At 42.7% G+C, this 141,422-nt stretch overlaps 9 protein-coding genes across 10 annotated transcripts in view; all 9 read right to left on the minus strand.

Annotated features, from left to right (window-relative positions):
- LOC130577997 (hexokinase HKDC1-like) overlaps positions 1-13,873 on the minus strand; it is a 19,879-nt gene extending 6,006 nt beyond the window's left edge. Inside the window, exons 1-12 of the mRNA XM_057373752.1 lie at positions 13,528-13,873; positions 9,908-10,070; positions 7,405-7,553; positions 7,205-7,324; positions 6,304-6,399; positions 4,945-5,044; positions 4,135-4,318; positions 3,665-3,820; positions 2,688-2,921; positions 1,935-2,239; positions 1,511-1,659; positions 1,300-1,419 (exon numbers count right to left, since the gene is read on the minus strand). Of these exons, the coding sequence (XP_057229735.1) occupies positions 1,300-1,419; positions 1,511-1,659; positions 1,935-2,239; positions 2,688-2,921; positions 3,665-3,820; positions 4,135-4,318; positions 4,945-5,044; positions 6,304-6,399; positions 7,205-7,324; positions 7,405-7,553; positions 9,908-10,070; positions 13,528-13,590 (1,839 nt within the window). The 5' untranslated portion in view covers positions 13,591-13,873. The remainder of the gene's footprint in view (positions 1-1,299; positions 1,420-1,510; positions 1,660-1,934; positions 2,240-2,687; positions 2,922-3,664; positions 3,821-4,134; positions 4,319-4,944; positions 5,045-6,303; positions 6,400-7,204; positions 7,325-7,404; positions 7,554-9,907; positions 10,071-13,527) is intronic.
- A 4,739-nt stretch (positions 13,874-18,612) lies between these two features.
- Positions 18,613-36,324, minus strand: SUPV3L1 (Suv3 like RNA helicase). Its single transcript, XM_057373747.1, has 15 exons — positions 36,018-36,324; positions 31,250-31,327; positions 30,875-30,982; positions 29,173-29,287; positions 28,470-28,638; positions 26,938-27,049; positions 26,560-26,637; positions 25,471-25,562; positions 24,930-25,110; positions 24,445-24,538; positions 23,588-23,807; positions 23,138-23,218; positions 21,502-21,678; positions 19,781-19,929; positions 18,613-19,419 (listed from the first exon to the last, which is right to left on the minus strand). Exons 1-15 carry the CDS (start codon positions 36,319-36,321, stop codon positions 18,927-18,929), a joined length of 2,451 nt encoding a protein of 816 aa, XP_057229730.1. The 5' UTR covers positions 36,322-36,324; the 3' UTR covers positions 18,613-18,926.
- Positions 36,325-36,451: 127 nt separating this feature from the next.
- On the minus strand, positions 36,452-49,299 carry VPS26A (VPS26 retromer complex component A). The gene is made up of 9 exons (XM_057373743.1): positions 49,218-49,299; positions 45,934-46,083; positions 44,221-44,293; positions 41,931-42,087; positions 41,283-41,447; positions 40,754-40,860; positions 39,667-39,735; positions 38,970-39,112; positions 36,452-38,212 (listed from the first exon to the last, which is right to left on the minus strand). The coding sequence occupies exons 1-9, from the start codon at positions 49,218-49,220 to the stop codon at positions 38,099-38,101; spliced, it is 981 nt and encodes a 326-aa protein (XP_057229726.1). The 5' UTR covers positions 49,221-49,299; the 3' UTR covers positions 36,452-38,098.
- Positions 49,300-49,675: 376 nt separating this feature from the next.
- On the minus strand, positions 49,676-52,424 carry SRGN (serglycin). The gene is made up of 3 exons (XM_057373748.1): positions 52,097-52,424; positions 50,193-50,340; positions 49,676-50,037 (listed from the first exon to the last, which is right to left on the minus strand). Exons 1-3 carry the CDS (start codon positions 52,185-52,187, stop codon positions 49,824-49,826), a joined length of 453 nt encoding a protein of 150 aa, XP_057229731.1. The 5' UTR covers positions 52,188-52,424; the 3' UTR covers positions 49,676-49,823.
- Positions 52,425-62,544: 10,120 nt separating this feature from the next.
- On the minus strand, positions 62,545-74,566 carry KIFBP (kinesin family binding protein). Its single transcript, XM_057373735.1, has 7 exons — positions 74,194-74,566; positions 71,413-71,511; positions 68,203-68,282; positions 67,903-68,086; positions 66,714-66,798; positions 64,818-64,930; positions 62,545-64,086 (listed from the first exon to the last, which is right to left on the minus strand). Exons 1-7 carry the CDS (start codon positions 74,536-74,538, stop codon positions 63,208-63,210), a joined length of 1,785 nt encoding a protein of 594 aa, XP_057229718.1. The 5' UTR covers positions 74,539-74,566; the 3' UTR covers positions 62,545-63,207.
- Positions 74,567-74,952: 386 nt separating this feature from the next.
- Positions 74,953-87,108, minus strand: LOC130578005 (nucleolar RNA helicase 2-like). The gene is made up of 16 exons (XM_057373771.1): positions 87,103-87,108; positions 85,904-86,386; positions 85,415-85,696; positions 84,299-84,374; positions 83,152-83,330; positions 81,891-82,008; positions 81,027-81,212; positions 80,250-80,395; positions 79,841-79,990; positions 78,843-79,004; positions 78,156-78,275; positions 77,615-77,688; positions 76,707-76,866; positions 76,128-76,262; positions 75,693-75,737; positions 74,953-75,201 (listed from the first exon to the last, which is right to left on the minus strand). Exons 1-16 carry the CDS (start codon positions 87,106-87,108, stop codon positions 75,034-75,036), a joined length of 2,490 nt encoding a protein of 829 aa, XP_057229754.1. The 3' UTR covers positions 74,953-75,033.
- Positions 87,109-87,299: 191 nt separating this feature from the next.
- LOC130577991 (nucleolar RNA helicase 2-like) lies at positions 87,300-98,276 on the minus strand. 2 transcript variants are annotated; one of them, XM_057373744.1, is made up of 15 exons: positions 98,095-98,276; positions 97,327-97,596; positions 96,572-96,647; positions 95,893-96,071; positions 94,326-94,443; positions 93,297-93,482; positions 92,675-92,820; positions 91,864-92,013; positions 91,199-91,360; positions 90,373-90,492; positions 89,580-89,653; positions 89,233-89,392; positions 88,789-88,923; positions 88,376-88,420; positions 87,300-87,876 (listed from the first exon to the last, which is right to left on the minus strand). In XM_057373744.1, the coding sequence occupies exons 1-15, from the start codon at positions 98,197-98,199 to the stop codon at positions 87,661-87,663; spliced, it is 2,142 nt and encodes a 713-aa protein (XP_057229727.1). In that variant the 5' UTR covers positions 98,200-98,276; the 3' UTR covers positions 87,300-87,660. The 2 variants fall into 2 exon arrangements, with proteins under 2 accessions (XP_057229727.1, XP_057229728.1); XM_057373745.1 differs by having other exon boundaries at positions 87,849-87,911.
- A 1,126-nt stretch (positions 98,277-99,402) lies between these two features.
- On the minus strand, positions 99,403-111,626 carry STOX1 (storkhead box 1). Its single transcript, XM_057373773.1, is given in 6 exon segments — positions 99,403-99,541; positions 100,547-102,860; positions 104,332-104,489; positions 106,900-106,989; positions 110,482-110,546; positions 111,579-111,626. Coding segments are annotated over 6 exon segments (2,715 nt in total). The 3' UTR covers positions 99,403-99,501.
- Positions 111,627-117,948: 6,322 nt separating this feature from the next.
- Positions 117,949-141,422, minus strand: part of PCDH15 (protocadherin related 15) — a 456,551-nt gene continuing 433,077 nt past the window's right edge. The window contains exons 33-39 of the mRNA XM_057373749.1: positions 138,981-139,091; positions 128,235-128,256; positions 126,834-126,872; positions 126,073-126,146; positions 125,035-125,167; positions 121,915-123,333; positions 117,949-120,474 (exon numbers count right to left, since the gene is read on the minus strand). Coding sequence (XP_057229732.1) covers positions 119,923-120,474; positions 121,915-123,333; positions 125,035-125,167; positions 126,073-126,146; positions 126,834-126,872; positions 128,235-128,256; positions 138,981-139,091 — 2,350 coding nt within the window. The 3' untranslated portion in view covers positions 117,949-119,922. The remainder of the gene's footprint in view (positions 120,475-121,914; positions 123,334-125,034; positions 125,168-126,072; positions 126,147-126,833; positions 126,873-128,234; positions 128,257-138,980; positions 139,092-141,422) is intronic.

Below are 141,422 nucleotides of genomic sequence, written 5' to 3' on the forward strand. Positions count from 1 at the left end.
GACTCCAAGTTTACTCAGCTATTTATCAAGGCACTGCATTCAGTGTCTTCCAAATCTCATTTGGAAAATCTCATCTCACCTCTTGTGCACAGAGCCACTGTATTACCAGTGAAGGAAAAACTGCAAAAAATGCTTTTGCTGTAAATAATTAAACACCCATCAAACATTAATGAACATCTACTGTTAATTTTTGGGTCGTTAACTGAAGGACATTTCACAACTCCAGGCAGCACTAATTTGTTTCTTTTCAGACAAAAAACCTGGCCTGACAGAAGTTGATTTCCAGGTTACATGAAGTAATTAGATTTACTCCTAACTGGCTCTGGATTGTCTGTCCTAACAAGAAAAAAGAAAAAAACTACCAGAGGGAAAATGGGAAAAAAACTGCTATTAAAAAACACCCTCAAGTTCTACCATCAGTAAAAGATCAAACACACATGACAACATATTATGGGACCCTGACACAGTTGTGTCTCACTCAGTTTGGCACCAATACTGTGGAATTTGCTTCCTAATCATTTGTCATAAATGCTATGCTGTAGGTTTGGAAGCCATATGGATTCATGTCTCCACAAAAGGCCAAGTCCTACTGGTATGCTCTCAATTGTGAGCTGAAAATTGAGACAGAGCAGACTAACTTCCAGGCTTAAAAGCTGTTGTGAAACCCACAAAGTCATGAAAACATTCAATAAAATAGCAGTCTCTCATTTCCCCAATATCCTATATATTTGATCAGAACTAAGCAGCACAACATCCCCTGCCCCTCTTTGGAAATTCATAAAACTAATCTTTTCTTACAGAAGATCTGAGAAGATAAAAGATAGCTGTCAAAAAGCTAACCCTTCCAAGCTGCACAAGAAAACTCTGTTCACTAACACTCAACAAGAAGAGGCTAACGTAGCATAGAAGTTACACAGAGCTGTGCAGTACAGTTTGGAAAAACACCCTGGGATTGTAGCTGAGCAAGCAGAAGGAGTTATTTGTTATCTCTTGCCATTGAAGAGTTACAGCAACAAAAGGAAATTCCTGGATTACTAAAAATACGCAGTTCATTTTGCTGTCATGAGGTCTTAGTCTTTATGGAACAAAAGCAAGGTATTGTCCTTATCAAATACAAGAAGGGAAAACTTATGCCTCACATATCTACATAGGATGACAACTTTGTCATGAAACACAACTAATTTGCAAAGTAAAGTAATAACATTCTCCAAACCAACAAGTCATCCTTGCCCAAAATGATCTAATTTACCAAGCAGATGCAGAGCTGCCATTTGACCTGTCCTGTGCTGTACTTCTTACCTTGTCAATGCTGGCTTGCCTGCAGGGGAAGGAGAAGGTGAAACCCAGAGGAAGCCGAGCACCTTTAATCCCCATATACTCCAGAAAGTCTGCTATGCACTGGACAATATGGTCAAAGAGCTGGAAGGAGAGAAAAAGCATATAGCTCTCACAACTAATCCTATACAACGGGCCTTGGCTCGGGATCAGTTAAACATTCATTTAAGATTACCTCTTCTCCAGTCCCTTGCATGATCTCCAAAGGAATGGCAAAGATTTTGTTATACATTTGCACTGATCTTCTTCTCCCACTTTTGATTTTGACCAGCAAAACCCTGAAATTTGTGCCACCAAGGTCAAGGGCAAGGAACTTGCCTTTCTCTGAAGGAGGAGAAAAGTATTTCATTTTGGTGCTTCTCGTAGCACGTTTGCCCATCAGAATAACATACCAAAGATAGCACACTGTTCCCTATGGCATTTATCCCATCAAGTCTGCTAGCATGGGGCTGAAGATAACAGATAACATAGCAGGAAGCACCGGTTTGACAACATAAATCCCCCTGGCATTTGCCATATCAATTGGCATATTCTCTCCTCCCAGAAAACAGACAAGCAATTTTCTGAACTGCCTCCAGGTGACCAGGAACTAACTTCACCTGTTCCATCTGGTGTCCCACAGACGTACGTGGGCAGCATCTTGACTGTGGCATTGCCTTGTGTCTCCCTCTTCAGCCCATATTCCAGCTCAGCCCTCATTTTGTCCTTAACTTCTCTGAGAGTGCCGAGGGGCAGCAGGAAGGGAGCCAGCGTGGCGTTGATTTGCTGGCGCTGGGCTGCCAGTCTGCGTGCCACCGCCGTGACCATGGCAGCCCCCCTCCCACTGCCACTCACCGACAGCAGGAACCGCACGTCACAGGTGGGCACCAGCCTCCTCACCACCTTGTGCAGACGTTTGGCGTATCTAGCAGGAACAGAGAGTTTCTTTAGGCTCTCACAGGCCTTTCGGGCATGGTTTACTTCATCTCTGTCTACAATCAGACCTCCAACCAATCTGGGAGAATAGCTGGAGAAAGTTTCTGCTTTGGGAAAGCACAGCTCAAAAGCAGGGAGGTGCAGAAGGAGAAAGAAAGAAAAGAAAAAAACCCACAGTGAACTGCAAGTGCCCTGGAAATCCAGGAGTCATTTGAGAAATCATCTGCATTTCCACAGACACCATTACTCCAGGTGTCACGTTTTTCCCACCCCACCCCAAATTCTAAAGCTCCTGGGACAGTTTGGCAATAACTAAGCCAGTTAGACCTCACCCCAGGCTATAGCAGTTCTCTGAAAAGCCACACACACATGCATAGATGGAGACTCTTGGCAGCATCAACATGTGGCCAGCAATCATGAAACCTCTAGTTACTTACTGAGGGTGGGTTTTATAAAGTCCCCCATCAATCCCAACAGTGGTTCTCATCCTCAGCAGCTTTTTGTTCTCCCTGAGCCGGGTCAGGATGGCTGCCAAGGCAGCAGCACAGAGGTTGGCTGAGCGGAAGGAAACGATGGTGCAGACGTGCTGAACAGCAACACAGTCCTCCTCAGAGGGAAACAGGTTCAGCTCTGTAAGGATCTCTTTTGTGTTGCTCAGACCTTCCTTGTACCTAACCCCAAAACAAAAGAATACATCACCAAATGCAAAGGCAGTACATACATCAATACCTTGTCTCAAAAAGGAATGAGAGGAGACCAAGACACAACCCATCAGGCAGCATCATAACTGGTTCCCATAAACCAGTAAAGTCTTTCCCACAGTATTCCCAGAAGTACCCAGGGCAGAAAGGCTGCTTCCCGGGGTTCAGTTTTTGTTGAGACTTACCAATTAGCTAATTGAGAAGAGAACAGGATAAAACAGTCGATAGGAGAGCACAAGAATGGATGGACATCTTCACTCAATACAACAAAGAAAATAATTCCTGGAGTGACAATGAGGACCAGGATTCCTCTTCAAAACACCAGACACCAAGTTTTCCATGTAGTCATTCATTAGCTGATCCAGAATCTGCACTTCATCTCCAACCCCAGCATTCCCACATCAGAGAAGCTGCAAACTGCAGCAATCATCCCACACGCTCAGGTCTCCAGAGAGGTTATTTAAACAACCTCCATCTGTGATGTTTAGTAATACATTTGCTACTATGGTACTTAGCTAAAACTTTATCTAACACCAATTCCTACTTACAGAAAGGTCAACTTTTCTTCTCGGCAAAGGCAAAATCAAGTTGAACAGCTCAAGATTGTTCCCAGCAATCACAGATTATAATTACAGATTCATTAACATTGCTGTGCTTGTGAAAAACTAACTTTGAGCGTGGCTGCTCTCAAAGAGCATCTTACAAGTTCTTACTTTTCCATTGCAGACACGTGTTTCGTTTCAATCTTGCCCTTAGTAAGCAGAGCTGTTGACACTTTGCCATTGAAGAGCAGACCTTCCTTTGTCATTTTTAGGAGAATGAGTCTTACAAGTTCCCCCAAATACAGGCTGCTGATCATCTTCTCAAACCTGCAATGGAGCATAGGAAGGATTACAGGCATTCACCAGCTCCCCTCTTCAGCCCTTCACAGCATCATACCAGAGCAACCACCTATTTTTAACAACACAGGAGCAACTGTAGCAGCAATCCCTTGGCCTGAAACAGGGAGGTGTGAAAGGTATCCACCCTTCCCAGAAGGGAAAGATCTGGATAATCTAGAACCAGAATTAAATCATCTCAAATTCACTTAAGCCAATCCCTGTTCCAAAGGGGCTCTCAGCATACACTGGAAAAGCACTCAGAGCTCAGACTGCAAGGGAATCACTATCAGGGAATCACTTACAATTGTTTGCCAGGATTGAGAGACCCCAGATCCAGCTCCCGATCAAACTCTGTGCGGAGGTCATCCAAAGCACCATCATCTCCAAAGGCACCCCACTCGGTGTTAATGCACATCCTCCCTTCATCCCCCTCCACCAGATCAATGTGCCGCATCTCCTCCATGTAGCAGGCATTGGTCCCAGTCCCTGTGGGTATGGGATAAACTACTGTTTGTTCAAGATGTGCTTTTAAGGTCCACAAGTTTGGGAATAAGTCAGTAAAATGTCTTTGGAGGAAGATACAAACACATAACCTTGCATAGGATGCTAATATAGGCCATCTTCACCTGTGAAATCATCATTTCACAGTGAGTGAAAAAAAATTGAAATTAGTCTAAGACTTAACTTATTTAAAAACACTTTTTTTCTTTTTCAAATGTACTTCAAATTCAAAACACACAAATGTGTGCCTAATAAAAGCTGTGCACGAAATGGAGAAACTGGAAAGCATAGCTGGTACTAACCACCAGACGTGAGGGGAATTCAGCTTTCTCTGGACAGACACAGTAATTTTCTATACAGTCAGCAGAAAAATTTAGTATGCTGGTCACAACTGAGTCCAGACAAAATGGGGACTGTGGTATTTAATGGCAATGTGATCAGCATAAAAACAGCTGCTTTACAGAAGGCAGCCAGGCTTGAAAATACAACCATTGTTTTTTCCATTTTCTTTCTGCTCTTTCCTGTATTTTGAAACTCCCTCCTACTGCAGATTTGTGGTAATACAACAAAAAGTAGATAAGAAACCCTCCACAGTGAACAGGAAAAATTACCAATTATGAGTCCAACTTCACAGCGCTGGTCATCATATCCACAAGTCATCATGGTTCCCACGGTGTCATTGACCAGTGCCAAGACATCAACATCTATGTCCTAATAGCATAAAGAAGAGTGATGAACACAGAAAAAAGCTTAGAAAGCCTCTATGTGATAAAGCAACAGCATGCAGACATACTGCCTGGGTTGCACTTTGAGGACCTCATTCAGGAAAACACTTTGGTTGAAAGACACATTGCTTCCTTTTACAACACTCTTCTTACAACCCTGCAAAGTTATTAATATCTCTGAATTTTCACATGTTTCACCAGCCTCTGCCTGAAGGATTTGTTTTTCCCCAATCCCACTTAATTTGCCAGAAAAGCGACACGTTATTGGTGAGAATTTTGTGATACTCTGTTTACAGGTTGTGTGAAAGGATAACATCCCAGCACCTGAGCAGATGCCACCAAATGGGACAGAAAACATACATAAATGCAGCTATGGCTGTGCAGCAATGCAACACTCAAGTAAAAAAGCAAGGTTGTGTAGTTTTTGTTTCTGAGTTATCAAAGGATTGCTGTAACGCAGTAGCCAACACCAGCAGGAGGCCACACCTTCACCCAGGAAGCCTCAGATACTTTGTTACTGCTAACTACAAGACTGATACAGAAAAAGAAGGGAACCAAAATCAAGGCTGGGTTTTTTACCATGTGAGAAAACAGAAGAATTTCTCTTTACTATGAAGTCATCAAGATAGGAAAGATGCCTTGTATTTCTTAGCTGCAATAGCTAAGCAAATTTTGGTGCAATAGCACCAAACATGAAAAACAAGTCTTTCCAAAATATTAAAACACAATGTTATTCAAAAGCTATAATACTAGTTCAAGGGCAGATTTAGCCATGCGTTACTGCTGACCTTAAAAATTATTATCAATTTCCATCCCACAGACTGGAGTGGACAGGCAAGTCCTGGTAGAATTAGGTGTGCCAGTTAGAGATCACAGTTTCCCCCTACCAACCTTCATCCCACAAACCAGGCTGTGAAACACAGCGTGTGCAACTATTGAGTGGTTTACATCTCAGTCAGTAGTTTCACACCAGATTCCCTCGGGCTGAGGCAGTGGGGCCATACTGGTGTGCTGTCACAGCCAGCCTGGTTTATCAGCGTGCAGCAGCCCTTGCTGTTCCTGGGGCAGCCTGAGTTACAGCTGCGAGGAGATTCAGATCTATCAGATGTACAGCTGTGGCAGGCACTTGTTATTGACCATCCCTGGAGGATATCTGACAACTCTCAAAAGAACCCACACACCAAGAACTGATTTCCCAGGAGGACATTCTGAGGCCACTCATCTCCTGCAGGTACAAAAACTTGCCTTATGCTTCTGGAGGGCCTTGCGCAGAAAGCTGACCACATCTGTGTCCTGAACTCCTCGGACCTTGAAGTGCTTTGTCCATGCAAGAAGAACCCCCTGAAAAGTAACAGGTCAGTGACCCAAAACCATACAAACTTTAGTATACAAATCACAAAGCCAGCCAAGACCAAGGGCTGTGGAGAAGTCCACTATGTCTCCCCACACATTAAAACTGAGTCAAGGTAAGTCAGAGCAGAACATCTTACCTGTCAGTACCAACACAACCAAACAGGTACAGTCTTAAAGTCCCAGTTCTGTAAATGCATCTCTCTCTGCTTCATTTAAAGCACATGTGGCTTTCCTGATGTTCATCACAATCTAGTAGCATTAAGCAAAAAGCATTTGCAGGACTGGGATCAAAGCACAGACCCCTAGAAATAAGAGAGGCTAGAATGAGAGAATACAAAATAATTGCAGCCAGCCCTTCATTCCCCCAAGAAAATTGAGAAGAGCCTCCTGTGTGATAAAGCTGTGTTTTGAACAGCTCAGCTACAGGTATTTCCTATTCAGAATCAACCATAAATAAAAAAAGGAGAATGATTTAAAAAATCAAGATGCTTCAAGATACAAAATCATGTCTATTTCTAACTGTTAATACAAGAGCACATGGTTCCTGTGGAATTGGGTACCGATTAAGCAATAGAATAGCTTTAGTTTAAAGATCATGCTGCCCTGAGATCACAAATTAATGGTTGAATAATAGTCAAGTCTAGTTAAATAATAAAGGGCATTCATGCTTTCTTCAGACATCTATGTAAACATGACCCCACATAAAAGCCATGAGGTAAGACCCCCATTCAACAGCTCCTCCAGCCTCTGCAAGGAGCTCAGCTTGACAATAATATTTCTTTATGCGTCTTACCTCTTCCAGTTTGGTCTGTCTGCATGGAAAAGAAAATGTAAAGCCAAGAGGCAACTTCTTATGCTTCAGGTTTTTGGTCTCCATGAAGTCCAACAGACAGTCAGCAATGTAATCAAAGAGCTGCACAAGAAAGAGAGGACAGTTGGGCTGTGTCCTGCAGGCAGGGACTCCAAAGCAGCACCACCACAGCAGTGCCCTACCTCAGCTCCATTCCCCTGTGTGACCTCCTTGGGTGTGGGGTAAAACTTGCTCTCCAGCTGGCTGCTCTGCTTCCCATCATCAAACACCTTCACCTGGTGGGCACGGAACTGGGAGCCACCCAGGTCAACAGCAAGGAAGTCACCCTTCTCTGAAACACAAGAGGGCAACCATTACCTGGGATGGCCATGAAGTGTGGCTCACCACAGCCCAGGGCCCTCCTGCACCACAGCTACAAGCTCTCCTCCCCATCATGGCAGATCCTTATCCCATGGCCCTGGGAGCATCAGAAAGACTGAGAGTTGGAAACCCTAAGCAAGGATAACAGGTCTCTCCTGTTAGCTTGCTATTTAACAAATAATTTAATTTTTATTTGGCAGTTTGGGTTTGTCCATCCTGCTCCTTCCACAGCAGCGTATTTTCAAGCTGCAAAAGGGTGAGTTTTTCAGTGAGAAAGGCCCAAAGCAGCTGTAAAGCCAACCAGAGCACACAGGGCTGCAAAATTCATCTGAAATGTGGGAGAATCAGAGTGTGAGATGATTACCTGCAGACAGTAAAGGATGCAGGATTTGCAGGCATATGTTAAGATTCAGCTCTAGTGCAGAAGTCAGCTTCCAAGTGGGGCAAAACTAATTTGTTACCTAAAGTCAGCCAACACAATCCTTCTCAAATGCCTTTTGTTGTTTCTGCAAAAGTACCATTTTGTTTCGCAGGTTTGCTCAAACACATAGCTCTCCAGCAGAAGATCTCAGATGGAAGGACAGTTTGGCCTTACTGCTACAATAAAACAATTGTTTATCCCACACACAGGAAAAGGCCCATCCCAAAAGGAAAACACGATGGTATGTGCCTAGCCTTGCATGATCTTTGTTCCACAGTCCAAACACCTGATTAAATTTTATCAAATCTGATCCTGAAAGGGAAGGAAGCAGGAAATTCTACCTGTAATACCATGGTCAGCTATTAAAGGTGAGGAGGCAGATTAGGTTACTCGGTAAACTGTAACATTAGTGAGACCATCACTAATGAGCAATGAAAAACTCCATATGAGTCATTTCAGACAGCAACACTGAGAGCACCAAAAAAATCTTAAAGTTGAATGCTATTGCAAATGGGGAATAACCATCCAAGTCTGAGGTGTTTAAACCTGCTGGAAGTTTTGTCTGGAAGCAAAATAACCAACAAGGATTTTTCAAGAGACCAAAAATAGAAAAAATCGAAGTGATACTTAAAATAGGCAATGTGCCAATAAGATATAGCCCAGCTTGATGCTGCAGCATGTGCCTGATACATCAGAAAGGTCATGGGGAACACTGTCCAACCCGGGCCTTGAGGAACATGAACTCTCACAGCAGTGATGACACTTTTTTGATGCAATTTTCCAGTCTCCTGGCCTCAGGGGCTCCCCGCTGTTTCAGGACAGCATCAGTGACATGTGAGACCTCAGGCCCAATGGCAGTTACTGAGACTGCAAGGGTTAGGAAGGTACTTCTTTCTCTTTGATGAAGGTAGCAGTAGAGTGCTCATTTCCATCTAGGCAGCATGTGTATAATTTCTCTCAGACATGCTTCACTTCAAGTAACTTGCTTTCAAATACCTCCTTTATGCAATTAAAGCTGTTATTCCTCATTTAACTGCAGGGAAATTACCTTCAGAAGGAATAAAGGTATGTGGAAATAAGGTACGAAGCTAACATTTCCGTTTTCTGCAGAGCTAGTTTACATCAAGTCGTGACCTAAGCCAGATGCAGAGCCCTGCACAAATTTACTTGGTTAAACCTGGAAAAAAAAGTAATTTTCTGTCAGCCTGTGCTGCCAGGAGACAGCTGAGGAGTTATTTTGAATGTGCATACTTTCCAAACACGATGAGCTTTTAGTTCATATCTCATGTCATATCCTCACAGAGGATGCTATTGCACTTTCTCCTTCTCTGTTTAAGTCTCATCTGAAGAAGCAGAGCAGACAGTTTCCTGGTAGACCCCACTCAGAAACAGATTTTCCCAATGCAGAAGGCAAGGAAAGGCAGAAGGGATCACTTTTTGGGGAATTAGAAAAGGCAGTGCAGAGTTTGTGGATCACAGCTCTGAGGATGCCATGTTGCTGTCACTTGGCAATTTGAAGGGGTTCCACTGCAGCATCCTGCCCTCCCTGTAGCTCCAAGAAGGCCAGGCCACACATCCCACACCTGCAGTTCACTGCACTGCAGGCTCTGAGCTGTAGAGGTTGCCCTTGTCATGTCCAGCCACAGCTCCTACAGGAAGGCCTGCACTAGGAACAGATCGAAGAAGCTGTTCCTGAGCAGTCTCTAGGTACTTTCCTCAAAAAAGCAGCACTAGCTCAAAATTCACCCAGTGCAAGAAAAAAAATTTCTTGCCAGCATTCCCCCAGGCTGCTGTCTCCCCAATAGACACCTGCTTTCTCAATGAGACAGGCAGAACCCCGAAGCCACTGGCTAGCCTGTGTCTCTGCTCTGTTATCCTGGAGTCCTGGCAGCAGGGGAACTCACCTGAGCCATCAGGCAGTGAGCGCACGAACGACGGCAGCATTTTCACTGTTGCCGTGGGGTTGGTGTCTCTGCCCAGGCTCTTCACCATTTCAGCCTGGAATCGTGCCATCACATCCAGCAAGACATCATCAGAGAGGCGCAGGGGGTACAGGTACCTGTCAACCTGGAAAGATGGGAGCTGTTACTCAGAGGCATGCAGGCTCCTCAGTGCTCAGCACCTGCTGATGGCTCATTTTTTACCTCAGCACCTAAGTTTTCACGACTGTCAGTGCAAGCTGCAGGTCACCATCAGGACATTCACTCTTCTAAAAACTTTGGTTAGAATATGTTCAATGCAGCCTTGGTGAATTACTGCCCAAAAGGTGGCCATCTTTTCTGATGCTCAGTAACTCAACAATCTACATAAGCCCGTGAGATTTGCTTGAGACTCTAACACGCTGTTTTCACACCATCCTCTCCTCCTATAGATGAACTAGAACTGCAAAGTATCCCAATCTGGTGACAATTTGACCTCTCTGAGGCAGGTCCAGAAAATGCCATCAGTACCCAAGCGTGTCAGCCACAACCTGAAAACATCTATTCAGCTACTGCTTCACTCCACAGACAATTAACTTTGTTGGCATGCCAGGCTGGAACTCACTCAAAAGCCTTTTTCTCACTCTAGCTCTGCTCTCCATTCTCTTGTGATTCTAGGATTACATCTAAAACACATTTTTGGGTGCAATCAATTCCCTTTGTTGAAGGTCTGTAACTCACAGAACATATCAAAATAGAACCCAGTTGAATATAAAAGAATTCCAAAGTCTCCATGAAGCAGCTCTTTCAATAAACTGGCAGAGAAGCTAATCAGTGTTTATGTCCAGCTTCACCAGGCAAAGTGATAGGTTTTTTCCTTGAGGACCGCATATTGCTGGGACTGACATGTACCTGCAGGGCTATAAGAAGTGTGCCCTAGAAACTACATAGATGGGTACAACAAAAGATTAACACAGCAAAAGAAGAAACTATCAACACCCGAGGCTTTTGCACTGGGGAGGCAGACTCTGGTGCTCTATGAACATGATGCAAGCATAATAATTGTGTGCTTCAAATAGTAGGATGTTACCTGAAGGGTAATTCATGTTCACATCTCACTCCCCACCACAAGAGACTCAGGGCCAGAGGAATTAGGCAGGGGAGAGAGGTGGAACAGTTTCCAATGCTTTGCTAGTACAGACACTCAGTTCCTGCACTATGGGCTATGTTGTTATGCTGCTTTATCTATTTAGAGCTTACCATCAGTCCCATTTACATAAGGAGGTCTGGAGGGCTGGAAGGACACAAATCAAGTTCCATCAGCAATAACACAGGATTTAAAAAGTTGCATTGTTTAAACAGAGGGTTGCACTGTGTAGATAAATTTGCCTCTGCTGCAATTTGGACTGATCACCTATTTTAATGAGGCACAAACTAGTTATCCAGTCACAGTCCCATTTTAAACTGATGGTCAGCAGCGACCCACCTGAAAGAGCCAGGACCCTGAAACTCACTCCAGCACTTACTTAATACACACAGGAGGGTACACACAGAGGAGAAAATGTTGAACGACAAGATGCAATTGTCCAAGAGCAGCAGCTGCCTTTGGATACAGCTGTGCCTTGAAAAGGCCATTATTGAGATTTGTCTTTGTAGCCCTCGTTTGCACAAGCACATGATTTCCTTCAAGAGTTTTTTGAGGCACCACCGCTGTGTAGGATCCATCACCTCAGCGCATGCACCCATACTGCTTTTTTGGAGAAAATATAATGACTGGAGACTTACACCACGCATGCACTCTAACACAGACCCAAATAGCCTTGTGACAGAAATTCCTCTGGAAAAAAAAACTCAAGAGTAATAAAAATTACCATGTCTGCTCTCCACAAACTTTGTATTCCCCACTCTGTTTACCTACAACCACAGGAGCAGATAGTCCTCTCCAAGGAACTAGATAAGGTAGAGCCCAGGAAAGCCTGCTGGCTCTCCAGCCTGATTTACAACCAGTGCAAGGTCCTGCTCACATACCATTTACTTGTAAACACAGGAATGGCCAGGCTGTGCTAAACCAAACTCGCTGTCTCCCTCCCATGGCACAAGAACAGTGCCTTGCCTTATTTATAGAAATAGCACTGTTTTCACAGCAAGCAGGCTCTTGGTTTTGCCACCACAGAGTAAATAAGCTTGGGAGGGAGAGCTGGGAGGGCATTCGTTCTTTGTAATTAGGGAGAAATCAATTCTGTTCTGTACAGCCTACCCTATGCTCCTTAAAAGAGATGTCTGAGGAGCATGTGGTTTCTTGCCTTCCGGAAGGGCTAGCTTTCATCAAGCAGAAAGACTTCAATTTTTTTAACGGCTTTGCTAGAATTCCTTTGCTCCCTCATTTCCACTGTGCCCATATCAGGGAAATCCTCCCTCGACTACAAGCTGGAGGGTTATCTGAAACGCTCGCTCCACCCAAGCACTGCTCTAAAAGGTCTCTCTCTTTCTTAGTAAAAATAAATAGTACTGTCTAGATGAGAGATCAGCTCCTCACACAGGGGAGGGGCATTCAGGCTTTTTTAGGATCCATTGAACCCTATGAGCCGTGACTGAGTCAGAGAAATCTAATTTTTGTGATACCAGTACCCCTCTTGGAATGCCTTTCTCCAAAAGAGCATTAGTGGAAGAAGTTCACCTTAGAACAAGCTGCTCCATGTTTTAGGCACAAAAAGGAGGACCCAGAGCTGCTCACTTTGCTGATAACCTCAGTGGTGCAGGCAGATCTGTGCATTGACACCTTGGATCTCCTGCTATGCATCCACAGAGCCCCACCTCCCACTGGCTGGAAAACCAGAGCACAAAGCCTGGCAGCAATGGCCACCAGAAAATGGAGACACCAGGAGTACAGAGGGACCCACAGGGGACATGTCCAGAAACCAGAGGACCTCTGACCCATGAAGCTCACAGGTTTCACACAGTCTGACAATGCACATAAATCCAAAACCCCATTCCAGCATGGCTATGAAGGTAGATTAGGGAAGAGGAACGTTAGGCAGCCCACTCCCAGTACTGATGGTATCAGATCTGAGCCATTTCCACTGCAATTAAAGGTCACATCTATAAACGGCAGAGTGATTAGCCAGTTTTGGACAACCAGAGAAGAGGCACAGACACAACTCCAGTGGAAATATATCCCAAATCTCAATAGACTTGGACCAAAAATTACATGGATTTTCCCCATCCCTGCTATGTGAGTGATTCTTGATTCCTACTCAGATTGAGAAATCCCATTGTTCACACTACACTTGCAAAGGGACTCAGCAAGAGCGATCCTTTTTGTCCTCTGGGCTCTACCATACCATGCCAGATAAAGCTAAAGCATTTTCCCTTCCTGAAGAGAACTTGCTCCATTACTAGAGAGCACTTATAACTGTGCAGGGAAAAGCACTAACCAGACATATTTTCACACTTGTCAGATGGTTTAGGGTCTAAATGCTTCTTACCCCATTTGGCTGAACTTTAGTGGCTAATGCCATTATACGGTCTGCATTAAGTACTGCAGACCCTTCTGTATCTGGGTAACACAGTTTTCAAAATAGCAATCAGCTACTGCTGCATCTTACCTTTTTTATTTGATCCTCTTTTAGCTTTGTGAAATGGAAAGCTAGCAAGTGGACAGCAAACATTTTCTTGAAGCGGATGGATAAGTCTGTGGTGACAAAGCTGCTGTAACTCCAAAGCAACAGGTCTTTATTCACGAAGCCGGAGCTAGAGAAACTTCAACTGAGGCATTTTCGCCAGTGTGGAATAGTGGAGTTCCTGGGAAATTGAGTCCAGAAATAAATCCATCCAGTGTGATCGGTCCAGTGATTTAACTTCTGCCTCTTTGGATCACACCCCCCACACATCAGCCCAAAGTCCCTCCCTCCCCAGCTACACACTTCATTGTGCCAGAGCAGGCACCTGGAGAGTTGCCAAGCTGAAGGGGAGAAAAATCGATTTTGTTACTGCCCCACTTGGGAATTGTTACCACTTCTCAATGCAGTTGCTACGCAGCCGGCCCTGCTTCATTCCGATGGCTGACAGGCTCCCACCGCTGCTGCGTGCAGCAGGGTGCTGCCGGCAATCTGGAAAGTTAGAGACGGTTTTAGGAGGTTTCTTTCCTCTGCTCAGCGCTCCCACTTGTGAGACAAGCTCTTCCGCATGAATTAACTCCACTCTAATTCTGCACAGTGCACCCTTAGCTGCAGCTTTGTACCAATTAAGCTTCTGCTGTGTAAGAGCAGAGACACACAGACAGACCCCTGCCCCCAGCTCGAATACCTCTTGCGCAATTCCCAGCAGAGAGGTTTTGGACTGATTCTTCTCCCTTCACCCGAAGTTTCATACCAGTGAAGATCCTTAGTACTGCAAAACCTAGGGAGGGGACAGATTTACCTGGCAGGCAGCAGTGTGGGTATTAGACTGCCTCACTGGAAAGATGGCTTTAACTGGCAGCACAGAATGCCTACAGCAAGAGTAGCTTCCTTGCACTATCAGAATTTGGCACAGCCATTGCCATTACTCTCGAATTCATTCTGAATACACAAGTGTTTCCAGGACTTTGTATCAAGTGAAATGGACTATGGAAAGATCATCCAAAGAAAACTCCGGTGAAATGCTGACACAAAGAGAAAAAAAAAAAAAAAAAAAAAGAGAGCATTCTCATGGGGTAATTAGAGGCTCACTCTCAAACCACACCTACATGCAGTGTTTACCACCCTTACTGCTCAGCCAAACTGAGCACAGTTACTGCAGACAATTGTCATCCTAAATTTTGCAGAACAAGAGAACAAGGTAACAATTAAAAATTATTTTGATAGATTTGAAAAATAGCAGCGGAAAAAGAGGAAAGGGGGAGGGCAGTGCCAAGTAATGTGAAGAAACACAAGAACTACTGAGCAGTAGAAAACTAACTAGAGATCCAGAGAAGGGCAGAGGTAGCCAGTCAGTAGAAAGGATGTCTGGCTAAATCAATTCATAGCCTAGAGCAGAACCAAATATCTCATGCTATTGTAAAAAGAAAAAAGTACAACTGATCACCATGGGCTGTATATGCATACAGCAGTGTAATCCACAGACACACAAACCAACACTCAACTCCATACTCAGCATCAGCTCTGGAAAGAGGACTCTGCCCATTCCTGTCAGCTATGGCATGTCCAGAAAGCATGGGTCAGGAGTTAGCTCTGCTGAACATAAGGAGCAGTCACAGGTCACATTTTTTCAGCTTCTGATCACTAGGAAAGACTGAAAGACCTGAGGGAGGGGAACTCCCTCTGTGGAGACAAATTATAAAGAACCTCTGCTATGAAAGGTGGTCTTTTTTTTCTCCTGTCTTGCATCAGGGATGAGTTCTGGACACTGGGAGATCCTGCCAGCTCTATTTATTTTCCATTATTCTAGAACAACAGTAAAGCAGACAGAGTGGCTGAGCAGTCCATAAATAGGGCTTGTTCTAAAATTAGGCCTTTGATCTTTGAAAGAAAGAGAGAAGAAGAAAATAAGCCACACTACCAGCCAGAAAGCACGGTTCACTTCTCCCCTATTCATCTTTTAATAACTGCTGGCTCGTTAAGTCAGACACTGACTCCCAAAGGGACTGTGTCTCTCCTCATTGTTTACCCATGCCATCCGAGTCACAACCCCTCTGGCCAGCAAAATTGAAAACATCACCTTTCAAGCTCCATCTCACTTTGATCCAGAGCTCATTGTGTCTCTAATACAGTAGATTTATTTCTCATTCTCTCTTTTCTTTCTTTCTCTGACAGACGCCACTGGAAAAGGGTCTCAAAGATCTAAATGTTCCTAAACAGGCAGCAGGCTCTGTGAAATACCTGACATGTCAGAATCACTGCGTAACTCATTCACTCATTCCTGGTGCATCCCAGCTTCCATCAGGCCGTTGTGCAAGAGACAAGACATTATCTCATTTCCACACAGACAGCAGTACAATGCCACAAGGGCCCAACACTCCAATAAAGCCTTTTTGTACATATCCTGGCCAGGACAGGGGAACCAATCCAGGCCCAAGTGAACAGATCAAGTCCTATTGCATGCAGCTTGGGGGCTTGAGGCAATGTTGCTTTTCCCCTTTGTTAGAGCTGCACCCAATGAAAATCATTCACAAACCTTCCCTCCCTGCTTTGCAAGATCCAAAACGACTTCTCTACTTCCTTCACCTGCAGTTCTGCCTCCAAACCCCATCTCAAGGCACAATGAAGAATCTTGAAGAGTTTGGTGCTCATCTGCCTTCCATAGTGTGGCAGTCAAAGGCCTGCAGAGAAAAGGAGCTCACAGCTACAATGGTAAAACTCACAAAAATGTCTTGAGCACATCAGTTAAATGCACCTCCGTTACCTCCAGAAAGAGATACCATTTTAATAAACACTTTGGTGCAAGATATCTGCTCTTGGTGAGGTGTCAAAGGCAGTGGCAATGCTAGCTGCTGAATTCAGGTTAATAAGAAGAAAGTGGATAAGGCTACCAGTGAGTTATCAGGTGAAATTCCTTTGTTATAGTTTATGATTCCAACATCAACCCTTAGAACACATTCCCCTTCCCTGCAGTAATAGCAGGTTCATTCCCCACTGTATTCCCAAAAGTTCATCAAAGCTCAGAACAGAAAGAGGTCCCCACATACTTCCTGCACATGGCCCTCCTAGGGCAACATCAGGATGCAAGTAAGGCAGAACACCTGAGGGGACTCACTGCAAAAATCAGAAAAGATGGAAATAGCATAGACAGAATAGAGCATGCTGGCTTAAGAGACAGGAGGATTTTACCAAACAGTGCTGTTACAATCAGCACTTTAGATTTGAAGGACAGCAAATAAACAATGAATAAAATTCCAAACATCTCTAATTTGAATGCCTTAATCTGGAAATCTGAACACCTGAAATAGTTTTGCAGATATGATTCCCCGATGAAGCGAACAGTGCTGTTGTTGCCTGAAAATAAATCTTCAGCACAACCCCACAAAGCAGATAAAAAATGAGTAGTAGGGGTAACTCTGCACACCAGTCCAGATTGTACCACATGGGACCAATTTAGCAGCCATTCTAATGGGAATCAGTGACAGCCACACGATTAGATCCGAAGAAAAGAAAACTTTCATAAAGTCAGCCTGGAAAAGCCTGAATAAACTTCAGAGCTTCTGAAACAGTCACTATGGAGTCACTATGGAAACAAGCAATGAGTTAAGCAAAGTGCTAATCTCAGCAAAATACCAAAAAAAAGAATGCTTATAGTCATTTAGCTTCTTTATTGCAAAGCTTGGTGCTGAAACACACGGCTGGCTTACAAGTCCCAGGCACTCTTTCCTTGCTCAAAAGTATATGCTAGTACTCAGATGACTGCATGAGTAAAGGGAAAATTTACCCTAACAGACTACAAGCAAAGCATTATAGCAGTGTGGGGTCTCTGCAACCCAACCTCATACACACTGGGCAGAGAAAGGAGAGTTGTCCATGGTGGACAACCAAGGTGGTTTCCAGCAGTGGTTTGCACATCCAGCATGGAGTGTGCAGTCCCAGGGGTAAGCAAGACAACACATGCAAGCAGTCAAAATCTGCCTGCAGGCTGGAGCAACTAGCACCTCCCTTCCACTGAGTGCCAAGGAACAAGGAGGCAATTGATACCACTCCATCACACAATCCACAGCACACAAGCTGTGTGAAAAGCAGCAGATGGAACACATTTGTAAGGGTTAATGCAAGCTCAAACTCTGGGCGAATTGTGCTACTGTTCAGCAGGACTCACGGAAAGCAAAGCTGAATTACTCATCTGCAAAGCAGAAAATCCACAACACTCACACCGCAATTGCCACACACATAGAGCTACTTCCTTTTTCTTGGGGGAGGAAAAAAAGATCTGGCTTTGTAGGGAAAGAGCCTAAAACTTTCTCTTCTGGGCAGTCCTGCACAGAAACCAGCAGAAGATCATGTGGACTAGAAACATTTATGCACTGCTTGCTTTTTAGTAAACAATAAGGAAAGAGTACATGAACTATACTGAAAACAACTGTTAAAAACATTTTTCAAACTGCTGCAGATTTGTTACTGAACAGCAGCATAAGGGCTTGATACCAGGAGAAAATAAAGGGGATTCAGAGCAAACTTTCACCCTGCAGAGATACGCAGTTGATCGTTTCAGAAAGGCAGGTATTTGATAGTGAAACTCAAGCTGGATTTTAAAGGTTTCCCAACATTAATACAGGCAATATCTGTGCACTTGTACACTGGATATATGGTCAGTGTAGCATAATCCTACTTAGGCAGCCCAGAAATGTGTCCAAGTAGTAAAATCTGTTTCTGTAAATACGCAGCAGTTTCAGCATCTGAATCTTTCCACTCTCCAGTATCCACACTGGGAGCCCAAACCACACCTTAAAGCTGCTCACATGAAAAACAAATCACACAGCATCAATAATTACCCCTCAGATTACAGAACTAAAATTGACTCAAGAAGTCTTGTGGCCAGAATTCCATCATTCCCCAGTGTATTACCACAAATGCTTTTCACCTTCTTCCACATTTTCACACAACACAAACGCTAGAGGCACACGACTCCTATCACCATTCTGAGCCAATTTTGTTCCAGGCTGTTCATTGCTTGTTTGTGGTCTGAACTCTGCCCTTTGGGAAGGGGTGGAATGAGTAGCTAATTCATTACTAGTGAAGTATCTAATGTTTATTGATGATGAGAGGATATCCTGCAAGAAGACACCATGTTCAAATTTTCACATAGCAATAGATCATACACTTATGCTGAACACTATGATTAAAAGTGTACAGCTGAGTGGTAAAAGCAAACTAATGGCCTCTGAACTTTTAAGAGTCCATTTCTCTGGGTGCTTCACATTATTGGTCACAGAAGAAAAAACATCAAGGAGCTGCAGCAGTGTAGACATGAGATGCCAAAGAGATTATTAAAATAGTATTTTATTTTATGAATAAAAACTAAACACAATTACGACATGGTTCTATTTTCTCTTTTTCCCCACTTCCTTTGAACTATGCTGATCACCTCTTTTTGAACCAAAGCCAGATCTACCATTCCTGTGCTGATCCTGCCACTCACTCTCCAGCTGTTTCAGCATTTCCTGTGTCAGAAGCCCTTCCTGCAGCAATCTGTTGGCAAGGGATCCACGTCCATAGCTTTTCAGATCCTCCCGCCGGCTACCAGGCCGAGGTCGCAAATTCTTCGCTCTTCTTAGTCCTGCAGCCTCCACTGACACGGACAGCGCCTCTGGGGAGGCTGCACCTTGACGATCTGAAACCACCCTGCCATCCTTCTTAGTCCTTGACAGAGGGAAGTCTTCGGACACAACTTCAGCTGTACCAGGTGCAGCTGCAGACTGGGTTGCTCGGATCAGCTTTGTGATGTTGCACACACCAATTTGTATAATGTCATCTAGTTTTTTCTGAATATCTCTTACAAGGGCAGCGTCAGGGAACATATCCATGAAGCGGTAACTGAAGAAAGGAAAACAAACACATAATGAAACCTTCTCACTAGGACAAAAATGGGATATATACTAAGTAAAAAAAAATTTATTACATGTTGCATGGGAAGGTCACTGTATTTTAATTTGCATTTCAGCTGCTCTAGTCCAGGATCACCTTGTTCCTACCTTTCTCTTTCTGTCAGTCACAAAGTGCTCTCCGCAGAGCTCGCTCCCTCAACATTGCTACACTTGCATTTTTCAAGATCCTCTAAAGGAGCCCATCCTTCACCACACCCATATGGGCTGCAAGACACTGTGGTTCTAGGACTGTAAGCTATAAATATTAGGAAAAAGAATTAAAACCCAGTTCTCAAGCACAAAGACAATACCTTAACCACAGATAGAGGTCAAAAACATCATGCACAGCTTCAAGGTGTACAAGTTCTTTGATGTTTCTTGGAGCAGCTAAGGGCCACTTGGTGTGCCGGCACAGCCAGTCAAATGTCAGAGGCTCATTTCTACTGAACTGTCGTGCAAACTGAAAAAAAAAAAGCAGCATATTGAGTGAAGTGCTCAGTTAGTCAAAAAAGAAGAAATCCTCAAAGAGTTAAATTCCCCAGAGTCTGTGTACACAGAATACACCAGAAAATACCTGCTTTGTTTTACACAATCCAAATGCCACACATTCTTTTACTTAATTACTCAACACAGGAGCCATCTCTCCTTTCCAGTGCCTCATTAACACAATTTGTCCACGGGCCATGCACACAAAAGCACAGAGCTATCCAGAAAAGCGTAACACTGAAGGCATTTGATTTCATCTAGCAAAGCAGATGGACTTTGTGTCCTTTTTAATCCTCCTCCTCCTCCTGTTTGGTTAATTATCTTGTTTCAGAGATGCCAGGGTTTAGAGTATTAAATGCATTTCCTGGTTCACAAAACACACTACTCACAACCCAAAGAGATTAATCTGCAGTAGAAATTCACCCTTCTAATACCCAGCCACCTACAGTCTCTAACTAAGAGAAAAACAAGTCAAATAAGATTTAAATCTAGAATTTTCAAGAGTACTAATGACTTGGAATAACTGCTTCCTAACTGGCTGATACCAGAAGTGGGTTTTTTAGACTAAGGAATGGGGCTTAAATTCACTCAACATTCACAATAGCCTACACCTCCCTCTAACATCACATTTATGCCCCTCTGCACTTCCATTACTTGGAATCCAATGTTCAGCACTTTCTTAATCAGGCACTTTTTCCAGCTCTCTAATTAATAACTCATTTTTAAAGAAGATTTTTAGCCATTTTTGAAAAGCAAGGTTCTAATGTTTGTGACATGAGGACACCACATCAGTTTCATTTTTACACCATCTCATTAAAAAAGTTTAATGCAGTATCTAAAAAGGGAACAATGGCAATACTATCTAACAAAGTAACAGTCCCAAACATTATTATTAATCCTGAAAGACATAAAATTTGCTGACTACAAATTCCTCAAAATAATTACTCTGGAGGCTCAGCAAAAAACAATTCCTCCAGGCATGAAAAGTAACATAATTTTGAGAGCAACGTACAGTTCTGTGTTTTCTGAGGTTTTAATTCTATGTAACTGTGTTAAAACATCAGCAATCACCCTTAATAGCACATTCTTTTGTTGATAAGCCAATACCTTAAAGGTGCAGTAACTTGGTTTTCAATGACTGCTTTTAGGAACACTGTAGTGCAAAGCTTAACAGTACACAAGTGACTAGGGAACACAACTCTCATCTCTCCCAGTTCAGAGCTCACATACAAGGAAAAAGCAACAGGATTTTCTGAGGCAAACAGCACAAAGTCTATCCAAACTTTAATTTACAGCATGAGAACCAGTTCTCAAAAGTTAAAAGCCTTGGTCAATAAAAACAGTGAAGAATTCAATCAGGAAAAAATACATGTCCAGCTATTTTATATATATTTTATATTACCTGTGAACACTTAAAGAAGGCCCTCAAATGATCTGGTGGCAAAACCCCCAACAAATAGAGCAGCTAGATACAGTCCCAGTGCACCAAGACCCGCTTGGTCCAATGTAAACACCACGCTTTTTTTGAGGGAAAAAAATAGCTGACCTTCAACAAAGTAGTACAAACAAAAGGCTCTTTTCTGTTCAAGGGTGCAGTGCAGAAGACATATCGTGATCGCAGATTTAGTGGAATGTGCTGAATCATATCTGCTAGAAATTTAAAGTCATCAATATTGCAGACGAAGTACATCCCATCGACTTGTGAAAGGCTCACAAAAATATCCTGTAAAAATAAAACCAAATGAAAGAATGTTATTAGAGGACAGGGTTGTTAAACTTCATATTACCAGACTAAAAATTTATTTAGAGTTTAAAAGGCTAGTTATACTAAAAGAACAATTAAAAATCATCAAATTTGGTCACAGTAATAAAATAGGGGCAGGGGAGTTCCCCCTGCTCTTTTAGCAGAACTTGCATTAATTCTCCAACACAGGATCAGAGGAGAAGACATAACACACTACACTTTATTCAAACATTTTCAGTTCGTCTCCCAGATAACAAAGTACTGGAAGGGTACATTTCAGTTACAAAGAACACCATCACAGGAACCAGTTACCACTATGTTTAGAAGTTTCTCCAGGTTCGTCACTTAGCACGACCCAAAAAGCTAACTTTACAGCATAAAATTCAGTAATTGAGGTATTTTTAGCTCAATGTCAGGATCAGATCTATTTTAGAAAGAAAAAAACCACAACCTAAATACAGTACTCCAAGAGAGAAGTTCAAAGAAAACATGAGACATCCTCAAGATTTGGAGAAACAGAAGATGCAGTGCACCCTGCAGAGGAAATTTTATGGGCCCCCAAAATTATTTCTCTAGTGTAACTCTTAGAAAGATTTTTGAAAACATCTTTAAAGAAACACTCAGTTTTTTAATTAAAATATGTGACTGAATATTTAAGAGAGCAAAAACAACACAATGTTTTTTACCTTAATACTTCTATGCTAGCCCAGAAATTGCTAATTTTAAAATTTTAAAGATGTGCTATTACTGTACCAGCCTAAGTCCTCCAGGAGGTTTCAAGGTATAATCTTTTACCTCAAGAAATGTGCACTTTGTTACACAACAGCACATTAGCAGAGAACAATAGTGCACGTTTAAATCCATGAAGGCTGCCAAGAATTTCTCAGTTTCTTAAAAGCTGGGATACTATTCTTTAAATACAGTATTGGAAACTTAATTTCTACTTTAAAATGTTTAGGCACATCCAAAAGAACTAGTATCAATCTAAAGAGGAGAATCAAATTGGTCCCCCAAAATCTATTTTCCAAAAGTTACAGACTGTTTTACCACAAAATATATGGAAACAGGAAAAAAAAATCAGATAGCTCTCAGATACATGGAAATCTGACACGACCAGCCTAGTTTCCCAAATATTTTCAAATAATTTATCTAAATTTCTATCTCTAATACCTTCAACCTCAGACCAAAATGTCTACATCTAAAATTCAGAAAAGTTGCTACACAGTGCTAAACGTGTAAAAATATGTTTCAGTAGCTTTCATGTTTATTGCATTACAGAAAAATTCAGCATTCTAGACCTATCTGCAGTCACTGCTGTGGTAGAGAGAAGAATCCAACTGATTAAAAGGTAAGACTGTCTGTCAGGTTCCCAAAGTGCATGTTTGAACAGATATTGCTTAATTTTAAAGGCAGAACCTAATATTGTGATTATTCTTACAATTAAGTTGGATAGAGTGGCATCAGGAAGATGGTAAGCAAACATTTCTATCTGCTCAGGAGTAGGATGTAGGCCAGCTGCCTAAATGGAAAATAAAAAAAACTTTCATTAATTCTCAGTATTATTTTGAAGTTAATGCACCAGAAGCAACATATTGAAAGACAAAATATAAGAAACGAAAGCCCCCTGCAGATTTGAGTTTATTTAGCACACTTAACTGAAACTTAAGAACTTCTGTGCTTGAGCTTTTAATTCTCAAAAGAGCAGCTTCAATATAAAAGCAACACTGCAAGTCTCCAAATTGGACATGTATCCAAAGTCCCTCTCGCACAACACAACCCATTTTTATTAGTAAATTGTAAACAGACACAAGGGAAAATAATTTTGGATCAGAACATCATAAATCAGCCCCAGAATACATCTGTATAAACTGAATACTGAGGCTCTCACCTTCACAGGGGGCACAGCCTCACTCAGAATTTCCTTCAGCTGCATGAGGTCATCGCGATGCATTGTGGTGACTTCTCCCTGTTTGAAGGAGGAGCCGAAACGCCCAGCTCTGCCTGCTATTTGGAGAGCCTGGGAGGTGGTAATGGAGTCTATTTCCTTCTCTCCCTTCTCATTGACAGTTGGCTTTACTATAGAGTTAAAAATTATTCTTCGTATACACCTGAAATATTTGAACAAAGAGGAATCCTTTTTTGAAAATTATTTCCAACATAAAGAACTAAACATTTAGCTTTTTCATAAGCTTTTTTCTGCTCTATAAATTAACGTATCACATATTCTAATTACGGACACAGCATATTCCAAAGGGCAGGTTCCTGGCTAGTTGTAGGAGAATCATTATCCCTGCACACATCAATCATGTCCTTATAGGGTCCCAATCCATTCATCACCTGCCTCAGCAGTTTGTAGCAATATGACTTTATCTCCTTCACCAATTAAATACACCTGAAACTGGGCTGAACTTGCTCTATATTTCAGAAATGCAAGAGATTGATTATTATTACAACTCAGCACATTTGACTTCAGTTGATCCAGTAGGCACTGCCATCCACTGCCAACCAACACACTGAAGGCCAAAAGAGCCATTTAATTCTTGGAATCAGTTTTAAAATTAAAGCTTAGTTCCTCCTAACCAAATCTGTTGCTACTTCAAAACTGAAATGTATGTACTGTGCCATCTAGACACAGCAGATATTTAGCTGAGTTAATCAGATTGGGGAGATAAAAAGCAAGGAAATTAATGTGGCCATCACACATGAAGAAAAATAAAAGTACCACAAGCTGCTGCAAGTACTTACAAATTGAGTCCCATTCCAATTGCATCTGTAGCAACTAAAATTTTGCATGGATCATCAGGATCGTTGAATTTCTTGGCCTGTTCAAGCTTTGTTCCTAAAACAGAATAACAGAACACTTCACATAGCAAACTTCATACAAACTAAAGACAATGCATTACTAAGTCCAATGTCATTATAATAGGCTGAGGAAAAAAATAAATAAATAGGTATTTGGCTGCTGTTGGGAGGAGGGGGCAGGAGGGATTTAAATAATTCCCAGAGCTGTGGATAGACCTCATTTAATTATACGTATCTGAAGTACATAATAAAGGTCTAATCCCAAGATTAGAACACCAGTGAAGGAAAGCTAATTACTTTCTCTAGCTATACAGAAGCACAACTAGGAAATTTGCACTGCTTTATTTTAAAATAAAGAAAGCAGTACAAGGATTTTTTTCCTACGAAATGCAGGAAGAAGCAGAGCAACAAAAGCGAGAGTGCTTTACCTGGTGGCAGACTGCCGTATATGACAGCACATTCTAATCCTCTGGCTTCAATCTGTCGGCTGACAGAGTAAATGTCATTCTTACTGAAACAGACAATGCAGTCCCCAGGACGGAGGTTATCCAAGGACTCTAAGGCATTATCCAGCACCGTCAGAGGAGTCAGTCTCTTGTAGTTTCGGACCTAGAATCAAAGTTGTCAAAGATACTATTTTTTTTTAACTCAAACTCCATCATATGGCAAATAACTATCAACAGATCCTGTCAAGTCAGTAAACCTGAGAGCACTGTGCCCTCCTGGAAGATCCAAACTGCAGCATCCCCTGAACGGAACTCATCAAACCACTTATTTCAGAAAAACCATACCACTATTTAAAAAGAGAAAGAACTTTGTAACATCTTTGCTTTACAGAAATTGAGAAACATTTTAACAAGGGCTCTGTCAAGACAACTTGAATCAGAGATACCCTAAAGACCCTACATTTTTTCCCCTGTTTTACAGCAGAACCTGATGTTCTGTTCATAGTTCCTTAGAATTACTTACTTCAACTTCCTCCCCTGTAGTGTACATGAGTTCTGTCACCAAGTCAACAGCAGCAGGTTCTCCACAAACATGGATTTCTTCTGCACAGAGGCCTGAACAGTGAAATAAAAAGCAAAATATTACTTGTTTATATACAACAACAGTAGCTTCAACTGACTCTTAAGGTGTCCAAAAATTATATTTTGCTTGCTAAACACAATGAGGACTGTATTTCACCTCCTTCAGCGACCTAAACAAGCAGGTGATATTTGACAGTTCATTAGTGTGATAATCAGAGCAGCCAGTACCTCACTGCACCCTCTTAGCCAAAACAAGAGGTATGCTCAGCCACTGAACATATGGAGCAAGCTTTGACTACGTTCCACTTTCTGCTGTTTTACTAACACCCAGACCATAGTGGAACTGGGGAGTTTTGTTTTCTGCATGAATTCACTTCTAATACAGTCAGAACAGAAAAAGGAAAAATAGGAAGTAAAGGAAGTGTGACAAATCTGCTGAACTAAGAATCAAAAGCAATGAAAGGCAGGGCTGAGGAGGAATCACATTCCAAACTTCTGTTCCAAATATGAGGAAAAATGTTTCAAAAACTCCTCTTGAAAAATTCTAAAATTACCAAAATAAGGATTCTTCGAAGAATAAAACAGACTGATGGAGCTCTATAAATAAGCCATTTGAAATTAACACAAAAATATTTAAAGTTGCTATTATTTAAGAGTATCTCTACCTAAGGCAGTCTCTTGAAAACTGGTGTTTCAATTAAACTGAAAAGCATACTTCTTGGAAATAATCAATGTAAAAGGACAGCACAATGTAATAATGATTCCTCACTATCCAATGAAGGAAAAATAACAGAGACATCTAAATAAAACTGTAAAAATACATTTGTTAAGTAAAACATGACAACTGACTTGCTGTCATGCAGACAAATCCTTTGAGGCAGAGTATCTCTCTAACTTGCTGCGAGAAGACATGAAGAAAAAATACTTTTGTTTTGCATCACATACTGTAACCACTTATGAATGTATTAACTGCTAAGCTTGAATTTCACGTGCCATTAAGCTAATTCATTGCCAACAGCAACATGCTTACCTAGAAGAGCTCTTGTCCAAGCCCAGCCTCTGGCAGGATCTCTGATCATCTGAATTTCATCAATCACAGCAACTTCATCTCAAAACAAAAAAGGAAAAAATATGATGCACCAAGGAGGAGCAATTAGAACAGCAGTACCAGACATGAAGGAACTCACAGTTTTCTGAAAAAAACGTTTCTCAAACCAAGCTAATCCTCTATTACCAAAAATCTATTCTGAGATGATCCAGGTTTCTTGAACTGCTCTAGCATAGTTCAGAAATTGCTCAAATAAGAGTGAAAAGTAAGAGCTCAGCTACTTTTGAGTCCAAGCAGCATACCATGTCCAACACACATAACAAAAGCACCGACAGGACTGGAACAATTACATGTACTTACAAGGTGTATTAGTGCTGCACATTTCAATGGTACAAGCAATATGAGGAGCTTGTCTGGCATCTTCATTGGCATACACACGCTCTTCTCCCGTCACCAGGTCACACGGCACATTCTAAAGGCATTCAGAGACCTAAGGTTAAGTTTCTTTAACATAAAAGAATCCCCTTTCAAAAGAGGACAAAATCAGTTTCTTACAGTAGTTTCTAGGACAGTATAACAGAAGCTATCCAGGAAATAACTACTCAGCCTTGAGAGACCTGTGCCCTGTATTTAAGTCCTATCAGACTGGAGGTAAAATGAAGAGGTAGTATTTGTAATCAGATGCCTTCCCCTGCTCGAGGTTACATCTTCCCCATAGCATTTCAGAACTGTCACATCTGCCATTAAAGAACTGTCAGAAGACTAGAAGGGGCTTATAAAGCAAAGCCCAGCAGTAAAGGAGCCCTGCAAGCTCCAGTCTGCTCCAGCTCCTTTGGCACATGCCCTGCTGCCTTATACTCATACAGCAAGGGCTCATGAGGACCAGCTGTGAGAGACAGCTGAGGCCACCATCCTGCCAGCCCTACACTCCTGGTGCTGATAGCTGCTCCACCCAGACCTACCTGAAGAACCATGCTGGAAGCCCTGTTTAAGCCTCAAGGGCCTAAATATGATCCAGGAGCCATCAAATGAAAAGTTCTCACACACACTAAACATGTGGGAGAAAAGTTTAATAACTAGCAAGGAACATCACTGCATGGTACCCACAGTCACCATGTGAATACATACGTGATACATTACAGGTATCTCCTTGGACAAGCCAATCTTTCTTATGTGCTGCTTGGATAGATAATAGAAATTACAAATTCTACATCAAAAAAAGAGAAATCACAACATCACTACACCACATACACACTGTGCTATATTAACATGTGATAATGTGGTTGTAAAGCTTCAGAACTGGTCTGGTTGTGTGCAGCTGGAATCCCAGTCATGAGTGAGGAGCCTCCAAAAATATGGCGGAAGCAATAAAAAAACCCAGTGAACATTTCCTCTAAGGACCAGACATAGGACACTGCTCTTCAACTCAACCCAACTAAATCTGCAGAGTTTTTCGAAGATGGTGAAGTGAAATACATTTAAACATTGAAGCAGAAGGTTGAGGGGAGTTAAGCGGAGTCATTTTTTGTGTACAAGCTTTAATAAAGGTCAGGGGTTAAACTAGGCATGATCCCTATGCTGAAAAATCTAGTAGTATAACCTGGGGAGCAGCAAATGACAGAAGAGAGGCAGGTCACAGGGATGACTGCACAGCATGCGCTTTGGGGACAGCACTGCTCCATTTGGAAAAAATTATGCTCCATTCTGCTCCTAAAGCAGAAATGCACAGCTGGTTTCACATGTGCTGACAGCACTGCAAAACAAAGGCATCTGTTCAAGCACAGGGCTCCAGGGACCACCCAGGGCCAATATAGGACTTTACAGACATGCCTTCATGAGGCTGTTCCACTACTAACTAATAAGCATGTAAGTAAATAATATGACATACTGACAGCATCATTACTCTTTTGGAAGATCTCATGAGCCAGAAGTTTTAGCGGACCACAGTATATTCCAGATTTGGCTGACAAAAATCTCTGGATAGCATGGTACGTTTTTCCACTGTTTGTAGGACCAGCATGGAATATTATCTTTCTCTGAATAGCCCTGGCATCTGGATACCTAAAGCACAGACAAAAAAAGCACATCTGTTGAACATTTATCTGGATACTGATTCAGGAAACACTGGAAATTAGCTTAAGCGCTTATTTGTTAATAGATTTGAATGTGTGTTGAAAGCAGAAATACCAAACTCTTAGAGACTGTATAAAGAGGTCACTATGTCTTACACATTGATCTTCTAAATCATACAATGCTTTCAAAGATTCAGAGTGAAATTCAGACATTGTGTTCAAAATAATTCTCACTACTCCTCTAATTCTCTCTCCTTAATTTTAATGTTTTGATGTGCTAGTTCCCAAACACATGGCCAGAAAACAGCTTCCTGGAAAAACCACACCAACTCAGTGACTTCCATAGCTGATGTAATCTTATTTTCTTTTTAATTCATTGTGATGAATCTCACAAAGAGTGTAAGAGTTCCTGACACAAATTATTGTAAAAACAGAGAAATGAAACTGCAAATGTAGCATAATTACACTGAAGTGCACAGACTATCAAATTCTATGCCAGTAAGAAAACAGCGCAAACACTGACCAGTTGGGCGGCAGCCTCAAATCGCTGATCTTGCGCAGATCATCCATGCAGTCCAGCATTGGAAAGATCTGCTTTGCATGCCTCAGGAAAAACGGAAACAGATCATCCACGTGACCTGGAAGAGAAACCCTTTTCAGAAAGTTTGCATGCCTGTCTGAAGTTTATCTTCATAATAAACTTCGAAAAAAGATTTTACTTCTGCCCCACACTCACATAATTCTTTCAACTACTAGTTCTCTGCTAAGTTCAATAATTATCTCAGTGTCAGAAAGGGAGACTAACACAAGAACATGGAGTCATTTAGCAATGTAATACAAACACAGTAATATGAAAAAATAAATCTCATTTCCAGTATATTCACTCTGGTCAGCCTAGAATGAACATGCCTAGAAAACTTCTAAATAAAATGAGAAACTGGAAAAGCTGGATGAGAAATAGCTTTTTTGTCCTAAGAAGATTTTAGCCTTTTCTTCCCAAATTCATGTGCTTCCTTGGAATAAAATAAAATAATATACAATAATATAAAATAAAATAAAAGCTTTTAAAGTATTTTTATGAATAAACAGAGAAAAACAGACTTGTAGGTTCTCTAAGCTACCAAGGCATAGGATGCTGGCTCCAAATTCTAAATTTCCAATCACAAGGAGAAAAAAGAATAATACTAAAATCAACTCAGAAGAGAAATCCAGGTTGATTCTTATGAATGTTTGCAGAGTAGACACGTGGCCTTAAAGGTCACCTTTCAGGTCACACTCCTACTGTCCAGTTCTCACACAATTTCAAAGAACTACCTTGATCTAAAAAACTGTTATCTTGAAACATGCATACACACAATAAAAAGCAGTGGCTTGAGGTTTGTTGGGGTTTTATTGTTTTGTTTTTGTTTTGGGGGGGATATTCTATTTTGGTGGGGGAGTATTATTATTCAGTGAATCAAAAGTATTGTGAAAATAAAAAAAACCCTTGTAATATACTTAATGATCATCTTTGGACAAGCAAAATTCACAAAAATGTCAATATTTCTTTTATGTCAGTTTTAAGGCATGATACTCATATCTAACTAAATAAGGAGTGGAAATCAGAAAATTCTGTGGATATTTATGCACAAGTAATATAAGGAGACGATTTCCTAAGATAACCAACATTTACATATTTACATTTTAAGATAAAATAGCAGCCTCTGTAACCTTTACATCCCGATAAATAAATCACACACGTTGTGCAGCTCAAACTCTGGAGAAGGCTGGTTCTGCTGGTCCCAGCTAAGTGCTGCTAATTACAACACAGGATGCACTAAGCAAGTAAACACACCTCTGTGGGTGCCACAGGGAAACAGAGCACTGTCACAAAGCTGTCCCTAAAGCCACCTGGCCGGGAGAAAGCTCTCCAAGTGCCCCCTAGTGACTACTCGATTTTGAAGAGAGGAATAAATAGCACAGCACTGTTTTCACTTCAGCCCTGAACAGATGCTGTAAAACAACAGGCTGCTTCCGGCTAACACTTTCACATCTTTCATTTTTACTTCAGAAGATTTAAGAACAGAACATTTCCTAGGACGGACACAGATGTTTCTGGTTGGGAAGCAGTGATTTTTCATCTGTCTGACAGCATAGTAGGGGGCTCACATGTATGTAGGTAAGCATACAGGTCAAAAACAAGAAAAAAATGCACATTTTATTTTACAAGCACTCCAGATACTTGCCTGCACCACAGCATATATCATTGAGAATAATATGCAAATCAGCACTCACAGAACTGGATTCCATGATATACTTCCTAAAGCTTATAAATGCTTGGTGAAAGAGACGAGCTGTAAAAGAAAAACCAAAAAAAGGGCACAAAATTAATGTGGCCAGGATAAAAAACTATTTGTAAACACCCAATAAAATACTGATGCAGACCATTAAAAATCTACACCTTAATATAAGCTATTAAAAGTAAATATAAAGGTTATTTGAACCAAGTCACAGAGACAACATAAACAAGCAGTGTTGTGATAAAAGATCACATCTAGTACCAAATCTCAATTAAAACAGATTTCACATTAAAATAATACAAACATAGAACATTTTCTTACCATCTAATCCATTTTCTGCTCCTAGTCTTTGAATTTCTTTTCTTTTGTAGAACTTGTTTAAGTTTTTTAGTACTTCACCTGTAGAAAAAGAGTAACTTTTTTTTAGCTTCCTCAAAATTAAATCACATTCTCCTTGCCCAAAGATCCTGGTTTATACTCCCCTTACTCTGGAGAGAGGGAATCGTTCCATGATGAACAGACTCAAATTCACACTCCCTAAATTAAATAGAATCAATGATTGAGATTGGGACTATTGTGGAGAAGGACAACCATCAATTACAGCAGATTAAGAGCCTCCATAAAGATGGTGCCAGCTATCTCCCCCTGGTACATGAAGACGGGATACTGCAGCAAACATGTCATGAAACAAACTAATTAATATTTTGGGGTGGGTTTTTGTTTGCTTTTTATCAGCACCTGTCAGGAGATTTTAATATGAAAAGCAAATCTGCTTGAACTACTTGGTAAAAGCTTTTAATAAACATCCTGAGGTATGTTCTTCCCTCCACCCTGCTTCCAAGACAGACTCTTCAGAAAGATAAGGTAAACCAGACACAGTATTCTTCCTTTTCTCAGGTTAAGTAAAAAGAGGGAGAAAAAAAATCTTAACAGAGTTGTTTCATATATATCACAAATTAGTCAGCTTTATTTGCATAAAATACATTATAAAATTATTCATGAACTCTTTCCCTCCTCTAAAGGTCAAGTTCACTGGTGCAACAAAATTATACTTTCTCAGGTACACTCTGATTTTAGTTCAATAAATGATTTTAGTTAAACCACAGTGCAAAAACATGAGTCCCCTCTCCATCTACAGCAGATCAGAAATACACAAAAATCTAGCAATTATCATGAACAACTATTCATAAGCTTACATTATTCCTAAAGCTCGAGTCTATGAACCCTGCATTATAAAATGTTACCAGGGATAAATGCAGCACACCTCCGGTGCCAGCACAAGTCACTGGACACAACACCGTCAAGCTCTGCTCTCTGCAACTAACTCCGTAACTGTTTCACATTACATGGAAAGCTTCCCATGAGATCAACCTTAAATTATGGAAAGATTGCCTCTCTAAAAAACTATAACAGATATAGTCCACTTGGCTCAATGAAAATCACCAGGTGACAAGGATATGGCAAATTTAAATGCAAATCCCATACCCCACGCACAGCTACAGTAGACTATTAATGGATTAACATACATTCTGAAACATTCCCAAAGGAAAGCAAGGAAAGCTGTCAGCAGGATTACATTTCCTACACAAGCATCCACCCTGATCAGAAAATGTTTAAGGGCCCCAAAATCAAAGACAGATTGGAAAAAAAGTGCAGTACAAGAAAGTACAAGGCTAAATTATCTTCAGAGATTCCCTAAGAAATGTTAGCAATTAACACATCACAGGCCACACAGCTAAATTAACAGCCCATTGGCCTTACTACAAGATTAAAGGTCAATGCCAAAACATGTTACTATCCAAGGCAACATGACATTGGGACCATGCAGCACTACATCCAAGGTCATGATCCTCCTTAAGCACAAACTCTTATTTTAACAATAAGTAAATAAAAAGAAAATAAAGCTGGCATTGCTGCCCATGTGAGTTTAATCCAACTGCACACACACATAGCAATCGGGGTACACACTCAGGACATCTGTGTCCTGTCTCAAGCACCACCCTTTTTATCATTCACTCCGGTTTTGAGATTTCCCTTGGTTTCCCATTTTCTCATTCTAGAATTATGTTTTAGCTCTTACTCCTCAATTACTTGGACTTCTCAGTAGTATTTTTAAGGTTCTATGTAAAAAGACAGCAGTAAAGTCCAGAAATTATGGAGCTAGTCTCCAATGTATCAGATTCATTTAGATGTGTCAACCCCCTCTGCAGGAAGACTTTTGAGTCATTTCCCTGTATCTCTGATGACAACAATCTAGTGCACTCAGGGTATCTGCTACCACTGGGGCAGCTGAAGTGCTTTATTTCAGAATTCCTCCCCAACTATTAGCCTCCCACTGTCCAGTTGAAGCAACCTTCAGCATCTAACTAACCCCCTTGTTGAGCCATGTTCTGTTTCTGCCAGGTGAATTGCTGCCAATACCAGGTCTCTCTTGATTTGCACTTCCCACAAGTAAGCACAGCCCCACTGTCTGACAATTGAGGCCACAGAACTGACATTCAGTGACAACTGACACAGAAGATGCATACACCAAAATTGAAAACATTCATCAGCACTCAGAGGAGTATACTTCCTACCAACTCGTGGAAAACAGAAGCAGTGAATTAACTCCAGTAAGTTTTTACAAAACTGGCTTTACTAAAGTAAGTTTCTAGAAATACTTTTGTCTTCCTAACAGTGTTTAACTAGCATGAAACTATAATCACTCTCATTTGAGCAAGTAACAAGTTAACAAGATGATTCACACAGGAATTACGCTCACTAACGAAGTTTCTTCACAAGCCATAACAAGTCCCTAAATACACATATTCCTTTATTAATCTAGTTCAGTATTTGGCAGCAGAATCTGAAAAGGATATTCATTTAAAATATAAAAAAAAATAGTGGAATAATACTGTGTGTGGTCAGAACCTGAAGTGGGGAAGCAGCGAAAGACTATTTATTTCACTTTAAAAATCAGCTATTAGCTAAGAAAGATTTTGTTCAGTTTTCTCTCTAATATTGTTTGGTTTCGAAATACCAATACTTTTAAAATGCATTACTGTTTTTTCAAAATATTGCCGACAGCAACAAAGAGAGCACTAGAGGCCAACAAGCGAGAGGAGCACACAGGTCACCTGGTTGCTATTCCTTGCCAGTCTCACATGGAGGAACTTTAGGCTGCTCGAAGTAGTTAATTTTTACCAGTAGGAGCATACATAATTTTAGCCAATCTGTTCTGTCTCAATAACTTAGCAGAGACCAAACACAATCCCAAAGAATTTTAGTTATACCTTTGAAGAAATCTAACATACTCTAATAAATGAGACAATGTGTAAAGTACAAATAAGAAGCCATCATTCCTATTTATTTGCACTATTCATTTAAAAGACAAGTCTGACAACAGAGATTTTTGCATTACAGCTGTTCAGGATTCTTTTTCCTAACTAGGTCTTTTTTAGCTTTCAAGGCCAAGTATTCTTTTCCCCACAGCTCTGAACAATTAAGATTATTTTCCCATGCTTTCTATACTGTGGAGTTAATAAAAATAATATGCCATCAGAACACTTGGTTAGAAGAAGATACAAAGAAAAAGGTTTTCATTTACACCCTTAATGCTTCTGGATCAGCAAACATCAAAAGAATCAAGAACTTGTCTCTTATTTACAAAATCTTTGAAGACCATGCAGTCACAGAATCACAGAACTGCTTGGGTTGGGAGGGACCTTAAAGACCATCTTGTTCAAACCCCCCTCCAGGGGCAGGAACATCCTCCACTATCCCAGGTTGCTCCAAGCCCAGTCTAACCTGGCCTTGGACACTTCCACGGATGGACAGCCACAGCTTCTCTGGGCACCCTGTGCCAGGGCCTCACCACCCCCACAGGGAAGAATTTTTTCCTAATATCCAATCTAAACCTACCCTCTATCAGTTTGAAGCTACTCCCCCTTGTCCTATCACTTTGCCCACTTTTGATCTAGGCACAGCCACGCACAATTTCTTCTGCCTATCACACCAATATTAGAGAAAGCTATGTCTTTGAAGTTCAGCTACAGTTATGGTTCTGGAATGCAAAAGATTCCGGTTTAGCTGTGGGACCCGCCCCAAGCCAAACACCTTTACCCTGTCCGCACCAAAACAGAAAATGAAGGAAGCAGGCCGGTAGAGTTTTTCCTCCATACAGGGCACGCCTACTGGGCCTGGTCAAGCACAGAATATTCTGAGCTGGAAGAGACCCCCACGGATCATCAAAGTCCAGCTCCTGGCCCTGCACAGGAGAGCCACATGAATCCCATCACGTGCCTAGTAAAACCCCACCATCAGTGGTGTTATCTCACGCAACAGCCTTTATCCCACTTCACCTTCACGGGTACGAGCAGCTACACCTGTCAGACAAACCCCAGCGAAAGACCCCCTGCTCTTAATAGGAGGTCTTCCTGACTCCAGGAAAGGACCCAAGAGCAGCAGGGGCCAGTTCCCTCAGCAATAAAGAGGGTCGCAAAATTACAGAATCAATTAGATTGGAAAAACCCTCTAAGATCACCTAGTTCAACCTATCACCAAATACCATCTTGTACAACAGAGCAAGGTGTGCCATATTTATGCTTTTCTTAAACATCTCCTGATACTGACTCCATCAACTCCCTGGGCAAACCATTCCAGTGTTTAATCACTCTTCCTGTAAGAAATTCCTCTTAATGTCCAACCTAAACCTCCCCTGGGGAGAGGGGAGCCTGAGAACATTTTCTCTTGTACCGTTGCTGTTCCCTGGAAGCACAGCCAGAGACCCCCACGTGGCTGCACGCTCCTGTCAACGAGTCCTAGAGAGCGAGAAGCCTCCTCTCCTCCAGGCCAAGCCCCCCCAGACCCCTCAGCCGCTCCTCATTAGATCTGCGCTCCAGTCCCTTTCCCAGCTCCGCTGTCTGTCTCGGGACTCGCTCGAGCTCCTCCCTGTCCTTCCTGAACGGAGCGGCCCAGAGCCGGACATTCACATCGCTCGAGGTGCGGCCTCACCAGCCCGCTCCGGTGCCGGCGGGCAGAGGCGGGCGCGGCCTCACGGTCGGTGCGCGAGGGACCCCCCCTCGTCCCCTCACGGTCCCGCCGCACTCACCCTTGTCGAGGGGCCGCGTCAGCTCGGCGCCCACATCTTCCGAGGCCGCGCCGCCAAGGCCAGGCTTCAGAGGCACGGGCACGAAGAGCGAGGTGTCGAGGGCACGGGAGGCGCCGCCGTCGCCGTTGGAGGACGACGATGAGGACGATGATGGGAACGATGATGGGAACGATGATGGGAACGACGATGGGAACGAGGATGGGGAGGCGGCGGGGCGCGCGCGGGGGGTTCCGCCGCCATGCCGGAGCGCGAGCCCCGCGCGCGCCGGGAGCCGCCGCAGCAGCGGCCACGCGCAGCGACTCATCCGTGGGCAAGGGCGGCGGCGCGCGACCAGCGCGTCATCACCGCGCGCCCGGCCCGCCCCGCCCACCCGCGCGTGCGCAACTCGAGCCGCCGCTCTGCCGGGAGCCCTCAGGGAAAGCAGCGCCCATCAAACACAGACAAGCCGAGTTTAGTGAGAATACAGCTGGTTTAATAATTCAAATAGCAGCTCAGGATGTTTTCGCCCCGCTCGTTACACATGGTTGCACAATCTGAGGCTGGTTAAGTACAATCAAGTTTTTCAAAATCATCGTTCCCAGGTTTACGACATGCAAGTGACCATGAAAATATTTGGCTTTTTTTTTTTTTTTAATTCTTTTAAGTTTCTGAACAGGCACTTACATGAGGGAGTTGGATTTGCTCTCAGCCAAAGATATCCACGTTAGGAGTATCCTAGCATAAAGTACACAGAGTCTTTGCATTATCAAAGTGCCGCAGTATTAAAACAGTTCTTACAGAAATGTAATTTGATTATTTACTTACTCATAAAGTAAGGTTACCAATGACACTTGCACCGGAGCTGAGAAACCTTGGCTTAAAGGCCAAGTGAACTCCCGAGTACAAGTTGCCTTCCTCACAGCAGGCTCCAATCTGTGCCCAAGCCACAGGTCTGACAACAGACTCCACACTGGTAAACAGAGGAACGCTGGCTAACTCCTTTAAGCTACTTCTTCAAACAATAAATGCCTACGAGATGATGATAAAGACAAACAGTCTGCTGTGCCAGACAAGCTTCTAAGTTTTAAGGCCTGCCTGACTTGAAATACCTTTCCAGAAGACTACAAGAAGCTTGTTTGCCCCCTAACAGACCCAGTATGATGTCCTTCGACGATGTTTTGCCTCTCCTGTCAGGACAGTTGCAGAGACTGACTGTGAAGACAGTGGAATCATGAAGCCAGGAGCAAACGGTCTCACATATTTGCAAAATAATCAATGTTACTGGCATTTACTTCATCCATAAGGTAAGTATGTTCAAACACTTTACCCGCTCATCACCTGAAGGTGAACTCGTAACATCTCCACAGTTACTAATTACAGGGTAACGAGCCTCCCAGATGTCACAAGCGACTCATGAAAGACATAGAGAAGTTTGACAGAGAACTGGAGGAGGGAGGGCAAAGATGTTTTCCCAACTTTTTTTGTTATTGACAGGTTCAAAGCCTTTTAGAACCATTGGTGAGGTGTCTGAAGGCTCCACAGTTACCACAGCCAGTGCATGTACGTGCAGCTTCAGTTAAACTCTGTCTAATGTGGTAATTAGGAGATTTAGGACAAATGCACCATAAACCTTGATTTTTAGTGTGATTTAGTCAATTGTGTCTTAATGCAGTTTCAAAACAAAACAAAGCAAATAAGCAACATTGGAAACAAACATGCAATAAACAACATGAGAGAAGGGAAATGCTTTAGCCTACACTGTAGAGGTGAGCAGCAAAAATCAAATATACCAGCCTACCATGCATGGAAACAACTAGAATTAAGTTTATGCATACCCAAGTGCATATAACATTATCAAATAAAAGTAAATGTGCAGTATAAAATAGTAGCTTAAGAAAGTTCCAGTGTTTGAGAAAGCACTTTATTTTAAATGTATATACATACTTGAATGTTTAACTGAAGAACGCTTTAGTAGTATGGTAAACGCAGCACTGCAAGATGAAGGAAGACAGTTGTAATGGGAATTCTGGCCTTCTCTTCCCACAGGCTGCCACCATCTTTAACCTGCTGAAGCATTGCAAAGTTTTTCACCTTAGACCAGTTCACATCTCAGGTTGCTCAGCAGATGCTTGTGACTCTGGAGATTCAAAACGTTGGTGGAAGTTTGTCCGTTGTTTCCTCAGCTTCTCTGGAGCTTTTCTCCATAAAATTATTTCCTATTTGGGGAAGAAAACACTCTTAAAACCAACATTTACCAGTAAGGCAACAGATCAAGTATCTTAAGTTCCTGCTAAGCTACAACTTCTGGGAGAATAAAAAAGATAACTAAACACAGCAGCCCACAAAAAAATGCATCCCCACTGCTTACCAGTGCAGTTCACATGAAAGTAACACAAAGACAATGCTATTAAGTTTACGTATTTAGTTACTGCCTGAACACTTGCAATGTTGAATAGTCACCTCTTCCTCAACTATCCTACCCTCCACTCTCATAGTGTTAGAGGGTTCAAGAAATTTTTATTTCTCTTTTTCTGAAAGTCCAAAGCCTATCATAGCCACTGAATGCTGCAGCTACCTCTTGTTTTCCATGTTTAATTATATTGTCTACTTGATAATAAGAAGATTCTGATCTAAGCCACACAGTTTCTTCCAGTGACCTTTTTGACTACTCCTTTCTCTAGCATCACCTCATCTTTTCTAACATTTTCAGTCAAATGTCTTAGTTTTTATTAAGACTTCGCAGTTTTGAACCTGGGCTAATGCTGGAGGGGAGATTCCTCTGTTAAGAAAGCAAGCAAACGCACCAGTATCTTATTTTACCCACATAGTGTTTTGTCTGGGTATTCCCAGCACAAGGGCCAGCAGAAATGCTTGCCACACATGAAGCACGGGTGGCTTCTAACCTGCTGAAAGCTCCAAGCAGCATGTACAAGAGCCCAGATAATTCTGCAACAAGACTGCTATAGACCATACCTGCTGTTTGAAGTATCGTCTGTCTTCTTCATCCACAAGCACCAGGTTTAAGAAGTACCTCACTGAAAATTTTTTGTTCACATCCCTCATTGTTGGAGTTGGGTCGTAGCCTGCTAGGAACAGTCTTATAGGAATTGATTCACCTTTAAAAGAAAAAAAAAAAAGCTTGAATTAGTTCCTTAAAAGTGGAATAATTAATACAGTTTCAGAAGACATGAAAAATAAGAGCACTTTCCTAAGGACTGCCTGTGCCTGTTCCTTGGTTAAAGAAAAAAAGAAACATGCACACACAAGACAAAAATAAAGCACCAAAAAATCAGAAACATAACATTGAGCACAGAGGCAAGTAAGAAATGGAAAGTGGGAACCCTTTCTCAGTAAAAGGAAAGCAGGAAGGAACAGTATCTTGAACTCTCTAGAATGAGCCTACACCATAAAAGTCAGGTTTGATAAAAGGATCAGTCACAGAATTTCCAATGGTAAATAAGGATAAAAGTTACTAGGATCCTGACTGAATTGCCTTAAGTCCATAAAAACGTCAGCTCTGAACAGAAAATCCACCATCAATTCAGCAACCTAAGGAGAAGTGTGGTTTCTCCAGGAAAAGAAAGTTGTGTAAGTCATCTTTTCTTCACCAGATCTTTTAAACAGTGTTTTATCACTGAATGCTCACTCTTTAAAACAATCAGTTATTTACCTTTAACTGGTGCACCATCCATTATTTCGTACTTTGCAATGGTTTCGGTCTCTGTTGTGGTACTGGGTCCTGGTGAAACAAGTTCTCACTGTGAGAACACACACTTCAGTTTAAACATTTACAAAGCCTTATCACAACCATCTCCACTCTGCTGCATTTAAATTAACACAGCACTGCATTTTTGGTCTTGCATATAGGTTAGACATAGCTGAAACAAGCAAAACCCTTTCCCAGGCAGAGCACCTCTTATTCTCTCCCTGTCATGCTCACACAGAAGGCGCAGTGGCCAGAGCTTCAAAGGAGCACTGGATATGCAAACTTTGAATAAGGAACAAGCATGAAGGGCTGGAATCGTGAAACTGCTCTGTTTGGGGAGCAGTGCTAGCAACTGATAGTGCTAGGCCATACTCACACTAGAAACCTGAAGGGTTATCAGCCATCTCAAGAGCCAGAAATGAAGTAGAGCTTTCTGCCCTTTCTCTATTGGAAGCTTTCTCACTCTCCATACAAGAAGCTTTGGAGAACTACTGCCACTGGGAAATGAAGTCATGAGCCACAGCCTCTTACTGCCTTCCTCATTCTAGAGTGTACAATCCTGACCTGCAATAATCAAGCTGTTTCTGCTTCAAAGCCACTTGGTATTTCCATTGTATCAGTTTGCAGAATGAGTGAAGATGACACATTTCTAGATCATAACTGATTCATGCTAATATTTACTAGCTCCCTTTACCAGTTAATTTCTGTAGAGACAAGGAGGTATCCAGGATGCATTTAACATATTTTCCCTTGCTCATTATCTATTAAGGCTGATTAAGTTACTCCATATTTATGCCCAAGTTCCATTTATGAGGGTTCCCATTAATGAGTCACAGGAGTCACTACCCCAGAACAATTAAAGACAGACAATGTTGACTCTAAGTATTATTGCCAAAGCACAAAATGCAAATGGTAGTTGAACACCAGTGAGAAAGAAGTTCATGAAGCACTAGTTCAGCCAGAGCTGCAACTACTGACTTCACTTTCCCAGTCTGCATAAGGCTCAACAGGCACACAACTTGTCATTTCCTCTGGACTTTGTTTCTCTTACCAATTCCAGTAATCTCCTTTTTGATCAGCTGCAACTCCATGTGCTGAATTTTTATTCTCACTAAGAGGAAATAAATTTTTCCAACAATCACATCCTTTAAGTGATACCTTTAAAAGAACAAAACAGGGTTTTTTTGTTAAAAAATAAACACAACTTTCACACCTTCCTGAATACAAGTCACACAGACAGTTATCCTGTCTGCCCAGTAATTGTTTGGGGCTTACTTCCCCACTGAACTAAGCACCTCAGCCAGACTAGAGCAACTACAGTACTTCCATCATTGCAGTATCAGTAAAGGAAGTTCTATTAGTCATACTGAAAAGGTGTAAATGCAAAAATTAAGCCTTCAATTTTTGCTAGTGACCTTCCAACTGAAGGCAGAGCAGCCAATTATTTAACAAAAAGGCCATTATGTAATTAGTACTTTACACCTGAAGTCTCCAGAAGCCAAAGTTGGTCATCAAATATTACATACTGTACCCTTTTAAACCAAGTTATTTACTTGAATGCATTGTGATCTGACACTTACTTTGACTTATTGTATTCAAACTCTATATGGAGACAGTCTTCAATGCCTACTTCCATCTTGATTGAGTTGTTTACATCTGGGTACGTAGCAAGCTGGTGAACAATCAGATCATATTCCTTCACCAAGTCTGACAGCCGTCTCACAATTGTCACTTTTAGAAAATACCTAGGAAGAATGCCACTGAATTAGCCAGAATTATTCAGATTTACTAAGTAGGAGCCCTTGTGTTCTGAAGTACAAATTCCCTTGTACAAATTCTGAAGTACAAATGCCTTTGAAAGACCAGTGTATATTCTCATGAGACTAAGCAGAAAAGAGTAAGACCCCAAAACACAAAACAAAACACTCACATGTAGGAGTGTTTTCTTCAATTGTGGGAATGTTGTTTTTTTTTTAAAGGAGAGACATGGACTGTCTTCACTTGATTCAACTGAAGTAATTTTTTTATAAAAAGAGCATTGAGCAATTGCAAATTAAGTAGCAAATCACATTGTAACAATCTCAACAACTCCAATCAAGGCACACTAGCTACTGGCTGTTACGTGTTCTATATAATAACCAAAAGGAGGAAAAGGGGACAGCATAATTGTTAAATTATTAATTTTCTTCAGGGGAGGAGAGAAAAAAAAAGATTTAATAATTACAAACCTCAGTCTGACATTGGCACCAATGTAGGATTCATATGGCTTTTCAACCTGCATGAATTCAAAGTCATAGTTTCTGCTTTGGGTCAGTTCTCCAGGTAAGGCCAGTTCTTTCACTAAGTTTACAAATTCATGGGTATTGCTTTTGTCATTGAAGAGTTCTAAAGTTAGGAAGTTAAAGGAGAATATGTTTCAGTGTTTATTTTTAGCATGCAAAATTGTCTTTATTTTGGCAGAAGCAGGTGGGAGAGTGTAACAGAAGCAATTAAAATACAGATATTTGCCCAAATGTTTTATCCAGGTTTTCAAATTACCTTCAATTCTAGTAACCTACAGTTAGCATCCCTAAAAAACGAACTCGAATGAAGAGAACACATTTAAAGCTTCACTAGCATGGCATTGTTTTTTAATGACAGTTTAGCTAGCTTTAATAAGTACTTCTTGCCTTGCATGCTCTGTAATTAGCATTGCCTGGTTTTGGCTTCCAGCATTTATTGCTGCAGGGGCAAAACCTAAGCAACGTCAAGACTGGCTGATTTAGGACAGGCCCATGATCCTAACTGGTCTCCTGCAGATTAACAACATCTATCAAACAGTTTATTACTAATAGTCTACAACGAAAATGGATTATTATGACCTCTGATCCCAGTCAGTCGTTTGAAAACAAAAGCAGTTTCAAAGCAACAGCATCTCCTGTCCCCAGAGCAGTGCCAGTTATCTGTCCCTAGATCTGTGCTGTGCAGTTCACACCAAAAATTACCTTAAAATCAAAACACAAACACTCCAGTATCTAAAAAAAGCTTCTCTACCGTTCAAAACCGAACATCCGCATTGGTAGTCAGTTTTACACAGACCAAACATCTTCAGAAAGTAATAAATGAACTAAACACACCAACTCCACAGTTTATCATTGCAAACTTGGTATAAACAGAAACTAACCAGTAACTCCTATTTTCTAATGTGACCACAAATTATCCAAAGGTGTACTTAGTTCTAGAATTTTTCTAATAGATAAGTTTATATACTGCTGCATATCAAATACTTTCTGTGACAGTCAGTCAGAAAAGCTGTACTCTGAAGAGAGGGTTTAAAATAAGGCTTTGATATTGAGGTAGTCTCCAAAGAGTGCAGAGAGATCACACTCTCTGCATTTCTACATTAAATACTTCCTGCATTTCTGTATTAAAACTTGGAAGGATGCAAGAAAACCTGGACAAGTACAAAAAACAATAGTTCAAACCACTTCTGCATAGCTCTGTGGACTTCTAAATGTATCACAACAGAAAGTCCCAGAAATGCATGAAATTCAAGGAACACTACATCAAATTCATATAGAGAATAAAATTTACAAATCAAGAGCAGATGAAAAACAATCTGTACAGCTATTAGAAGACAACAGAATAAAGCTGACATACTTGAGCTCTTTTTTCCCTGTCTCTAAATGCCTAACACCCATCACACTGCTGCTTTATTCTGGAAGTTTAATTTTACAGTCTCACTGATCAAAACCTCAAAGCATAAAGCAGCAGGTGTCAGAACTCACTCGTATCTTGTACACAACAGTTCAGAAACAGGCTACTGGTACTGACTAATCAGAAACAGAGAAATTAGGAAATTCCATTTAAAGTCAATTGTATGAGGCTAATACTTGAATAATTGCTTCCAAGGTGGACAATAATGAAAAGAGCTGTCTAAGCGGGAAGGAATTCTAGCATCAGCCTAAGGGTGCAGACAAATAACCTCGACTGGTAAGAAGTAAAACATAATAAATGTTCCTCATAGTACAAATCTAAGCAGACTTAGATAGTTATAAGAAATTTACATTTTTATTGTCAATACCACATTATCTTGCCAAAAAGCACAGAGAATCTCAAAAGCATTAGTCACTGTGCTAACAGTACAAAACAAGGTTTTAGAAAACTAACTAATTTCTACTATAGAAATTTTAGAAATATTTTCCTATAGGCTGTGTCATAATTTCTTTTCTATGCCTCTTCTCTTTCAGACAAGACCACAAGCTTATTTTTCCTAAATCTCTAGTGGTTATTAATCAAAGTTTTAACTCATCAACCCGATTCTCCCTCACATGTACATATCTTTCTCCCAGAGACTTTCTACTAGCACAAATTAGTACATCACTTGCTTTAAAGTAAGGAGGATGTAACTTTCCTCTGGCACTTACCATCCACTGATCAGAACAGGTTGCATTGTTTGACCTGAACTGCTGATAGCCAAAAGTACCAAGTTCCACAAACCACAAGCACCTAAAACCCCCCTTTATAGCTTAAACTCACCAATTTGTCCTACAAATTCAATTCTAATTCCTTGGTGCTCTAGTCTCTTCCCGTGTTTAAGGGAGATGTTCACCTACCAAGGAAAAAACCAAACAAACACAAGTTAAATTTTTTCAACATTTTCACTCTAACACATCATCCAAGTGAAAAAGAAAACATATCATTACGTGCCTATGAAAACCAAAATCTCTTCTCAACAGCCCTACCTGAGCTTGAAGACAGACAAATCAAACAGCTAATTATGAAATTAAGCATTTCTAAGGCACTACTAAAGCCTTCAAGAAAAACCTAATCATCCATGAGACTGAAGTAAAATTGAAACTTTCAAGTCCCAAAATTAAGAATCCAAGCCAGAGCTGAAGCAGAGTTCACATCAGCCAATCACGATGCTTCAAAGCATCTTCTGACAGTCACATTTGGAAGCTCAAAAAAGAACTGCCACGAGATTGATTCCTTCATGTCAAGTGAGCTTCAGTCCCGTCCCTGGCAGACAGCTACATATTGGTCTTGGGTAAGTCAATGAAAAATAACAGATAATGAAATCTGCTATGAAGACCTTCATTTGTGACTCTGATTGTCAAAAACAGACAAGAAAGGATTCCACAAGGTTAATTTCTATTGAAACGTGTAAATATTAAGCATATAGAATGTTTTCTTATAAGGGAGTGCAGACCAGAGAAATTCCTGTACTTTGTAAACCACCCAAATAATCCATCTTTGTGGTGAAAAGAAAGACATGGTAGAGGGAAGATGTCCAAAAAACTACTGGCCTTCCAGACCTCCTCATGCCACTCTGTGTTAGCCAAAAATCATCAGGCAGGTCTCAGGCATTGTCAATACAAGTGGGCAGTGCTCCAGCCAATGATTATCAGGTCCTCTCTCAGTTTCCTGAGGTCCTTTTGTGTGAACTTCACATCCCTGAAAGGATCTTTCTGGAAAAGCAGGATCTTTGTATAGAAAGGTATCACCAGAGCACAAAGATGCCCAGTAACATAGATCAGTCAAGGCCAATGCAGGCATTTAGAAGTCAATCTCTGAACACAGTAATATCGAACTCAAGTCTTTTGAAGGAAAAGTGAATCATAACAGGAATATTCAGAGAGTGAGAATGGCTCCAGTAAAACAGAGTGATAGCAAGGAGTTCCTAGATGCAATACTGAATGTAGAGAAATCCCTCTGGCAATCTCAACTTCATTGTCTTTTTCTCCAGTAAGGAAAACTCTTGTTGACTCAGCAGTCAGCTGAACTTCGTATGTTGCTCTTCTGATGCAATCCAGGAACCACTTCAGGGCATGGAACACAAGGCTTATCTTCAGGGTGTGCAGAGCAGATTTGACTGCACCCGCCAAAAATTACTGTTACCTGTGTTGGATTGTGGCTTTCGGACTTCAAAGAGAAAGGGAAGAAGGGGAATCCAGTTTGGAACAGTTTTCTCGTCAGAAGCAATGGTGGGATTGCACATCATTGTATAAAAAGCTCATTCATAAATACAGGATGACTACAAATAAATAAAGAGCTACTATTCAAAAATGTTCAGTTTTATCAGCTGCCTGAATATCTATGGTTAAAAGGCCATACACAGAAACAGCCTCCTCTTAGAATAACAACACAAACTGAAAATGCAGCTCTTATAAGTATTTTTCATTTACCTTCCTATATGCATGTGCATACCAGAAACAGTACAGTAACAGCTATTTTAAAATAAAAATTTACCTTTCCTGAAACAGATTCTCCATCATAGAAGAGAAAATGTTTTTCTACTTTACCATCTTCTGTTTTGATTTCTGCTGGTTTTCGTGTTTCAGCATCATTAAGAACAACATCAATCTCACAAACAGGAACAAAAAGATTTCCAAGAAAACTCTGAAATAACAACAATTGGATAAGTTACTACAGAGTGGACACTCAAATTTAAACATGTTTACTTGCAGCTGGAGGGAAAACACTGGGGAAAAAACATTTGTGCTTCCAATAAGTTACAAAGCCATTATCTATTAGAGACCCAAGAAACAGTGATGACAAAGGACAACTGTTCATCTAGCAAATAACTGAAATCAGATCAGTAACAAGCAATGACAGCTCTCACAAAATATAATGTTTATAAAAAGTACACAGCATAATTACCATTACTACTACTAAAAAAAAAAACCAAAAAAACACTAGAGAAAAGTAGGGGGGAAAGAAACAACAACGGGATGTAATGCAAAGAGCAAAGCATCCCCCTAGTTGGGGAAGGGAAATAGAGATTTTATTTGCTGCCCCTGCCTACAGCCCACAGTAACTCAGCAAACAGAGCACCAGCAGCTCTGAGAGGCAGCGGTGCTCGCACAGCCCACCTCAGCTGCACAACGCTGCCATCAGAGAGAGGGTGTTACATGTTTATCTGTAACACTGCTTGAGGCACAATGTTTGCCCTCATCTTTCCACAGTATTCCAAGACCAGCACCAAACACATGAACCTATGGGAGATCATCCTCTGACCTAACACAAACACCACTTACAAGAAGCTGCAAAACACGTTACTGGTTCTATGGGAAACTCAGCAAGATTAGTACAAAAGTCAACATTTTCCTCCAAAGATTTAGGCATTAATCTGCTTTGATGTACTAAAGCAGACGACACTTCACTAATTCAGTGAAAAATTACACTGTTCTTCATGAGAACATTTGCTTCAATCAGATGAATTTGGTATACATGAAACAGTCTGTCCTGATTTTGGCTGGAGTTAACTTTTTCCAGATGTAACTTCTTCTAGAGTTAAATTCTTCTCAGTAGAGAGTAGTAGGCTAGTACAGTCCCATTTTTTTTTTATTCAGTGCGAGAATAACATTGATAACACACTGATGTTTTAGCTGTTGCTAAGTCAGGTTCATCCTAAGTCAAGGACTTTTTTGTGCTTCACACTCTGCCAGTGTGAAGATTACACAAAAAGGGTGGGAGGGAGCATGGTCAGGAGAGGTGACCCAAACCAGCCAAAAGGATATTCCACATCTTAGAATGTCCTACCCAGTCTATAAACTGAGGGAGTTACCCAGAAGGGGCTGACAGGGGTCTGACATCAGTCAGCAGGTGGTGAGCAATTGTACTGTGCATCACTTGTTTTTTTATTGTTATTATTTACCATAATTATTGTATTTTACTGTCCTTTAATTATTAAACTATTATCTCAACCTGCAAGTTTTAGTTTTGCTTCTCCTCCCCATCTCAACAGGGTGGGGAGGTGAGCAAGCTGCTGCAGTGGTGTTTTGTTGCTAGCTAGGCTTCAACAACACAATCATTCTCACTTCACCAATTCAGCACAAAAAAGAAATGGAGTAAGAGCACTTTCCAAGACATTCTGTGGACCTGAAGTTTGAAATGCAGCAAAAAAAAACGAAGAGCCTAGGGGAAGATTTGATCTGAATGCTATTGCTTAGCAGTGGGAACACTGACTTTGTGCTCACCCCTTGTAGTGAAGAGAAGATAGAGCAAGCTGGAGCTATAGAAGAGTGATTCACACAAGACTAAGCTGACTTTTTCCCCATTCAGCAATCAGTCCTAGTTCAATCCATAAAGATGCATCTAACTAACTAAAACCCAGTTAATACCTACTTTACATTCTGAGGAAAGGAGCAGCAGATGACCAACAAGGCCATCAGATGGAAGACCAAAAGATCTTCCAAGTCTCTGCCAAGCACAGATTTGCATTGACTGCTGATTTTTTTTTTTAATTAAACACTCTACACTAGAATAATTGCTGATTCCTAGCTTCCAGGCAGGGATAGGCAAGAGAAAAAGAAAGTTTCAACAAGAATTCCAAATTGTAGACTATTTTAAGTACAAGATTCTTTTGAGCACAGCCACATTTTTCCCTTAGAAACTGTACTCGTTTTCCAGATTAGTCTTATACTCCCCTCTAACAAAACAAGTAGGCACATTACCTTTTACCAAACACTATACAAGATGCTCTCACAGTACCTTCTGAATTACAAACCAAATAATTTAAATGGTCAACCAGACCAAACATTGATAATGCCTCACTTCTCAGAAGACTGTGTGTAAATATTTCTACTGCACCCCCCTTCGAGATTAGCTATGATCACCTCCAGAGAGAACAAGAACATAAAGAAGTCAACAGCTGGTTATCTCCTCCAGGTGCTAATGAAGATACTGCTGCGAGAAATGATGCAAAACAAGAAGTATTTTAAGAAGCTATCATAAGGCTTATTATGTTACAGCTTAGGAGAAAGTAAACAGAGACCTGGAGTTTTCAGAACCTGGCCCAACGCCAGGCTATGCTCTTAGTTTAGTGCAGAAGACAGAGGCTGGAGATTCTGCTACATCAGGACCAAAATCAACCTGCGTTCAGCCCTGAGGCGTAATAGCTGCGGGACTGAAGGACTTGCGCGACTGCCAGCGGCTGCCAGAGGGTGCAGAAATCCCAGCCTCAGCTTCACACGGTGCTAAGCAGCTACCAAGGTGCAACAGAGAGACACGTGTTAAGGAACCCGAACACCCCGAAACACAAAGCCATCGATCCAGATGACTCCTTAGGACACGGATTTATTTAACCTCTTCATTAGAGCACACAGAGCACTTGGCCGAGCCTGGCCGGCACAAGGCGGCCGCGGTTTCCTGGACGGTGTGATCCTTAAGGATCGCAGCCCAGAGCTGCCAGCGCTGCCTCGCGGCACTGCCGGAAGATCCACCGACAGCCCCAGGTCCGTCCGTGCGCTCTCACCCACGGCAGCTGTGCGGGGCACGAGTTTCACGACCAAACCCCGCCCTACCGAGGTCACGCGGGCACTTTTAACCCGTAAATAAAATTAATAACCCCCCAAACCCTTGTTTTTGCAAGGCGGGAGGGGCAGAGGAGGCACCGCCCTGCCCAGGCCGCCGCTGCCTCAGGCGATGGCGGACCGGCGCCGCGCTCCCCCCGCCCCGCACTCGCCATGGTACGGACCCCTGGGCGCCCCCGCCGCACAGCCCGCACATCACCCCCTCCCCGCCGCACTTACCATGGTACGCGCCCCCTCCGCGGCCCGAGCCCTGCCCGCGCGCACCGACACCAGCCACCCCCACCCGCGCGCCCCTGCTCATGTGACCTTACGGCCCCCAGGCCACGCCCACCCCCCGCGCGGGACCACGCCCCGCCGCACGTGACCTCCCCTCCAGCCCCGTGCCCGCCGCGCGAGGGCGCCGCCTGGCGGCCGGGAGGCGGCAGCGCGCCGGGGCTCCCCTCAGGCGATCACCGCGATAATAAAGCTTTCTCTTTTCGTAGGATTTCGCACTCTTTTTCGGGATACGCTATTGGATCACTGTTGTAAAAGGGCAGGCGGCTCCCAACGCACCAAGGGTTGGAATTGATTCCCTCAGGGCACGATGACCTCCCCACAGAGCTGGCTGTGCACCCTTCACTATTGTTACCCCCATTGGGATGGCTGCCCCAACACACACACATAAAACGGCAGTTCAGGCTGAAAAACAACATTTTTAGTGAGTAAAAGCAGTAAAGATCTTAAGGCAAAGTTTTTATTGATGCTGGTTTAAAACCACTCCATGGCTGTCGGGTCAGGCTCTGGGGAAGAGGCAAGGGAGTGGCACGTAAAGCGATGCCTCCAGGCCTACAGGAGCAAATCCTCCTCTGACAGCTTTTCCTTCAGCTCGGTGTCTCGCAGGGCCTCCAGGAAGGTGGGCAGCTTCGCCTCAGAGAAGCTGTCATTGTCACCAAGCCCTGACCCAGAGGCTGGCTCTGCTTCCACCATGGTGTTGGACCCAGAGCCGGAATCCTCATCTGAGAGAGGGAATATGTCACCCAGCTCCTGGTATCTTTTCATCCTGAAATGCAGAGTGGCATTTTTATCTCTTAGATGAACACATCAAAACCTCAGGTTACTGTGGGCAAGCCACGCTGTGACAGGACTGTCAAGGCAGGAATAATAGACTTTTTTGTGTGCTAGAATTAATGACAACCGCGTGGTAAATGAACTTACAAGAATGGGTCTGCCATGGGAGGAAGGATCCTGTTGGCTCCACCAGTGGGCATGTTAAACCAGGGCCCCTTCTCTTCAATGCAGTTAGCAGACCAGGCGTCAGGCTGGCACCTCACTCTCTTATACCTCGCCCTCTGCATCGGAGCACCTGATGGAATCAGCCACACATTATCCACCAGGACCAGGACGTTACTCACCAGGTCCTATTAACTTTATGAGTGCCTAGTAAAGCTTAAAGGAGTAGAAGAAAGTCATTTGTGTGGCCCTGATTGTTCAGCCTCTGGAAAACTGAAGTAACCCTGAAGACTTTTTAAAATGGCTACTGACATCCTAAGTGACATCTTTGCCATTAGAGACATCAGGCATATCTCGCACCCAGCACCAGGAAATCCATGGAAGATTCCAGGAAATCCCCTCACACACGGCACCAGGAAGTTCACAGGAAACCACTGCCATCACAGCAAGACTCATCCCCGGCTCAGGGTGTGGCACGACCATGGGGGACCTGAGGGCTCTGCTGCCAGCAGCTCTCCTTGACGGTGGAGGTATGTGAAAGTAAACTGAAAATCTCTGGGGCCAATGTGCTCAGCAGGGAGCTGATTCCTGTGCTTTCCCTTCCTCTGTTGGCTCCAGCTCTGCCCCTTCAAGTTCAGTGGGATGAGTTTTGGTGGGGAGGTAAGCTCGATGTGTGCCATGGGAACAGATTTGGAATTTATGGAAACTCTCAGAGCTCTTGCCACAGGAGAGACAGTTCAGGTGTCTCCTAGACATGACAAGCGTTTGTAAACCCACATTTTCTGTTCTGGTGCTCCCCAGGTGCCTGATAGAGGCTGTCACTGAAAACATGGGTCTTGAAAAATATCAAAAAGAGAAAATAAGGAAACACACAGCAAAGGTAAAAGCATTTCATCCTTCCCCTTGGTCTCATGTAATTAATTTGCTCAGAAACCTCCCGGTGTACTGTCAACCTGTTGGCACTTTATCTATTTTTTTCCTCAGTTTCTTGGGAATATCTTTCTGTAATTACACTTCTCTATTGCCCTATATATTTCCATAATGTACTGGATGACTTTCAGCTACCTCCTACATGCTGCTGCAAAAGAAAAAAGATCTCACGGATGTAATTTCCTGCTGCTTTTACAGTATATTCCTTTTTCATACTTATTTTCTTCTCCTAGCCTATTATTAAGAAGGTTTTTAATACTAACAGTGGGAACAAAATAAACAGCTGCAGCTGAAAAATTTGCAAATAAGCAATGTAGAAAAAGCAGGCCAAAATCCCTCAAAGATCAGCCTCCGAGTGGTAATACATGAGAGCCTATCACTATCACAGCTTTGGTTTGTGGACAAATCATATTCTACATGCTTGAAGAGCACTTTTATCTCACAAGAAACAAATCCACGGGGCACAGCATCATGAATCAGTATTTCCTTTTCGTTGTTTTAGTGCTGTATGTTGCAATATTTTACCAAATAAACCGTTTAGTTTCTTCATACTTACAACTACTTTCCTTTCCTGCTGCCCCAAAAAAAGCAGATGAGGAATTATGACATGGTGACTGTTACATACTATGTCTGTAACTCCTTCACTGAGTAACAGCAGTAGCCAGACCGCTATCAAAGGGACATTTAGAAAAATATATATTAAAATATATAGACTGAAAATACACACACATGCAGCAACATTTTTTATGAAGTCTTTTCTCAAAAGGTCTGGGACATTGAAATGCTCCAATTGCAAAAATTCCCCCTCCAGAAAAGGAAATATTGACAGAACAGACTTTCTGAGTAGATCTCATTACCCCCAGAAGAAGGCCAGTTTGAAAAATACAGAGTCTGCCTACTCGGCCTATACTGCATAGCCCAGAAAGAGGATTACCGAGAGAACAACCGCCCCGTTTTACCTTGTGCTGTGTATCCCACAAAGAGGATTAAACAAATAGCCAGGAAAATCCTCCCGTTACATCTGATAAGGAGCTGCATTTTGGCTGGCATCCCTCTGCTCACAACGAACCTTCACCACAGCTTCACACTTCAGAATAAGACGTAGCGAGGAGATCGAGTTTTAGAAAAGGTTTCCAAAACCTCAAACCCAACCCATAACCTGCGTCACCACTTCCTGATTGACGAGAGTGAGACATGAACAGAAAAGCCCAGCACTGTGGCCTCATGACCTTCATCAATCCAAATGAAAAGTCCCCTCTGCCTTCATCTCCTGTTTTGCCAGAAGAGAAAAGCAAACCCAGGACCCACCAGCTGGACTGAAGGTGGTGCTGCTGGCAGCTTGTGGTCTGGACACACATGCCACCCAGACCCTGCCCAATGATCAGAGGCCTCTACAGAGAAATAGCTGTGCTTCATGTTCCCTGATTTTCGGTCAAGTGCATTTTTACATTGGCACTGACAATGCTTTTCCCTGCCTCAAACCCACACCAGTTCACCAGAAAGGTTAGGAGCCAGCTACTCGCAGTCAGTACGTGTTTCATTGACTGGGATCATCTTTTTCCACAGAAGTAAATTATCTCTGGAATATCATGCCAGGCTTGGGGGGAGGGAGTTTTGAAAGCAGAATCTTAGCTATTCACAGTGGAAATGGAAAAAAAAAAAGTATTAAGTTGGAGAATATATTCTGGCAGAAACACATCAACTCCTTTCTGGAAGGACGTAGTTGATTTGCTTGGCCAGATCATCATTGTGTGGGTGCAAATACCCCAGGGAATGTGGCAAAGGGTTTGGTCACATGTGGCTCCACAAGGAACATGTCTGAAAAGCCATGACAGTTCTTATATAGACAGTTATAGAGAAGCTGCCCTTCAGCTGGCTCATGCTTTTTGCTTGCCTTTTGTATGTGATTAAACCAGGCTCGAGTTCACTTAAGAATAAATTACAAATAACAAGGTTATCAAAGCAGTGGAGAATTTTCTCCGTTTTGCTGAGAGCTGCTGGATTAACTGGGGCAGCAACATGTGGGCCTGACGTGCTGCAGTACCTTGTCGCGGCTGGGGGCTGATAGTGCAAGTTGTCTGTGGTAAATCTATTTTTACATAGTGGAAAGTCCACGGAGGCCCCCAGTGGGGGATCTGGGCTGAGCAGTGACTTTCTCCGGGGCACGGTGTTGCACCAAAACCCCATGAAGGAGCCGAAAAGACTCCTCCAGCAGCCCCTTCACCTCTCCAGGCTGGGATTTACCACCAGACTGAGGGCTTGAGTTACATGTTCAGCCTTAATACGGTTTTATTAGGAACCTCTGCACACAGGGTTTTTTCTCTGGCATGGGAAAAATAGGAGACTCAAACCAAGCAGGTGGGGAAGGACTTGTGTGCAGTGCAGTGGTTATTTTACCAGCCTCATTTCTACTTTGTATTTTTAGCATCAACTCTTTTTTCTTTTCTTTTTGTTTAAGGCAGTGCTGTGCATCAATAGGAAGCTGGGCAGACACATGAGGGAGACAATCATCCTCCACTTGCTGAAGGCTGTGGAAACCATCTCTACAATAACACCTCTCGCTTTCCACTGATCACGGGTACACTCTGACCTGTTCCACACCCCTCCGGTGTGCACAAACACCCCTCTGTGTGGGAAAGCAAACCTCCACTGGCTATTTTTGCCCTTCCCACTGGCCCAGGGCATTTTCCACCATAGCATTGGAAACCCCATGGGATGCAGCCAGAGTGATGCCCACCAGTGGGCACAGTCGTGGGGTACTGGGAATTCTGCAGGAGCCAGGCGAGCTGCTGTGGATAGGGGAGTTACAAATTGCCTGTATCGGGAAGGGGATCTCACAGAGCCAAGTTATCTGTCTTGGACCATCAGCTGATGAAGGAACTTGTAGCATTGGCAGTTTTGCCACATAGTTTTGTTATTTTTTTCTCTGTCAGCAGCACGCCTCAGGAAATGAGACCATTTTACGGTTGGTAACTGTGGGAAGCCCGAAGCAAATTGTTTCATCCCTGTATCACGTACACTTGTGTAAGGGGGCCCTGAAGCCCGCAGGGGGCGTCAGCCTGTGCTCATCTCCTGCCCTGTGCACTGCCGGTGTCCGCACGCCGCTGCGCTCGGCGAGTAAAGTTTTCCACCTGCCTACAAACATGGAAGTGACTGGAGACCTGGATCTGAAACAGTCTGGGATGTGCAAGTCTTAAAATAAAGCATGTCCTCTGTGGAGTGTCATGGGATGGCCAAGGAACATCATCTGTAAACCCCTCAAGACAGACAATAATGTCAGCTGACAATGAAAATAATCAGTTCAAATTTTAAAAATCTCATCTTGGGCTAGAGACCAAAAACTACTGAAAGTTAACACACTTTTTCTTTTTTAAATAGATAATAGCACATGAGCTATACTATACACTAACACTAACTTTGAAATGTGTCATGGTGTGACTATCAGAGTTTAAGAGAAACAGGATTTTAAGTTAAATATTTTAAATCCACAGTGGAGAGAATCATCACACTGAGGTCAGCTACCTCAAATTTACCTTCCATATACTGTGAGGAAAATTCATAGGATAATATTCTTCCTGCATAGATCCTGTGTTTATAAACTGAAAGATTAAACATCCCAAAAGAATAGACCTACAAAAAGAAGCAAATAAATGAGAAGCAGGTATTTGAGAACACAGCTTGCTCCTGGGGTCTTGCTTACAGCTACTGCACTGAAGTGCTGCCATAATTTTCAAATTGCATGCAAAGCAGATTTCTTAATCTGCAAAGCTCTCGCTTTGCATTTTTGTAAGGTATTAATTTGGGGAGTGGGGAGCAGGTGGAGGGAGAAGGCTGCCTTGGCACTGTGCACCCAGACCTCTGAGCAGACACCCAGAACTTTCCATTATGTGCTTGAAAAATCTGGGATTAGCCCTAAACTATAATAAACACTTCAAAATCTAAAGTGTTGAACTGCTCCTTAATTGTAACTCTCAGGGCTGTTGTATCTCTCAACTGACCTCAGCAGTGATCACTAATTCAGTAACATCACTAAATGTGGAGCACACTGCAGGAGTGCCTGGCATGGGGACATCTATTCTGCTGATGAGGGCAGGGAATATAGGGCAAAAGAAAATCTGAGCAGTAATCCAAGAGGGGCATCACAGCGGGGTTTCAGCCAATTCTTTGAACATCAACCCCTGCTCTGCTCTAGCCCAAGTAAACACTGGTGGAGCAGATCAGTCCAGAGGAGTGGTCTGACATGGCAGTTTCAGGCTACTCTCTCTGCTGCTTTTCCTCAGCAGGCAGCACTGGTTTTCTTTGCAGCCTGTGTTCCTGACAAGCAGCCAGATGGACTCCCATGGGTATAGGGGTACCCACAGTCCTGGCCCTTATCATCAAGGCTCACAGGCAAGGCACTATCTGTCCACGCAGGGGGTCCTGATAAAGAAGTTTCTCATTGACAACTGCCCAGAAATCAGATAAACTGTAACAGCTGTGGGGTCACTCTGCACTCAGGGTCAGGTATTCCCCTGCCCTAGCTGATGGGAGCTCAGCCCTGGCTTCTATGGGAATCCAAGCTGACCCCTGCATCCCTCAAAAACTCATCCCCTCGGAGCAGCAAAGTCAGCAGACAGCTGGAGCAGCTGGAGGTCCCGTCTGTGATGCTCAGCTCTTTATTTTCTCTGCTGAGAAAGTGGAAATCCATATTTTGTACAGGTCACTGCTCTGGGGAGCAGCCAGTACAGAAAAGGCTACATCTGTTACAAGCAGAGCTGGGACAGTGAAGAGAGATTGATGGCAACTGGAAAAAATATATGGAGGCCAGACAGAGTGCAGGGGAGAGTGTCTGGATGGCAGGTGGATTCAACACAGGGAGCATTTGTTTTGCCCATCTTGTCTTTTGGGAAGGCAGAACAGTTTTCTTCCCTGATACTCACTGGTGAAGTGGGATTAGATCTGTGAGACCTGGACATCCAATGGACCCTGAGCACATTCGTCCATCTCAGGGAGTACCCATGAGCTGCCCTGTTAAATGCCCAAAATCACCCTCATGCCCCTCAGAAGTGAGATCCCCTCCAGGCAGACAGTCCAGCTAAATTTAAAGATGCTTTCTGCCACCAGGTTGTGTTCAACAAACCAACCTTTGGTGACTGAAAGCAAAAATCTCTCCTGTTTCAAAATAACAAAGAGCTGGCAAGCCAGAGAGAGGTTTGGGTCCAGCTGGGGGGATTTCTAAATCCAGCCTGAGCTAAAATTAGTTCTTAACCTGGGTCACATCTGAGCTCAGGACTTGATCCATGTTTCACCCCTGCACCCAAAGCATCACAGCCCACGCAGCAAATGGCATCCCTGTCATGCCACTGCCTCTTGCGTCTGAGGGCAGTATCAGAACCTGGCCCATGCTGATAAGATTTGGATCTTGTAAGAAAGCTCTAACATTTATCATGTAGAAATCAGACACTTGCTGCCATCCAGATCACACTGAAGAGGAACTCATTCTTTCTTCCCATAATGAAGGTCAACAAGTGTGGGGGGACGTCTTTGCTGGAAAGCCACAGCTGCATCAAGATTGAACAGTCAGCTGCTGACAGTCAGGAAGCTGCCAACTGCTTTTCCCCATCAGCAATCTCCCCTCTTTCCCAGAAACATTAACCAAGCAACGGGTCTGTCCTTCAGGTGGAAAAAGCAGCTTTCCTTGTTGCTGGGAGTGTTGATGGTTTCTGCTTCCACCTCCTGAAACCTGATGCAGCCAGAGGTTTTGGCTGGCAAATTCAGGACCACAGTTTAAAAGCAACAACTTATTAAGATATGACACAGCAACCAAAATCTCCTTACTGACTGGGAGGCAATTTCAGCAGCTGACTGTCCTTTAACACTCATCCCAGAGCAGCACCAGCACCACAGTGCAAGGAGGACCTGCACAGTGGAGTAAGGGGTCACCCAGCACCTGTTGGGAAAATGCCCCTAAACCCACAAGGAATTAACAAGGGAGAGAAGGATGGTGAGACAAATATGTTTTCAAAGCAAAGCCTAGTGCTCTGTTCTTTGGGGAATGTGTTTTCACTGCAAACCAGTTGGCATTACTGAGTATGTGACTGGTTCAAGCTTAGCTACCCAGGAATTAGACACAGCTATTTTTCCATACCATGGTTCCTCCAGCACAGGACAACCTCACATGAGTGAGCTACTCAGCTTGTTGTCAGCTCTGGGCTCTTCCCCATAGATCCACCCCAAGCAGCTCACCTTGCCTCCACAGACTGCATGAGTGCAAACTCATTTCTATGTACAGGTGCCACTGATGACACAGACAAATTTCACACCATGTGAAGAGAAAGGACGTCAGTAAATCCGGGAAGATGAAAAGGAACGGGAAGCAGAGATGCTCTTGCAGAGGTCTCTCCATGAAACAGAACTGCTTTTCCCATCCTGTGTGTAAAGTGGAGCAGAGATGGTGCTCAGGCCCCAGTTAACCTACTTGAGTCATAGTTTTGTGATCTTTACTAAGTTGTTGGGGAAAGAAGTGAAATTAGGTTTACATTAGAAGGGAAGAGGATTTTTTTTTTTTTTGTATTTCCTATCAACCAAAGGAGCTGGGCATTTCTTACCTAGTTTTAAGAACATTTGATTTCGTAGAAGCATCCTTTTGTTTTGAAATGTGATGAGAGAAAAATAAAGACAAGCATGAAAATCAGTCCTTCCACAGGAGTCTCTTCCCCAGTGGGACTGGCACTCCCCAGGCCCTCAAGCCCTTTTTGAAGGATCTGCTCCATGCTTTCTGCTGCAGCAGCACAAAGCAACAGGCTCCAAACTGCTGTCCCTCAGATTCAGAAACTGCAGTGCTGACAAAGCTGCTCTGCCCCCTTTCAAGATAAGCACATCCCTTTTGAAAATAAAAATTGCATTAATTAGGAAAAAAGATTTTTTTGTCATTTCTTACTTCAAGGCTCTGTTACAGCTCTATTTTATAATCTCTTTTAGTGCAGAAGAGGACGCAGACAGGGGTCAATCAGCAGGGAAAGCTGAAGCCTGGGACAAGATTTGCCTCATTCAACATTTCCAGCAAAGAGCACAGCAGGAAGGCCAGGACAGACAGAGCAGGGAGGTGAGACTCACAAGACCCTTGCACTTGCAATACCTTGTGCCTTTGCAGTGAGAAGCAAAGCATCTTTCCATGAACTCTATGCAACACAGCAGCTCAGTACCATAAAAAACACTGAGGCAAAGCACATGGAGACATTAAAAATATTTGGCAGCTATTTGCCAAAAGTTTCAGATGTGGATAAGCAAGATGGATAGCAGTGTCTGACACTTATCAGGTGTCATGCTCAAGCCACTGGCAAATGTGATTTCAAAATCAACTTTTCTGGCAGGGGATTATGTTGTTCTTTAGTGTCCCTTCCTTGCCTGCAGACCACATTCGTGGCAATCAGATGCATTATCCCAATTTCTGTCTCCTTTTCTTCACTAGAAATCACATCTAGGGCATTGCTACCTCTATTATTTAAAAAGTCCTGGCATTCTGGTGGAAGGAGGCCCTAGGCCCATATGACTGCATTCTCTCATGGGCTGCTATGAAACTTCTCTGGTGTTAGCTGAACCCACTGGCTATCCAGAGATGGCCCCCAGGAAAGCAACAGGAATTTCACAGCCAGCACTCAGAGTGGTTTGAGACCCTGCCTGGGAACTGCTTGCTCTTGCTTCACTCCAAGACCCTTAAGCATGAAGAAAATCATCTTGTTAATTTATTTTTTTGTTTACCCCATATCTCAGAGTAATTGTCTGACACAAGCACTTTGTACTTCTATTACAGTATTCCTTGACTAACACCAGCTCACTCATCACATGTCTATTTTAATCTTTCACTGATCACCCATCCAATTCCTCTGCTTCTGCAGAAAATGGCATCAAAAAACTCAGAGAAATCCTTACATCCTGGTCCAATGCCAACAAGTAATTCTCTTTTACAGCGACAATGAGCATGTAAAAAACTTGACTGTATTTTGTGAATACCAGATGCCAAAAACTCAAGCACTAGATATTTAAAACATTGCTAAAAACACCCAAATTATTAAAACTTTTGTTGTTAAGGGACCACATTACCAATCACTTCTTCCTAAACAAACGGTCAGCATCACAGACATTTTCTGTTCTGAATGGAAGCAACACGTTTGCCAAAGGCACTGTGTTAATATCCCAACGTCTGCCTGGCTCTTCAGCTGTAAAGACACAGCTGCACCATGGTTTTGGGAAAAAAAAAAAAAAAAAAAACCAGCCAGGCAAAGTAATCCTCATCAGGAAACTGCTATTTTTACGCATACCCATGACAAGGAAGAGCTAGAAATGGCCCAACTTCAAAATGAAAAAGCACCCGGAGGCACTTTGGACAGAGTTCCCAGTAAGTATGTAAAAACACTTTTCAAACAAAAATTAATCATTTGTAGCAAGCTCTAAAATAGCCATAGATGTTGCAATACAAGAGGAAAGGAAGTTGATAAATACTTTTCACCACAACTTGATGCACTTGGCTTTCATGTAACAGTCTTTAGTTCTGTAATTTCAAGACTACAGAAGGGTTTGCCTCATGAGCTGCAAGACTAGCTACATCCTCCTTTGCAGGACTACATCTGGGTATCTTATAATGAAAAGTTCCCCAGAAAACTGCTAAATTTTAAAAGAAACACACCACCAAGTGAAGCTCATCTTTGCTTTCTCAGCAATGAGCAAAAACGAAACACCAAATGTAAGTAAAGATGGGTGATGCCACATGTTAATAAGATCAGTTTTTTCTCATTGTCTGGTGTCAAGGCTAATCAGGCTCCCATGGTATTTCTGGATGTGGAAGCGCAGCAGCAATGGCACCCAGCATGAGCACTGCACCATCACACTGACACTTCTCTGTTGAGCACACAGAGGAGATCATCCACCCCGAGGTTGTGCCAGGGCAGGACCCAAACATCCCACCTAGGAGCTTTCAGAAGCAATGACAAAGCAAACCAGCCCGAGGACATTTTGTCACACACAGGAAGCAACCAGCACCAGTAGCTTCCCTTGCAACGCAGGGGACCTGCTTCCCTGATGCAAAGGGGATGTGAGAACTTGCTGCTGCCTGCTGCCCCCGGTGCTTTGGTTGTCTTAAGAGCAACAGAGCAGTCACTTCCCACCGCTCTCCTCCAGTCCAGTCCAGTCCCATCGAGAAAAAAAAAGAGCCTGCTCTGACAATCTTCTAGGGAGACAGAACAAGGCACTGGTTTCTTTCTCTCACAAAACAGTGAAGCACAACACAACCATTCCTACTGCCCCATTTTATAACATCCACCATATCCCTAGCCAGCAGGAGAATTAAGAGCACTTCAATTAAATCAAAAGTGGTTTTAATCAAACCAAATCATTTCTCGTGAGTACTGGACTTTGAAGAAGTATGCTGAGGTTATAGCTCTGAAGTCAGATCTCACACTTGACGGGAATTCTGCACAAACATGGGTTTATTGTAAACCTTGCTGCTTTATGCTGGCTAAGGTGAAAAAGCTAGAAGAACAATAAAAAGGAGGTTTCAGTTGTAAGAATTTTTTGCTGCACAGAAAGGAATAGAAATGCAGGTTAAACAGAGTTCACAGGAACCTAATCTTCAATTAATCTTTGAAATAAATGCCTGACCTCACACATACTTTACAGTTAAAACTCAACATTCCTGAAGGGAGCTTTGCTGCCTAATCCAACAAGCTCCCCACCTCCTTTTTTTTTTAACAAAATACAAAGTCTTACATAAGTTCATTCTCTCAAATCATTGAACAAACAGGAATTATTCAAAGGGTTTGCTTAAAAAGACATGCCTTAAAAGAAGCACAGCATAGTACACTGTGCTGAGCATCCAGCACGATAAAGTCTCCAGTAATAAAATATAATCTGCTGGCAGTCGCCTTGACTGTTTACTCTAGGAGATGAACTGGCATAATTGGTTTCTGTAACTCCATATGCATTTACATGAAATGCATTTATATTAAATGTATTTTAAGAAAAGCTGGAAAGTCAAAGTGTTCTGGGTATCTTCAGGGGAGAGAGCTCTCCAAGCCACAGTGCCAATCACAAAGTTGTGCTGAAAAAGCACTGATCCCTCTTATATCCAGGCCTTCTTAACTATGGACCTACTTCTACCTGTCCGCTGAACTCTCACATTGGTTTTGGTATATTTAGGCTGTTTCTCTGCACACAATTAATGGTTAAAAGGGATAGAGCATCCTGTACTTCATTCAGCTTTGCAGTTAACTATAGGTAACTTTTCACAATTACTTCAGACCAATGAAGGGAGAAAGAAATTATTTTCTTATGCTGGGCTAGCCCACAAACTGGCCTCCAAATTACAAGAAAACTAAGTTTGATGAAGTAGGCGATCCATGCTCTATAAAATTTGCTCTAAGGCAAAAGTACAGAAGGAAAAAACCCCAAACAACAACCCCAAACATATACTGCCACCTTCTACTTGAATATGAAACTAAAAGTCAGTAGACAAAAATTTAACTTATGAGTTTATTGTATAAGTGCACTAGCTTTAACTCAAATTAGACAAAAATAATCTACAATCCAGTCTGCTGAGAAATGTTTCATTGAGAAACTAGAGCTGTCCTACCTTCAGGCCACAGGAAAATCTGAATTAAAGATCTGACTGCAAAAATGAAACTCCTAGAGGCTGACTAGACACTTATTTAGTAAAGCAGAAAGAGTACACACAGGCACGTGCACTCACTCTCTCCCTGATTCTACAGGCACACAAGTAGCTGGTCTAGTTTTGAGTTTTGCTGTCTCTTATGTCCAGGACCCATTTGTTGGCCTATTTGTGGTTAGCAGTCTAGCTTGCAGAATTCTCTGCAGAAGAGATTTTTACCACAGATTTAAGATGTACATGTTTTCTTGCTTTGCACATGCTTTCCCCTCACACCCTTTAAGCAAACATCATGTTTTGCCTCCTCATTTTCCAGAAGAAACCAATTATTTGGTCTCCTTCGATGCCCTCTAACGTAAACATCTTCCCACCCTACCACCATGTCAGTGATAAGACTGGTGCACTACTGCACAAAGTCACATTGTCTGTTCACTTGCTCCAAGTCCCCTGGCATGTCTGGCCATCATCTCTTACTATGCAGCTGGGCAGTGTTCTCTGCCTGTATTTTATCTGAAACAACTTCAGAGAGGTCCCAAATTGCAGCTGCTGCTAAAACAGCATCTGAGCTTCCTGAGCAACACAAAGTAAGAAGCCATCCATGGCATCCCGGGGCTTTAAGCTCTACTAGGCAAACATTTGGAGCACCAGAGCACAGGACCTGTAACCTGTGAATTCTCTACAGCATATTAAGAGCAGGGCATCTCCTCTGACCACAAAGAAAGTTTGCTAGTTTCTTGCTCTGGCTTCTGGCACTACAATTGCTCAAGGGTTTTTACTGAAGACACTCATATGGAAACACTTTCACAACTATTTATTTTGGCCAAACTTGAAATAGTATCTTAGTAAGACACAGGAAACAGAATTCCAAGGACTCTGAATAAACATTTAGCCAAGCTAGTCCATTTATTAGCCTCTATCAACTAGGTTTTGATTAACAAGGGAAAAGGTCAACGAGCAACATACAAAATAAATATTGAAAACAAGTTCCCTTCACATTGATAAAGTTTTCCGGGGACAAACATTAGAAGAGATAAAATGCATTCTAGTTGGAAGAACATGCCTCAGGTTTATTAGAAAAAAATTTCTTAGAGAAGAAGGTATCTTCCAAGAAACTATTTTCATACAGCACTACACTAAAAACTGAATCATATGCCAAAGAAAAAGCCGTGAGGGAGAAAAGGTTTATATTTACATATAGGATACACAGTACAAAGCATTAGCTGGACTTACACTTTACATTTAGTTTATACCATTAGTGTGGGTGAGTTATGGACCAGGAGAGCTCTGAGATTTTCACAAGGTTACACTAGTGCAGGCTCTAGGTGGATGTCCCTGCAGACACCTTAGTTCTATCAATATGGGAGAGTCCCACAGCACTGGCTCGGACAGGTAAACTGCTTCGATAGTGCCCACTGCCTCCAAGGCAAGTATTTACACAAATGAAGACACCTTTGCTCTTAGCCTCTCCATGCTTGCTGGAAGAAGATTCACCATCTCCTTACTGAGTTCTAGTTCAGTTTCAATGGCAGGGACAGCATCTGGATACTTCTCACAATAGTCTACCAGAAATGTGTAATATTCCAAAGATGTCTGCATATTTTCCAGTTGCTTTTTGTTATCTGAGGTAATAAGCCTACCATATAGTCGTGCAATATGAAATTTAGCCACCATTGCAGGGCGAAGAACATCTTCCTCGAGCTTTTCAGGAAACACCTTATCAGGGTTCCTCAAAGAATCCAAGAACAGTTCGTAGTATTTGATTGCGAACTGAGCCAGAGAGTTAATTTTTTTAACTGTGTGGGAGTCTAGTTTCTCTAACCTGTTACCAATAGCTACTTTTAAATCCATCATCTCATAATAGGTGTCAGCTAGTTCACACTGCAGCTGCCTACAGATCAGCAGGTAGTACTGGGGGTTCAGGTCTGCATAGATTGGCTCCAGCATGTCTATTCTACGCTTGTGCATTTTGCAGCGCCTCTCATAGTCTTCTTCAAAGAAAGCAAGTACCTTAAACAAAGCACTGTGATCCTGAACAATTTCAATATGGTCTGTAACATAACCATCAACCTGAAAGAACTCTTTTGCTTCCTGAACATAGTTCTGACCAACCAGGAAGATTTCTCTGGCTTCTTGAAAATCTAAAGGATATACGCTGCTCACTTTCTCCTCCATGGCTAAGACAGAATCACATATATCACTTGTCCCAAAAAGAACAGCTTTTTTCCTGCCCTTCTCTTTTTCATCCTCTTCTTTTTTCCTTTGGGCTTTAAGTTCCAATTGTCTGTCTGGATCAAGCTCTCCTATGTTATCCTGAAATGAGAAAGGAAGCTAATTAAAAATGCATCTGGCTTATAAAGAGAGACTTACACTGAATCAATTTATTTATGAGTCACCTTTGAAATATAAACTAGTGAGCAATAAGACAAAAGAGAACTCATTGATATATTAGGCCTTATGTTCACAAAAGAATCATGTAAATTACAGTATTGATTCTGTAAAAACATGAAACTAATGTGGTTCAGTCTCCCTACCCTGTGTGAGAAAATAGCCAAAGCAATAAATGCTAAGCCCAAGGGCTCTGCTTCTACAAAGCATTTCAGCAAATGCTGTTTTAAACATTTGAAGAAATACTTAAATGAACTGAATCAAATCTGAATTAATCAAATGCTTAAATGAACGAGCACACAAAACTGTTGCATATTAAGACGATGTTCTTACTAGGAGTAAAAAAAGAAGGAATCTGTGAAATCAAGCTGCAAGAAAATGCAGCAGAGAGAAGGAAAATTTGTGAAGTTGCTGCTATAACAATGCACTGATCACTCTACAGAACTGATCTATCTGTGCTTACTCTTAAATGCTGCATTTAATTCAAAGCATACCATGAAACACTTGCAACATTGCAAGCATCTGTTGTATTATAATAAGCACTGAGCAACTGCTTATTCCTTATTACCAACTGCAAATTGATTCCTATTGCAAACATCAAAGCAGACTGAGTTTGCTGTTAGACAATGACAGCTACAGAACAGATTTTCTGTTACCTCAAGCAATTTTCGAGCGCTTTGCAGAAGATTCAGGCAATACTTAATCCAACACCTTGCAATTTCAGCTTTCCTCTCTGGAAGGTCCTGTTGGTCTGGCTCCGTTTCATCTACTGCATGAACATAAACACATAACTTCAAGAGAACTTCAGTAAGACCCTCAGATGTTACGTGCAAAGAATATGATACCTGTATTTAATGTTGTATTTAATATTTCCTCATGCTTAGACAGAAATATATTTTCCATGTTAGTTTATGTAATCGTTCTGCAAACTGTTATTTCTAGTAGAAACTCATACAGATTAATATGGACTAGTCATGCATAATTCTTAAAATAAATAGATCACAATCCATCTTTAAAAAGACCTTTTGTCTTCAAGGTGTTTTACTGGAAAAGGTTTTCAGGGCTCTTTGTAGTAAGAGAAAGAAATCAGGATAATTTATTTTCTGAGATTCAGCTGTCTGCCCAGTAATTGTTTCTGAAGATGATAAGGGCATTTGTATTGCAATGGGCCCCAGACTTGCTACCAAAAAAGGGAACAAAGTAGGGGAAACTGCCTTTGGTTAAGCTACCTGGTACAAACATAAGATTTATTAGCTCTACAACTTCTGTATTTTTCTCCCCACAGTCTCCTCACTATCATAAATAGGAGCACTGATGATGTCTCAAGATAACATTTTCATAAACCAAATGGATTTCAATGAAAACTCATTTCAATGAAAACTCTATGCAGAAGGCAGTGAGTTAGCTGAACAAAGAGAGGACATTCCTCCAGGACAGCAGCACTTCTGTTCACCAAATAAAAAGCCAACTTCAGATCCAGACCCACTGCATTCATTATCTTTCATTAGACCAAAGAATTTCTTATTAAGGAGTTAAGAGTTGTTGCTAATCTAAGAGAAAGCTTATTTATTAAATAACGCTGTGTCAATTTATATTCCAATTAACAGGATAAAATGAATATGCTTGAGAATGGCCAGTGTTGACTGTGTATTGGTCTTTCTTAGTCAGAACCTTCTGCAAGTCCACAGCCCAGCTCTCAGTACCATGAAATGAAGGGAAGGTGGGATAAGCAATTATTGACCAAGACAAACAGGAATATCACTATTCCTGTTTTGTGCAGGAAGAAGTCAAGACAGAACTCAGTTGACTTGTACTTGCTCCCTCTCCACAAATTAAAGCTCTGTTGACTGGAAGCTTCCACTTGCCCAAGACAGCCCAAAAGGCTGTGCTGTAGGTAAGCAAAGACTAAGCCTAAAACAGAGCACTGACACTATAGTGAAATCACAGGTCCTTAAAACTAGGGTCAATTCTCTAAAAGTTTCTTTTACTGATATTCATACTGAACTGCCAAGTTGTTCTTTTGCATCAATGTCCAAACAGCAAGGAAGGCAGCTACAACTACGAAAATAGCTGTTGATGAGGCTGCAGCATCCTGCAACAGAAGACAACACAAGAACCTTTTGGACTTGGGGTTTTAAGAGCTGCAGTTTTCCTCCTTTAAAGCTATTCCCAGGAAGCATCTGGTTTGGTTCATTGAATCTCTGCCTTCTGATTCCTGAGGTAAACCTCATTTTTAGCACACATAAAGGCCAAATGGATGAACAGAGACATTGCCACTGTTGAAGTGGATATTGTTTTATATTTCTCTATTTGATATGCTTTCTGAAACAAGCAACAAGTATTTGAGTTTTTCTCACAGGATCTTCTCATAGCCAATCCTGAGCTGTAGTAGCAGTAGCTTTTCAGAATCATCTGACTTTATTTAAAAAATATTTTGGAAAACTAACACTGGGGTAAGTTTTGTACATGTTATTAAACTGCAGTTTTAAACATAAACAGTTAATGATGCTTAATTCACAATAATTTTATTCAAAACCTTTTTATAAACTTACCATCTTCAGCAGATGGTACCTGTCCAGCTTGGCTAAAGATGACACTGGCTGCTGCTAGACAGTGTCGAGCCTCCATAAAGCATTCCTGAAACAGAAACAGCAGCATTCAGCAGTGATGTGAGCAGTCCAAGCACTGCTCTCACTTGGCCAAACCCTTCATCTCAGAGAGTGAACATACATGACCACAAGAAAAATAACAGAGACTCTGGAGCATATTCCCCAATCACTGGAAGAAATCACACAATTTTTCCACACCTGTTACTGAATACATATTACTGAATACTGAATAAGTATTTTCTAACCAATTGTTTTTCCTGTACCAAGGCCACAACAGCAAGCCTTGCTTTTACTATTAGCTATGCACACTGAACATTGTGACTGTTGAGCTCTCTGCTACTCTCACTGCCTTGAGGTGAAGGAAGTGATGTCTTGTGGCAAACATTATCATGGGGTGTTAGTGGGAACAAGTCACACATACAAGTCAACATTGTGAGTCAGATCTTGATTCCTTTACCCGTATTTGGCAGTCACTGTTAAATACTCAATGCATCCATAAGATACAGAAATTACCAGTTACTACTGAAATTAGCATTAACTGGCTTAGATATGGCAGAAATCTTTTTAAGCATCAGAACAGAGTATCTAAATAGCCTGGAATTTAAAAATTCCTAAATAAATCTGAAGCACTTCTTAATAGATTGTTTAGATTCAACACGTGGCATACAGCTACCAAGTTATATGGTCACTTTAGTGTTCACATAGGCTCAAATAAAACCTTGAGCACGTGCTAAGGTACAAAGGACAATAATTTACAGTAAACAATGAGCCATACCCTGGCCCTCAAATGTTTTTTTGTTTTCAAACTTTACTGTAAGAGGACAACATAAGATAGAATTTTAAATTAAATTATTGTAAGTTTAAAGGTTTACTGATGAACATCACGTCACAACTTCATTAACTATAGAGTTTTCCTCATGTCTGCACCCCTGTTCATCTTGCCCGTTGCCATCACAACACCACAGGAAAGCCACCATGTCCTCTTCAGAAAAAAACTGACAGATGCTTCATATCAGAAGAGAACTTGTGGTTTTATAGATGCACATTTAAATTCAGCATGAAGCCCTATCTCAAAGACCTGTTTAAACAACTGTTTCAGTCAACAGTTACACAAAAACATTAGATATATTACCTTGGAGAGATAGTACTGTGACAAAGTGGCAGCATTGCGTGCCCATTCCACTGGGTAGTAGCCACAGTATTCAAGCTGTCGTTTCAGAGTAGTATGGCAGTACTGTGCAGCCTTCTCAATCATGTCCAGGTGCTGGTAGACTTGTGCCAAGTAATACAGAGTATGTGTGTAGGCTTTTTCAAATCTGGAAAAAAAACCCAACAGTCTCCTTAAGTTTCTTTTTTTTTTTTCTTACCTAAGTGCAGCCTCATTACAAAACAAAAAAGTAATAATGATGTAGATATGCTGCTCCACACCCACCTTTTGGACCTTTCTTGGTCTGTAAGTTTTTCTTCTTCTGCCATGAAATGCTCACTGGGATCCAGGGGAGGATTTCCATCCTGCAAGGGTACATGACACATTCAGCAAACATTTCTTACTCTGTGGCACAGTGCTCCCTCTCCTGGCTGCACATAATTTATCATTTGCCAATCCCAAATTCAACAAAGTTTCACATAACACATCTCAATGTCACATTTCCAGGCAGTTCCACAACACTCAGATGATTTAGAGGATGAAAATCACAATTCCACATGGAATGACAAGGTTCACAGCTTGTAAAAGACTCCTGCTTATGCACTTTGAAGCAATGTGTGTGGCTTGCACTATAGAGATATTCGTCCTGGATTCTGCAAGACTCTAGTAGGCATGTTTGTTTTGTACAATAACACACTAGGTTTTGAGACATCAATTTCATACCATGTGAATGAAATGTGAAATATTCGTTTGCTCAGCTGCACTGATCAGCAGCATGAAAACATCCTGCAGGAAGTACTGCAGAGGAGGTGAAGTGCAGAGTGCTCAGCAGACCTGCTGTGAAGATTAACTGTTATGAAGAGAATCCCAGTACTCACAAGCTGGCAAGATCATTTACTCAGAAATACAAATGAGACAAGAAGCAATGTCTTTGGAGGATGAAGCTGCTAAACCTCCCTATCAGGCATAACCTACATGCAAGTTATTAAACGTGGTAGTTCACATCATTAGAAGCACCATTCTGTTTTTCAAACCACAAATTCTGTCAGAATCCTTACAAGGACAATTATACACCCTCTGCCATTGCTGTATCCAAGTTTGCCTTAAGACAACTGTCAACCATGTTACCAGATAGCTGCCAGGCAACCCCAATAGATTAACACTGCTTATGGCAGAGCTTCATTAGCTTATCCCATTTCCTTGCAATTGTGAATACCTTCAGATGCCAAATCTAAAACACTTCAAACGAAGCTGTCTTTTTGAAGGGGCTTTTGTCCCATTACACAGTGCACCCTGGAGGATGTCCCACGGGTCTAACAGCAACAAAGCCCAGGCTTCTCATGACATTTCCTAACCCCATTTGTTTCTTAGCCCAAGATAAAGTAAGGCAGCAAATAAAAATCAGTTTAGGTAAATACTTTTCATAAGTTAATACAGACTGAGGCAAGAACAGGAACAAGGGCAAAGGATACACTCACTTTATAGGGAAGAAAACGTACTCTGTTTGTACTGCTTTTCATTAAAAATCCCTGAATGAACTTGTTTGCTTGCTTTTAATAGAAGTGTTTTATTCATCTTAAAAATGAACAAATGTACCTGAAATAGTGTGCTTAACCTACCAGAAGTGTGTAGATTTTTGTATATGATCTTTTAATCTTTAGGTTTTGTTTATACCTCATTAGTTTTTAAGATGTGAATTTATAACCCTTCCTCTTGCTTTCTTTAGATACAAACCTTCTAACAAGATTTGGAGTGTATTTAGGCAAGACTAGAGCTATTCCTGCAAAGAAAGCAACTGAAATGACACAGTAAGCAAAACTCTCTCCTCCTTTCTCTATCTACAGATCTTTCTCTGATGTCAAGCATTATGCCTTTACAAATCCTTAGAAAGAGCTCTGCAATTCTCCTTTCTAGGGGGACTTCATTATCCCCAGTTTCTTGCCTTGGTTTTGCTTTAGGTGGGGGAAACCACCCTATCCAACTTGTAAGTTAATTAGACCCACTTAGCAAACAATTAAATCCACCAGCTCAGGAAAATGTCACCATCATCAACAGTTTACCAAAGACTTTCTGACAGGAAGGCTTCCTGATAGCTTAAAGATATTGAATGTTAAGAAAAGCATATTTACATATTCATAATTTGTGAAAGACAAAATGTTGATATGATTGTGTAAATCTGTACTTTTTTCTAAAAGAAAGACTTAAAGCATAGCTCTTGTTTGACTACAAATGAATGCCTTGAACTGTAAGTGGCAATAAGTTGGGGAAAGAAGTGTGAAAAGCATCAGATCTGATGTGGACTCACTGATAGACACATATGCATACCCCAGTCAGGCAGCAAAGCCCCAGAAGGAATAATCAGTAACCACTACTAACAAAAATTACCAGTTTCAGAAAAGTCTACAGTGAAAATGTGAAGTACTTGGCAGCACCATTTAATCCTCTATACTAAAGCACCAGTTTGATTTCATAATCACTGCAGCAAGTACCAGAAGCTTTTGGAGGTCATGTGCTACCTGGGACTGGGTATAAATATCAAAGTCGAACATCAACAATTAATTACCAAGAGGGCCTGTAGAGGGATGTAGTATCTCTACTTAGTTCAACCAATCCAGAGGGCAAAAAACAGACTGACAAGCTTTTCAGCACAGGTGGGGCTTTCCTCTTTATCCATTATGTCTCTTATCATTGTAGGCAAGCATGGCTACAAAGGTGGAAATAGGCAGTAACCAAACAAAAAAAACCTGCCCAATTTAAAAGTCTCCACAACAGTAACTGGTGCTCTAAATCAATTTCATGTAAACTTGAATCAAGCCTGTAATTTCATGGAACTAAGGCCTATCCAACCTATTCAGCTGTCCTGAGATACAGCTACTGGTTCCTGAATGCCACAAATGTTTTTAGTTCACTCCAGAACTGTCCCTGAGGCAAGTCAGTGCAGAAACAGCTTTGCAAAGAGCTTAAAAATAGCATAAGGGAGTCTTTGTAGGATACACAGCAGAATCCACAGCTCAAAAGGTTGTTTAATATGCATGAGAGGGTTAGCTGTTTGTAAGATTGTCCTCTTGGAAATAGAACTAAACTACTTGCCCCTGCAAAAAGCTGCATAGCAGAGCAAACCATGCAAATATTAGTTTTGTTTCCTATTCCTGCTGAAAGCAATGGATTGACATTTTTACTGCACTTCCAAGATAAGATTTAATAACAGTCCTCATTAAAATCCAAATTCTACCTGGCTTCAACTTTGGATTATTAAAGGGCTTTAAAAAGGAACCATTATTTTTGAGCAAAATTATTTTCCATTTTGAAATCAGTAAGTAATGCTCTAGTTTGCCTTGTCCTATACTGCAGTACAACTCATATCTCTCGCCAAAAGTATCACAGCAGCCAGGATAAAGCACAGAAACTCAAGCTCCATTGCATATTTATTTAAAAGATTACTTAACCTGCAAGTAATTCATAAAAGTAAGACTTTCTACTATATTAACACAGTACCTCTTTCATGTATTGATTATACAAGGCTTCTGCAGATTCCAAGTAAGTCTGTGCAGTTTCAATTTCATCCCTTTGAGACCACAGGATACCCAGATTATTCTAAAGGTAAAAGGAAAAACAATAGTCATGTTCCATTTACATTACACATTTTTTCCAAACAGTCTTCACCCTTATATACATGTGTGTTCTAATACAATGGATTTCAAAAAGCAAAAATTGTGCCCACTAATGTCATTGTGAGCTGCTCAAAGGGAGTGGGCTCTCACTCAGCAAATACCACATAAAAAATTAACCTCACAGTCTAACTTTCTCTCTTTACTCTGCTAGATAAGGACTAGAATGTTCAAATGATTTTTTTCCACAGATATACATCCAATTCGTGCAGCTTCCACACCACGTACAAATATCATAAAAAGAGACCAGAAAAGAAATCAGAAATTTGTTAACATGACTCCATAGGAAAAAATAACAGGAAAACGATATGCTAGGAATGAATACTTGTGTATTTTCAACAATGGAAATAGATGAAAAGCATTTCTGAGCGTAGCTGTTCACTGAATAACAATACGAAACCCACTTGTCATCTAGCAGGATCATCTTTATTAAACAGATTTGAGTATTATATGTTTCTTTCATGTAAAAGTTTTAGCATCAGTCACGCAGCCAACCAATGGGGCAGGGGGGAGGGTGGGTGAAGAGAGAGCGTGCAATCATGCAAGCAAACAAATGTTTCTTGCTTTCATCAGAAAACATTCACATCTCCCACATACACCCAAAATCCAGTGTTCTAGGGCTTGTTAAACCAAAGCATTCTCTTGCAGGTGTTTATAGCTGGAGTTGATCCTTTGGTATAAGCTTTCCCATGGGAAAGGGGCTTTTATTGAGGCTGAGCAGGCCGTGCAGGGCAGCAGATCATACAGGGTGGACAGCTGCCATTTCTACATTGAGATGCAAGAGTTACTGCCTTCAAATTTAAGTTAAAGCAATGTACATAGCAACTTAATGCATCTGTGAACCCAGCTTTTACAGAAAGTGTCTCTAATTTTATTAATAAAATGAAGATGTTAATATGATGTGCTAATTTAAATCCTAGGCAGTGCTATTACAAAATCCAAGAGGGCTAAAAAAACCACCAAAACCCCTTAAAAATAATTAGAATGTGTAGCTGTATGCCAGCCCTGTGTTCCTTTCAATTCCATTTATTCTACTATTTTTATAAGAAAGCACATCACATGTTGTTTACGAACTGAAACATTTTGCCGAAGGCCAAGCAGTGGAACAGATCAGATTCCATTAGACAGAGACTGGGATACACAATCTTAGGCAAAACCTCAGAAATCAGAAGTGGGGCTAAAGAAAGCTCAGCAGTAAAAAGGAATGCTCCTTCCATCAAAATAGCAGTCAGTGCCGTGGCAACACACTCCAGACATCCCAGAAGGTGAAGAAGTATGGCCACTGATGGCAATAATTTTTTTTTTACATCAGAAATGGTTTCAATTAAGTACTCAACCCTGTTACAGCCCTTGGGACTGAGAGCTGAGGGCTCATTTCCCAGCACCGTGCTCAGCTCCACACTTTAGGACAGTGCCAGGCACGAGCAGACCCATCACTGTTGGACCACATCACATCACAGGCATTACAAACTTTATCCTGCTTTCTCCTGAAGGCCTCAAAACAGTAAAGTCCATGCAAACTTTGGTCTAACAGAGAGAAGAGCTGCTGTCCAACACACTGATTCAGAAGTGCAGTGGAATCTCTGGCCCAGAGCCACAAAAGCCACATCTTCCCATGAACATGTAGGAAGATGTTAACTTATTTCAGCTGAAGGAATCTCCTTACCTTACAAAAAGTAACAGTTTTGCAGCAATGTGTCCAACCCTCACACTGAAGGCAAGGAGCAGATATAGGCTCACTGTTCCAGACAATTCAGCTAACTTAACCAGTGTAAGACAAGTCCTTTCACTTGCACCTTTCCACATCAGCATGCAATTCCTTGATTGTACATCAAGGAAGCTCTATGGAGCCTTTTCTAATTAGAGCAACCATTTCTGACAGAGACATCTGAATAACTGCTCTACTTCATTTATAGTCTAGAGACAAATACCTAACTATACAACAGCTACCATGAGAGTGGTCAAGCAAAGGCCCTTCTGTGAATTTTCATGTGGCAAAAACTAGTTTTGGTAACAGTATTACCTTCTTCAGAACAAAGAGATAAATATTACTACTTGGAGCAACAACAAAACTGAATTTACCCATCTGGGACAAAATATAATATTAAAAAATACCTAAAAATATAACAAGCAATACTGAAAAGCAAACAGTTTATAATTTCAGGATAATGCACCAGTAAAAGCTTCTCCAGCTTCACTTTGACAACCAATGAGTTAAGGAATGACAAATAAGTTCTGGACATAGTGAGGTCTTTTACTAATTTATTCTTGTACAGTTCTTACAAGCTCTGTTTCAGTCTGTCCAGAAGAGTACGCTGCTCTGTCAACACCCAGTTTCAATTAGGAAAACACATTTTGGATACTCTGCACACCCAGCTTAAAACACAACCCCTCCAACAGCCACCACCTGTGAATGATTCCTTCCAGTGAGAACGGAACGCCAGGGTTACCGTGTTCATTGCGGTTAAACGAGCAGCAGCTGTCAGGACACGGGAGCGCCCCGGATCCCATCGCAGCCCATTTCACCCGGCACAGCCCGCAGACACAAGGCCCCGCTCCGCCTCAGCCCCCCGCTCCACGGATCTCCCCTGCGGCCTCCGCAGCCCACCTGGGCCTGGATGTAGAGGGACACGCAGTCCGGGGAGAGGCGGTGCGGCTCCAGGAGCTGCGTGCAGCGCTGCAGGTGCTCCTCGCCGGCCGACAGCTCCTCGGTGTCGGTGTGGTTGACGCCCAGCTCGTACTCCAGCACGGCGCGCCGCACGGCCAGCACCGCCTCGCCACCCTCCTCGGCGGCGCTCAGCAGCTGCTTCACCTCCTGCAGCAACGCCCGAGCGCTGTACTTGGAGCGGTACGGCTCCGTCTCGGGGTCCTTGAGGGACTCTACGGCCGAGAGCGTGCGGGCGGCGCGGAACTTCTCGCACACCGCGGGCCACCCGCCGCCCGCCGCCGCCATCTTTGCGCGCGCCCCGCCCCGCGCTGCCTGACGCGCCGCGCGCCCCGCCCCGCCCCGCGGCACGGCCACGCCCCCTCGGCGGCTCCCTGAGGGAGATGGCGAACGGGAGCGCCCGACGGACACCGCGGGAAGCGCTCGAGGAACCGAGCTGAGGCCTTGGGGTCCAGTTTCTCTGAACCCGATTTTTTAACGCAAGTGCTGCTGAAGAGACATGTCCGTGTTTGGATGAATTTTGTACCTCGCAGTGCTGAGTTTCCAGGCACACTCGATGGGACACAGATGCCAGTACAAGCAGCAGCTACTTTGCTGGGCAGAAATAAAAATCTCCCAAAACACCCTGTCATTTCAGCAAACTTGATTTTTAGCCATCCTCAAACACAGGCTGCTCTTTCAAGGAATAAAGACAAAGAGGAGTGTCTAACAGGCTTTTACTGTTTGATAAAATTCAGCCCAGTCCCATCCCGTATTTGAAGCAGAGGTTAATTGAGCGTTCTGTTAAAGTCCCCGATTTCCATTCTTGAACCAGCTTTTTCTCTTGAAGTCTCCTTGCCTGCTGTTTCCGAACCTGGAGAAGCCTCGTCCTGCCTCCTGGGGATGCTCTTCCAGCTCAGGCAATTCACTCGCCACTGACAGCTGCCAGCGCCGGGTGTCCTTCCACTGCTCCTGAAACAAGACCAATGTAACCAGACTTTATGTGTCTGCAGGGCATCCAAGGTACCTGTACCATCACAACCAACACTGAATGCAAGGGTATTTCCACACAAATCCCACCCCTGCCAAAACAGGCCATCAGATCCCCTCTGGAAATGCTCAAAGTCCTATGACACAGGATAAACAAAGACAAGAGAACAAAATGACAGAAAATTGGTGAACTCTCAAATACATAGGAGAGGCCAAAGCACAGACAAGCCAAAGACATAGAATTTTGTTTAATGAAATCAGGTAATATCATGGGAACAGAAATGAGAAGACACCTGACAGGCTATTTTCTAATGATGATGCTATGTTCTTTCTAATCTCTCTGTTGCCTATGGAATATCCTTATTAAACCACAAACCTTAACCTTCCAAATCACCCTATGGTGGATCCTGTATGGCACTTGCCAATTTTCAAACCACCAGGTTTTACAGACAGCTCTGGCTACACAAACGTACCTGTATGTTACTCAGCTCATCAACAGGGATATCAAAGCACACACCCTAAAAGGAAAAAAAAAAAGGCATAAATTTACAATGAAAGACTAAAGGCCTCAACAACCAATCCTACTACATGTATATCACATATATTTCTGATGCGTGTTTTTAGGAGGGAATTCCTGCATTATCATTTGGGAGTAATGTCTAATAAGTGTTTTAAAGCACTCAACTAACATCAACACATTTTTAAAAAATTTTCAGTAGTGTATGCATAAACAGCATACTTGTGATAGGTTACTATTTCCTGAGAAATGAGACTCAGTTGGGATAGTGAAGCACCAACATTTTATACCAGTACTTCAGAATTCCAGCCTCAGTCACTGCACAAATTTGCTGTATGTGAACACACACAAAGCCTGAAATCCCCTCCTTCCCAAGGCTGGGCCATCTTACCATCTTCCCCTTGAGGAAACGCATTGCAGACACTTTGTTATCAACTCCATCCCCGAGCTGTTCTTTCAGCCCCCGCCAGGCATAGCTCATGGTATGGATCTCTATCGAACACTTCAACACCATGGTCACAAAGCCCTGCAGGAATCAAAAGAAAAACCTTTAACAAGGCTAAACTTGGTCAAACCTACTACTAGGAAACAGGTAAGAAACCCCTAAACTGATGTAAGAACCACAGAAAATGTAAAGATTCCTGATAAGGGGGAAACTACAACAGCATGAACCAATCTATTCACTTGTAAAATGTCACTAGTTAAACTCTCTTAGAGCATCCAAGTATTTTGTCACTTCAGTCCCTGGAGAAATTCTTTTAGCTCAGCACAAGAAAATTTACCGATTCTTAGTTTCTCCCAGGAAGAGCTGATTTCAGCTAAGGAACAAGCAACAGCAGGAGCTTGGGGTAACAGCTATTCAGAAACCCAGCTGAAAAGGCCTGGGAAGAAGTTGCCACACATGGCCTGGACACAAGCAATGATTGCATCCATCCTTGTACCACAGGTGCCCGGGTGCTCCATTACTTACAGCTGTTGAGTTGAGCAGGGAGCGCTGCTGGATGTGAGATGCCCCAGAAATGTGCGCCAGGGCTGCAGCCAGGGCAGCCACCGCCCCCTTCTCATCTATCAGCTCTTGGGCTGATTTTCTGAAGTAGTCTACTGCAGCAGAAGGAACAGCCTCCAGTAACCTACACAGTTACAACACAGGTTCAGAGAGGTAAGGAAAGGCCACTGTGAAGTGCAGTTACATATAAGACATACCCTAAATCAGTTATTTCTGAAAAAGGCAGGGAAAAAAAAGATAGGAAACTAAGAACAGCTATCTCTGTAATGCTATTTTTGTATTTCCAACAGCTCCCCCCCCCCACCATTCTTCAGTACACAGTGAACCCAACACCATGCCCATCATCTGTTTTACACTGGTCAAATCCTCACTAAATATAATAATCTGCTTTGAGGCAATTCCCACCACTGAGGCACAGCAAATGCAAACAGAGCTGTATGGTGAATAAAAGCCACAATCCTTGGAAATAATACAAAGAAATGCAAGCTAGGACCAAAACATCCTCACTACTGCGGAGTAACTCCCCATTATACCAAGTATTGCTTTTTACACACCACTCCACCATGTCTGAGCAGACAAAATCAGTCTCCCCTCATGACAGTAATTCCCTCATCTATCACTGATTTCTGATTATATAAACAAAGACTAATTTTCACAAAAACTTCAGAGAACAGTATGTTCTATGAAAAGGTCTGTGTTCAGCACACAGAAGTTTATTGATACTATCTTATGTTGTCTACACACAAAGCAGCTGACTTGTACAACACAGGCCTTACATACAGGTCTGATCCCTTAAAGCTCTGCATTAGGCTCTAAGCATCTAGACCAATAACATCTCTAGACCTTTTTTAAGATCAGGTAAATAAACTTACTTTTTAGCATCACTGCTTGAAGCTTTAATTACATCTGTTGCAGAGGGAACGCCTACACGCTTGAAGGTAATACCCTGAAATCAAGAAAACAAATTAAAGGCGTTTATAGCACTCTACAATTCAATCCTATCTAAATCACATTACTGATATCTCTTACTTACTGTTTACAAGATCAATATACTAAGCTATTTCTAAAGCTAAATTAAAGCTTTTAAGTTTCCCACTTTGTTATTCTGGAGCTACTTCAACGTACATGCAGACTAATGCAAGGCATGGTCTGCCTCATGCATTCCTATCCCAGCCTGCCTGCTGACATCCACCCAAAGGACTGCCTGCATGGGAAAACTCAGCTGACATAAAAACAGGCTGATACAAAAGCATTTACAAACACCAAATATCAGCACTTTAGGCCTACTAGTCTATGGGACAGGAGAGTCCCATTCTGGACTCATAAACAGCCCATGTTTACAAAGTCTAGGAGCAGCAGGGCCCTTTTAAAGCTGAACAATTTCCTTAAGCAGAGGTCTGAGGTACAACTCACTGCTTTGTGCTCGACTTGTTTCAGAAGATCTTCTTCTCTTCTCTGAAACAAACAAATGCAGATGCCGGTCCGGCCAGCTCGACCCGTGCGTCCAGAACGATGGATGTAGGAATCAACATCCTTCAGAAATTCAGATCAACATGAGAAAACCTTACGTTATTTAAACTGTTGACATTTCAGATAATGCAAGCAAAATTCTAATTCAGAAGCCTCAGTAGTGATACATTATGCGTTTATACCCAAACTTGTAACTAAACATAAACCACCAGGTCTGCATGTGCTACCCTACTCAAAGTATGCTGCTCAGCTTTAACAGACACTGCTGATAGACATTTAATTTTTTTTAAATAAAATGCTCCACTGGATTTTCCACCGGTTTAAGAAGCAGCAGAAATATTTTAGAAATTGTATGAAACTCAACAACATTCAGAAGAAATTCAGAAAAGCTCTACAATGTCAAAACCTACCTTCCGAGTTTCTGGAGTAAACAAAACCCAAAGATTTAAAGACTTGTAACTGTAGCAAATCAAATTGTAACTGTAGCAAAAAAAAAGTTACGCCTGGCATTTCCAAAAGCTTCACCTAATTTGTGAATTGAAACATACATCTGGTGAAACAGAGGAATAAGCCACCATTCTGGCACCAAAAAAAAAGTAAATACAAGTCTAGCTTCCACTAATGACTTACTTTTGGTGGTGAGCACTGTATAACAAGGTCAACCTCGGGAATATCCAAACCACGGGCAGCTACATTTGTTGCAATCAGAACTTCAAACACACCGTTTCTGAAGCCTTTCAATGTAATTTCTCTCTGTTTCTGTGGAATGTCACCGTGCAAGGACTGGGCATCCTGTCAGGGGAACAATCCATTAACATGACATCTAATGGGAATCTAGGCTGCAGCACCTAAAAACATTTAACTGTAAACCGAAACTGCTGTGCAGAGAAAAACCTACATATCTGATACCAAAGGAATATAAAGCACTCCACTTTGATCAGTCTCTGGAATTTACAGTGAAAGGAGCAAGGCCAACAGGCAAGAATCGTTGCTGCAAGTTTTTAATGTGGATGGTATATGACACTTCTCTAATACTGGGCAAACCATTTGTTACTGTATTCCCACGACTGCTCTTTCTCCATAAATCAGCATTTAGCATCAAACACCATTTTCCCTGAAAAAGGGCATTAATTCAGAACAAGGGCATTAATTCAAGCAAGCACAGAAGACCTGCTCATAGATCATGTGAGTTCCAAACAAACTATTGAGCTTCCAAGGGCAACAACACATTTCATTCTACCATATTAGCTGGATTTTCTTGAACAACTGTTCAAAGATCAAATGCCATTAAGAGATGGGAATTCAAAATGCACATTAACGTTAAGACAGGATATGTCCACTACACTAGCTCCTGTTTGTTACAATTATCAATTGTATCCTGGTTATTCAGCATAAGCTGTATATTTCTTAGTGATCCACGTCCTGCACTTCAAAACCAAAGGAATAGATTCATAATCTCAATCAGGAGGACACTTTAACTGCAAAGGTCAGTTTTTAGAAACAGCTTTCACAAGTCTTAAAACCACCCACAGGAAAAATTTGCTCCACACAGCTGCAATCTCCTATTTGTTTCAGGGCATTCAAGCCCTGACTATGAGAACCACTGCTCTCTGCCCAGCCCCCAGTACCTGTTTGAGTGAAGCATTCATAGCCAGTTGATTTGCTTCCATTTTGGTCTCACAAAAGACAATGGTCCGTCCACGGCTGCCACTGTAGACTTGAATGATGTCCCCAAGAACTCCCGCTCTCTGAGATGAGCGACACTGTATAGCCAAGTGCTGTTTGGGAAAGAAGCATGATCACCACCTATGTTAAATCCAAGCCATCCACAGGACAGACACAATGATCAAAGAAAGAATTTTAATTTTTTTTAAGCTTGCAAGTTACTGCCCCACATGAAAGCTTTGCTTACAAAATCTGTGTGTCAATCATGTGAAGAGTCATTCTATGCCCCCATTTGTAAAGTCAATGCACAACCCCTTTCATCAAGACCATCTGTTCTCAGGACCTGCACTGCTCTGCAGCAGAATCACTCACTTCCACAGTCGTGGCTGTCCTTTGAGTCTTCTTTCCAATCAGGTCAATCTGTTCGTACTCATCTTTCATGTATTTTTTTGCTACATCATAAACCCATCGTGGACAAGTTGCAGAAAACAGCAGTGTCTGGGGGTTGCTCTCTGAGCCTGGAAGGAAAGGTCATCGACTTCAGACATTGCAACAGACCATGACATTGGGAACTGATTAAAAAGCAAGAGTTGCTCTCAAATTGACAGTTTTCTATGTGCACCAAGTCAATATAAGATGTGAAGAAACACTGCCAGCAATCATTTTTTTTCACTTTTCATAAGCCTTGTTTTTAGTAATTGCTGAGATTTCTATTTCCAGTAATTCAAGCCTTTTCAAAAATTTTGGCATTAGAGAAATGTGGTGAGGAGTTTCAACACTTAAAGTAACCTCCTTCTGCTCCATACCTGGTACATAACAGCTTTGCTGAACACCCACTACATCAGAAAAAAAAACAAGTATTCCATAGCTGTCAGCTTTGTGTGATGACAAGTGTACAGACAGACCATAACCCTAACCTTTTGCTCAAGTCACCCCTCTCACGATAAGGACCACTAGGGGCTTAGGGAGTTGGGTTTGCTGCTTTTCTCCCTGGTTGCTTTTTTCACTCCACTGTCACCTATCTTTGAGCCATTTCCAATTCTAGCATCACACAAAGAATTCAAGTTGAGGGTGCACCAGAAGATTTTTAAGTAGCCTAACTGTGTTTTCTGCATTGTCCCCTATTTCTCTCCTGATGTCCGAATTTACCTTTCTTATAGGACGATCCCAAGATTTCTTCCACTTGCTCAGCAAAGCCCATGTCTAACATGTGATCCACTTCATCCAAAACAACATGCTTCACACTGGAGAGTTCCAGCTTGCTATTCTGAATGTGGTCTTTGATCCGTCCAGGAGTTCCCACTAGAATATCGATGCCACTTTTAAGTAGATCAACTAGAAGACAGAAAAACAGTGCCAGACTGCTAAGAGACAACATGATAAAAGGTTAGCAGCACACAGCAACACTTGTCATTTTAGAAGCAAAAAGCTGCTGCCCTTTAATCTCTGCATAAAATGCTACATTCAAGGTAACAGACATGGAATTTAACTGCAGCCCTGGCTGCACTGTCAGGAGTATCAACCAAATCTCATGCAAAGGTACAGGGACATACACCAATTTCCAAGCAGCAATCAGCTGACATAAGAAGCCTTCAGAGCTTTACTTAATGGAAACACTTTAGCTTTCCAGCTAAACTCTTTGTCAGAGACTCTCTGGAGACACAAAGAGCCACAGGCACATACATAGTTCTCCCCTTTCTGTGGACTGTCCCAGTCTATAGCCAAACAAAAACACCATAAAGAAGAAACTAAAAAGGAATAGTCATGTCACAGAACTACCACCATTCTTTTCCATAAACATTTATTTGAACTAAAATAATTCCACCCAGGCTATGTGTTTCCTTTGAAAGCCATGTCATTTGAGTTCCTGACTTAACTCAAAGTCTGAGGGGGATAAAAGACTATTTTTACTTTTATTTACTTCTTATTTACTTTACTTTTGTTACATTACTATGGAACGCATCTGGAGAAAGTCAACTCCAATCCATTAATAATTCCTTAGCAGGTACTTACGCTGCTCTTTATATGGAGTTCCTCCATAAAAACATGCAATTGACAGTTTCTTTGTGAGATTCTTGAAGTCTTTAGCTACCTGAGTGGCCAGTTCCCTAGTTGGAACAAGAACCAGCACCTGGAGGGAGAGAGAAACAGACAAAAATGCAGCTGTGCTTTGGAGAGGGTGTAAGAAAAGAGATTACTTCATGTCAAACTGCTTGCACTCCCATCTTTATTCTACACTTGTTGCAGAAGTGCCCACAGCTTCTCACCATCACAGCAATATTTACATTCCCTGCCACCTGGAGCCTGCACGATGAGCCTCAGAGCCAGCAAGAGGGAACCAGGCAAAGTGTTACAAGATAACCGAGGCTAGAACAGTAATTTCTTTCTCATGTTAAAGCCAGATAAAAGACACTACAGCAACATCAACATGGGCAACAAAAGTGCAGCAAGATTTTAAAGATACATAGCGTGAGCCATACATCCTTCCTTTTCTCCACCAATCTGCTTTCCTCCAGTACCTACCCTTCTCCCCAACATTTTAATTAAGAATGAACCAATAAACCAAAAAGCTGAATTTATCTCTTAAAATCTTTCAGAGAGTAAGATGTAAAAATTTACATAGCCTTTACAGTTAATAAAACAGAAGGCTAAAGCAGGCAACAAATTTGCAGATTATATATAGTTTTTTAGTTTAATGATTAATATTCTGCAATACACTGCAATACATGGGAATAGGTATCGGATCACTGGTATCTGGTTACCAATTCCATCTCTGGTAAACACCACTTTCATCTGTTGAGTCTCCAGACATGGGTGAGGGGAAGGAAAAACCCAGAAGACTTAAGTTACCACCAGAGAATTTATAGTGAAAAACAATTTCAGTGAAAAGAGCCAAGTCCAGGTGACAAACATCACCTCAGAAGAGGCAGAGAACTGAATCCCAAAGCCACACACTGAGTGCCCAAGGACAGCAGCCTGGAATTTCCCTAGACACTGCTTCAGTGCCCTGACTACTCTCCTAAACACAGTCACAGGGGACCCCAAAACCCAGTGTGTCATTACTGTGATGCTGCAAAACTCTGTCACACTACTTCTCCTGATCTGAACAAAGTATTCGGTATTACAAACGCTAGTAAAGGACAAAGAAGTCCCAAACAAACAAACAAAAAAAACAAAACAAAACAAAACAAAAAAAACCTAAAGCAATAGTAAAATCACTTTCAAAACCTGCCATGCTCTAAGGTTTTGGTGTACACTCTTAAGTGTTAGTTACTTTTGGTGCACGGCCTCTTCTCCCATCCTGCGAGACACTCTGGAGTTTTTCAATCAGTGGAAGAGCAAAGGAAAGGGTTTTCCCAGTTCCTGTTCGAGCTTGAGCAATTACATCTTTGCCAGCATATATGGGCTGGAAAGTCTTCACTTGCACAGGGAATAGGTATTTTACACCTCGAGCTGTAACATAATTGAAAGAGTCTTCATTAAAAGGTGAACAAACAATTAGAAGCCCTCATATGTAAAGAGCCCAAATATGTAGGGCACACCACCTCAAATTCTGTACACAACAGAAAATGTAACTTAGAAGAAAACTGTGCATCTTTATGTTTTATTCCTACTCAATATCCAAAGATATTCCACCCCCATGGTGACTTGAGTATCCACAATGAAATAGTCTTCTCTGTGGTGTATAGTTTAAAACAACAAGAGAATAAGGGAAAAAACAATGTGTTTTTTCTGCTGCAGCTCAAGATTTTGCAGTAGCTTAATTTTGAAGGTGAGAAGGTGATGGTGTTTGTTTCAAAATATTCTAAAACTTCAAAGAGATGCACAGTGTAAGTAAAACAACCCATCCTGAAGAAACTTTAGAGCAAAGTAAGTGTAAAGGAACAACATTCCTTTGAGAATTTTATCCGAGAATGGAAAATCACATTTTCCCAACAAGTGTAGGGGCAAGAACCCTACAGTGATTACTTCCAAAACACGAAACTGATCAAGAAGAGATAGAAAAATTCCCAAAACTATGAGAATAACCCTAGACAAGCTGTTCATACAAGGCAAATAGTTTTCATATACAAAACTTCATTAAGCTTGTCTAAGAAGCAATACTGTAGTCAGCACAGGAAAAGATGATACACAGAACGATGCTGACGAGAAATGTGTCTAGAATGCGTATAGAGGAATAACCACTCCATGGAAGCATGATATTATCTTAAGGCACTTGAAATTGAACAAACCAGAAAATTTTTTCCTACTAACAGCAGATTATTTGAATCCACAGTGAGTGCTCACATCATTCTTACCATACGATAAACGTAACATGATTTAGGACTATTTAGCCTTGACAACTGTCTCTGCTCATGCAGCTAACAGAGTGCAATTCTAGACTAAACTTTACAGAAATGTCTTCTACCACATGAACTAACCTGTGAGAAGGTTGATAGTGTTTTGTGAGAGAGGAAAATTAGAAAAGGCGCCTTCTTTTGCTTCTTCTGTCAGCTCCTAATAGTATAGAAGAGAAAAAAAATAAAGACTTAGTAGTCCTCTAAGATGAGCATAGAACATACCCTACACAGTCACTCAAGAAAAGCTGTGCATTTGCTTTATGACAATTTATCCAGACACTTCCTTTCTGTCCAATGAAAAATAAAACCCTATTGATGCAGATACTTGTACATATATGCTTGGCACGTCAGGAAATGGAAGCTTTATTAGAGACCACTGAAACCATGAGAAAACTGTTTTTCACAATAAAACATAATCGGTGTCACCATTCACTGTAGGAAGCAGGAATCTCCCACTAGAAGACACCTAGGTAGTACAGTACCATGCAAAGAGCTTTGAACTTCACACACAAGTAAATACTTAAAACACAAAACTTAGCTTTTATTTCAAAGATCCAAAAGATCACATCATTACATCCAACATACAAAAAGCACTCTCTTGATCCGTGTTCCCATCTTAGTTACAAAACTACCTACAGGGCCCTCTTGCACCTACGTGCAAGAAGTGGGAAAGCTCCACAATTAATGAGGGTAACTTAGCCAATACTTCTTCAAAGGTCCTGCAATCAGAGAAAGTACCCTCACAGCACAAAGCAAGGCACATTTCTGGGACGGTGACCGCCTGTGCAGCAGAAACCTTTTGTGCTCTGGGACACAAACAAGCTGTGACGAGTAGCACAAGGAAACTGCTCCCTCAGCCAGCCGCCTTCTCAGCGGGAGAATCTGCTCCAAACGCTTGGCATTTAGTGCGCGGGAGAAAATATGTGGAGAGCACTGGAGTGCTGCCGAACCTCACTCACCGCCCGTAGCCCGTGCAGGATCAGAGGAGGATCCCCGGCACTCCCGATGGATGCCTAGGACCAAGTGCCTCACATCCAAGGGGGTCAGCGGCAAAATGCGCCTACGACAGATGCCTCATGCTCCAACTGTCTCGCAGCTCGTTTCCACACAGCGCACAGTACCCATTACTAAGCCCCCTAATTACCAGGAAAACGTTAATTAATCAAGACATGGGATGTGCTGGCAGAGCATCCCTACCTCAGCGTCGCTGTCCTGCTCTCCGGCGCTCACGTTCTGGGCATCGGGGGCTGCCACGCTGTCGCTCACAGCGGATAATGATTTAACCGCGTGCTCTGACGCGTCCCTCTCTCCTACTAAACTATTGCTCTTCTCCTTAATTTTCTTCGTCTTCTTGGGCACGGGGGGCTCAAAGTCGCCGTCCCCCAGCCCGCTCTCCTCGGGCTGCGCCTGCTCGGCCTCGGCCTTACCGCGCCGCGTCGCCTTCACCTGCCGCTTCACCTTCTTCTCCGGGCTCTCCTCCTGCCGCGAGAAAGCCGCCGTCACACGGAGGAAGCCCGTTCCTCCCCTCCTGCCCGCCCCAAGCCGACTTTAAGGCCCCCCCAGCCCGTGCAAAATGGCCGCACCCGCGGCCGCACGTGGTGCCTGGCCCGGATTCGCTGGGTAGACCTGTCGTCCGCTGCGGCCCTGGGTAGACCGGCTGCCCGCGGCCGCACGTGGTGCTCCTACCTTGACCTTTCTGCGGCGGCCGCGGCGCACCGACTCCGCGGCGGCCGGCGCCTGGGGCTCGGCGGGGCTGTGCTCGGGCTCGGCGGCGGGCATGGCTGTGGGCTGCCTCCCGACCGCGCTGCTGCCGGTGCCGGTGCCGGGATCGCTCTGGACGCAGCGGCTCCAGCACACGCGCCCCGCCCCGGCGCGCAGGAAGTGAGGCGGGCGGGCCGGGCCGCAGGGCAGCGCTGCCGCCAGCAGCACCAGCGGGCCCGCCCCGGAGCCGCACAGCCAGCCCAGCCGCCGCCCGCCGCTGCTGGCCGGGGCCGCCGCCGCCCGCACCGCGGGGAGCCCGAGTCGCGCCGCCCGGCCCCACACGGCCCCCATGCGGCTGCTGCGCCCCGGCCCGCCCCTTCCGCCGCGCCGCCGAGCGGCCCTTCCGTCACCTCCTCCCCACCGTGAGCTCCGCGGGGACTGCACCGCGCTGTGCCCGTCACACACCTCCTTTCACCGACCTCCTCTCAGCGTGCTCCCCTTCCTGCTCACACAACCAGGCTCGTTCCTCGGTGTGCCACAAGCCAATCATGACACCCTCGAGCCAGACCTTACTGATTTTAGAGCTACAAACCCGGATGCTGGGGGTGTTCCACAGGTCGAGCACCACCGCCGCGCGTCCCGTGCCTTTATTTACACGCAGAAGTTCCGAGGCTGGTAACTTGCCCAGCCCCTCTACGGGAATCGGTTAGTAATTTCCATACAAATTAAGTCATCCCAGCTTGCATTTCCACATGTTCAGGGGAAGGGTCTTGCTCCCCTACATAGGCATCTTTCTGACCTATAGCAGTGATTTTAAGTTATAATACTAAAACATAATTCAGCTATAGGATACATGCACCTTGAGTATTTTGTCAACTCAACAATGTATCCATATACCTACATCAACATATTGATTTACTATATCCTTAAAGCTTGGTAGTTCTAGGATGTTCTTGAGTAAGGGCTGCTAACTGCTGTTCACTGATTGTGTATTTTTCAAGCCTAATCAGCAAGAAAGGAGACAAAGATCTTACACTGAAGAACATCCTTACCTATGATAATCTTGAAATATCCCAAATTTTGCAACACCCTCCAGGGCCTATTGATCTCCCGCAGGGTCCTCCAGCACCAGGGCTCCTCCTCAAGGGGGCTTCCCCTCATGCTTTAAAAACTGATTTTCCTACCTCCATTGTATAAAATCACAATGTGCGAGAAAAACTAAAACCCAGTTTCAGGGAAAGAAGAGCTTCATTCCAATTCCACAAAATAAAAAACCAATTGGATTTATTTTTAAGGGGTTCCTGCTACCACATTCCCTAATCTGGCACCTTCCCACGTCTCCACCTACAAAATACTGCTTGAAATACATGACAACAGAATATGAAGTTGTAAAATAATATTTAATTTTATCAGAAAATGTACAGGTTTGAGCAGCAATTCAGATCTATATATTATACAGTGAACCAGGCTACTGTTTTGAATGCAACAGACATATTATGGAAAGACTTGAAGAGCAATATGAGAAACAAAAGAAACTACTTTTTCTTGAGGATTTTTTGGGCTTTTTCTTTGCACTTCTTTTAAAATGAATAGAACCTTGTTTATGAACAAAGCAGTACTGACAAAAAAAATCTTAATGAAGTATTTTCCCCAATGGTACAAACACACAGAAACAGCCTAGCGTAATATAATATAAAATACTTCAGTCCCATTTTTTTTTTCTCACTTCTGAATTGTTGAAATTAATGTTCAAACGCTCTGCTGAAACTTCGTTTCTGGCCTCTGCTCCTGAATCTGTTTCTGCCAGAGCCACCACGCCGACCGTTCCTGGAGCTTGAGAAGCTTCGGCCATTTCCTCCTCCACCACCTCCTCCTCCTCCTCCTCGTATGGATTCTACCAACTCTGGTAATTCAGTTGCCACACACAAACGCCAATGTTTTGAATCTTCCCATCTTGACTATTGGAATGAAGTCAGACACAGCAAGTTAAATTCTAGGAATACAGATACAGGGTATGTAATAATTATTAAATTTACTCAACTGAAAAGGCAAAATCACAAGCTGATATATAGGACTCGAGCTTCTAACTGAAGGGATCAAAAATTTTGGCATGGTAATACTAATGCTGCCAATCAAAAACCAAAATTCACTTTTCTGTGGAGAAAATTCTAGGTGAACAATGGGAGGCAGGGAATAGAAAAGAACAGGGAGGAAAGCTTGCTGGCTACAAAGATGAATCTAGCACTTTTTCTCAAAGTTTCAAGTTACAGACTTTTGGTCACAGGGGAATGCCTTAGAAAAGAAACGCTGTGCTTAATTTTGTTCTTCAAATCCTTCCAAGCCATCCCTTTTGCCACTAGGAAAGGCAGGAAAAAGGCTACATAATGTTTTCAGTGTAACCCATTACAGCCAGTTCCATCTCCAGTCTGCTGTACCCAAAATTTGCAATGAACGTACCTCTATTTCCTTTTGGTCTGCCACAGGAACATCAAAGCATACACCCTAAAAAGAAAGAATAATTTTAATGCATACAAGTCAAGCATTTAAACTGACTGCAATTAAAAACGATAGAGCCTACAATCCTACACCTGACAGGCCCTATCAGAACTGACTGTCCTAAGAAATGCTTTTCTCATTTGCCGTTATAACACAGTTAGCATGCTTCATAGCAGAACAGGTAAAAGGTATCTCCATAGCCATGCATTATCCTATCTCCTGAGCATGTCAGCAGAGCACTAAAAAAACAGACTGAGACCCATCATTGTCAGTGTCTGGAATAGAGAGACTGACCAAATAGCTCCCCTGACAATTGCTAAGAAAAGGCTGCAATCAGAAAAGACTAGTATCAAAGACAAAAACCGAAAACTTACCATTTTTCCCTTGAGGAAACACATTCTGTTCACCTTCCGATCAACATCATCACCCAACACTTCTCGCAGTCTTCGCCAGGCATAGCTCATGTTATTTATTTCTTCAGAGCAGCGTAGTATCATTGTAACAAATCCCTAAAAAGAAATGGGGCATGCTCCACTCGGTCAGAGGAATAAGCTTCAGTACATATATCAGACAGGAGAAACCTGCTAATTTAAACTTTACTAACTAAATCTTCAAACAGGTACTGTTAGAGGACATCAAGGATTTTTACAGCAACTACATTGTTGCTTTTAACAAAATCAGTAGCTCCTACTCCTGATTTAAGTACAGTTCTCAAATAAAATGGCCAGGAAACAAATGATTCTCTATTTAGACAACACAGAGGGGTGTTGCATTTTTCCAGTTTCAAGACAAGCATTAAGCCATACACCCCTCCTTACCGCATCCGAGTTCAGCAGTGAGCGCTGTTCGATGGATGTAGCGCCTGAAATATGAGCCAGAGCTGCAGCCAGAGCATTGACTGGTCCCTTTTCTTTTATTAGCAACTGAGCAGATTCTCTGAAATACTCAATAGCAGTCTGAGGAACAGAATCCAGGCACCTAAGTAGTTAAAGGAAAAAAATATAACCATTTATAGACCAATACTTACTAGGCTCTGGGATAGAAAAAATAAACAGTAGTCCAAGATTTCAATAGTGATCAGAAAATTCAAAGAGACAGAAAAGAACAATTCAAACAACCCTTCTGAACTAGAAAGATACAACAGGGCTTGAGTTCCCAAACACACCTCATGGCATCTTTGCTGGAAGCCTTTATTATGTCTGTTGCAGTAGGAACACCAACACGCTTGAATGTAATGCCCTGAAATTTAAAAGGCAAAAGACAAATAAAAATTGCAGACCATAAATAATTCAGTTCTGAAGAAGCACTATTGAACTCCAACAAAATAAGCATTTGAGTCTGTAATTTTTCTTCTTATTTTTACCTTTTAATTTCCAATTTTTCCTAATGAAAATTGCAAAGTTAAGCTTATGGGAAAATGGGTAACAGTTAAAAGGCTTTTATGTATCCGGTCAGTTTAAATGATTCTACGACCTTAAACTGAAAACAGAACCAATTTTGGCAGATTCTGAGGGAAAATAGAATCCTACAAATTCTAAGTTATTACTTTTAGTCTCACAGATTTAAGAACAGATTACAGAGCCTGTGTCTAAATGTAACTCTGTTTTATGTGCCAGGAATAAACCATCTCATCCCAACCACATACTTAATTGTCAAGGAAACTACCGTAAGGAACAGTGCACAAAGTGCAAAAATGCAGATTACAGTTCTCCCTAAACCTGCACATATGCATGTCACTAATCAGATGATAACCAGTACACTGAAATACTGAAATTCTCATTTCTGCAAGGACAACCTTACTGGCATTTGCTGAAAAAGTGTGGGCGTGAGAATGTGCAGCGCTCTCCTTGCTCCACAGCAACCATCAGTGCACCCACCCTCCTCAAGGTACCCAAACCTCCTCTGGGTGCTTTATAAGCTACATTCTGTAATTGAACAAATTAGAAAAAAAACAGTACCGCTTTTTGTTCCACATGTCTTAACTGATATTCTTCCTTTCGCTGATAAAAACAGATACAGATCCCAGTCCTCCCAGCTCGACCTGTGCGTCCTGAACGATGGATATAGGATTCCACATCCTTCAGAAACAAAAGGCCGTGTGAGTTATCTAGTTCATTATAATTTGATCAATTCATTGCATTCATATAATTTGTAGAAGCTATTACAGTTAAGCCTGAAGAATTCACAGTAACTGCATCAGAGAATTAAATTAGAAAACATTGTTTCACTTTGTCGACCAAATATACTTTTCCATAATCTTCTAAAAATCGTGGTTTGAAAGCCAGAGCCATGAGCATGGATCAACTTTTGTTTATGCATCATCACACATTTGAAGTGTGTGTACCTCTACAACAATCACACTCACCCTCGTGCACATCCACTTGAGAGTGGTTACTGCGATACTAACAGCATTAACATTACCTTGTGTCTTTTAAACCCTCTTAATTTCAGCCAAAGTTCTCACTGTTGTGGTTCCTATCTCACATTCACCCTCCACCTAGGAGAAACATTCTTCCCACTTCCAGCCTTGCAATTACCATAAGCAGCTTCGAAGGCAGAGGCTTTGAAGAGCCTCATAAGAAGACATTTTAAGGAAATCATCTTGAAACATATTAGGGGACTGAAATACTCCCAAAAAATCCTCTAAGAAACTACTTCCATATATCTGGGCATTTTCCCCCTTAAGCACAATGCTGATGAACTCTGTGTGCTTCATACCACCACGTGATAGCATACACTAGTTAAAAAAAGAGACTCCAAGACATCCAATGTAACATCTCCTACCTTTGGCGGTGAGCTTTGTACAACCAAGTCAACTTCTGGGATATCTAAACCACGGGCAGCTACATTGGTTGCAACCAGAACTTTAAACGAACCATTTCTAAAACCCTTCAGTGTGATCTCTCTTTGCTTCTGAGGAATGTCACCATGCAGTGACTGGCAATCCTGAAAAACAGTATTATTTTAGAATTGGACCAAAATCCAAGACAGTGCTCCATTTTACGGTCAGTTTTGGGTACAATATCTTGGTAATTGATAGGTACTATATGGCAAGACACAGAAGAACTAAACTACCTGAGTTTGTATTTCATAAGTCCAACAATAGGTACTCAGTAATTCTTATTCCTATACCTCAAAGGCCCTTAACAATGGCAGCAAAACAGAGATGCAATGTGTGCCTTAGCTCCACATCTCGTTCCTATGAGTTATGAAAACTTTGCTGTAACTTGCCATCCACACCATCTATGCAATGCTTGGCTTTTTCAAAATAGTAATCTACAATTTTTGTTCCATCTCAACAAGAAAGAGTAAAACTCTATCTGACCACCCCCAAAAGCCTGCCCCATGCACTTTGAAACTCTCTTTAAAACTTAGTCAGCATAGGTCTGGTACCAACATAGGGCTGATACATCTTTGACAGGTTTTGTTCCTTAATACACATAAAATACCTGTTTGATTGAAGCATTCAGAGCAAGTTCATTTGCCTCCTTTTTGGTCTCACAGAAGACAATGGTCCTCCCATGGCTGCCACTGTAGACCTGAATGACATCTCCAATAACCGCAGCTCTCTGAGACCAGTGACACTCTATTGCCAAATGCTGTGGAAAAGAATTCCAATGTTCAGCATATGTAAAGTTAAGATTCTTAAAAAATGTATATGGAACTGTTATACATGGAAACAGTAAAGGGTTATACAGTTCCTGGATGGGGAAAATGTGCTAACTCGTGATCCTGGAACATCCAAAATCCATAAAGCTCTTATGCCCACCACTATTAGTCTAATGTTCAGCAAAATAAATAGAGCAAGAGAAAATCAGGCTTCTAGCATATATGTATTGTATTCCTTGCTATGATATTTACTGCACAACAAGCAAAGGCCTACTGAGATCAGATAATATAGGAAGTTTGAAAAAAAGTATTTTACATGGTGGAAGTTGACTGTGATGTCTACACAGATTTAAGAGCAGCAGGCTGATGTTAATGTGTGCCTTTTGCTTCCAACTTGGATAAATTTAGATACTGCTTTTCTCTGAAAAACCACAAAACTGACAGAAAAGCCTCTCTCTACCTGTTATGTGAGAAGACAGATCCTAAACCTAGAAACAGGTTGATTAGCTGTAATGTGCCTTATACTTTAAAAAAAAATTGTCAAAACAACTTCCAACATCATTGTGACAATGCACCTTAGGAAGTGATGATCTTTGGCAGCATAAAAGAAAAGGGGGAAAGCCTGAAAACATTCCACATGAGATTACTCACTTCTACTGTTGTAGCAGCCTTCTGAGTTCTTTTCCCAATAAGGTCAATCTGTTCATATCTAGACTTCATGTATTTCTTAGCCACATCATACACCCAGTGTGGGCAAGTTGCAGAAAAAAGCAGTGTCTGGGGATTGTCTTCAGAATCTTTAAAAAAAAAACCAGAACAATGTTTCACAAACTTCATACATTTCAACTAACATATGTACAAAAATTAATTATATGGGTGATTAAAATGAGATCAAAAATATAAAGAAACCAACTTAGCTTTTTTAATTTACGCATTACTGACATGTGGAGAAAAAATACTCAAGAAAGTCTAAATATTTCCAAGATTATGAAAAAAATACTACAGCAAAAAAATCCAGTCTGTTTTCAAGCAGTGAAAAAGGTAACAAGCTTTTAATTTCAAGAAGTCCAAGCACAATTTAAAGACAGATGTCAAAGACAGTTATTTACAGACCCATAGGTATTGGAGTTTAAGCTTTGCAAAAGTTCTGTGAATGAGTCTCACATTCAAAATATGTAATACTCATTAATTTCTAAAAATGGCCCCTTATACCTGAATTTTAGCAAAGAAAATTATTACTAGTATTTCCTATTTGTTTAAATGTTGAGATTACCCTTCTTGTATGCAACTCGCAAAATGTCTTCCACTTGTTCAGCAAATCCCATGTCCAACATCTGGTCAACTTCATCAAGTACAACATGTTTCACCTTGGTAAGGTCCAGCTTGCCATTCTGCAGATGGTCTTTGATTCGACCAGGTGTCCCAACCAAAATGTCAATGCCACTTCTCATGAGATCAACTAGAGAACAGGAAAGAGTTCACAATGAACTGGGAGCACTCTCTACAGCAGTAACACATTATAATAATGAAATGGCTTCTTAAACCATTCCTAAGGGCTCTCCTTGCAAAAGTGAGAACAAATGATGAGCAGGAAGAGAAAAATTGTGGGGAAAAAAGGTTAGGTGGAATATCTACTGTTCTTCCTGAAGAAATAAAAAAAGACAACTTACCTCCCTTCCCCCTCCTTGTGTTTTAAATAAAGTAGAAAACTATGAGCTTCCTTTAATATCTTTTACAAATAGTTATCTCTTCCCAAATTATTTACCTTAGTGGAAACTTTTAAAAAAATTACCTATTAAACTACCCAAAGTACTGAAATCAACTCATTCTTAGGTGCTGCACTGGAAAATAAATCATTCCTAATGTCACAAGATGAAAAGAGCTCTTTCTTCCTCCTTGTTTACAACCAACAAGACAGTAAGTTATGCTGTCACAGTAATTTCTTCTCCACTTTACAAATCCTCTAGATATCACTTATCACATGAAAAAACACATACCCATTCACAGCTTCAAGATTAAATTCTTGAAAAAAACTCGTATTTACAAGAACCTAAACCTAAACACAGCTTATACACACAGTATATTTTATTTCACTTTAATTTAATAAGTAGATAAACACCTCCAAGAATGTACCTGAGAGCTACAGCTATTTATCTCCACAAGAAGATACATTTTATGCACTGAATTCCATGAATAGTCTCCAGCTCTTGGGCTAGAAATGTGTGTTTGGAAAGACCCAAATGCATTTCTTAAATACATCCATCAATCAATACTTCAATTATTAGTCCTAAGAGTTACTTACTTTGTCCATTATATGGAGTACCTCCATAAAAACAAGCTACTGTCAGCTTCCTTGTGATGTCCTTGAAATCTTTGGCAACCTGATTTGCCAGCTCTCTTGTTGGACAAAGAACTAGAACCTGCATAGAAGAAAGACAAAACAAATGTTTTCTCAGCATGGCTTCTGCCAAGAAACCACTAGACTTCTAATCATTTATTTAGATCTGCAAATTTTTTTTTTAATCTATTTTAAATAATTATCTAAGCAAAGGCTGGAGAAACACTGCTTAAGTCTCTTGTAACATCATTAAACTCGTTCAACATATGCTCATTTAGGAAAGGCCAAGTTCCTTTTAAACAGGATAGGATATACTTAAATCTTACTTAACTTTGGTTCCTGAACAGATCAGCTACAAGTTTTCCTCTAAAAGTACATATGCTGTTTGAGTACAAGACTGAAGGATCTGGATAACAAAAGGGTTTTACACCTGCTCAGTAATGCTTCACAATCCTGTGAGAAGGTGTAAGGAAGAGCTACCCTTTGTCTCTCGGCTTCCCTGTGACTCAGGGAAACATATGCTCAGTCTGCAGAGCTGGTGTGCAAATTTGTATCCCTGCAGAAGGAACCAAAGAACCATCCTCTCTTCCAATACAGAGCTTACCTGCAGGCACAACTGAGTTAAACATGTAATTGAAGTGATGCTCTCAAACCTGGCATCACAAAAGGAGTCTTCAAATCCTTATCCTGTTGCCTCTTTCAATAGTAAAGCCCATTATCAAAAAGCAAGCGGTAGTGTATTATGGTAGACTGAGGCCTGGAAGCTTTTTTAAAGCTTATGACTGCCTCAAAGAAAGCCTTTCCTTCTCCAAAGGACTGTCCCAAAGCTAGAGACAGTGTTCTCAACCAATCTGATGGGCAGATGCACATACAACTGCCCCTCAGGTAATCTACGAGATGGCTGACAAGATGAAACAAACTGACAAAAAATATTAACGAGGATATGTGCAACTTTGGTCTATCTAGTTCTTTTGGAGGCATTGTAAGAATTCAGTGAAAAATCATCCATGGGATTCCTTAGCAGAATGAACACAGCTCATAATGAATCTGCACTCTCTGGAGCAGAAGCCTCAACATTTGGTGGTGTTCCTAGTGAAAACTAAATCTATTTATAAAACCTCCCACCGTTTACATGTTTTAGAAAGAGACATGTTTAAGTAGACAGCTTTTATCAAGCTGTCATGTTACAATTAGTAACTAATCTGCTAGCAATTTGGGAAAAAACCAACTATCCAGTAGCTGCTGGCCCTGAACAGGCAACATGACCGAGCAAAATTAAATAGGAACACGTTGAACACCTGTAGTTTTCGTTTCCTTGTGGCAGAAAAAGGAACTGACAAGTGCACCCTGTTCTGGTCTTCACTCTTTATGAGAGGCTGGGAGGCAGCACAGGATGTAGGCAAAGCCCAGCTTTCAAATCATCTTAAATGTGGATTAGCTTAGACCTGAGGAGCTTCTCCAGTGGCTCAAAAACCTGAATCATTCTGATGTAAGACAAAGCAAAATCACCATTCTACCCAGGCACAGTTACCTTTGGTGGACGACCTCTTCTTCTTTCCTGGGACTCTCCCTGAAGCTTTTCAATTAAGGGAATAGCAAAAGAAAATGTTTTGCCTGTTCCAGTTCGTGCTTGAGCAATGACATCTTTGCCAGAATACACTGGGTTGAAGGTCTTCACTTGCACAGGGAAGAGGTACGTCACTCCTCGAGCTGTGACAATTTCAAGAGATTTCCTTAATAAGATCATTTTACAAGTATTCTTTCATACTCAGTGGAAATTATTGTAAGCAGAGCTTCCTTTAACTCTAGTCAGGAATGTACCATCACCTCCAGTGATTTATTTGATCAGATGAATCATCTCCAAAGAGTGCCCTGGGACTGTCCATTTTATTCTTCCACTTCATACCACCAGACACTGCTATTCCCACCAAAATAACCTGCAGTTTAAAAATTCTCACACATCTTTTTTTTTTCTTTGCTTACGTAATTTAGAACTTTATTGCAAAGTCTGAACTGGACAACATTGCAAACAGGAAGGTGTGTGTAAAGGTGTGTTTAGGACAGGTAATCAGTGTCTTCTGCACAGCATCCATGCTTATATACGCACAGCCAGAGCCCATCTCAAAGCTCATTGATCAAGGAAGTTGAGCACAAAAACACACAAGAGAGATCACTGACATTCTATGGTCACATCATGACAAGAAACTTACCTTGGAGAAGCTGGACTGTTTCTTTGGAAATAGAAAAATTGGAGAAAGCACCCTCTTTCTGCTCTGCAGTCAACTCCTGTTAGGGAAACAGCAAATCAGACAAGATTCCACGTGAATATCATGTGCCTGTCAGTAAATTCAAGGTAATCCAAGTAAATCCTGCATAGGCTCTAGTGTCATACTCTTCAGTGAGCATTGCAGTTGCATCTAAAGAACCTTCCTTGTTTTACCATCTTATTTCCAAGTTGGACAAAACTAGCAAAAGTTAGCTTTAGGTTAAAACTGTTTCATATCTAAGAGCATAGTAAATGCAAATCACTCAAACAAAAACTGAAAGCTCTTTAATTAGAATCACAGAATATCGTGAGTTGGAAAGGACCCAGTAGGATTACCAAGACAAACTTCCAGCTGTGCACAGGACAACCCCCAAAATCACACACACCTAATGGTGCTGAATCATATTAGCTCCATCTCAGTGCAACCTGTCTGTCTGGCAACACCTATTACAGCACCACACCGCTGAAGTGTGGAAACCATGATGCACTGATCCAAAACTTCAGGACTTCATAATTAAAAATCCTTGCAAACAAATGGCAAACTAGACAATTCAAGAACTTCAACTCCTGAAAATTTACCACAGTTTCGATTGATTGGGGGGGAAGGAAATGCAATCCATTCGAAATTTGGCCTTGTTACAACACAGGAGCTACAAGCTATAACACATCGCTATAATTAAAACCAGTCGTTAGCTTTACCTGATCTTGCTCACTCTCACTGTCGCTCCCACTTGATGTTTCACTGGAACTACTCTGTCGGCTTCTGCGGGAGGATTTGCTGCTTAAGGAAGACAATCTCGATTTCTCCAGGCTTTCCTCTTTCGTATGACCATTCTGTTTACTGACACTCTTTGACTTTTTGGGCTTCGGGGCAAAACACTCCTCATCCGATTCCTCGCTTTCATCTGTCTGAGTCTTTCCCCTCTGAAACTTGTCCCGGCGTTTAGATTTCTTCTCCTTTTTCTCCTTCTGGCAAGGCACAGAGCAAATGAAAATACACGCTCGTAGATCCAAGCAACACGGAACAGAGAAGAGGGTGCAGAACAGTTAAAGCTTGAAGCGCACGTTCTAGTTACTGACGGGGGCGGTGGCTGGCACAAGGCAACAGATCCCCGCCGGCCGCCGCCGCTCAGGAGACACGTTACAGACCATGAGACAACAGGGCCTTCGTTTTCGGGGCTCTCCCCCGCTCCAGAGTGCCGCGGAAAGCGCTTCCCGGGCTCCCGGCGGCTCCGGCAGGCCCAGCACGTCCGGTGGGGCCGCCCCGACACGCGGCGAGGCCGCGGCCCGGCCCGCCCGCGCACGTGGCCGCTCGGCCCGGGCCGCCCCGCGGTCACTGCCGCGTACACCTCGCCCGGCCCGCGCCACCGGCGGTGCGGGACGGCCGCGATCCGAGGCCGAACCCGCCGGGCGCCAGCCCCAACGTGAAGGCGCGGCCAGGCCGTACCCGGAGCCCTTCCTTGGTACCTTGTGCCGCCGCCGGCCGCTCTCCGGGACCGCCTCGGTGTCCATGGAGCAGTCGGAGCCCGACTCGGCCCCGCTGCTGGTGCTGCACCGGGTGGCCTCGGGCATCTCCGCTCGTCGCCGCCGTTCCGCCGCTCCGCCACGCCGCGCTCCGCACCAGCCGCGCGCTCGCTGCGCGTCACGCTCCGAGCGGCAGAGGCGCTCGGCAGCCAATGGGCGGCCGATCCGGCAGCGCGGAGGCGGGGCCGCGCTGTCCAACAGCCAATCGCCTGTGGCCATCGGCGCGGGACTACAACTCCCGGCGTGCTCCGGGGGACACTGTGACGCCTGCAATCCCCGGCGCTCCCCGCGCGCCGCACGCTGTGAGGGGGCGGCCGCCATGACGGGGCCGCCATGAGGGCTCTGCTCGTTCTGCATCCCCGGACAGGCCCGGCCCGCCGCTCTTACTAGGGCGCCTTCCCCAGAACAGTAGCTTTACAAGCTGGTGACTTTGGCCTCCATAACTACCGCAGAGAATTATTCGGTAGTGAAAAGTCTAAAGTAGGAAAGGGTAGTGTGACCGAATGACTTTAAGATTTAAAAACCACAGACCTGTGGTGATTCGCAGCATGAGCCCAGCACAATCTGCTTGTAGGTACAGGGATAAATCGGGAGAAAGGAGTCAAAATTAGTCTTAGGAAGTAAAATCTGAAGTGATCCTGGCAGCTGCTAGGGTATCGATTCCTTATGGATTGGGAAGAGAGCAGGGCCTCTCCCAAAGTGATGCCACTGGACTTATCTTTTGTCTCCTGTCACCAGAACACTTTCATTTTCAAAGACTAAACCATGCTATTAAACCCAGATACAAACACACCAAGTAGACTGAGGATAGCTGAGAGTGCTGCAGGACTCAGAGACCCTTGGGATTGAAGGAATTTTTGTAGCAACCAGGCGCATGTCTAGTTTATTTGCTTTGTTTTCTGACAGGGAAGGTGAAGCATGCTCTAATTTCTGTGGCACAAGTAGGAAACACTTTCCAGACTTAGTGTAAAACAGTCCTGTCCAACTGCAATTCCTATCAGAGCAACACAAACCCTTTCCAGGTCAATGGCATGGTCTGAATGAAGAATGGCAGTTCTCATTTTTATTATCACAGCGACACACAAAAAATAATTGAAGATGAGGGCAGGCAAAATACAAGTGACCTCTCCAAACACTGTTGTCAAAAGTTTTAGCTAGCAGCTTTGATTTATAGATGGCCCCACTTATGTGACAGACTGCATTTATAGTATACATACCTTGTTACAGGTGGAAAGTTTACAGAGCTCATTAAAAATAATCAAATACTCATGGACAGAGTTAGATGAACTAAGGAATTTTGTTGCAATTGTCCTTTCACTCGTCCTCTTCTTTGCATTGTTATTTATACTCTTAGAATTTGGCAGGAAGCTTCATTTTCTTTTCAGTCCACCTAAAATAATAGAATTATTAGAAGTCAGACTGCACATTCCAAAAATGAATTGAATTGGCTTAGCTTTTAGTGCCACAGATGGCATTAGCACAAACAGTCAAAGTGGCCCTCTGAAATACATTTTGCTAAAGATTTCAAGTGTTCAAGTAATACACAGGAAGAGTGCTTGGAAGAGTGCACAGCCAAGAGCTGCTTAAGGGAAATATTAACAATCAGCAGAATTCCCTTAGAAACTGTAGTTTCTTCTGTCATAAACTGGCTTCACAAGGTGACAATACACATCTAATGAGGACTCCGATGGTTAAATTACACTACTCATTTAAGTTATTAAGAATGTGTTGCTGTTAAAAAAAATTGATGTGATTTTTCCCTCAGCATTTTTAACAGAGGTTGTTGTCAATTTATTTAAGTTTTATTGGTCTTCACATATGCGTAAAAGATTGTTTCATACTAATTTATTTTCCATTAAGGGACTTTCAGGTGTAATTACAGGCAAAATGTACGCTATGAAAGCTCAGGTGATGTACATATTCTCCTGTCTATTGTGAACAAGTCAGATCTTACTTTAAATTTTTGCTGTATCTCTATTCTTTATGTACAACTGGAAAATCTATGACAATATTTAATGTCATATGGTGAGATCTGTGTGAGCTGAACCTGCCTGCTAACAGGAGTTTATCAAACACTGTGTTTCTTAAGATTTCTGCACTTGGCCATTTTCACCTGTAGGACAGAGCTCGTACTGTTTTCTTGCCTTATGAAAACAAATGCAAAATACAAGCAGCAGTATTTGTATACCTGATTTAGGGAGAATGTTCGTGTAAAAAGAGTTAGCAGAACTATATAGGTGGAGTATGTGTGGATGTGGATAACTCTGAAGTTTTAAAAAAGAGTGAGGATTTTGTTGCTGGGGAGGGGCTTTATGATTTACTGCAACCTTTCTGCCTAAATCTGATGGTCAGCTTTAAGATAAGACATTTAACTTAGTTTCCCATATTTTCTTACCTTGGGGAGTCGATTCCACTGTCTCCTGTAATGCTGTGGTTCTCTGTCCCCTCTGAGTGCTTCTGTTCTGGGATCACAGGACATGTTTTCTTACAAAACAGATCTTTTTTTCCTGGAGGGTTTCTCACTTCTTTGATCTGCAAGCCCAAAGCACAGCATGCTACTCCTGCTCCTTCAGCCACCTCATGGGTGAAGTTCTGCAAAGTGTCAGCATCAGAGTCAGCATCATCAGCGTGGCAGAAAGCTGCCACAGCTGAACCCTTCCCACATTCAGTGAGGGCAGTTTCTTCATCCTTTCTGTGACCTTTCAGGAGAACCTGACTATACAACAAACTTTTTTCCGTGAAGTCTGGTTTTGGGTGCTCTTTTGATTCTGCTAAGCTAGCACTTTCAGTATATCCGTGCTCTCCAGAGTTGCATTTATTTACAGTTGTGTTCTGCTGGGCAGGATAAGTACTAACCTTACAGGCTTCTAGGGACACAGCTGCCCCCAGCTTTTGCAGAGCTGTACTCCAGTCTCTCGTGTCTGAAAAGGTGTGGTCAGGAGGCAGGTGGCATGGTGCATGGCCTTCAGAATTGTCACTCAGACATGACAAGTTACAGGTGTCATCATGTCCCTTTTGGTACAGAAGATGGAAGTTTTCAGTAAATCCATTGCTTTTCAGCTTTATTGATCCAGGATAGCTGGCACAGTCATAGTTGAGTATAAGTTCAGTCTTTTTATCAGTCTTTTGTCTGTATTGCACACCATTTTTTTTGACCTGGTTAACACTGGCAGTGTAATTTGAAAGATGGACATTTTGAAATTCATTTGCTGTTTGATCTAACAACTCACATACAGTGTCTGCTTTGCATCTGCAATGCTCATCTTTCAGACATAATGGAAATTTTGCATCTTCTTTGCACACACCACTGTCTTCAATGTAGGAGCAAGGGGATTTTTTCTTCACTGCTCTTCTATAGACATTTTCTTCAGAAATATTACTCTCTAGAAAGTATTTACTTTTATTATCTATTTGCAGGTTACTGTATTGTGGATAACTACCATTTGCACTTAACCTGTCTTTCTTTGGTTGAAGGCCAGACCTATTGGCATGGAGTAAGTTGTTTTGCTTAGCTTTGTCAGCTTCAGTTTCTGCAGCCAGATGTTCAGTTTCACAGTCAAAGGGTCTTGAGGAGGCCAAGGGCTGTAGCCTTTGGAAAGCTCTTCCTTGCTTTTGAGCTCCACGCTTCATCTGACTGTTAACAACACCTTGGTACCCTCTTGCATGAAAACTGCGAGGTCTCCATGGCAGACCCTGGAAAGGATTCTTAATCTGCTTCTTATATATCACATGAGACTCCCCTGCTGTATCAGGTGGCTCTTGCTTTTTGGTGGGCAGTGAAATGTTCTCTTCCAGTTTCACATTTTGTGATGTTAGCTTCTGTATGTGAGATTTCTTGCTACTCCTGCTAATCTGCTCTTTCTTTGATTTGGTTTTCCTGGTGTGTTTTGCTGTTTTACTTAGGACCTTTTGAATACAGTCCTTTGAAAGACAGTTTTCCCTGACTATTGGCACTTCAGCTGAGGTGCCATTAGTGATGTGTTTTTTCTCTTTACTGATATATTTTTTCTGCTCCTCAAACTTCTGCATTAATATTGTGTGTTTAATCAAATTATCAACTGTAAGAGTAGGGTTAATATGCTTGATGATTTCATGTTCAATATCACGTGGAATATTGTCTAAGTCATCTTCATCCCTGACTGGCCACTCTGGGGGAGGAAACTGGGCTGAAAATGTGGAGTACTCCTTGTGTTTTTCGTTTTTAGAACCACTTCTCCAGAAAAGGCCAATGCCAAACCTCCTGCTTTTCAGTTTTGCTTTCACAGATGTCAGGGATTTGATGGTGTCCCAGTAATGCTTCTCAGCAGATGCAGAGATCCCTTGAGTTTGAACTGGAGGCTTCAATTCACTGCAGCTTCTCTTTCCCTCTCCATTAGATTCATGGCTCATTACCTGCCGATGTCTTTGTTCACAGAGCATATTTTGGTCAGGGAAACAATGGCAGGATCTGTAACGGAATGCTGTAGGAATGTTTTCTTTCACTAGGTCTGCACAGGACTTAATGTTTACCAGGTAAGTGATGGAAGGTGATGAACAGCAAAAACTGTCCTCCAACAGGACCCTTCTGTTGTCTTCTGTGGCATCATTTGAGGTAAAGTCTGTGTTGGGAGTCACAATGAAATATCCTTCTCCTGTGTGATAGATTTTTCTTTCCTTAATTAGAGTGCCAAGGATATTATATAAGATATTGTGGGAGGGCACTGCAATGCCTACAACAAAGAGATATTTCAAGTCAGAAAGAAGTTTTCAAGTAAAATGGGTGCTGGCCAAAAAATGTCTCTCATACAACAGTCCTGAAAAGAACTGAACATGAAATACCCAAAGCATTTAGGTAAAGGCATTTGTGTCTCTGGTTGTCACTGCAGCACTGCTGTGAGGAAGCGAGGATGTTCTTTGTTTCTGTCCGGATGTGATATTCATGAGAGAGACCTGCCAGGTTGAAACCAAACAATGTCTTGTTCAAAGCACTTCCCTTCAGGCATGTTATTTAACAGTGACTTTCATCACTCTCTCTGGTCAGATGTGTGGTCAGATGATGCTTTATTACCTCACTGAGACTGGTCTCTGCTACTGGTTTTCCTTCAGGTGTCACAGTTTCAGAGTCCTTGGTCTAGTCACAGCTGATCTCCTGCCCACAGAAATAATGACTTCCACCAAGGTGAAAACATAGCAAGAAATACCTTCAAAACCTTACAAACTTTGAGAGTGCTGCTTCTGGCTGATCTACAAATTCTACCTTGTAATTATCTCAGGGCACTTCTTGACTACAACACGTTTCTGGCATGGTTCAGTGCCAGTTTGTGGGGTTGAATTAATATTTTTCCCACTGGTTAAAATGCCTACCAGATCAGCCTGTAATGTTCACACAGCTGTGAGCCTAAGAGGATTCAAAAGAAGCAGCTCAGTGTCAAACATAGCAGCCTCCTGAGAGGGCCATTATGAACTGTTACATAGTCTCAAACACATTAACACTTCGATATTGCTGATCCAGGGGAAATTGGACATTTTTCAGATGTACAGAAAACATTCAAGGGAAGTGGCTGCCAACCCATCAGAATCACAGAATATTCTGAATTGGAAGGGACCCACAAGGACCATCAAGTCCAACTCTTAAACAAATGGCCCATATGCAGATGGGCATTATTAGCACCATGCTTTAACCAGCTAATCTAGAAGTGAAGGACTAAAGATCATTTAGTGTAAATAATTTGCTTTCGGGAAGGAAAGGGTTAGAATATGACTAACAAACCTGAATTTGGGGCTGGTTTTATTTTTTGACAGCAAATTCCAGATGTCGATTCCTACCCAGTCCCTTTGCAGTCAAAGTCAGCCATGTTCCTGTCTCTTAAAGGAGGATTTAAGAGACACCTCTTGGACCTAAATACCACTTTTATGCTTTCCTACCTTCTAGAAAGGACATACTCTCAACATGCTGCTGCACTCAGTTCCCTCTTATTCTCAAAGAAGATGAATTAGAATCTGTGAGAAGGATTACTTTCAAGTCAGTGTAGTGACACTCACAGATTGATGACAAGTATGCACATTCATGTACTCTACCAGTTGCCTATTAACTTATACTCCTTTACCTTGTAAGTGTTTGGTGATCCCTTGCCCAATATTAGAAACTCAAGCTTGATGACAGAGCCACTTTTTTAAAGGAGGGAGAAACAAACACGTTACCTGGATAATTTTTCACTAACTGCTCAATTAAAATTTCCTGTGTGACCATCACATGATCTGCATTCATGTATGATATGGTCCAGCATATTCCTTCTACCAAAGGAATGGAGCGTGACTGCAAGAAAGGATTCATGAGAGCAGGGGTCACATCACCCAAAAGAAAATAAAATTATTTGACTGGAATAGTGTTTCTTTCTTTTCTATTAAGATTTCCACTGAAAAATTCCCTTATTCTCAGCTAATCTTCTTTGGCAAATTACTTGGAAATATTTCTGAGAGGAGGGAAGCGGTGCTAGCACTTTTCAAGAGCCTTTGTTCTGAAGGCTGCCTTAAGCACGTTAGTTTGTTTCATATAAAATTCCAGCTGAAGCCATAATTTAGATTAATAAACAGGGAGCTGAGAGAATTATTTCTGATGACTGCTTACATGTTAAATCATGCAGAACCTGTATTTCTCCAAGTAGCTTATGGGAAAAGGTTAACAGTCAACAATTTAAGTACAAAATCTTTTCACCAAGTCAGAAAGCAAGGGGAAAAAAAGACAAGTAATAGACTTTGCCCCTTGTCTAGAACATAAAATTGAATTGAAATGGTTGAATTATGGTTTTAGACTGCGCTCTACACCTAGAGATTATTTAGTATTCTGCAAAGAAAGCAAAAACTCTTACTACAACTGCATGCTTTTTTTTTTGGCTACATCAGTGACTGTCCTGGTAAGAGACAAAAACATTGTCCCTGTTCTGCATGACAAAAGCAGAAGTTTGGAGGGATAGAGAATGTGGCCCAGCTTCCGCAGCTTCCCAGCTTGTAACTCTGTAACCCCAGCCCAGAGGGCTGAAAAGGGTCTTAGTCCTTCACCTCAACTCCCCCACCCATAAAACACAGATAAACTCTATCCTCTCCCTTTCCCAAGATGGCAAAGCCAGTAAGGACAAGCCCAGCAAGTACTTCTGACACACTACTAGTGAATGGTGTAGCTGAAATCAGTATTATCCTTGAAGCTGTTGATGACAAAGCACAAAGCAGGGACTCACCTGAGATCTGTGCGCACAGTGAGACAATGACCGCATATACCTTCTCAGACAAAACAAAAAATAACCAACCAAAAGCTCCCAAAAACTTTCTTCTTCTTCTTTTTGTTAAGACTAATGATCTATTCCCATGACCAGGTGATGTTCTGTTCTCCCCTGTTCCTGCTGCACAGAAAGCTCCTGGATATGCTCAGCTGCCAGAGCAGGAAAAAGGGACTCCTGGTTGCTTCACAAGGCATAACACAGTGTTAAATGCTAACAGGAATTTTCCCGCAAATAAAAAAGTGACATTTTAGATTTAGCAATGTTCACGTTTAACTAAACCGCTGTTGTCTATTGGATGACACTGTAACCTAATATTTATCCTCTGGGCAGAAAACTACAACACAAACACTTCTCTAGGTAAATGAAATACACAACATTGCTTTGAAGAGCTTAAGTTGCTCTTGACCTTTGTTTTACAACTGCTGCTAAAATCAACAAAAAGAACTCTGAAAAGAAAATCCTGGCATACAGTTTCCTCAGTGATGTTGCTAGGAAACTCCTTGCAGGTGCAGAAACCATTGCAAGCTTTCTTTTTTTCTATGGGAAAGGCCATCAGCATTCAGTAATGACTAGTGAATAGTTTGCTGTCTGAATTCTCTCTGTGGGTACACCGTGCTGCTGCCAATTTCACCATTTGTTCCTGCAGAGCAGTAAAATACCAAGTGTAATCAAAATGAATTCATTATTCTTATTATCATCTTGCTGTTGTTGTCTGTATCTGTTCTGCAGTCTCAAATCCACTGGTTCCCTTCAGGAAGGGCTGTGTCAGAACATTTAAAACAAAGCATTAAGCAAAACCTGGCTTGATACTGAAGGAATTTAAAAAAAAAATCTAAAATCGTGTTTGAACCTAAGTCTAAAATGATTGTTGCAGATCAATAGTGCACACATGCTAACAACATAAATATTAGATAACATTCTCTCTTGACTTTGAAATAAAATCCAAAATCATGAAAGCAGGAATTAGATCATTGACAAGCACTTTGGGTAAAGATCCAGGCAGCACCCTCCCAGTGTCTATCAAGTTCTTATTAAAAACTTTTTTACAAACTTTGTGATATACTTCCTATAGCTAAACAAGTGTTGTCACCCTTCAAATGTCCTCCCTAGTTTGTTTGAAACACATAAAAGGTGTCTCCCTTAGATTTGCCCATGGAGAAGACTTAAAAATTTGTGCAAACAATGTCTCATAGGCCTGATGCAAAATCACCAGAACACCATGCTCATTAAAGCTCCTCACTATTTGTCCTTTTACAGCTCAAACCCCCACTGCAAAATCCCCTGCCCACTTCCATATAAATCTGATGACAATCATCTTCCTGCTTTCTTCACCATCTTAGGAAGGATTTCCTTACACCTTTGCACAGGGAACCTGTCAGTAGTCAAGGAATTCAACTTCTGCCTTGATGGTTTAAGTACAGCCCCATTCCCTTCCACACTCTGCAGGTCTTGCAGAACCACGTTAACTAAAGCCAATCTCAGCAGTTGCCAGGTACTGTTATCCTTCACTTTGCTTTCCAGGTCCTGTTATCCTTCACTTTGCTTTCCAGGTCTGTTCAAACTCTGCTCATTACCTGGACACCTAAAACCCAAGAATACCCTTTTTGGGGCACTTATCGATTGCAGTGTGGGAAGTCAGCTGTAATATGAGCACTGGGTAACAAAACTCAGCGTACAGAAAAGCCTCTGGGTATTTTTGACTAGCACAAAGTGATTTTTGTTCAGTCTCTGTAATGTGAGCATTATCATTTTTCACTGAGTTTTTTAAGAGTTGCAGAGTTTTTGCATCTTCAGGCTCTTCAGAAAAATTACATACAAGACAAGTTTTATCTGGGTGAAACCCAGGCTAATTCTGCGGAAGTGAACAGAGAGGCATTTATTACAACTGCACTCAATTTACTTCTTAAAAGTTCAGGTAAACTGTTTAGAGAACAATAAAGGCCAGAAATGAATCCATTCAGAAGAAAAAGAACAAAAATATCTGTTGAGGCAGAGAAGACACAGCATGTGGAAACAGAAGATCGATGTTTCTGTTTTGTAGTTAGGAGAATCTATCATGGAATGGATTATACAAAAGATGCCAAAAATCCTGTGCTTCTTTGCATGAGAGCCTTGGCATGTTTGATGTAATTCACTTTTTGCAGAATTATGCCAGGAAGATCATAAGCAAGAGTAGTACTGCTACTAAATGCAGGGCTTCTGCTTTTCTATAGACTGGAGTGCATCATGTTCACATTTTATAGCAAAAGTCACATGGTGTAGAGTTTTAGGGAAAAAATGTTAATAAGAGTATCATAGAAAGTTGGGAACTCTAGCAAAAAACATTTTGAATATTAATGAGTTTACAAGAGGTGTTCTTATTAAAGAATAAAACTTCTAAGTAAATTACAAAGACAGTTAAGATTAGCATTTTCAGTTGTAAGTATATAACAGAGAAACTCTGTTTTGGCACAAATACTATTTTCTGTTTTCAGAAATACCCTTTTACTGAAGCAAAATGTAAATAGTTCAATTACATGAAACTGTCAAATCTTGTAATATGTTTAATCTTTTACTGAAACAGATCAAGCTGTTGTTTGATTATTTTTTACAACTGTCAAAGAAAGAAACAATTAAGCGTCAGTTTAAGGTCACCAACACTTCTTCAGTTGACATCAAAGAAGAAACTACAAAGGCATGAAAATGTCAGATTTCTGTACCTGCTGATTCTGCCAGGACAGACAGTCTCAAATCAGGACAATTAGCAGAGTGGTCGCAATTTGGTCACAATTTCTGGTTTTTACAGTTCCCAACTTTCTATGATTAACTTATTCTTACTAAGTTCTTAATAACTTTTTATTCCTTAAAACTTTTAAAGGAGGATGCCATGCAACTTGATAAGAAATAACCCAAACAAAAAACAACCACTTTTTCTGCCTTCCCAATAACACCCAAAAGCCTATTCCCAAATGCCAGTGTTCTGAAATTTTGGAAATATGACCTCTAAGTGCTTTCTGAGGTTCCTAGCCAAGAGCCATCATCAAATCCTTACTCTAATCTTAGTGTTAATGGCATCCCACAGCCATAATTTCTTTCACCAGTTACTAAAAAACTCCAGAGGCAGATATGGTGAAAACAAAACAAGATTCAGGAAGAACAGAAAAAGCTCTCTCCTGCAACCTCTGCCCAAGTGTCTGGACAGGAACCAGTCACACAACAGACACCAGCACACTCAGTGTGGTACAGTTTTTCCTAAACTGAGCACAGTGGGTAAGATTTTGCCATTGAAATGTGTATCTCTAACCTTCAAAGAAATGAATCCTCTCAACTCTTAGCAAGGCCACTGACACGTCCACTTGGATGCTCCAAGAGTAACTTGGGACCAGCTTTCAATCTCCAAAGGCACTGCCTGAACAGATGGACAAGAAGCAGCTTCAAATCCACTGTTCAAGAGAGCACAGCCCCAGGTGACCAGAGAACCCACAGCTGGCAGAATAGCCAACAAGCAAAACTGTAGAAGCACATCTATTTTGGGGACATTAACTGCATAACTGGCAGAAAAATTCAACTATGAGCAACAGCACTGCAGATAATTGTTTTTCATCGTATACTGGAGCATGCTGATAGCTTTTAAGCCAATTCATGTATGCATTGAACACACAGCACAGCTGAGAGCAAAGCTCATGTTTAACCATTTCAGCATTCAGTGTCAGGCTTGATCATAAAGAGAGATTGAATCAAAAGGTTCATTGCAAGAAGATAAAAAAGTAACACAGAATTAAACAGTCCCAAGCAAGTTGCAAAACAACCACCAAGAAGCCAAACAACAGAACAGGAATAAACAAGCCACTGGCAATGTCTCTGGCTCCTTTAATTGTCCCGAGGTGCTGCCATCCACTGCTACAGGAATTTGACACAAGTACAGCTTTTCCACTTGGCCTCATGTAAAAAATCCCCTTTGCAACCCTGGCATTTCTCCACTAAAACTGCTTTGCCTTTTCCTTGCTTCCAGCTGTGCTCTCTCTTCTGCAATAAATCTCAGACATTCAAACAGCTCTTTAATGCACAAACCTTTGTTCTGAGCAGCAAGCAGTAATGGGGGTTGGTTAGGTACTTACCTGTACTGTGATTTAGTATAAAAGCAGGATGAAGTTGTGCATTCCTGTGCTTGTAGAGCTAAAAGTCAGCACCAACTGCTGCACTATCCCAGCTGCTTCCTTCCCCTGGAAGGGTGCTATCACAGAAAAGGCAGCCACAAAACATATACAGCAAAATGCTTGGAAGTAGGATACACCTATGGTCGTTTCCCCTCCACAGAATAAGCCAAAATTCACTTTGCACATTCCATGACTTCAGCTTACATACACTGCTAAGGGAACTCACGTACTCCGCTTTCAGAGGAGAACACCCACAGAGCTGCTCAAAAGAGAACATAGCTCCCTGCAGAGGTTTTCCAGCAAATTATGGATCAGAGGGACAGAGCTCCTGACAGCTCACAGAGTCCAGGCTAACGGGCAGGTAGGGCAGAGAAAGTTTTCTCTGAGAGATTCCCCCTGTGAACGCTCTCTTTTGCTGCATCTTTCCAGCCTGCAAGCAGGGACAGGGCTGGCATTCTGGGAAAGCCTCCTGGTCAGAGAAGCTCCTCTGGGTGAGTTCTCGCTTTTTGCGCTCTTGGAGCCTGAATGCAGCTTAGAGAAAAGCTTTTCTTCTAGAGATTTCTTCTGTGAAAGCTCTCTTTTCCTGCGTTTTGCCAGCCTAAATGTAGGAACACTTCTCCTACTTTAGGATAGCCTTCTATTCAGGTCAATCTTTCTGTGTGAGATATTTCTTCTTGCAGTATGCGAGCCTTAAAACAAGATAAGGATGAGGTCCCTCAAAGAAAGTTTCTCTTGGAGCAATTTTTCTTTTGAAAGCTCTCTTTTCAGACATTTTGCCAACCTAAAGGCAAGAAACAGGGCTGGCTTTTCAGCAAAGCCATCTTTTCATGCGAGTCTTTGTGCTACTTCAGGACTGCCTTCTATTCAGGTGAATCTTTCTATGCATTTTCTCTCTTCTCGCAGTATGTGAACCCTAAAACAAGACAACGGGGAGGTACCTCAGGAAAAGTTTATCTTGGAGAGGTTGGTCCTGTGAAAGCTCTTTTTCCTGCATTTTGCCAGCCTGAAAGGAGGAACAGGGCTGGCATTCAGGAAATCCTTCTTTTCAGGTGATTCTTCTGTATGTGATCTTGCTTCTCGCATTATACGAGTCCTAGAACAAGATGGGGGGGTACCTTAAAAAAAGCATTTCTTTAAGAGATTCCTCCCTTGAAAGCTCTCCTTTAATGCGTGCTACCAGCCTAAAAGCAGGAACAGTTCTGCTACTTGAGGAAAGCCTTCTATTCAGGTGTTTCTTCCTTTGGGAGATCTAGCTTATAGCAGCACGTATGCCTGAAAGCTTTGATGGGGACTCCCTTCTGTGGCAGCTCTCTCTTCTGGCATTTTGTGCCTTTCCTTGGGAAGCAAAGGACACAGTACCAGTGTAGGTGGAGCAGATGTTGAGGTACCATGGGGAGGTGTAGTCCAGCAAGACATTTCTGTCTTGGCCCTTTCTGTGTAGGAGCAATTGTTGGACATATTCAATACTAGGGCAGGGATCAGTGCCTGGATGTTTTGTACTTTGGAGGACGGGATTTCATTTCTTTTGAGGTGAGCTTGGAGTTCCTCTGGTTGGCGAAGAAAGCAATTTTGGATCCTCACATTGGGTGGTCTTAGTGAATTTAAAAGCTTTTCTCAGTAGGCAGTTCTGTGAGATACAATTGTGCAACTGTCCATGGGAATGCAAATGCCAGGCTCTAGAGCTTTTTGTCCTGGTCTGTTTAGTGTGTGAGTTGTCCCTGGTGTGCTTCTGACTGGATGCTGTGTCTGTGAGACTGAAGGCTTAGGATGGTAAGAGAGCTGAGAAGGAAAGTGTTGATAGCAGGGTGTATGTTGGTATTTCGATGGGTGCAGTAGAAGCTTAGACAGCAAGAGGTTTCTCAGCTGGCACTTTTGTTAGCTCTGTTCTTGCCAGATGTTTTCAAATTTGCTGGGGGAACTCTGCGAGAGTGAAAGGATTTGTAAGAGCGAAAGAGTTCGTGTTGCCGTTTAAGTGTAGTGCAAATCAGTGTTTGGAGTTGGAAGAGGAAGATCAGGGCAATCTTTTTGTCCTGACACAGCTGGGCTCGGGTCTTTTCGTTCTTTTGCGAGTCGACATCGCCATCGTGTGATAATTTTGATGAGCGCAGTCAATGCCCCGGTAAAAGCGGAGCGCTTTTCTGGCCCGGCCCCGTTCGTGTGTGAGCAGTTCGTGCAAAAACTCCGTGGTGCATCCTGGCTCTTGGACACTGACAGAATGGGATCCTGCATCTAGCAGGGAAGGAAAAAGAATCGTTTCATTGCTGTCTCTGCAGTTTATTGGCTACAAAAGAAAAGGCAATTCCCACATGGTCTCTTTACTTGCACCCACTGAATTGCATCAAACTCCCTGCACACATGCACTTTCCCTCAAGTTCTATGTACCATTTTACCCTCTCACTCTGGTAGATCCCAAACCCCTTCAAAACATCTACCAGCTGCTCACAAACAAAAACCCAGAGTTGGCCTTCATAGTCCCTTTGCAGTGTCTGAACTTGATGAAACACACTAGTGATTCACACTTTCCTTCTAAACCGTAAGCATCATAGCATCCCCACGTTCTCTCAGTGTTTACACAGTTCATCACTAAAGTGATGTGGTTCCAGCTGCAGTTCACACTGAGATGTGCCCTGACAGAAAGCATTCCCTGACCTTCCTCCTTCCCTGTGAAAGCTGATTTTTGCACCTTCAGTGTTCTATAGTGCAAGCAGCTATACCTCCCAGAGAAACTGTTGTCAGGACAGAAACCTTCCTAAAATAGCCCCTTCTCCTAGCAGCATTTAAATTGCCCACAGCATACTGAGAAAACCCTCCTTTCCCAGATATATATGTGCCATCACAGGTTTCGTGGAGCGCCGTGGCAAACAGTCCAGCAGCTGCTCCCATCAAAGCAAGCAGCTGCAGAAGGTTTATAAAAAATTGTCTAAGAAAGGGCAGGGGTTTGATATTTGGGGTATTTTGATCCCTGGAGAGTCACTCATGGATGTTAGAGGTGGCTCTGAAGTGATAGTTCAGCTTGAAATACTTCCTGAGGAAGCTTCCTGCTTTGACACAAAGGGAAAGTCTTTGAACACGCCAAACAAGATGCAGCCATTTTCCCAGAATTCCATAAACTGGCATTGGATGTGTTTATCATGGGCTGTTTTTGTCCTGTTCCCTGCAGCTGGCTCAGGTGAGTGCCCAACACAACTTTCCAGCTGAGCCTTCACTGGGTTTCGCTGCAGTGACTCCTCTGGGAGGCAGGGTAGAGCTTACCAGATATTGGGAATCCTTGATTTCCATCCTTCCCAGCTTCTCCTACCATCCCACCCACTTTCCCTGCGAATTTTTTTCTTTTCTTAGGGACAGATATTCATCCCGACCCAAACTGTTCCATGATTCTGTGTTGTTTCCCATGGAGCACTCAGGTGAAGGCATGCCACAATCCAGGAGTAAATAATTCCCAGGCCCCTCCCTCTAGATCCAGAAAATGGAAATCCTGCTGGGAAGGAAGCACAGGAATCAAGGGGACAGATCCTGCAGCAGCAGCAGATGGGAGGTTTGCACTGGATAAATTTCAGGAGCTTTGCTGTCTGGTCTGTTCCATTTATCCTCTTTTCCTTTCACAACAGCATGTTAGTTTGAAGACTGCCAGGTTTTTGGGAAGGCTGAAAAGTTATGTCAGGACCAGAGCTGCTGCTGAAATCCTTGTGACCTCCCAGTTTGCTTTGCCCCCTGCTACCCCAAGCTCCTTTGGCACAAGGAGCTCTTCAGCTGCCTTCCCCTCCCAGCAGAGTGGGAATGGTGCTCTGGATGTGATGGGAGCTGCACTTTGTTCCTGATGGAGCCTCCTTCCTGCCCCCATTTTTAACCAGGGTTTCTGCCCTCCATTTCCCAGGAAGATGTGTTTTATCCAGTGCTCTCTGCCCATTCCCAGCTGGAAAAGAATGGGTGGGTGTCTGTGGAAGGGCAGGAATGGAGAAAATCCCCTCCAGGCACAGCAGGCAGGGCTGTTGTGCCAGCCTGGGCTGGCATTTGGCATCCTGGTCGCTTCATGAGCCTGGCTTGTACCATGCCCAGCCTGGCACCCTCTGTGCCCCCATCCCCAATCCTGCCTCTCCCACTCCTCCTCACCCTTTTGGGGCAAAGGAAGGAGAAGCAGTGGCTGAGCCAGGAATGAGAGCCTTGGGATCAGTGCTCCCCTCCCTGTGCTTCCCCTGGCCTTAAAAATCCCTCCCACCCCTGCTGTCCACCTTCAAGCTCTGTGCCCTGATATCTCTCCAGAATCTCCCTCCTTCAGTTACCATTTTTAAAATGCATTTCCAGCCTGCAAGGCCAAAATGTGCAACAGTAAATGAAACTGGTGGGAGGGACAAATATTTATGACTCTTGGCTTGATGATAGAGTAAAGCTTTGAGTTTATCCTTTGTGTTCCTCATTTAAGCCATGATGATTAATCAACACTGGCCATTTTGTTCGCCCCTCTCCCCAGGACTAGCTCAATATAATGCTAAATCCAAGCAAAACCTGCTCAATATTTGGTATCTTTAAAACCTGCACTTTGCTTTTTCATTGAAAGAGCCTCTCAGCTGCATTTCTGAGATAGCAACTTGGAATAAAGCAGCTCTTTGGGAATTCTGGGAAAGCGATGCTGTCTAGGTCTGATGTCTGGGGTGTAATACATAAAAAAATAATCATCTTTCTACTTGGGCACAATTAATCAGATTACATAATGACCTTGATGCCATTTCCCTCTGTGACCTTTATTGAGGAAAGAAGAAATTCTTCCTCTGATGCTAAAAATAACCACAAGAGAGTTTTGCTAAACTTTGCTGTTATCATTCTCCCTAAACTCTTGAAACAAAACTCGGCCTCCCTCCAGCATCACAGCCTTCAGTTCTGCATCATTCTCTGGAAGCATCCCATCCCTGATCCCCAAAATTCTCCCCCAGAACCCTGGCTGGATTTCTGTGGCGTTCCCAGGAACACTTGTCCTGGGAATAGCTCTGTGTCTGCTCTCAAATTCTACTTAGTTGGGTACCATGTCAACAACCTTCTGGGAGCAGAGGACACAATCTGGAGTGTTGTGTACTAAAAAGGGTAAATTTTAGCTTTGTTGCCCTTAAAAGGCAGTGTTTGCTAGTCTTTAGGTATTTCAGCAGAGCTTTGAAGGCAAAGAGAAAAATTTTCAACAGTTTCATGCAGGACTTTGTCCTTGCTTAGGACAGCTGTGAAAAGACACTGCAGAGACACTTCCCTTCCCTGAATCCATGTGGGAATGCAGCCAAAACAATATCCCAGCTGTTTTCCCCTCCAGGCAAAGCTTCCAGGACTTCCGGGAAGCCAAATATTGGTTAAACCCCACAGATCTGTGCAGAGCACAGCAACTTCACAGGGAATCCCACTGCCAGAGGGCAGGGACAGATGGGATCTTGGTCAGGAATTGTTCCCTGGGAGGGTGGGCAGGCCCTGGCACAGGGTGCCCAGAGAAGCTGTGGCTGCCCCTGGATCCCTGGAAGCATCCAATGTCGTGTGGGAGCCACTTTTTGCAGGGTTTTTGCTGATGCTGGGTGATTTGTGAAAGGATCAGTAAATTGTGTCTTATAAAGAGCCAGAAAGATCAGGAGCATTCCAGCTCTCTGAGCTGATGCCACCTTGAAAGCCTTGGAATTTTCTGCTACAGGTGAATTACATGATTCTGCACCTGTTGCTGCTACAGTTTTGATCCCGTTCCAGCTTTAACCTGGGATCAGCTGGGCTCACTCAGTCCAAATAGGGGAATCACCGACACTGCTTTCTTCCAGAAATAAGGAAAAAAGCAAAACTCCTCAGCTAACAGGCAGCTGAGAGCCAACTGTCTCCAAAATTCACCTGATAAACTGCAGGGCTTCGGGCTTAGCAAAGTGTGAGGTTTATCAGTGCTCTGTAATAAATGCATGTCCTGCCCAGACTATGAACAGTGATAACTTAGCAATATGGAATCATGGAATAACTTCCATTGGAATGGCACTTAAATCCCATCCTGTGCCACCCTCTGCCATAAGCAGGGACACCTCCCACTGTCCCAGGCTGCTCCCAGCCCCAATGTCCAGCCTGGCCTTGGGCACTGCCAGGGATCCAGGGGCAGCCACAGCTTCTCTGGGCACCCTGTGCCAGGGCCTGCCCACCCTCCCAGGGAACAATTCCTGCCCAATATCCCATCCATCCCTGCCCTCTGGCAGTGGGAAGCCATTCCCTGTGTCCTGTCCCTCCATCCCTTGTCCCCAGTCCCTCTCTGTGTTTCCTGTCATCTCCTTCAGGTCCTGCAAGGCCACAGTGAGGTCACCCCAGAGCTTCTCCTGTCCAGGCTGAACAATCCCAGCTCTCCCAGCCCTTCCCTCCCAGCAGAGCTGCTCCATCCCTCTGACCATCCTGGAGCCTCCTCTGGGCTCTCTCCAGCAGCTCCAGGTCCCTCCTGTGCTGGGTACAGGGGCAGCTCTGCAGTGGGGTCTCACCTGAGCACAGGGACAGAACCCCTCTCCCCTGCTGCCCACGCTGGGGCTCAGCCCAGGGCACGGGGGGTTCTGGGTCTGAGCTCCCACCCACAGCACCCCCAGCTCCTTCTCCCAGGGCTGCTCCAGCTGCTCATCCCCAGCCTGGATCCATCCCAGGGGTTGCCCCAACACAGCACCAGCACCTGGCCTGGTTAAACTCACTGAGATTCCCAAAGGCCACTTCTTGTCCAGGTTCCTCTCAGTGGCTCCATCCTTCAGGAGAGTTTTAAAGCCACCGTTTCTGCAGCAGCATTTGAGGGGTCAGCTAGGGTGAGCAGGAGAACCAGGTGAGAATCATTTGTCTCCATCCACCAGCTGGAAATGATTCCTAATTTTAACCTTCCCCGTTAGACCTGGCATTTACTGCAGGAAACTGCAGGAAAATGGAGCAGCCACTTCCCAGCCACTGAGAGCATCACACAGAAGGAACTGGGGGATAACCACCACTATGGCTATCACCCACTGGAGACCCTTGTAAATACCAAACTGTGTTCCCTTGGCATGTGTGACACCTCCCAGGAAGGAATTCCATGGCTATGATTGGCCCAACTCAGCCCATTCCCACTGGGTGTTTTTCCACCATTTGCTAAAAAATCACTTTTTTTCCCTCCCCCAATCACTCTCCATTTTGCTGACTGTTTCCCAGGTTCTGGCAGGACTCAAGCTGTGAGGGGAGGATGCTGAGGGATTGTGCTGAGACATTTCTGCCAGCAGCATTCATCACCCACCACAACCTCGCTGTCCTTTCCGTCACACCAAATCCTGGCTGCAGGGACTCCCCACCATTAAGAGAGAAATATTTTAATATTAACATTTAACTTCCCAACAGATCCCTGATAGATCCTTGGGGCTTTCTCTCACACTAGTAAATACTTAAACAAGGGAGAAAATAGCTCAATTTTCCACCTTGCTTTCCTTTTCCCTCCCCAGTGGGAATTATGCTGCCCTTCCACAGCCCCAGAATTCCTCATTTGGATCTTCCCTGATCTGAAAATGTAGCAGGTGCTAAGCCACAAAACCCTGCTTGGAGTAGTGTAGGAATTAAATCAGTGGCAGAAGGGGTGATTAGCACCTTGATCTGTCAGCCAGTGAGTGCTTCTGCCACTCAGGGGAAGCTGCTCGTGCCTTGCCTCAGCCTGACAAATTCCAGTGTTTAAATAGCTCTAAATTACATCCCAAGGCACAGATCTGGAATTCTACTCTCTCTATCCAAAGCTGTGCTAATGCCTCCCTTCCCAAAGGGAAATGAAAGGGATTTTGTTTTTTTTACTGGAGCAATCTGAATGGTTCCTGCTGTTGTTTCTGGCTGCCACCTCCCGCTCACAGCCTAAAATCTGGAATTATTCATGGCATGGCATCCCCAGGAAGCAAAGTTTGCAATTCTGTATTAACTGACAGAATGGCACCCCCAAAAAATAAAAGGGAAAAAGTACCCACTCCTCCACACCCCCAAGTCTTGTGCACCTGAGAAAGATTTCCCCAAGGTATTCCCAGTTTTGAAAGTTTGGCAAAATTGAGTTACAGTTTAGATAACATGGACACTGCACTGATGAAAAAAGTGGGATTTCTGATCTCTGCATTGCAGGAGAAGCTCTGAGCACCTGGACATCACAAAGGAGCTGGTGGGGAAGGGATTTCCTTTGGATAAACATGGACAGTATTCCTGACCACCAGTGTCCAGCCCCAGCATCCAGAGCTACAGCTGCTGTAGCTGCTCTAGAAATAAAGAAACTGTTTCTTTTTCCCGCAGAAAATTTGGAGAAAACATTCCTCGAAAAAGCACATGACCCTGTTGAATATTAGGAACAGAACTGACAGACTTTGCAATAAAAGTGAGGCAGTGAAATAATAGAAGCGTCTTAAACAGGATTAAAATATAACATTTTACTTGTTATTTCAAAGAATAGATTTTTTTTTTCTTTCTTCCATCAGTCTTATGTGTTTGTCCAGCCTCCAGCTAAACTCCAAACAGTTGTTCTAGCTCCAATCCCAAGTGCAAATATGCCAAGAAAAAGGAATCAGCAAAAAGAAGTGCCCGGTGGTTTTGGTTTTTCCACGTGTGAGAGGCTACGGCGCATTTGTTATGCCTCAAAACAAGCACCAGTGCTCCAAATATTTGGTCAGAAACCTCAGCTCAAGAAGGAGGTATTGGACAAAGAGGTCACATCAACATCACAGGTGGACAGCTCCCAAAGACAAACATTCCCAAGATCTGCTGCAGGAGAACTTGGGCAAAGGGAAACAACCCAACACTGCTGCAGCAGCACCAAATCCTTTCACTGCCAGAGCAGATCTGCCTTTCCCAGTGCTGGTGATGGGGCCTCGGCTGTGGGGCTGGAAGAGAATGGCCATACCAATCCCTTCCTTATTAACTACACACCTTTGCTGGCTCTTCCAACCTTGCCAGAGGAATCTGGATTGTTCCCACAACTGGTTTGGTCTCACCCAAAAAAAGTTTGCACAACACAACAGGACCCTTTTCTCATGTGAACGTGGTTCTGTTTTTTTCCTTTGCTGCTTCACACTGGAGAAAACCACTTTGCTCTGTGACTTGTGGGTGTCAGTTACAAGGAACAGTGGCATTTCTCAGCTCCCTACCCAAGCTAGGACAACACATTCAAAACTTGGAGGTAAAACCAGAAATTGTAATCAGGTGCCCAAATGTGTGTGGTGTATTTCACACGTAATAAGTACTGAAAGCTTTGGGGACAGCTTTGCGTGCATGTCCTGAGACCCTTTGCCCTTCCCAGATCTGTCTGTGCACATTAACCTCTAAAATATTCCCTTTTCCTCCTATTCTTCCTGGGGTGCATTTGTCTTTTCAGCAGGTTTGTGTTCAAAGTTATCAAAATGCAGTGGTAATGGCACTGGTTAACCCAGCAGCCGGGTGGACTTGGGATTGGATCCATCCTCTTCCTATTAATTACTCTTTAGTGCCTCCCACTATGACACAGGCTCGTGGATCATCCTTTATTTATTATTATTATCCTATCTGCTTTATTCCAGAGGAATGCAGATAGAGGATGACAATTACTGATGGAGCACAAGAACTGCACCTAAAGACCGTGGAAAGAAGCAAACAGAACTGATGTGGGAAGAGATGAAAAGATGAAAAATTGACTGGAGAAGAAAATTGAAATGAGCTAATTTACAAAAGAAAATGAACACAACATGGCCAGGTAACTCTCAATAAGATTAATTGCTACACATTGCCTTCCTCTTTGCAATGTTTGTCTAATTTCAGCTTCTGTTGCACTTTTCTAAGTGGAGGTGCTGTAATCTCAGGAACTCTGATGCTGTAACTTTGCCAGCTGGGCACTGTTTGTATGAATTGCTCTGACTTTGGAAATGGTACTCAAATTTCAGCAGCAGCTGAGGATTTGCTCCATTGACTTGGATGGGTTTATTTTGCATTTATTACTCTGAGGTCAGAAGGCAGAGCTCTGGATATGAATCTTGGGCATAAATAAACCATTCCCAAGTCTAAACAGTAGAGCCACAAGTACCATACAGAAAAAACAAAACCAGGCAGGGGTAGTAGAACTGTCTGGAGGGTTAAACCAAAGGGGGCTGTGCATTTATTAGTAGTTTACTGTTCATCAAACAAGAACTCCAGATCCAAAAATAACTCATTAATTGAAACCAAGTAGTGTTTAGTGAATTGGGAGCCTGTCAGAACTGGGGAGGACAATGGATCAGTCTGAATGTGAGTGCAAATTTTTGTCTGGGCCTTTTTAAAGCGTGTTGTTCCTCATGGACACCGGATGTGCACCACACAAACTCCGTACATCTGCCCCTGGGTGACCATAGAAAGCACAGTTTATTATAAACCGAAGTAAAAACAAAAATAAAAAAAAAAATCAACAAAAATCACAGTTTTGTCATTGGTATGTGGAGGTTGTTCCAAGGGCCCATCCAGAGCTCCTCCTCATCGGACTGTGTGTGCTCACTGTGCGACTCCAAGGGCTCCTTGACATCCTCGTGGTCAACAACCGATTCCTGCTCATCTGTGCTTTTCAGTTTGGCCCCCCCAGCCTTTGTCACTGCACTGTCAGTCCCCACAGCGGATGAAAAGGAGACGCTGCAAGGCCTGGAGTTCACTGTGTCTCTGGGGGCTGCTCCCTGTGACAAGGTGCTCAGCGGAACGCTCTCCTCGTGCGTCACTGCCAGCTTGTCCAGTTTCCTGAAGTGCTTCCCCAGCCGCACCGGGGACGTGACTTTGAGGTTGTTGCCGAGGCAGACGCGGCGGGTGCGGACCACGGAGCCGTTCTGGGCGATGTAGACGTTCCCATTGCCGTTGGGTTGGGTGATGGTGCTGCTCAGCCGGTTCCTCTGGCTGCCGTCGGGAGCCGTCTCCTCTCCCGTTGAGCTGGTCTCATACTCCGGATCCACCACCAGCTTGATCCTCTTCTTTTTGGCCCACTGTTGGACAACAAAGAGAAATGTCAGGACAACCCAGCAACATTTCTTCACTTCCCTGCCCTTTCTGTTCATTGATTAATAATTTGTATCAATTTCTATTAATTTGGCACCTTTCCCCTTGTGATGTGCACAGAAACCATATTTTAAGAAACTACTCCAAGGCATAAATTCCAGGAAGCTTTTGGAAGTTTTCCCTCCTGGCATTGTGAATCCCATGCATGGGCAGCTCTGCTGTGTATGCAACACATATCCAACAGAGAAAATCCCAGGACACACACCAGGGAAAATCTCAGGCCCAGTGCTGGCAAAATGGACTGGTTAAAAAAATAACAGCTCCAGGCTTTGTGACTATTCTAGGCAGGTGGCATTGGTGGAGACATTTGGGAAGATGGTGGAGAAACTAGACTTCAGGTTTATTTAACTTATGTATTTTTTTCAAAGAAATTAATGCAAACTATTTCCAAGCTTCTGTGACTTTGCAGCAGCAGCCATTCCTTTATGGTGAGCACAAAAACTCCAGTAGTTATTTCAATTTCTGGTTATCTTTTTAAAATAGATGCCTCCTTGCAGCACACTGAAAAGACCTACTATTCACCTTGAATCAATAATTCAACCACTAAGATGGCATCACAGTTAACCCCCACCGCAAAACACACAGAGGAACATGAGAAAATTCAGTTTTTAGAGAAAGAAAATCATGCGAGATACAAATAGGTGATAACTCTTTAGCTTTTGAGAAGTTAGACTTGGTAAAAATTTCTTGGATGCCTGTTTTATTGTTCCTGGAAAAGACAGACAATGTTTGTAACTTTAATCCCATGATCCAGGAGCAGCCTAATCCCAGCTCTCCCAGTAATCCCCTAAAGTTTTGGGAATGTTGTTTTGCTTCAATTCCAGTTGTCCTTACTGCAAACAAGGAGCAGAGAACTCATCTGAAGATTAGCAAATGTATTAAAATGGTATTAATGTGAAGGATGAAAACATGGATGATGTTAAAATCTTTACATCCTCCTCCTAATCATGGATGACTTTAAAAATCTTTACAATCTCCTCATCATTCCTGTTCTTCCCTAAATCCCATGCTCCATGAAAACTGAACTTTCTGTATCTATGACTGAGTATTATCTGTAGTATGTGTATGTGGAGACATATATATATATATATATATATAGGTTTTTGTATATGTATCTCCACAGGGCTGGATGTAGTTTGGTTTTCCACAATTCTCTCCCAAGGAGAGTGAAACACTGCATCAGTAAGCTTTGTCCTTTCCTTTTGGCTGTGAGCATCCCTCAGGAAAGACCACACAGAAGGCACAGCAAACAAAACCACTCCTCACTGCAAACCACCTACTGTCACTCGTCTTTAAAAAGAGGTGGAGTCACCCGTGGCCTCCGACTCTGTAATTCCAGACTGGGACTGGCTGCTTTCCTGGGACACCTTTTTCCGTGTTTTCATTCCTTTCCCGTTGGTGTCAGAGCTCTGAGTCTCAGGGGACATGGTGGAGTTCCCGGACGTGGCCCTACCTGAGCTTTTTGTCCCCGCAGTACCTTTGGAGGTTGCACTGATCTCACTGTCCAGGCAAGAAGATTCCTTCTTGCTGGCAGTGTCCTCCCTGTCACTGTCCTCTGGATCAACATCTTCTGCACTCTCCTCCTCTCTGTCCTCACCAGGAGCAGCTGATTGTCCCCCCTTGCCCTCTGCAGCAGCAGCTTTTGCATTGGCAGCTTTAGAACCTGCCTTGTTTGAATTCTCTGCTGTCTTTTCTTCCTCTGCCTCTTCTTCTGACACCTCCTCTATGGTGTCCTCTATTTCCACGCTGGCAGAGGAGGTTTTGCTCTTGTAGCTGGATCCTGAGGTTTTCCTGTGGCTCGTGTCCCTGTCACTGCCTGAGGCAGTGGAGGTCACGGATTTCTGGCTGGAGTGTTTGCCTCGGGAGCTGCCTGCCCTGCTTTTCACACTGCTCTTTTCCGTGCTTCTCCTGCTGCTGGACTCACTGGTCCTGCTGTAGGAGCTCTGTATGGATGAGCTCTTGGACAGGCTGCCATCCTCATCACTCTCAGAGTCCTCCTCATCATCATCTTCTGATGAATCCTCCTCCGACCCACTGCTGGAACTGGATTCGGAGTCATCATCAGAATCCCCCAAATCCTCTGTTTCCTCATCTGAGTCCACGGTGCTTTCCGTGGCCTCATCCTGATCCAGGGTTATTTTCAAGTAGTCTTTCTCTTCTGACTCGGAGCTGCTACTCTTCCCTGAGGACTCATCCGAGGTGCGCCTCCTCCTCCTCCTCTTCCTCCTCTTCTCGTAGTCACTGTCCTCCTGCTCGCTCTCTGCTGTGATACTGATGGAAACTCCTGACTTGCCTTCATCCTTTTCAGACCCTTCCTCTCCACGTGCCAAATCCTTGTCGATCCCCTCCTGGAATTTCCTGGAGACGCTGATGCGCCTCAGCACGTGGTTCAGTTTTCTCATGGAAGGCCTGTCATCTGTGGATTTCTGGAAGTAGCTTCCTCTGATCATCATTGGTTTGTCCCCATCCGCTTGGCGAGCTGACATCAGCTTGGCATAGCTGGAGTCTTTCCTACCTTTCACTTTCTGCAGGATCATTGGGAATATCTTTGCCTTCTTCCACCGGGAATGGGCGGACTCAGCTCTTCCTACAGGTTTTTGGGCACTGACTGCCACACGACTTAAATGCATCACTGTCTTTAGCCTCCTTTTTCCCTGGCTTCTCCTAATTCCTCTTCCAGGACCACGGCCGAGGGCCGTCCCAACACCTAAAGGTCTCCCTCGCATTGGAGGCCCTGCTGCCCGCCTCATACCTCTGATGGGAGGGCCTCTGACTGGACTCATGCCCTGCAAATTATGAAAATTAATTAATTACCACCTGAAAGAGAGTTATTGTGATAAGCTGTAGTCTAAAGTAGAGTAGGAGCAGATGCATCATTTGTTTCCTGGCATCAAAATTAATTTACTTGTTTTAGAACAGTTTTGTTTACCAAAGTTACGGGGAAAGTTTTGGGGTTTTAGCATTTTAGAAAGTGCACAACTACCTTACTCCACAGCGGGGAAAGCACTGGCTCAGAAATGTTCTCTCTTCTCGTTTAAGAATGTATTCAGGTCTGGTGTTTATGAAAATTAGACTTTTTTCTCAAAAGAAACATTTACATCGACTTTTTTTTCTAATTGCCACTGACATTCTAAAACTTTTTTAGACTTCACTGTGAACTCTATGACAAATGAGTTTAGGTACTGCTTTTCTCAGTGGAAAATCAGAGGAATATCGGTAATAGACTCACAGAGTCTGCCTCGGGGTGATTTTATCATAATACATATTGGTAATATTCAATAATAATAACATACTGTTAATATGTATTCCCCTATCATCTGTTTTATGCCCACAAATGGGTCCTGTAGCTGTAAACTGGGTCTAGGGGGAGGGTTGAGAGCCGGAGGAACTCATGTCAAGTTTTTGTTTTTAAGGACTTGTTCCCGATGTGTGCTTGGCTTTCAGCACGGCAGAGTAACCCTGTCACATTTTTGCTCTTAGCTAGCTTGCTTCTTGTCAACTGAGGCAAGAAGCTTTCCGGGACTGGAACAGCAAAGCTCTGACTGCTTCTGTGCTTTCTTCTGGACCTGTTAGGCTCAGCTTTGGTCTGATAACCACACCATTGGCTGGGAGCTGGATGTTGTGGACCAGCGGGGAAGCTGCAGGGCACTTCATCCCACCTCCAGACCTTGGGAGAAGCCAAGCCAATGACAGAAGGTACTCTAAAAATCCACTATCTTTCTCTGCAGCGAGGAGATCAAGGTTCAATATCTAACAGTTATACTTTTTTTTTCCTCTGCCCTGGAAGCACTTTGTTTGTTAAACATTTTTTTTTTTTTCTCACTTTCATCAAAATATTCATTTCATATAGGTGGGACCCCTTTTCTTTAGAGGAAAGGGTCATCCCAGAGGATTTTCTCTCACATTTGTCTCTAACCCAAGACAGAGTCATGGAATGGTTTGGGTTGGGAGGGACTTAAGTCCAGTGCCACCCCTGCCATGGGCAGGGACACCTCCCACTGTCCCAGGCTGCTCCCAGCCCCAATGTCCAACCTGGCACTGGACATTCCAGGGATGATCTCTGGGCACCCTGTGCCAGGGGCTGCCCACCCTCCCAGGGAACAATTCCTTCCCAATATCCCATCTAAATTTCCCTTCTACCCATCTCAACCCATTCCCCTTGTCCTGTCACTCTAGTTCCTGCTGAAGAGTCCCTTTCCACCTTCCTTGCAGGCCCCTTCAGACACTGGAAGGTTTCCTCATTTGGTAATGATACAGAATGGAATTATCCAAGTCCAAGTGGATTTTTCTTTGAGCTACTTCCAGATGTGGATTCTAACAGCAACTTTTTGTTTGTAGCAAATGAAAAGGAATTTTATGCCAACAACACTTAAGCTTGGCCCGTAAAGAACCCAATTCTAATCAATTCCATTGCACCTCTGGTGAGGTTTGGTGGCCCTTCCAGCAGTTGCAGGGACAGAAGGAGCCCTCCAGAGCCTCTTTCTTACCTCCTCAGCTGCTGGCCCGTGGGGACTGTAGTAGTAGCCGCCGTCGCTCTCCACCACCACCTCGCCGTACTCGTCGTACATCCCTGACGGCGACAGCAGGCGCCGGCGACTCCCGTACTGGGGCAGCTCGTACCTGCCAAGGACACCCGTGCTCCTCAGCATGGACTCAAATCTGCTCACACCTCTCCTCATGCAGCATTTAGTGCACAGTTCACTTCCAGAGGGGTGGGAATAGCGTTCCTCACTTTTCTCCCTTTCTTTTTTCCTTAGCGGCAACCAAATCCCAGCCCTCCTTCTGTTCCAATAGCCACAAGCCCCTCCGAGCAACCCCAATTTTGAAATTTTTTGGATCAGTCAAGGCCCCCCCCAAGTGCATCAACCTTCCTTCAATCCACCTGATTTTTTTGGGAATCTTTTGTAATACGGAATAGAAGAGCAGCTTCCCTGGGGTCAGTTCTGCAAAATACCTGTGAGTTTGTAGGGTGTCAGCAGGAATTCCTGAGAATCTGGAGGTCCAATGGGCTTTGGCAGAACAAGGAAGGATGGTTTTTTTTTGAGGGAAATTTAAAAGGCCATGAGGCAGGATGGGGCTTTCTCAGGGAAATTTAAAAGACCAAGAGGCAGGATGGGGCTTTCTGAGGGAAATTTAAAAGGCCAAGAGGCAGGATGGGGCTTTCTCAGGGAAATTTAAAAGGCCAGCTGCTGGCTGGGAAGTGCGAGCAGAAAAGATTCATCCCTGAACTCAGAAGGGGAGGAGGTGATGGAAATTAATTTCCCAGCCAACAGAAATACCCACACACAAAGGATGCAAACCCACTCTGCAACTGGAATAATGACATTCCTAAAGAAGCAGGAAGTGATCCAACACCCTCTTCACCTCTGGAAAGAGTTTTGTTGATGGTTCATGCTTTTGTGGACACAAAGATTAAAGTGATTCTGAGGTGGAAGAAAGTCCCATGATTAACTGCTGGAATAATAAACATCAGCAGCCTGGAAAAGCAGCATTTTCAGAAACAAAGAGAAAAAACGGAACTATACCCGTGCTCATAACTGTAGTAATCCTGGCCGTAATATTCCTGTCCTGGATCAATTCCAGACTCCATACTTAGCTCCTGGAAAAAAAGAAACACTGATGGAATGCAAGCAGTGTGAGAAAGGCCCAAATGTAATTACTGATATCATTAGTCCTTATGATGTAATTATTTCTGACTGCAGAAATGATCCCCATTCTGTAGCACAAAAATACCAACATCTCCCACTTGCTCTCATAGCTCATTCTGGAAACAATTTTGGGGCTAAAAAAGGCAGACAGAAAGGTTTGCAATTGCACTGCACAGTAAAGTGCTAAAGCTTCCAGCAGCAACTGCTCAGCTCCAGAAGCAAAAACTGACTGACATCTGGAAAAAATCTGATTGCAGATGGAGAGCAATGGAATCATTCTATCTGGAAATCTGAAGCTGTGGGATGAACCTGTAGGAGCCACTGAAAGACACTTTTGGAGAGAATCAGAGAATCCCAGAGAGGTTTGGGCTGGAAGGGACCTTCATTTCAGTCATGGGCAGGGACACCTTCCACTATCCCAGGCTCCTCCAAGACCCATCCAACCCAGCCTCAAAATACCAAGATGCAGTAAATTTAAGGTATTTAATTAAAGTAACACAAGTGGGCTTACAAAGCCAGAACTGTACTTTTTAATCTAAGAGCCAAAGGGAAAATTTACCTGAGACAGGTTTTTATTAGAAAATGATATAAAAGCCATTTCAAAACTTATAGAATAATTAAGAAATGAAAAATAATACCTCTGGTCTGAGAAGAGAAGGTCTCAGCAACTGCTGTTGCTATAAAAGAAAATGAGAAAGAGGTTAATTAGGCAGCAACAATTAAAGTGCAGGTGATTGGTGTTTAAGATTAGAAATAAATGCTGAGAGCACATGTCCTTGGGAATTTTTTTATGGCAGGCAGCTGGGTACTTCCATACCCTGTGAGAATACTGAGCACCTGACACAGTAAAATCCCTTTACGGTCCACAATTTCTTTTGCCTAAACATAAAATCAAATTCCCAGTTTTTGTGGTGATTGTCTGAAATATTTATTTCAAGAATTTCTACCAACAGGCCGAGAGACTTAAGTTCTGTATCTAAATTAAGAGACACAAACCAGCAGCGCAATGGGAGGAAAGAAAAGTCATTAAATATCAACCTTTAGGACAGAAATGTATTTTGGAGAACTTTCCAATTATAAAAGAAGATTGTTCTGAAGGAAACTCTTCTCCCCCATTTCATTACTGGAGAAAATGATGCTGCAGGAGAAGCAGAGCTCACAGAGCTGCAGGGAAGGTCCGTGCAGCCCCATCTGTGGCTGGCAGGTGATTGGGTGTGACATTGGAAAACATGGCAGCGTGGAGGGAATTCCCAGGGAAGCTGATCCTGGTAGCTCCTTAAGCAGCAGTCTCTGAGCTGGAGGAAACCTGGTACCACCAGGGATCTCAGCCCTCAGGGGATCCGTGCCTCATGAACTTCTGGGATCACTTTCAATTTCTGTTCTCTAAAGCACTCAGCACCTGGGATTTTCACAATGTACGATCCCAGAGTGGCAGGGCTCGGAGGGACCCTAAAACTCATCCAGTGCCACCCCTGCCATGGGCAGGGACACCTCCCACTGTCCCAGGCTGCTCCCAGCCCCAATGTCCAGCCTGGCCTTGGACACTGCCAGGGATCCAGGGGCAGCCACAGCTTCTCTGGGCACCCTGTGCCAGGGCCTGCCCACCCTCCCAGGGAACAATTCCTTCCCCATATCCAACATAAACTTCCCTCTGCAGTTTGAACCTATTCCCTGTGTCCTGGCACTCCAGTTCCTGATGATTTGTCCCTCTCTGGTTTCCCTGTATCCCTTCAGATCCTGGCAGGAGCTGTGAAATCTCCACACACCCTCCTCCTCTCCAGGCTGAACATTCCCAGCTTTCCCAGTCTGGCTCCTGGGGAGGAACTCCAGACCCCTCAGCAACTTCATGGCCTCCTCTGGACGTACTCCAGCAGTTCCATGTCCTTCTTACTTTGGAGGCACCAGAAGAGTGCACAGAATTCTTGGTGAGAATCCCAGGCAGAATCCCCTCCCTCCACCCGCTGGTCACACTGGCAGGATGCATGGGAAAGCACCTCGGTGTAATGAACATTTTCCAGGTAACTGGACACCAGCCTTACCTCTTGCTGTGCATATCCTCGCCTGGAAGTCAGGAAAAGAAAAGAAACAAATTAGTGTAATGCTGGGGGCCTGCACAAGGATGCACATTGCTTTACTTGCTGGAGAGGAGTGCACAGGGAATGTAATCAGGAATGTAACTAGCATGGGAAAAAATACATATCTCTGACATGGAATACGTTTTCCTTTGGGTTTGCTCTGGACACAGGGATCACTGCACAGGAAAGGCTGGAGAAGCTTTGGGATCTTTCCTTGCTTTAGACTGTGCATGGATGAGAAGAAAGCCCAATCCCCAAGAGCCAGAGCACCCAGAGGGACTCAGGAAAGGGAAGGGGGATTGGGAAAGGTCCTGCTCCGTCCCCTCCCTGCTGTGCCAACATCCACAGAGGGACCATGTCTCCTCACACTCTGCTCAAGCAGGGAAACAACTTCTTTCCTCTTCCTGGACTTTCTGCATCCATCAGGAATTGCCCTGGAGCTTGCAGTACTGATTTCTTGTACCAACATTACTATTCCAATTACACCTTCATAACACTTGCTCACTGGGAAGGAGTTAAATCCCTTTTTCTTTGCTATCTATGGATATTTTGCCACAGGCTTTGCGCTTCTGATCTTATTGGGAATTTATTGTCAGTTTAATTCATTTTCTTGGAGCCTTTCCTGGGCATGACCAATGTATTTATGTCTATCAACTTCTCTATTTTCACATTTTGTGCCTGAAAATTGCAATGGTTTTGGTAAAACTATGGAATAACAATTTAGGCCTTGGAATTTTTCTTAAGGATAAGTCTGGATTATTTCTATTATAGTTTTAAGAAGGAAATGGTAAATGCTCAAAATTATGTTAGGCTTAACCTAGTACACAACCAGCCATCTAGGGGAAGTCTTTAATGACACTAAATAAATAATAAAAACCAGAGTAGAAATCCTTTTAATTCCTTAATATCCCTATCTCCAAAGCCTCCTATTAATATTCAGCACATGGAATTGATCATCAGCATTGAATGAATGCTGTCACCTCTGTAGTATAAACCTCATGGTCAGCTGAAATGAAGATTTATCGCTGATAGATGATCTGGAACGTTTCAAAGCCTACTCGAGGAATGCTGGATTTAGTTTCCATATTTCCATACAACAATCTTTGTATAAAGGAGGTCTGTGGAGAAGGAAGCCCATTACTCTTAATTGCACTATATTGCAGATTAAAAGCATATGAGTAATTCTAATTAAATTTGGAATTCAAATACCTTCTTACAAATAGCACCATGCTGGGTTTTGCTGATACTTCGCAAATAGTTTTGTGCTGCCATGATTAGAAGGGGAAAAAAAGTCCCCAAAAGACATAAAATAGCCATCCTCTCCATACAGCACAAGGATCTATTCTGGCACAAAGGTCTGGACAACATTATTTGTTTCCAGGAAGGAATTACAGCTCTCTGTTGAGGGAGGGGTTGCTTCTGGGAAGTGTTCTCAGCCAGAGGGAAATCTTCTCTGTATGGGATGGGAAGCAAGTCCATGGAGCTTGTGAGGATGGGGAGTAACAGGACAGCCAGAACACAGGGCTGGTACTTAAGGGGAGAGACAAAGTCAGAATGAATTCACACTGACAAAATGTGCTCCACTGCTAAAAGGGGTTCCAGGAACTGGGATTTGCCTAAAGCAGCATTTCCCCAGTTCCTGGCACCCCAGCAGGCGTTTGTTCTTCCATAACATCAATCTGTTCTCATACCAAAACAAAAGCATCACAAATCCCAGATACTGATCCCGGATACTCCTCAGAGGGAGCAACTACTTATCAGTTTACACTGGCTCCTAAAATGGAGATTTCCTGCAGTTCAGAGCTGGAACTGAGGAGAGCAAATCAGGAAGGGGGATGAGTAATGATACACCATGGCTCAATTCCAGCTGTGTGTGGAAGAGCCCTCCACTTGATGTCATCTCTGCTCCTGCTCTGGACTAGGCTCAGCTGAGCTGAGGATGAAAGGATGGGAGATACATCCAAGGTCTGAAATCACACAGCCCAGGAGGGTTCAATTCTATATAAATATAAATAAAATTTATAAAGATAAATATAAATTACAGATGCTCAACTTCCTACCAGTTCCTATATTGGACCTTATCCTTGGCAGTGCAGCAGAGCTGCAGGATCATGGAATCATGGAATGGATTGGGATGGAAAGGACCTTAAAGCTCATCTGTTTCCAGCCTCACCCACCTTCCACTGTCCCAGGCTGCTCGAAGCCTCGGTGTCCAGCCTGGCCTTGGACACTTCCAGGGATACAGGGACAGCCACAGCTTCTCTGGGCACCCTGTTCCCACCACAGGGAACAATTCCTTCCCAACATCTCATCTAAATCTCTCCTCCTTTGGTTTAAAACAATTCCCCTTGGAACAATCAGACATCCCAATGGGACAGAGCTTCCCTAGTAGAGCTTCTTTCCCAGTTTAATAGAGTAATTTTTTTTAACAAAGGCTATTAAAAAAGGACAGCAGGAGAACAAAGGTTGCATTATATCTACACAAAATGAATCCAGTTTTTGTAAAGTTTTCAACTTCATAAAGATTTCCAGAGTGAGAAAGTAAATGTTCCTCATCTGTGAAGAGCTGATTGCAGACACTTTCCCAGACTCTTCTAAAATGATGAAATTTAATATTTAAAGTGGAGCTTCTGTGTGATGTCCACTCTTTTCTACTTGGGGTGTAAGGAACGCCCCAAATAATTGTAGCTAAAGAAAATGTTTGGAGTTTATGCTGTGAATGACTAAATACCTCCACCACTTTTGCAGTGTGACCCTACACACCACAAAATCAGGTTCTATTTGTGTAATATATCACTGGGAATATAAAGATCCTCAGCTGTTTTTTCAAGCTCTAATGTGGGACTTGGGTACTCAAATTTCTGTCTCTGGAGTTGATACACTCTGAACATGAGCAGCTCAATAACTTTTCACGCCCATCTCTGCCCTCTTCCCACTGTCCCCTCACCAGTAACAAGGCTGACACACAGAGTGGAACATTTAAGTCATATTCCCATTCTGGGCCTTCAATCCTAAACATTCTCTACCTAATAGGTGCTGAGCTTTGGGACTATGATTAAAACATTACAGTTGTGCCACCCTTGGAGAACTGAGAATTAAAAATGTGCACATCTCATAAATGATACAGAATCTGTTACAGCAAAAATAGGATGGATAATCCCTCTCCTCACACATTTAGCTACTCCTACACCTATCTTGATCCTATAGCCTATCCCAAAAAGAGTTTCAAGCAAAGGAAAATTCTAATGGATCAGCAGAACTTGTGGCCTGGAGTTCATGGAGTTTGGCACTTGGACAAAAAAGAGGAAAAGAGGAACTACCTTGAGCAGCTTCTGACTGAAGCATCCACACATGTCCTAACTGTCCTAGACTTAAAAAAAACCAAACAAAACAAAACAAAAAAAAAAACAAAAAACCAAACAAAAAACAAAAAACAAGAGAAAGAGAAAAAGCCAAGCACCATGGAAATGCTGAGTCTGCTAAACAGTCTGATAAAGAATTATTTACCTTTTTGCCCAGAATTACAATGCTTGATACTGGAGTTTTAGTTTTGCCTCATTAGGTAATATTTGCCTTTCCCAATAGGGGTCTTCCAAGTTGTCATATTAAACTTTTTAGATTTTTGTGAAGGACTGAAAGGAAACTTGCAAGTTGAACCAAACATGAAAATGTCCAAACTGCTTTTACTTACCATTTTTTTTCAAAAGACAAGCTAATTTACCTTATTTATACACTTCTATATTTAATGAAAAGATCTGATTCAGATGACTGTGAGCAAAAAAGCTGGTAAGTAAATCCATACAGCATGGATTTTTACAAGCACTTGGAAAACCTTCACCTGGTGACACTAATCAGAGTGACTTTATTACAGTTTACTTGAGATGTTTCAGCTCGTGACAGACCAGTATGGAAGTTAAAGAAAGACAGCAACAACATGCACATGCAAAATCATAAAAAACAAACAACAAACGCTTTGTACATGAAAGGAATTTACAAAATAAAAACTTTTTCACGTGCAGTTACAATATATAAAAAAAACGCAATGGAAGGTGGAAGATGGAGAATGGGGAGTGGGGACACAGCCATGTTTTCTGAGAAACCAAGAGCAAATCCTTCTTCTGACTGGAGACAGGAATTGAATTGCCAGAAAACTTCAGCAGAACAGAGCCCATGGAGTAGGGAGATGCAGTATGGAATTACAGAATGCTTGGGTAGGAAGGGACCTTAATGCTCATCCCATGGCAGGATGGTTCCCACCTTCCACCATCCCAGGTTGCTCAAGGCCCCTCCAATAACCCAGCTCACCAAAGCTGAGCCTACTCCTCCCAGGCCTTCCTTGCTTTGACACCCAGTATGTGGCAGAAGATTCCTTCCAGGGTGGGGCATTTTATGGGCAAAACCAGAGATTCCAATCACAGTTGCAGGAAAATCTTACTGATGTCACCTACAGTGAAGGCTGCTTAAAGAATTATTGAGCCTGCTGCCACCTATTCCCCATCCTTGGGTAAAAATGGACAGTTTTCCCAAGAATTTCCAGTAAACAGACTAAGAACCAGCAAGTTCTGAGAAAACAACCTGGAGAATTATATTTTACATCACAAATTTCCAAGCAAATGAGAAAAACAGCATCTCTCCATTTGGCATCAGGAGTGGTGTACAGCAGAGAAAAGGGGAAAAGTCAGGATTGCTGGAGAGTCTGAGGCAGATAACTGTGTGCTGCATTAGACTTTTCCCACTCAAAGCCAGCAGGAACATCCACCTGTGAGCATTACAAAGCTGTTGACTGGGAGGGGAAACGTTTCTCCAGCTCCTCCACAACACAGCTCAAGTTCCCGTTCTGCTGGTTGTGATCAGCTGCAGCTTCGAGAGTCGGGAGCTCCGGGCTTGGGGCTGGTTTGAGCTTGGGGACATGCTTGGGCAGCAGGTGGTTCTTGTCTATTTGGCTGTACATGTTGGCCACTGACTTCTCGATGGCGGCCAAATTCTGAATGTTTTTAAGGATTCCTTTGAGCTCCCTGCGGGGAGGAGGCTCTGGCACTGTGGCCGGGGTGGGGACAGCTGGCTGTTTGGCAGGGGATTTGGAATGCTGGACAAGGGATGGGAGCTGTGTGCTAAGAGGAGGTGGAAAAGAAGAGGAGGAAGAAGAAGGAAGAGAAACTGCAGGCGGAGGTGGAGGATGTGGTGGCAACAGAGGAGGGGATGGAGGTGGTGGTGGCAGTGGAGGTGGCAGCTGTGGAGGTGGGGGTGGGGGAATTTTAGGTGGGTCTGGAATGCTTTCTACAGCTTCTTTGGTCTGAGGAGCTAGGAAACTTTGGCAAAGTGGTTTCTTTATCCTGGAAGATGGAGGAGTTGGTTTGCGAGTCGGTGGAGGAGAATGTTCTACAGGATCATCGTGGTGAGTGACGATCACAGCAGGGACCACGGCGGCCTCCACTTCAACTGTGTCAGCACAAGGAGTTGGAGAGGCCCGAGGGGAGGAATGCAGGTGGGGAGTTGGAGAGGCCAGAGGGGAGGAATGCAGGCGGGGAGTTGGAGAGGCCAGAGGGGAGGAACGCAGGCGGGGAGAAGCCCCCACACTTTTGGGTGACTGCTCTGGAGCATTCTCTCCTTCCTGGACACCGGTGCTGTGTGTGGGCGACCGCGCCGATTTCACCTCGGGAGACCTCACTTGCTTCATTTCCTGCAGTGCCTCAAACTGCCTCGCCTTCTCCTTCACCGTTAGCGTGGGGCCACTGAGCTTTTGGAAGAGTGGACTGCTGACATCGTCACTGCTCTCCTGGGTTTCAGTTCCTTCCTCTTTGGCCGTGAGTCTCTGCTGCTGCCACTGGATGGGATCCATGATAACCGGCCTGCCCACGGAGCCCGGTGTGTGTCTCCTGGTCAGGTGAGTGGGCACTGTCCACGCCCGGTGGCTGCCCTGCAAAGAGGCTTCTCTCCAGGCCAGCCTTGAAGGAGCAAGAGTATCTAAAGTATCGTTCCTTTTCCGTAGGAACCCAGCAGGGGAGGGGCTTTGAGGGAGACCTTCCACATACAGCGGGTTTCGTGTGGTTAGCGGGTTCTCATCGGACAAAAAAGTGATGTTACTCGAGGATTTGGGGAGGTTATTTTTCAGGGATCCATTGAGATTGGATTGCTTGTGAGCCTCTATAGCACGGGAAGCAAAGCTGCTTATAACTCTCTGTCGGTCTCCTTCTTCTAAGACTGACTTTTTTCCCCTGCTTTGTTGGAAATGGTAGAGAAGAAAAAGACTTGAAAGAAAAGAAGATAACCACATGTGAGGAAACATGCATGGATATGAGTACTTATGAGAGAGAGAAAAAAAGAATTTATGACATGAACCAGAGCCATTAAATCGCTTCTAGCCAACTACAACCCAACAGAGGGAGCACATCTACGACTGGGCAAGACATTTACTTTTGCATTTTCTTTAAGGGGGAAGGCAGAAAAATTAAAACAAGTTGATGCTTGCTTTAATTTGAAGCTGCATAGCTACTTGGCGAGTTCAAAAATAAATCCACTTCTCATAAAAAAAATCTTTTGGATCTCAAAATGATTAGTTAATATTATGCCCTATCCACTCAGAGACACAAAACATCAGGAAAGTCTCAATATGTGAATGAATTTCATCTCTTCACCACATTAAACCAACTGTAAAGTCCCTGTGATTGGGTGACATCGAATTTCTACACCAAAAGTGGGAGGAGTCAGCACTTTCTGGACTTCTCCTGTCACTTCATTACCTACTTCCCTCAAATATTTTTAATACAACAACTTTCTGAGTAGATTTGAAAAGAAACAGTGTTTTAAAATCAATAGCCCCAAACTACCTGTTAGCAAAGTGCCCTTTGAGGCCTATTTTAAATAATGCTCACCTCAGGCTGAAATGAAATTTATTTTTGCCTCAAACTGTGAGAAATTTAAGGTTTGGGCCTGTCTCAGGCAGAGCTAAAGTACAGCATGAGTAGCAATCTCATCTACCTGCACAAACCAAAATATAATTTAAAACTAGTTTTAGAGGCTGGGAGTTGTCCAGTATTTTCACATAAGTTCGGAGTTAAAAAATCTAACCTTGTCTCTACCAAAATTTGAATTTCGATAAAGGAATAGGAGGGAAAAATTTAGTTTTCCATGATTCTGTGAATGTTGGAAGACAAAGTTTTAGACCTCTTGGTCACATTGTTCCATGGATTCTGTGGTCTTCTTTCATAACATATATCTCAGGAAATAAAGCTAAATTTAAAATTAACTTCGGGTCGTTAAATATTCCCCAAAACATGGGAAGAGAAATTCGAATACAAAGAAGGAATTAATTAAGAGATCTTAATTTTCCTCAAAGTTATTTAAGATGTGGAAGTCCCTTGAAGGTTTGTAACAAACTACTTTTGTTTCTTGAATTTTTTTCCTGTTTTGATCAGGGTACCACCCAGGCAGGGAACCCCCAGCTTCCTAATGGTCCCAGGGAGCCAGGAAGACTGCAATTCTTGTACAGACGCCAGGAACCATTTTCCCATTTGCAAAAAACACTTAGCGAAGCTCCACAAAGGGAATAAACTCCCCCAAGCACTGCAGTTTGCCATAGCTGTGTGCCTAGAGCTTCCCCTGGGCACAATAAATGAAAAATAATTCATTTCACACTGATTAGAGAGTCCCAGAAGGGTTTGGATTAGAAAGGACCCCAAAGATGGCCTGGCTCCAACCCTCTACCACAGGCAGGGACACCTCCCATTGTCCCAGGCTGCTCCCAGCCCCAGTGTCCAGCCTGGCCTTGGGCACTGCCAGGGATCCAGGGGCAGCCACAGCTTCTCTGGGCACCCTGTGCCAGGGCCTGCCCACCCTCCCAGGGAACAATTCCTTCCCAATATCCCATCTGGCCCTGCCCTCTGGCATTGGGAAGCCATTCCCTGTGTCCTGTCCCTCGATCCCTTGTCCCCAGTCTCTCTCCATGTTTCCTGTTGGCTCCTTCAGGTCCTGCCAGGCCACAATTTGGTCACCCCCAGTGTCCTCTCCAGGTGAACAATCCCAGCTCTCCCAGCCTTCCCTCCCAGCAGAGCTGCTCCATCCCTCTGCCCATCCTGGTGCCTCCTCTGGGCTCTCTCCAGCAGCTCCAGGTCCCTCCTGTGCTGGGCCCCTGAGCTCTAAAATAACTCTGAAATGCGAAACAGTCAACTTTGAGGTCAGCCAAGCACTGGATCTGCTGCGAGCTGAGGGAAGTGGTGACTCTGAACTTGAAGGTTCCCTCCAGCAGAAGGCTCATGCAAAGTGCCACCACTTTCCTGCTACAGGAGTAGATGATTTCCAAAGCTCCTCAGCTCCCTCCTTGCTCCACATGAGGCCTCTGAGAGCTGAGGTGACCCTGTAAGGTCTTTTCCTATTTGTGTGGAGCTGTTTCAATCCCTGTGGACCAGCAACTTCAGTTTCTATGAACTCAAAGACTCTACAGGCCTTGCATGGAATTAGAATTAATGGCCAAGGAAAGTTTAAATCCAGCCATAAATCCATGAAATCCAAGCAAACCTCTCTTCAAGCACCCATTGTTGGTTTGGTTTCTTTTGAGCCTTTGGCTTTAGAAATAACGCCCTTCAAGTTCAGCAATCACCCTTCCTCCCTCTGTTTTCAAGAAGAGGGATAAAGAAGCACAGAAGTATTGTAACTTCCCAGTAAATGTCTTTCCTGCTCGATGGGCACATAAAATATGAGCATCACCTTGCAAGGTTGGATGGGAATCGCTTGAAGGAAAATTAACTACTTTCTACCAGCTACAAATATTAAGACAATGAAATAAGCTTACTTACTGATGCCTATGGATCCAAAGACAGGGAAAAATGAAAATGGTGAGACAAGGCAGGTTTAAAACTAAAGCAGTTTGTTTTGTTTCATCTGCTATAAACACCAAAGAAAGCAAGCCAAGACACTGCAAATGAAGATGGCAGGCCTAGGACAACTGAAATAGGGAGTATTTTACTAAAACTCATGAAAAAAGGAAATAAAAGACTTTGCCCAAATAATAATTTCCTAAGGTATACCTGTGTCCTGAAATAAAATATTTAATGGGGAAGAAGAAGTTAATTTGTTATTATATTTACTGAACTGTGGTGTTTCCTTGAAAAACCTTTGGATTTTGATTTATCTATGAAGGAGTTTTGTGTTTAATCAGTTTCTCAGCATGATGGATAAGCTTTGGTTGTATGCAAAGACATCTGAGAGAAAAGATTCTAACTACTACACCTTTAATTTTTTTTTTTTTTTTTTTTTTTTTTTTTNAAATTAGCATAAAGCTAACCCTCAAAGTCAATACTGCGGATCTGGCAACTGGCACCTCTTTGCAGCAATGCAAAACCCCTAAAAACCCTTTGCAGGTGAAACACAACACAATGAGGCTTTTTTTTTTTCTGGGTTTAGCATCATAACACATCATTAATTTCAATAGGAATTTGGGTTGGGGGGGGGAAAAAAGTGAATTTTATCCAGCAGGATACCCTCCTTGCACAAGGGTACAGATGTAGCTCCTGAACAGAAGTGCTCCCATTCCAAAAAAATCTATTCCACACCTTCTTCCTTCCTTCCTGCCCAAGCATAACTTGACAAAGGCAAAAATTCAGGTCTTAGGAGAAGGTATCCCTGCTCCCAGTATTTTTTAGCCCCCTATTTACCCAGAAAAGTTCAAGCCCTGGGGCTACTCCACCTGCAGAGACTGCACCCAGTTGTCCAAGAATTAAAGCTCTGTCATGACCCTGTAACATTTCACAAACTCCATCCCAGCAGCTGGAAAATTTCAACTTTCAGGGTGAAAAAAATAATGAGGGAAAAGAGAGCAATTCTCATTTCCACTATCTACTCATTCCCTACCTGCTCCAAATGTTAACAAATCTGTGCTCTTCAGCATTCCTTGGTTTTCAAATATAAACAGAGATGAGAAATTGTGGCAAAGCTTATTAACAACCCCCACAGTATCAGAGAAGTAATAATTGGCTGAAATATTTTCCTACTGAGAGTTAAACTGTTGGAGTCGATCAGCTTCAGGTTTACAGAGGTATGAAAAGGGAGGCAGCCTTGCAAGATTATTATTTTTTGAGCATGTAAGAGATAAAAAATGAATTTGATGAGCTAGCAGGGGTTTCTCTTCTTTGATAGTTCCTTTCATTTCAATATTTAAAAGGGTATAAATTTTGAACAAAAGAAACCCCAACAAACTGAACACTTCTTAGCAGAGGAGATGGGGACTTGGGGGCAGCAGTTTGCAGGGAGTTATAATTTTGGATGTGTGCAATGGATAAGAATGAATTTTACTGGACGTGTTTAGGCAACAGCTTCGGAAAACATGGCCTGGATGAGCCAAGCACAATCCTGGTAGCAATGAACTGCTGTAGGATCTTGCTCCTGGGAAAACCATCTGGTGAGACCCTTTTGCCCACTTAAAACCTGTTAAAGATTCCCCCATGCACTACAAGGAAATTAAATTGGGTTTTTTCCTCCTTCCAGAGTAATTATATTTCTTTTCTGGATGCTGGAAAACCCCAAGGAGCTGGGCAATGAAGAAAAGCCTTTTGGACAGAGACTGCATAACACAATATTAGAGAATCCCAGAACAGTCTGGGTTGGGAAGGACCTTAAGGAGCACCTCATTCCAACCCCTGCCATGCAGGGACACCTCCTGCTATCCCATATTGCCCTGGGCTGTGATTTTCTGGATGGATCTGAAGGAGTACTCACATGGTGCTGTCTCCAAGCTCCTCATAGAGGTTGTTGGCTGCGGCTGCAGACGGTTTTCCTGCTGGCAGAGCCATCTGCATCCGTGCAGTCTTGGCACACTCAGCCTGTCGTCTTTGGACAGCCACAGGGGGAAAAGGGAACACTCATCAGGAACACCCCAAAACATGCCCCCAAATAAAGCCAAATGTAAAGTTTTCTGCGTTTTCTCCCTGTGGTTTATAAACATCCTTGAATTTTATCTTCATCAAAGTAATAACATGATCGCCTTCTCCTGGATTTTTCAGCTCCCTGTTGTTCTGGTTTGGTGGAATCCCAGAGCTTCTCCCAGACTGAAGGAAGATCCCAGAATAGTTCGGATTGGAAAGGACTTTAAAACTCATCCCATTCCACCCTTTGTCAAGGGCAGGGACACCTTCCCCTATCTCAGGGTGCTCCAAGCCCCATCCAACCTGGCCTTGGACACTGCCAGGGATGCAGGGACAGCCACAGCTTCTCTGGGCACCCTGTGCCAGGGTGGAATTCCTTCCCAAATTCCCATCTCTCCCATACTTCTCTTGCAGTTTGATGCCACTCCCCCTTGCCCACTCACAACTTCTTTTTCTTAATGGAGTTGGGTGGAAAATTTCTGATCATGAATAGGTTTCCTGAATTTTCTTTTTTTTTTTAAATAAATAAAATCACTGTAGAATAAATTTCTATCCCCTCTCTAGAAAGCAAAGCTGTGGTTCCTCATGTGGGAAGCAGCCCCAAGGTGATGTGACTGATCCACCCCAATGACACTGAGTAGCCATAAAGATAAATCACTTTTTAACTCATTCCACCAGGAGTTCAGCAGCAAGTTTGAGTACAAGAATTTTTAAAAAAACAAAACAACTATATTTCATATATTTTGAGAATAAAATTTGTCAGTATTCCTGACAAATAGGAAGCTGAAACACAGCTAGAAATAAATACTTACTCTTTGAATCTGTTTGGTTGCAAAAAAAAGAGATAAAAAGGAAAGTTAAATAAGTTCTGTTTCCAACTATTATTTCCGTAATAGTGACTGTAACAGGAGTAATAAACCACGGGCTACTTAGTTATTCCACACATCAAATTCCAGGATTAATGACTTGTTTAAAGAATCAGAACTTCCAGAGCTGAACAGCATTTGGCTGCTATTTTTGATCCCCTGGAAACAATTCCAGAGGCAGCAGAAATATGAGTTACAGCAGGGAAAGAAAACAATACATGAAAACATGAATATTTCACCTGTTATTTCTTAAGCAGGTGCATTTTTATACACATTTCTTTATATTCTATTATTTTACAGATAACAATATAAATTATGTCATTGTTATTTTATTTATATTTTCCCATTCTGGCACATTTCAAGGATGCATGGAAAACATTATCAATAATGAAGGAGCATTTTTTTTGTTATTATTTAGAAGATGCCATTCTTTTGTGATTAGTAAATAACAAATTATTTATAAGTATCTTACAGGGTTGTTCTAAGTATTGGATTTCAAAGAAATGATTTTTAGATTTATTACTAAAGAAATATTTTAGGAAAAACACTGAGATTCCTTTGGAAAATGAGTAAAAAAGGCTGGAATGCAAAACCAAACCATAAGGCTAAGGACTTTAATTTAACTCCAAAATTCCTTTCATTTTCTTTGGTACTCTCCATAAAAATACAACTTGTTCACATTGGGCTGCTATAAATTCCTCTCCAAGTCAGACTTGTAAATGGGAAAAATGGGATTTTTGGATTCAATGAATTTAGGCAGATTCCTTAAAGCTCCTAAAAGAGATTGATGATGTTTGAATAATCTAACAGATACCAAAGAAAAATGGGGCTGTTCCATTTCATTAAAGAACCTGCAACTCAGATAACAGTAACCAACGGATTGCAGGATGAACTGGCTCATGGAAGCAAAATTTCCATAGAATTTTGGGAGAGGAAGAGCAGTTTGGGAATGCCTCTGCCATCCTAATCGTGCAGAAGTTGGTCAAGCTCTTTCAAACTCCATCATAAGGCTTTTTCCCTCAACCCAAATTGGGGAAATGGGGATGTGAATATAATCACTAACTAAAGAATTAATCAGTGAATAAATGGATTTATAAATCTATGAGTATGAATATTACATAGATGTAATTTTATGAATATAATATTTAATTAGATAATAAATCCATGAGTATAAATATAAATATAAATATAAATATAAGTATAAGTATAAGTATAAATATAAACATATTAATAATTATGGAGCCTTTAAGTCTAAATGCATTGATTTTAAATATGAGTGGACCTGAAAATTTTAGTTGAGAGGCACTTATTGGAGAGGTTGATTTTAATTAATCTATCAGCAAATCACTTAAACTTCTTCAGTGTATAAGAGACAAGTGAAAATATCAAAAAATATCTCTGCTGCTGCCCTAAAATGGTTCAAAACCACT

Source organism: Malurus melanocephalus, unplaced genomic scaffold, assembly GCF_030028575.1.
Source record: "Malurus melanocephalus ecotype Western Australia unplaced genomic scaffold, MMel_1.1 scaffold_207, whole genome shotgun sequence".
Lineage (NCBI taxonomy): Eukaryota > Metazoa > Chordata > Aves > Passeriformes > Maluridae > Malurus > Malurus melanocephalus.

Coding starts and splice junctions, on each gene's coding strand:
- LOC130578005 (XM_057373771.1), bottom strand. Junction 76,867..77,614: donor TCAAGCAGTGATGCTAAAAA/GTAAGTTTATTT, acceptor GTAACTGTGTAG/GTTACTGGAGGCTGTTCCTT. Junction 75,202..75,692: donor ATGAGCTGAGTAACATACAG/GTACGTTTGTGT, acceptor GTCTTGTTTCAG/GAGCAGTGGAAGGACACCCG.
- LOC130577991 (XM_057373744.1), bottom strand. CDS start 98,199: ATGCCCGAGGCCACCCGGTGCAGCACCAGCAGCGGGGCCGAGTCGGGC. Junction 90,493..91,198: donor TACAAAGCTCACCGCCAAAG/GTAGGAGATGTT, acceptor TTGTTTCTGAAG/GATGTGGAATCCTATATCCA. Junction 87,877..88,375: donor CAGACCAAAAGGAAATAGAG/GTACGTTCATTG, acceptor TCATTCCAATAG/TCAAGATGGGAAGATTCAAA.
- SUPV3L1 (XM_057373747.1), bottom strand. CDS start 36,321: ATGAGTCGCTGCGCGTGGCCGCTGCTGCGGCGGCTCCCGGCGCGCGCG. Junction 31,328..36,017: donor GACGCGGCCCCTCGACAAGG/GTGAGTGCGGCG, acceptor CTTTTTCTACAG/GTGAAGTACTAAAAAACTTA. Junction 25,111..25,470: donor CTACAGGGGAGGAAGTTGAA/GTAAGTAATTCT, acceptor CTTTGATTCTAG/GTCCGAAACTACAAGAGACT.
- SRGN (XM_057373748.1), bottom strand. CDS start 52,187: ATGCCAGCCAAAATGCAGCTCCTTATCAGATGTAACGGGAGGATTTTC. Junction 50,341..52,096: donor TGTGGGATACACAGCACAAG/GTAAAACGGGGC, acceptor TGATTCCATCAG/GTGCTCCGATGCAGAGGGCG. Junction 50,038..50,192: donor CCCATGGCAGACCCATTCTT/GTAAGTTCATTT, acceptor TCTGCATTTCAG/GATGAAAAGATACCAGGAGC.
- KIFBP (XM_057373735.1), bottom strand. CDS start 74,538: ATGGCGGCGGCGGGCGGCGGGTGGCCCGCGGTGTGCGAGAAGTTCCGC. Junction 64,931..66,713: donor GGTACCATCTGCTGAAGATG/GTAAGTTTATAA, acceptor ATGTTCATGCAG/TAGATGAAACGGAGCCAGAC. Junction 64,087..64,817: donor GCGCTCGAAAATTGCTTGAG/GTAACAGAAAAT, acceptor TTCTCATTTCAG/GATAACATAGGAGAGCTTGA.
- VPS26A (XM_057373743.1), bottom strand. Junction 40,861..41,282: donor TTTGAATACAATAAGTCAAA/GTAAGTGTCAGA, acceptor GTTCTTTTAAAG/GTATCACTTAAAGGATGTGA. Junction 39,113..39,666: donor GGATGGTGCACCAGTTAAAG/GTAAATAACTGA, acceptor TTTCTTTTAAAG/GTGAATCAATTCCTATAAGA.